The 128,786-nt window shown below is 43.1% G+C and overlaps 3 protein-coding genes and 1 long non-coding RNA gene across 4 annotated transcripts in view; all 4 read right to left on the reverse strand.

Moving 5' to 3' along the window:
* LOC135531945 (adhesion G protein-coupled receptor L1-like) overlaps nt 1-12,861 on the reverse strand; it is a 40,318-nt gene extending 27,457 nt beyond the window's left edge. Inside the window, exon 1 of the mRNA XM_064959637.1 lies at nt 12,027-12,861. The gene's annotated coding sequence lies outside the window, so the exon portion shown is untranslated. The remainder of the gene's footprint in view (nt 1-12,026) is intronic.
* A 29,375-nt stretch (nt 12,862-42,236) lies between these two features.
* Nucleotides 42,237-97,094, reverse strand: LOC135531973 (NACHT, LRR and PYD domains-containing protein 12-like). Its single transcript, XM_064959665.1, has 13 exons — nt 96,923-97,094; nt 93,302-93,350; nt 82,257-82,309; nt 70,725-70,967; nt 68,254-70,048; nt 65,663-65,893; nt 65,243-65,416; nt 60,210-60,389; nt 59,100-59,276; nt 58,608-58,781; nt 46,672-46,845; nt 44,279-44,328; nt 42,237-44,154 (listed from the first exon to the last, which is right to left on the reverse strand). The coding sequence occupies exons 2-13, from the start codon at nt 93,307-93,309 to the stop codon at nt 43,577-43,579; spliced, it is 3,837 nt and encodes a 1,278-aa protein (XP_064815737.1). The 5' UTR covers nt 93,310-93,350; nt 96,923-97,094; the 3' UTR covers nt 42,237-43,576.
* LOC135531983 (uncharacterized) lies at nt 71,399-78,727 on the reverse strand. The gene is made up of 2 exons (XR_010454264.1): nt 74,507-78,727; nt 71,399-74,316 (listed from the first exon to the last, which is right to left on the reverse strand). It is a non-coding gene; the product is annotated as an uncharacterized LOC135531983 (long non-coding RNA).
* Nucleotides 97,095-123,219: 26,125 nt separating the features above from the next.
* LOC135525245 (nucleoredoxin-like protein 1) overlaps nt 123,220-128,786 on the reverse strand; it is a 14,807-nt gene continuing 9,240 nt past the window's right edge. Inside the window, exons 4-5 of the mRNA XM_064952965.1 lie at nt 128,534-128,664; nt 123,220-123,324 (exon numbers count right to left, since the gene is read on the reverse strand). Coding sequence (XP_064809037.1) covers nt 123,220-123,324; nt 128,534-128,664 — 236 coding nt within the window. The remainder of the gene's footprint in view (nt 123,325-128,533; nt 128,665-128,786) is intronic.

Consider the following 128,786-nt stretch of genomic DNA (forward strand, 5'->3'; position numbering starts at 1 on the left):
CTCCCAACTCCAGCCCTCTACGTACTCTCCCACACTCTTTCACACCCAGCCCTCTCCCTACTGTTCCCCACTCTCCCAGCATGGCAGACACTTTAGGTCACACCCAGCCCTCTCTCCTACACACACTCTCCCAAACTCCCAGCCTCACACCCAGCCCCTCCCTACTCTCCCACACTCTCACACACCACCTCTCCCACTCCCAGCCCTCTCCCTACTCTACTCTCCCTACTGTTCCCCACTCTCCCAGCATCCACACCCAGCCCCCCTCCCTACTGTTCCCCACTCTCCCAGCATCTCACACCCACTCTCCCCCTCTCCCTACTGTTCCCCACTCTCCCAGCATCACACACCCAGCCCTCTCCCTACTGTTCCCCACTCTCCCAGCATCACACACCCAGCCCTCTCCCTACTGTTCCCCACTCTCCCAGCATCTCACACCCAGCCCTCTCCCTACTGTTCCCCACTCTCCCAGCATCACACACCCAGCCCTCCACACTCCCTACTGTTCCCCACTCGCCCAGCATCACACACCCAGCCCTCTCCCTACTGTTCCCCACTCTCCCAGCATCTCACACCCAGCCCTCTCCCTACTGTTCCCCACTCTCCCAGCATCACACACCCAGCCCTCTCCCTACTGTTCCCCACTCTCCCAGCATCACACACCCAGCCCTCTCCCTACTGTTCCCCACTCTCTCACACCCAGCCCTCTCCCTACTGTTCCCCACTTTCCCAGCATCACACACCCAGACCAGGCTGAGGACAAAATCCAGCCCCTGGTCAAAGTCTGGCCTAAATGGAGACAGAGAGCACAGGACACAGAAGAGAAAGTAAGACTGAATACAACAGAGAAGGAGGGAGGAACGGAGACTCTCCCAGAAGGGAGAACTCCAGAAGGAGAACTGGACTCTCCCACACTCTCTCAGACCCAGCCCTCTCCCTACTCTCCCCCCTCTCCCTAGGAGAGGGGAAGGGAGAAGGAGAGAGGAAGGGAGAAGGAGAGAGGAGGGAAGAAGGAGAAGGAAGGGAGACTCTCTCAACACACACCCAGAGGAGAGGAGAGAAGGACTGGGAGGGAGAACTCTCCCAGCAGAAGGAGAGACCCAGAAGGAGAAGGACTCTTTCACACCCAGGGAGAAGGAGAGAGGAAGGGATCACACACCCAGGAAGGGAAGGGGAGTTCCCCAGAGGGAGATCACAGACCCAGGGAGACTGAGGGGAAGGGACTCTCCCAGCATCAGGGACAGAGGGGAAGGAGAAGGAGAGAGGAGAGGGAAGGGAGAAGTTCCCCACTCTCCCAGCAGGAGACACCCAGGAGAAGGAGACTGGGAGGGACTCTCCCAGCATCACACACCCAGGAAGGGAGGGAAAGGGAGAAGGAGAGCATCACAGGGACCCAGCCCTCTCCCTACTGAGAAGGGACTCTCCCAGGCAGAGGAGGACCCAGGGAAGGGAAGGGAGAAGGAGAGGGGAAGGGAGAAGGACAGAGGAAGGGAGGAAGGTTCCCCACTTTCCCAGCAGGAGACACCCAGGGAGAAGGAGAGGAAGGAGAAGGAGAAGGAGGAAGGGAGAAGGAGAAGGAGAAGGAAGGGAGAAGGAGAGGGAAGGGAAGGGAGAAGGAGAGGGGAAGGGAGAATCAACAGAGGAAGGGAGAAGGAGAGGGGAAGGGAGAAGGAGAGGGGAAGGGAGAAGGAGAGAGGAAGGGAGAAGGAGAGGGGAAGGGAGAAGGAGAGAGGAAGGGAGAAGGAGAGGGGAAGGGAGAAGGAGAGTGGAAGGGAGGAGGGAGGAAGGAAGGAGAGGGAGAAGGAGAAGGAGGGAGGGAGGAGGAGGGAGAAGGGAAGGGAGGGAGAAGGAGAGGGGAAGGGAGAAGGAGAAGAGGAAGGGAGAGAAGGAGAGGGGAGGGAGAAGGAGAGAGGAAGGGAGAAGGAGAGGGAAGGGAGAAGGAGAGGGGAAGGGAGAAGGAGAGGAAGGGGAGAGGGGAGGGAGAAGGAGAAGGGGAAGGAGAGGGAAGGGAAGGAGAGAGGAAGGGAGAAGGAGAGAGGAAGGGAGAAGGAGAGGGGAAGGGAGAAGGAGAGAGGAAGGGAGAAGGAGAGGGGAAGGGAGAAGGAGAGAGGAAGAGAGGAGAGTGGGAGGGAGAAGGAGAGGGGAAGGGAGAAGGAGAGAGGAAGGGAGAAGGAGAGAGGAAGGGAGAAGGAGAGAGGAAGGGAGAAGGAGAGGGGAAGGGAGAAGGAGAGAGGAAGGGAGAAGGAGAGGGGAAGGGAGAAGGAGAGGGGGAGGGAGAAGGAGAGGGGAAGGGAGAAGGAGAGGGGAAGGGAGAAGGAGAGGGAAGGGAGAAGGAGAGAGGGAAGGGAGAAGGAGGAGGGGGAGGAGGGCAGGAGAGGGAAGGGAGAATAAAGGGAAGGGAGAAGGAGAGGGGAAAGAGAAGGAGAGAGGAAGGGAGAAGGTCTGTGGGAAGGGAGAAGTGAGTGAGCGGGAGAATGTGCGTGAGTGTGAGTGAGAGGGGTGAGATGTATGTGTGAATGCGTGCGTGAAGGGAGAAGGCATGTTAGTGAGGAGTGCGTGAAGGGAGGAGATGTGTGTGTGTGGTGAAGGAGTGTGGTGAAGGTGTGAGAGCGTGCATGAGTGTGGGCGTGTTTATGGAGTGAGTCAGGGAGTGGAGAGAGGTGGGTGTGGAGAGGGGTAGGAGAATGTAAATAGAAGGATAAGGGGACCCTACAGGTCTTATTTTCCTGCCTGATTTCCATTGAGACTGTTAAGGGATTGGAGACTGTGTGTGTGTGTGTGTAGTGGAGTGTGGAAGTGGAGTGTGTGAGTGTGTGTGTGTGTGAAGTGTGTGTGTGTGGGTGGTGTGTGTGGTGTGTGTGTGTGTGTGTGGTATGTGTGTGTGAAGTGAGAGAGGAAGGGAGAAGGAGAGTTTGGGGAGGGAGAAGGAAACCACAGGGAGGAGAGTGTTTGGAGAAGGAGAGGGGAAGGGAACAGAAGGAGAGAGGAAGGGAGAAGGAGAGAGGAAGGGAGAAGGATTTCTTCTCTTCTCTTCTCTTCCTCACCTCTCCAGAATGAGAGAAGAAGAGAGATTTCTGGGGAAGGGAGAAGGAGAGAGGAAGGGAGAAGTTCCTCACCTCTCCACCTATAGAATTCTCCCTCTTCTCTTCTCTTCTCTTCCTCACCTCTCCACCTATAGTATCTCTCCCTCTTCTCTTCTCTTCTCTTCCTCACCTCTCCACCTATAGTATCTCTCCCTCTTCTCTTCTCTTCTCTTCCTCACCTCTCCACCTATAGTATCTCTCCCTCTTCTCTCTTCTCTTCCTCACCTCTCCACCTATAGTATCTCTCCTCTTCTTCTCTTCTCTTCCTCACCTCTCCACCTATAGGAAGGGAGAAGGATCTCTCCCTCTTCTCTGAACCTCTTCCTCACCTCTCCACCTATATCTCTCCCTCTTCTCTTCTCTTCCTCACCTCTCCACCTATAGTATCTCTCCCTCTTCTCTTCTCTTCCTCACCTCTCCACCTATAGTCTCTCCCTCTTCTCTTCTCTTCCTCACCTCTCCACCTATAGTATCTCTCCCTCTTCTCTTCTCTTCCTCACCTCTCCACCTATAGTATCTCTCCCTCTTCTCTTCTCTTCCTCACCTCTCCACCTATAGTATCTCTCCCTCTTCTCTTCTCTTCCTCACCTCTCCACCTATAGTATCTCTCCCTCTTCTCTTCTCTTCCTCACCTCTCCACCTATAGTATCTCTCTTCTCTTCCTCACCTCTCCACCTATAGTATCTCTCCCTCTTCCTCACCTCTCCACCTATAGTATCTCTCTTCTCTTCCTCACCTCTCCACCTATAGTATCTCTCCCTCTTCCTCACCTCTCCACCTATAGTATCTCTCCCTCTTCCTCACCTCTCCACCTATAGTAAGGAGAGGGGGATCTTCCTCACCTCTCCAGGGATAGTATCTCTCCCTCTTCCTCACCTCTCCACCTATAGTATCTCTCCCTCTTCCTCACCTCTCCACCTATAGTATCTCCCTCTTCTCTTCTCTTCCTCACCTCTCCACCTATAGTATCTCTCCCTCTTCCTCACCTCTCCACCTATAGTATCTCTCCTTCTCTCTTCCTCACCTCTCCACCTATAGTATCTCTCCCTGGAGAAGGACCTCTCCACCTATAGTATCTCCCTCTTCTCTTCTCTTCCTCACCTCTCCACCTATAGTATCTCTCCCTCTTCCTCACCTCTCCACCTATAGTATCTCTCCCTCTTCTCTTCTCTTCCTCACCTCTCCACCTATAGTATCTCTCCCTCTTCCTCACCTCTCCACCTATAGTATCTCTCCCTCTTCCTCACCTCTCCACCTATAGTATCTCTCCCTCTTCTCTTCTCTTCCTCACCTCTCCACCTATAGTAGAGGGGAAGGGAGAAGGACCTCTCCACCTATAGTAGAGAGGAAGGGAGAAGGACCTCTCCACTCTGAAGTATCTCTCCCTCTTCCTCACCTCTCCACCTATAGTATCTCTCCTCTTCCTCACCTCTCCACCTATAGTATCTCTCCCTCTTCCTCACCTCTCCAGGGATAGTATCTCTCCCTCTTCTCTTCTCTTCCTCACCTCTCCACCTATAGTATCTCTCCCTCTTCCTCACCTCTCCACCTATAGTAGGGAGAAGGAGAGGGGACCTCTCCACCTATAGTATCTCTCCCTCTTCCTCACCTCTCCACCTATAGTATCTCTCCCTCTTCCTCACCTCTCCACCTATAGTATCTCTCCCATCTTCCTCACCTCTGTCCCTCTTGTCCTACCTCTCCACCTATAGTATCTCTATGTTGTCACCTGTCCACCTATAGTATCTCTGCTCTTCCTGAGTCTCCACCTATAGTATCTCTCCCTCTTCCTCACCTCTCCACCTATAGTATCTCTCCCTCTTCCTACCTCTCCACCTGTGTAGTGTGTGCGTGTGTATGTTAGTGAGTCAGTGAGTGTCCACCTATAGTATCTCTCCCTCTTCCTCACCTCTCCACCTATAGTATCTCTCCTCTTCCTCACCTCTCCACCTATAGTATCTCTCCCTCTTCCTCACCTCTCCACCTATAGTATCCTCCCTCTTCCTCAGACTGTCTAAGACCCAACCTATAGTATCTCTCCCTCTTCCTCACCTCTCCACCTATAGTATCTCTCCCTCTTCCTCACCTCTCCACCTATAGTATCTCTCCCTCTTCCTCACCTCTCCACCTATAGTATCTCTCCCTCTTCCTCACCTCTCCACCTATAGTATCTCTGTATCTGGTGGTTGATCTTCCTCACCTCTCCACCTATAGATTTCTCCCTCTTCCTCTCTTCCTCACCTCTCCACCTATAGTATCTCTCCCTCTTCCTCACCTCTCCACCTATAGTATCTCTCCCTCTTCCTCACCTCTCCACCTATAGTATCTCTCCCTCTTCTCTTCCTTCACCTCTCCATCCTATAGTATCCCTCTCACCTCTCCACCTATAGTATCTCCCTCTCTTCTCATCCTCACCTCTCCACCTATAGTATCTCTCTCCTCACCTCTCCACCTATAGTATCTCTCCCTCTTCCTCACCTCTCCACCTATAGTTCTTCTCTTCCTCACCTCTCCACCTATAGTATCTCTCCCTCTTCTCTTCTCTTCCTCACCTCTCCACCTATAGTATCTCTCCCTCTTCTCTTCCTCACCTCTCCACCTATAGTATCTCTCCTATAGTATCTCTCTCTTCTCTTCCTCACCTCTCCACCTATAGTATCTCTCCCTCTTCCTCTCCACCTCACCTCTCCACCTATAGTATCTCTCCACCTAGTATCTCTTCTCTTCCTCACCTCTCCACCTATAGTATCTCTCCCTCTTCTCTTCTTCCTCACCTCTCCACCTATAGTATCTCTCCCTCTCTCTTCTCTTCCTCACCTCTCCACCTATAGTATCTCTCCCTCTTCCTCTTCTCCACCTATAGTATCTCTCCACCTTCCTCACCTCTCCACCTATAGTATCTCTCCCTCTTCCTCACCTCTCCACCTATAGTATCTCTCCCTCTTCCTCACCTCTCCACCTATAGTATTTCTCTCTCTCTTCTCTTCCTCACCTCTCCACCTATAGTATCTCTCCCTCTTCCTCACCTCTCCACCTATAGTATCTCTCCCTCTTCCTCACCTCTCCACCTATAGTATCTCTCCCTCTTCCTCACCTCTCCACCTATAGTATCTCCATCTCCACCTATAGTATCTTCTCTTCCTCACCTCTCCACCTATAGTATCTCTCCCTCTTCCTCACCTCTCCACCTATAGTATCTCTCCCTCTTCACGACTAGTCCTCACCTCTCCACCTATAGTATCTCTCTTCTCTTCCTCACCTCTCCACCTATAGTATCTCTCCCTCTTCCTCACCTCTCCACCTATAGTATCTCTCCCTCTTCCTCACCTCTCCACCTATAGTATCTCTCCCTCTTCCTCACCTCTCCACCTATAGTATCTCTCCCTCTTCCTCACCTCTCCACCTATAGTATCTCTCCCTCTTCCTCACCTCTCCACCTATAGTATCTCTCCCTCTTCCTCACCTCTCCACCTATAGTATCTCTCCCTCTTCTCTTCATCTTCCTTTTCTCTTTCTTCCCCATCCAAGTATGTCTCTCCTCCTCTCACATCACCTGTCTGTATTCCATTTCATTCTTCTCCCTCCTTTTCTGTCTCTCCCTCTCTATATCTTTATACCTCTCTGTCCGTCTGTCTGTCCGTCTGTCTGTCCGTCTGTCCGTTCGTCTGTCTCTTTCTTTTTCTCACTCCCACACTCTCTCTCTCTCACTCTCTCTCTCACTCTCTCTCTCTCTCTCTCTCTCTCAATTCAATTTATTGACATGTGAAACATTTGTTAACTTTGCCAAAGCAAGTGAAGTAGATAATAAACAAAAGTGAAATAAACAATAACAATGAACAGTGAACATTACACTCACAAAAGTTCCAAATGAATAAAGACATTACAAATGTCATATTATGTCTATATACAGTGTTGTAATGATGTGCAAATAGTTAAAATACAAAAGGGAAAATAAATAAACATAAATATGGGTTGTGTTTACAGTGGTGTTTGTTCTTCACTGGTTGCCCTTTTCTTGTGGCAACAGGTCCCAAATCTTGCTGCTGTGATGACACACTGTGGTATTTCACCCAGTAGATATGGGAGTTTATCAAAATTGAATTTGTTTTCTAATTCTTTGTGGATCTGTGTAATCTGGGGGAAGTATGTGTCTCTACAATGGTCATATGTTTGGCAGGAGGTTAGGAAGTGTAGCTCAGTTTCCACCTCATTTTGTGGGCAGTGAGCACATAGCCTGTCTTCTGTTGAGAGCCTGGTCTGCCAACTGTGGCCTTTCTCAATAGCAAGGCTATGCTCACTGACTCTGTACATAGTCAAAGCTTTCCTGCATTTTAGGTCAGTCACAGTGCTCAGGTATTCTGCCACTGTCTACTCTCTGTTTAGGGCCAATTAGCATTCTGGTTTGCTCTGTTTGTTGATGTTAATTCTTTCCAATGTGTAAAGTAAGTATATTTTTGTTTTGTCATGATTTGTGACTCACCACCTGGATCAGGTCTTCAGAAGCATAATGTGAAATTGTGTTTTACATTGGATAAAGGTAGAGACTCAGAGCTACATAATGGTAGATCATACACTGCATTTGAGGAACAATGGGGAAGTAATTCTGCTTTAAAAGTTGATCAACTTGTAAACTCACTTTTGAGAAAATCGCCTTTGAATGTTTTGGTTTCTAGTGAAGGGCGCCTCTTTGTCTACACCCATTCAGCCTCGTTCACACCCTCTTTAAGATTTAGCCCCACCCATCTTGTTTCGCACTCGGAGACACTTGACGAACTGGCCAATGATTTGTTTACCTCCGGGATAACATGAAAACAGCCTAACCAGCTCTGCTGGTAACAATTTCATTACGTTTTTTTTGCAGACATTTTCTGACACCGGCCATATTCAACGGGTGTTGTACACAGCGTTAGCTAATGAGCCAGCCAGCTAACATTAGTTAGCTAGTTAAACAACAATGAACAAAGTGTCAACAATGCCACAGTGCTGGGAGCTAACCAACCATGTTCAGTGTTAGCTAGCTAACATTGGGCTCTAACTAGAAAAGCAAATGGCTCTGGGAAACAAATCATGTCAGCTCGGGAGCCAGTCAGCTAACAGGAGTTTGAAATGAAACCACTTTCTGTCAAAATTAGAAACGTGTATTATCTGAAAATGTAGCTAGCTAACGCTAGACTATCTTATCTGGATACATAAATCATCATGCATGACGGACGCGTCTCCCTGTCAGGAATGCCATACCATGGTGGCCCTTAGTTTGGAGATGTAATCCAGAGACAGGTGTTTTCTCCATCTCTTTCGCTGTCATACTTTAATTCCACTGATTTCAAAATTGATCCTTCAGAAAGTGGAGTGCAACACTTATGCAGCTCCACCACACAATAAAAATAAAATGTTTAAAGCCGCGTTGTCACGATGTTCGTAATAATGATGGTCGGACCAAGCTGCAGCGTACTGTGAGTTCCACATATTTTAATGAAAGTGAAACTTAAGTAAATACAAAACACATAAAGAATAAACGAACCGTGACGACAACACAGTGCAAACAAGCAACTAAACATAAACAATATCCCATCACTCACAGGTGGAAAAAATTATACTTAAGTATGATCCCCAATTAGAGACAACGATAGCCAGCTGCCTCTAAATGGGAATCATACCAAAAACCCCAACATAGAAAAAACAACCTAGAACCCCACATAGAAAATATAAACTAGACTAACCCCCCTAGTCACGCCCTGACCTACTCTACCATAGAAAATAAAGGCTTTCTATGGTCAGGACGTGACAGTACCCCCGCCCAAAGGTAGGGACTCTGACCGCAAAACCTGAAAAAAAGGGGAGGGTTGGGGGGTGTCTAGTGTCGCTGGTGCAGGACGAAGTACCCGCTCATCCCGCAGATCCACCAACATTGGGGGCGACTCTGGTGCGGGACGAAGAACCCACTCAGCTCTCGTATCCACCATATTTGGTGGTGGCTCTGGTGCGGGACGTAGACCCCACTCGGCTCTGGGATCCACCATATTTGGTGGTGGCTCTGGTGCGGGACGAAGAACCCACTCATCCCGCAGATCCACCAACATTGGGGGCAGCTCTGGTGAGGGACGAAGAACCCACTCGGCTCTCGGATCCACCATATTTGGTGGTGGCTTTGGTGGCTCTGGGATCCACCATATTTGGTGGTGGCTCTGGTGCGGGATGAAGAACCCACTCGGCTCTCGGATCCACCATATTTGGTGGTGGCTCTGGTGCGGGACGAAGTACCCACTCATCCCGCAGATCCACCAACATTGGGGGCAGCTCTGGTGAGGGACGAAGAACCCACTCGGCTCTCGGATCCACCATATTTGGTGGTGGCTCTGGTGCGGGACAAAGAACCCACTCGGCTCTCGGATCCACCATATTTGGTGGAGGCTCTGGTGCGGGACGATTTACCATCTCAGGAGGTTCCAGACCGTGGACCGTCGTTGGAGGTTCCGGACTGTGACGCCGTCAAGTTCTGGACTGGGAACTTCCTGGACTGGGACCATCTGGACTGGGACCTGAGCCGGAAGTGGACTGGGACCTGTAGGACTGACTGGGACCGAGCCGCTTGGACTGGGACCTGTCCGTCTGGAGGGTTCCGGAAGCCTCTGGACTGGGACCAGTTCTGGACTGGGACCAGTCGCCGGAAGCTCTGGACTGGGACCTGTCGCCGGAAGCTCTGGACTGGGACCTAGCCAGAAGCTCTGGACTGGGACCTGTCGCCGGAAGCTCTGGACTGGGACCTGTCGCCGGAAGCTCTGGACTGGGACCTGTCGCCGGAAGCTCTGGACTGGGACCTGTCGCCGGAAGCTCTGGACTGGGGGAGCTCTGGACTGGGTCGCCAGAAGCTCTGGACTGTGGAGGCACACTGGAGGCCTGAGGCGTGGGACCGGTACAGGTGGCACCGGGTTGATGACACGCACCTCAGGGCGAGTGCTGGGATGAGGCACAGGACGTAGTGGACTGTGGAGGCGCACTGGAGGCCTGAGGCGTGGGACCGGTACAGGTGGCACCGGGTTGATGACACGCACCTCAGGGCGAGTGCTGGGATGAGGCACAGGACGTAGTGGACTGTGGAGGCACACTGGAGGTCTGGAGCGTGGGAGCTGGTACAGGTGGCACCTGGCTGAATGCTCATGTAATTGGATCATCCAGTGAGTTCTGTTTAGTAGTTGATTCTAAGAGTTGTATTTGATCATGTATATGCTGTTTATTCTTTGTTATAGAGCCAAAAATATTGGAGAAGTGGTTTACCTGATAGATAATTCAGGTTGTGCATTTTCTCAGAAGTGGTTTGATTCATTGGATTCTTCAATTACATTGAGATGATTTCTGACGTGCTGTTCCTTCTTTTTCCAGTGTATTTCTGTATTGTTTTAGTGATTCACCATAGTGAAGGCGTAGGCTCAGGTTTTCTGGGTCTCTGTGTTTTCGGTTGGATAGGTTTCTCAATTTCTTTCTTAGGTTTTTCATTCTTCATCAAACCATTTGCAATTGTTGTTCATTTTCTTCGGTTGTATATGTATAGAATTGAGGGAAGCCGAGAGGTCAACTATACAGTTCAGGTTTTCTACTGCCAAGTTTACACCTTCACTATTACAGTAACACGTTTTGTCCAGGAAGTTGTCTAAATGGGATTGAATTTATTGTTGCCTAATAGTTTTTTGGTTTCCACACTACATTTCTTCCGTCTGTAGCATTTCTTAATATTATCGGAGTCCTTTGGCTTTGATGCCTCATGATTGAGTATTGCTCCTTTGAAGTAGACTGTGTTTTTGCTGTGATCTGACAGGGGTGTCAGTAGGCTGATAGTGAACGGTCTGAGAGACTCTGGGTTGAGGTCCGTGATACAGTCATCTACAGTACTACTGCCAAGGGATGAGCTGTAGGTGTACCTACCGTAAAACTCCCCTCGAAGCCAACCATTGACTGTGTATAGACCCAGCGTGCGACAGAGCTACAGGAATTGAGACCCGTTTTGTCATAGTTGTGTCTAAAGGGAAATATTTTGGAGGGAATGCTGTCTCCTCCAGGTAGGTGTTTGTCCCCTGAGTGCTAAGAGTGTCAGGATCTTGTCCAGTTCTGACATGTAGGTCACCACAGCTCTCTCTCTCTTTCTCTCCCTCTCTCTATCCAGCCCCCCCCCCACACACACACACTTTACATTCTGTTTATAATCTCTTTGTCCACTGGTCTTTACTTCTCCCCCGTGATCCATCTTTCCACCATCATAGTCCCCAGTCAAAACATACTGACACACACACACACACATGCACACACACACATGCACACACACACACACACACACACACACACACACACACACACACACACACACACACGCTCCCTACAGAATACCAACACAGAGGAGAGACAAACAGAGACAGACAAAAATAACACACACTTCGAAGACTTGGAACACAATCATCACACACGCGCACGCACAGACACACAACATATGTAGAAACACACGCATGCATGAACACACACACATTGATTTTAAATTTGATTAGAACAGGAAGGTGAGTGATTTACCACTCAGTGAGAGACAGCCTGTCAGTAAGCAAACCCCCTACTATCACATTCATCATCCCACTGTCTGTTTCTCAGAGGAGAGGAAGAGGGAGAGATTCTAAATGCCCGTTGGAGTGTTCCATGGTGCATTAAAACAACTCACACACAGCAGGAGACGCCACTAGTCAACATGTGTATGACACACACACACACACGCACACACACACACACACACACACACACACACACACACACACACACACACACAGGAGTGTACATGCATGCGCCATATTAACAGGCCAAACCGTAGCCTAAGTGGTATATGTGTGGGTGTGTGTTTGTGTGTGATTGTACAGACCAAACCGTTCTTCATACATGTACCCTACCGTCGCCATTATTCCCGCTTACCTCGAACGTTCGAGTCTCCCTCCTCCTCCTCTGTCGTTCACTGCGTCTCCTCCTTCATCCCGCCTCTCCTCTTCTCTCCTCCGGTCCTTTCCTCCCGTTGTTTTATCCTCGGTTCTCTCTCCTTCTTGCCGATGCAGTAAAAAGAAGCCCGTGTAATAGGCGACCCGGTTGCTCCCGGGCGAGGCCACGCGCACCGTGTGTGTGAGAGCGAGATGGAATAAAGAAGGGAGTCAACCGATCCCTGACGAGGGAATTATCCGACAACGCGAGCGTATCCTCCTCGACGAAAAACACTCCACATGAGGAAACACAAGCCACTTTAGCGTAACACATACACTCAATCTCACCTAATAGGACTCGACCGTCTTTCCCGCTGTTGCACGTCACGTTGCACTAAAGTAGCTTATTATAATGATGTCTCCCTCGGGTTCCTAAGGCGATGACTGTAGTCTATTCTACAGGCTAGTCCAGTTGGATGACAAATACAAACGTACATATATAACACATAGCAAATGGAAGTCATATTATATTATGTTATCTATCGTCGAGTCCAGTCAAAATGCAGTCGCACTGTTGAGGCTGGGCTATTGGCCAATGTAAAACACTTCAGTAGCGCATATTTTAGTAGGCTACAGCATCCTTCCTCTCCCTAGCCTGGAATGCGGAGGGCTCCAAGATTACACACGGATAGATATTATCCAGCACATTTAAAGAATCTAGACCTGATCGTCCGTAATCCTCCATAAACCTCACGGCCGAATAGAGTTGATATGACCGACGTTCGAATGTGTGGAATCGTTAATAACCTAGCGTAATAGCGGAAAGTAACGTACGCACTGTTTCTCAATGGCACCGATTTCCGTTAAACGCGGCCCCGTCTAGCTCTGTCTCGCTCGCTCGCTCTCTCTCCCGCTCTCTCTCCCTCTCTCTCTCTCTCTCTCTCTCTCTCTCTCTCTCTCTCTCTCTCTCTTATTTTAATCAAACCAACAAATCTACAATTTCACATTGGCATAGTGGTAATCAGACAGTATAGGCTCTAATTGTTGTCTACGACACAAAGTTATTATTATTATTTTTAAACTGTAATATTTACAAAGATTGAATCTTGGAGTCAGGAGAAAGCCTAAACCTAACCAATCCAATGCAAATCATATGTAAGAGCAGGTGAAGAGCTATTGTAGCGTATTGTAGCCTACAGTACACACACAATATGTTGGCCTATACTGTCTATGTTGCCTTCAGACGGTATTCACGCCCCTTGACTTATTCCACAAGTTGTTATGTAACCGCCTAGATTTAAAATGGATTCAATTGATCTTTTGTGTCGGTGATCTACACACAATAACATATAATGTCAACGTGGCATTTTGTTTGTGGGATTTTATTTTATTAACAAAAAATTAAAAGCTGAAATGTCTTGAGTATCCAACCCTTTGTTATGTCAAGCCTAAATAAGTTCAGGAGTAAAAATGTGCTTAACAAATCACATAATAAGTTGCATGGACTCATTCCATGTTCAATAATAGTGGTTAACATGATGTTTGATTGACGACACCATCTCAGTACCCAACACATACAATTATATGTTAGGTCCCTCAATTTCAAGCACAGATTCAACCACAAAGACCAGGGAGGTTTTTCAATGCCTCATAAAGAAGGGCACCGATTGGTAGATGTGTGTAAAAAAAAGAGCAGACACTGAATATTCCTATGAGCAGGTTATGGTGAAGTTACTAATTACACTTATCACAGTGTATCAATACACCCAGTCACTACAAAGATACAGGCGTCCTTCCTAACTCAGTTGCCAGAGAGGGAGGAAACTGCTCAGGGAATTCACCATGAGGACAATGGTGATTTTAAAACAGCTACATGGTTGAATGGTTGTGATGTGAGAAAACAGAGGTTGGATCAACAACTTTGTAGTTACTCCGCAATACTAACCTAAATGACAGAGTGAAACGAAGGAAGCCTGTACAGAATTAAAATATTCCAAAACATACATCCTGTTTGTAACAAAGGCACTAAAAACATACTGCATAAAATATGGCAAAGAAATTAACTTTTTGTCCTGAACACAAAGCATAATGTTTAGGCCATATCCACCACAACACATCACTGAGTAGCACTATAACATATTTTCAAGCATGATGGTAGCTGCATCATGTTATGAGTATCTTTGTCATCAGCAAGGATTAAGACATTTTTTTTAGGATAAAAAGTTGTTTACCAAGATGACATTGAATGTTCCTGAGTGGCCTAATTACAGTTTTGACTTAAATCCACTTGAAAATATATGGCAAGGCTTGATAATAGCTGTCTAACAATGATCAACAACCAATTTGACAGAGCTTGAAGAATTGAACAAATAATAATGGTCAAATATTGTACAATCCAGGTGTGCAAAGCTCTTAGAGCCTCAAAACGACTCACAACTGTAATTGCTGCCAACGGTGCTTCTACAAAGTATTGACTCAGTGGTGTGAATATGAGTATACGTCAGGATCACTGTCAACAAAATGTATCTGTTACAATGTCCATATCTGAAGTCATGATCACTGTCAACAAAATGTATCTGTTACAATGTCAACAACATTTATCTGTTCAATGTCCATAAGTCATGAATCATTTATCTGATCCCTGTCAACAACATTTATCTGTTACAATGTCCATATCTGATGTCATGATCCCTGTCAACAACATTTATCTGTTACAATGTCCATATCTGATGTCATGATCACTGACAACAACATTTATCTGTTACAATGTCCATATCTGATGTCATGATCCCTGTCAACAACATTTATCTGTTACAATGTCCACATCTGATGTCATGATCACAGTCAACAACATTTATCTGTTACAATGTCCATATCTGATGTCATGATCACTGACAACAACATGTATCTGTTACAATGTCCATATCTGATGTCATGATCCCTGTCAACAACATTTATCTGTTACAATGTCCATATCTGATGTCATGATCACAGTCAACAACATTTATCTGTTACAATGTCCATATCTGATGTCATGATCACTGACAACAACATTTATCTGTTATAATGTCCATATCTGATGTCATGATCCCTGTCAACAACATTTATCTGTTACAATGTCCATATCTGATGTCATGATCCCTGTCAACAACATTTATCTGTTACAATGTCCATATCTGATGTCATGATCCCTGTCAACAACATTTATCTGTTACAATGTCCATATCTGATGTCATGATCCCTGTCAACAACATTTATCTGTTACAATGTCCATATCTGATGTCATGATCCCTGTCAACAACATTTATCTGTTACAATGTCCATATCTGATGTCATGATCACTGACAACAACATGTATCTGTTACAATGTCCATATCTGATGTCATGATCCCTGTCAACAACATTTATCTGTTACAATGTCCATATCTGATGTCATGATCCCTGTCAACAACATTTATCTGTTACAATGTCCATATCTGATGTCATGATCCCTGTCAACAACATTTATCTGTTACAATGTCCATATCTGATGTCATGATCACAGTCATCAACATTTATCTGTTACAATGTCCAATCTGATTTATCTGTTACAATGTCCATATCTGATGTCATGATCCCTGTCAACAACATTTATCTGTTACAATGTCCATATCTGATGTCATGATCCCTGTCAACAACATTTATCTGTTACAATGTCCAAATCTGATGTCATGATCATGACAACAACATTTATCTGTTACAATGTCCATATCTGTCAACAACATTTATCTGTTACAATGTCCATATCTGATGTCATGATCCCTGTCAACAACATTTATCTGTTACAATGTCCATATCTGATGTCATGATCCCAATGTCAACAACATTTATCTGTTACAATGTCCATATCTGATGTCATGATCACTGTCAACAACATTTATCTGTTACAATGTCCATATCTGATGTCATGATCACTCAACAACATTTATCTGTTACAATGTCCATATCTGATGTCATGATCCCTGTCAACAACATTTATCTGTTACAATGTCCATATCTGATGTCATGATCACAGTCAACAACATTTATCTGTTACAATGTCCATATCTGATGTCATGATCCCTGTCAACAACATTTATCTGTTACAATGTCCATATCTGATGTCATGATCACAGTCAACAACATTTATCTGTTACAATGTCCATATCTGATGTTGACAACAACATTTATCTGTTACAATGTCCATATCTGATGTCATGATCCCTGTCAACAACATTTATCTGTTACAATGTCCATATCTGATGTCATGATCCCTGACAACAACATTTATCTGTTACAATGTCCATATCTGATGTCATGATCCCTGTCAACAACATTTATCTGTTACAATGTCCATATCTGATGTCATGATCCCTGTCAACAACATTTATCTGTTACAATGTCCATATCTGATGTCATGATCCCTGTCAACAACATTTATCTGTTACAATGTCCATATCTGATGTCATGATCCCTGTCAACAACATTTATCTGTTACAATGTCCATATCTGATGTCATGATCCCTGTCAACAACATTTATCTGTTACAATGTCCATATCTGATGTCATGATCCCTGTCAACAACATTTATCTGTTACAATGTCCATATCTGATGTCATGATCCCTGTCAACAACATTTATCTGTTACAATGTCCATATCTGATGTCATGATCCCTGTCAACAACATTTATCTGTTACAATGTCCATATCTGATGTCATGATCACTGACAACAACATTTATCTGTTACAATGTCCATATCTGATGTCATGATCACAGTCAACATTTATCTGTTACAATGTCCATATCTGATGTCATGATCTCTGTCAACAACATTTATCTGTTACAATGTCCATATCTGATGTCATGATCCCTGTCAACAACATTTATCTGTTACAATGTCCATATCTGATGTCATGATCCCTGTCAACAACATTTATCTGTTACAATGTCCATATCTGATGTCATGATCCCTGTCAACAACATTTATCTGTTACAATGTCCATATCTGATGTCATGATCCCTGTCAACAACATTTATCTGTTACAATGTCCATATCTGATGTCATGATCCCTGTCAACAACATTTATCTGTTACAATGTCCATATCTGATGTCATGATCCCTGTCAACAACATTTATCTGTTACAATGTCCAAATCTGATGTCATGATCACTGACAACAACATTTATCTGTTACAATGTCCATATCTGATGTCATGATCACAGTCAACATTTATCTGTTACAATGTCCATATCTGATGTCATGATCACTGACAACAACATTTATCTGTTACAATGTCCATATCTGATGTCATGATCACTGACAACAACATTTATCTGTTACAATGTCCATATCTGATGTCATGATCCAGTCAACATTTATCTGTTACAATGTCCATATCTGATGTCATGATCCCTGTCAACAACATTTATCTGTTGATGTCAATGTCCATCCATATCTGATGTCATGATCCCTGTCAACAACATTTATCTGTTACAATGTCCATCTGATGTCATGATCCCTGTCAACAACATTTATCTGTTACAATGTCCATATCTGATGTCATGATCACTGACAACAACATTTATCTGTTACAATGTCCATATCTGATGTCATGATCCCTGTCAACAACATTTATCTGTTACAATGTCCATATCTGATGTCATGATCCCTGTCAACAACATTTATCTGTTACAATGTCCATATCTGATGTCATGATCCCTGTCAACAACATTTATCTGTTACAATGTCCATATCTGATGTCATGATCACTGACAACAACATTATCTGTTACAATGTCCATATCTGATGTCATGATCACTGTCAACAACATTTATCTGTTACAATGTCCATATCTGATGTCATGATCACTGTCAACAACATTTATCTGTTACAATGTCCATATCTGATGTCATGATCCCTGTCAACAACATTTATCTGTTACAATGTCCATATCTGATGTCATGATCCCTGTCAACAACATTTATCTGTTACAATGTCCATATCTGATGTCATTATCACTGACAACAACATGTATCTGTTACAATGTCCATATCTGATGTCATGATCCCTGTCAACAACATTTATCTGTTACAATGCCCATATCTGATGTCATGATCACAGTCAACAACATTTATCTGTTACAATGTCCATATCTGATGTCATGATCACTGACAACAACATGTATCTGTTACAATGTCCATATCTGATGTCATGATCCCTGTCAACAACATTTATCTGTTACAATGTCCATATCTGATGTCATGATGTCAACAACATTTATCTGTTACAATGTCCATATCTGATGTCATGATCACTGACAACAACATTTATCTGTTACAATGTCCATATCTGATGTCATGATCCCTGTCAACAACATTTATCTGTTACAATGTCCATATCTGATGTCATGATCCCTGACAACAACATTTATCTGTTACAATGTCCATATCTGATGTCATGATCCCTGTCAACAACATTTATCTGTTACAATGTCCATATCTGATGTCATGATCTCTGTCAACAACATTTATCTGTTACAATGTCCATATCTGATGTCATGATCCCTGTCAACAACATTTATCTGTTACAATGTCCATATCTGATGTCATGATCCCTGTCAACAACATTTATCTGTTACAATGTCCATATCTGATGTCATGATCCCTGTCAACAACATTTATCTGTTACAATGTCCATATCTGATGTCATGATCCCTGTCAACAACATTTATCTGTTACAATGTCCATATCTGATGTCATGATCCCTGTCAACAACATTTATCTGTTACAATGTCCATATCTGATGTCATGATCCCTGTCAACAACATTTATCTGTTACAATGTCCATATCTGATGTCATGATCCCTGTCAACAACATTTATCTGTTACAATGTCCATCTCTGATGTCATGATCCCTGTCAACAACACCCCATCATGTCACAGGTGTTCCTCCAGGACTCAGGAGTCTACTCTACCTGGCACAGGGACAATGAAAAATAGCCTGGCCACATAAACTTAAACCCTGGATAGAGGTGCTCAGTGAATGTGGTCTGGAATGTGTGCAGGTGGGTCATTGTGTCAGAGGGGACCCTGTAGAAGAACATACTGCTGGCCGGCCAGTCCAGAAACACCCCTACTCTGGGGGGTGGAGGGGAGCAGGACTGGTCTCTCTGGGGTTTAGGATGGTTGATGAGGGGCAGAGCTGATATATGAGTCTTTTCATTATTGTGAGGGTAATGATCCTCAGTGCAGTACAGACTCCAGGACTTGTCATTGGTTCCAAGCCCACAGGTTGATGAGGGGCAGAGCTGATATATGAGTCTTTTCATTATTGTGAGGGTAATGATCCTCAGTGCAGTACAGACTCCAGGACTTGTCATTGGTTCCAACCCACAGGCAGAACCATCTCCTTTTCTGCATTTTTTACATTTTAAGTCATTTAGCAGACGCTCTTATCCAGAGCGACTTACAAGTTAATTTTTTTTACCTTTATTTAACCAGGCAAGTCAGTTAAGAACACATTCTTATTTTCAATGACGGCCTGGGAACAGTGGGTTAACTGCCTGTTCAGGGGCAGAACGACAGATTTGTACCTTGTCGGCTCGGGGGTTTGAACTCACAACCTTCCGGTTACTAGTCCAACGCTCTAACCACTAGGCTACCCTGCTGTTGCCTTTATATGTCACTCCTATGTCAGCCGGCCCACTGCACTCTACCTCCCAGTAACAGCACCCAGTCAGACCCTCTCCACACAACACCTGGGTATAGTGATCAAATCTCTCTGGGTGATCAGGCTGCTCCTCTTTAACCCTCTCCACCCTTCTGTTCCCCTCAGACAGAGAGAGGTTTTGTGTGCTGTGTTTGGGTCCAGTGTGAGATCACAGGCATCTGCAGACAAGAGGACAAGTTAGAGGAGAGGGAATTGGCGAGAATTTGTCAGAATGTTAAATAATACGATTGTTTGGGAAATGTATTGGTCAATAAATGGATTCATTATAACTAACACACTTACATTTCATCATCAGCTGTGGTTTAACCCAGATCTCTTCTGTATGGTCCACACTGTGGGAGAGACAGAGGAACAGACAGAGTGAGTGAAACACAGTCTGTATGAAGTGTAGTCTAGTCCAGCCTGTATGAAGTGTAGTCTAGTCCAGTCTGTATGAAGTGTAGTCTAGTCCAGTCTGTATGAAGTGTAGTCTAGTCCAGACAGTATGAAGTGTAGTCTAGTCCAGTCTGTATGCTGTGTAGTCTAGTCCAGTCTGTATGAAGTGTAGTCTAGTCCAGTCTGTATGATGTGTAGTCTAGTCCAGACAGTATGAAGTGTAGTCTAGTCCAGTCTGTATGAAGTGTAGTCTAGTCCAGCCTGTATGAAGTCTAGTCCAGCCTGTATGAAGTGTAGTCTAGTCCAGTCTGTATGAAGTGTAGTCTAGTCCAGTCTGTATGAAGTCTAGTCTAGTCCAGTCTGTATGAAGTGTAAGTCCAGTCTGTATGATGTGGCTAGTCCAGACAGTATGAAGTGTAGTCTAGTCCAGTCTGTATGAAGTGTAGTCTAGTCCAGTCTGTATGAAGTACAGTCTAGTCCAGTCTGTATGAAGTGTAGTCTAGTCCAGTCTGTATGAAGCCCAGTCTAGTCCAGTCTGTATGAAGTGTAGTCTAGTCCAGTCTGTATGAAGTGTAGTCTAGTCCAGTCTGTATGAAGTGTAGTCTAGTCCAGTCTGTATGAAGTGTAGTCTACCCAGTCTGTATGAAGTGTAGTCTAGTCCAGTCTGTATGATGTGTAGTCTAGTCCAGACAGTATGAAGTGTAGTCTAGTCCAGTCTGTATGAAGTGTAGTCTAGTCCAGTCTGTATGAAGTACAGTCTAGTCCAGTCTGTATGAAGTGTAGTCTAGTCCAGTCTGTATGAAGTGTAGTCTAGTCCAGTCTCCAGTTTAGTCCAGCCTGTATGAAGTGTAGTCTAGTCCAGACTGTATAAAGTGTAGTCTAGTCCAGAAGTACAGTCTTGTCCAGCCTGTATGAAGTGTAGTTTAGTCCAGTCTGTATGAAGTGTGTCTAGTCCAGCCTGTATGATGTGTAGTCTAGTCCAGCCTGTATGATGTGTAGTCTAGTCCAGTCTGTATGAAGTGTAGTCTAGTCCAGTCTGTATGAAGTGTAGTTTAGTCCAGTCTGTATGAAGTGTAGTCTAGTCCAGGCTGTATGAAGTGTAGTTAGTCCAGTCATGAATGTTAAGTCTGTATGAATTACATTCTAGTCCAGTCTGTTTGGTCTAGAGTCCAGCCTGTATGATGTGTATTCTAATTCAATGATGTGATTCTAGTCTGTATGAAAGTCTAGTCCAGTCTGTATGAACAGTCTAGTCCAGTCTGTATTGTCATCAGTCAGACAGTATGTGTAGTCTAGTCCAGTCTGTATGAAGTTAGTCTAGTCCAGTCTGTATGAATACAGTCTAGTCCAGTCTGTATGAAGTGTAGTCTAGTCCAGTCTGTATGAAGTGTAGTCTAGTCCAGTCTGTATGAAGTGTAGTTTAGTCCAGCCTGTATGAAGTGTAGTCTAGTCCAGACTGTATAAAGTGTAGTCTAGTCCAGTCTGTATGAAGTACAGTCTTGTCCAGCCTGTATGAAGTGTAGTTTAGTCCAGTCTGTATGAAGTGTAGTCTAGTCCAGCCTGTATGATGTGTAGTCTAGTCCAGCCTGTATGATGTGTAGTCTAGTCCAGTCTGTATGAAGTGTAGTCTAGTCCAGTCTGTATGAAGTGTAGTTTAGTCCAGTCTGTATGAAGTGTAGTCTAGTCCAGGCTGTATGAAGTGTAGTCTAGTCCAGTCTGTATGAAGTGTAGTCTAGTCCAGTCTGTATGAATTACATTCAGTCCAGTCTGTATGAGGTGTAGTCTAGTCTAGTCCAGCCTGTATGATGTGTATTCTAATACAGCTTGTATGATGTGTAGTCTCATCAGTCTGTATGAAGTGTAGTCTAGTCCAGTCTGTATGATGTGTAGTCTAGTCCAGCCTGCATGAAGTCTAGTCTAGTCCAGCCTGTATGAAGTCTAGTCTAGTCCAGACAGTATGAAGTCTAGTCTAGTACAGCCTGTATGAAGTCTAAGTCTAGTCCAGACAGTATGAAGTGTAGTTTAGTCCAGTCTGTATGAAGTGTAGTCTAGTCCAGTCTGTATGAAGTGAAGTCTAGTCCAGTCTGTATGAAGTGTAGTTTAGTCCAGTCTGTATGAAGTGTAGTCTAGTCCAGTCTGTATGAAGTTTAGTTTAGTCCAGTCTGTATGAAGTGTAGTCTAGTCCAGGCTGTATGAAGTGTAGTCTAGTCCAGTCTGTATGAAAGTGTCCAGTCTGTATGTCCAGTCTGTATGAAGTGTAGTCCAGCCTGTATGATGTGTATTCTAATCCAGTCTGTCTCATCTAGTCTGTATGAAGTGTAGTCTAGTCCAGTCTGTATGAAGTGTAGTCTAGTCCAGTCTGTATGATGTGTAGTCTAGTCCAGACAGTATGAAGTGTAGTCTAGTCCAGTCTGTATGAAGTCTAGTCTAGTCCAGTCTGTATGAAGTACAGTCTAGTCCAGTCTGTATGAAGTGTAGTCTAGTCCAGTCTGTATGAAGTGTAGTCTAGTCCAGTCTGTATGAAGTGTAGTTTAGTCCAGCCTGTATGAAGTGTAGTCTAGTCCAGACTGTATAAAGTGTAGTCTAGTCCAGTCTGTATGAAGTACAGTCTTGTCCAGCCTGTATGAAGTGTAGTTTAGTCCAGTCTGTATGAAGTGTAGTCTAGTCCAGCCTGTATGATGTGTAGTCTAGTCTAGTCCAGTCTGTATGAAGTGTAGTCTAGTCCAGTCTGTATGAAGTGTAGTTTAGTCCAGTCTGTATGAAGTGTAGTCTAGTCCAGGCTGTATGAAGTGTAGTCTAGTCCAGTCTGTATGAAGTGTAGTCTAGTCCAGTCTGTATGAATTACATTCTAGTCCAGTCTGTATGAGGTGTAGTCTAGTCTAGTCCAGCCTGTATGATGTGTATTCTAATCCAGCTTGTATGATGTGTAGTCTCATCTAGTCTGTATGAAGTGTAGTCTAGTCCAGTCTGTATGATGTGTAGTCTAGTCCAGCCTGCATGAAGTCTAGTCTAGTCCAGCCTGTAGTCTAGTCTAGTCTGTATGAAGTCTAGTCTAGTACAGCCTGTATGAAGTCTAAGTCTAGTCCAGACAGTATGAAGTGTAGTTTAGTCCAGTCTGTATGAAGTGTAGTCTAGTCCAGTCAGTCTGTCCATGAAGTTTAGTCCAGTCTGTATGAAGTGTAGTCTAGTCCAGTCTGTATGAAGTCTAGTCTAGTCCAGTCTGTATGAAGTGTAGTCTAGTCCAGCCTGTATGAAGTGTAGTCTAGTCTAGTCCAGTCTGTATGAAGTGTAGTTTAGTCCAGTCTGTATGAAGTGTAGTCTAGTCCAATCTGTATGAAGTGTAGTCTAGTCCAGCCTGTATGAAGTGTAGTTTAGTCCAGTCTGTATGAAGTGTAGTCTAGTCCAGCCTGTATGAAGTGTAGTCTAGTCTAGTCCAGTCTGTATGAAGTGTAGTTTAGTCCAGTCTGTATGAAGTGTAGTCTAGTCCAATCTGTATGAAGTGTAGTCTAGTCCAGTCTGTATGAAGTGTAGTTTAGTCCAGTCTGTATGAAGTGTAGTCTAGTCCAGTCTGTATGAAGTCTAGACCAGTCCAAAAGGGGGACAAGGTTTGAGCTCTACACAGTAATAAGACCTGACTGTTCTCAATCAGCAAGATAAATAAAAATAGATCTGGAGTTAATCAGTTACAGAATTAGTTACAAGACTGTTTGGTTTTCTGTTTCTGGTCAGAAGTCAAAGGTGATGGAGGCTACAAATAGGAGAGAACGTAATGTACTTACAAAAATATAATATTTTTACAGTAACTGTGCTAACTTGAGTTTCTCCAGTCTACAGTGTGGATCCTCCAGTCTAGCAGAGAGCAGCTTCACTCCAGAGTCTCCTGGGTGATTGAAGCTCAGGTCCAGTTCTCTCAGATGGGAGGGGTTTGACCTCAGAGTTGAAGCCAGAGAAGCACAGCATTCCTCTGTGACTCTACAGAGTGACAGCCTGCAGAGACAGGCCAACATGATTTTCCAACAGGACTGCTGCCCTCTAGTGTTGATAGCTGATACACAGTATATACATATTTCCAATGAAACAAATACTGTTTCTAAGTACTAACCTCTGGTTCTCTAGTTTACAATGTAGATTCTCCAGTTAACCTGATAAGGATGCTGCTCAGAGAACTTGAAAGGCCAAATAAAACGACCTGCGGGCCAAATTCGTCCTGCATGCCCCAAGTTTGGTGAACCCTCCTGGTGTAGGGGACTTCTGAGAATGCTTCAGACTTTGCAGCACAGAAGAAAGATCAGCATACCCCAAAATCCAGAGGTTGTGAGTTCAAATCCCAGCTGGGTTCATAATGAAAAGTCAATATTTTAGCGTAACAGCGTACCACTTACATCAAAACCACCATTTCATTACTTCCCTTACAAATAAACATTTGCAGTTGCACACGTTGAGCTGAAATGTTCACGTGAAAATAAAAGAGACGCATGTAAAACAGTGTAAAACCATGTTTTCAATATAGAGTTCACACATTTCTGCAACATTAAAGTTCCTCATGAACACACTGGCCTCCATCATTCTTAAATGGAAGGACTTTGGAACCAGCATTACTCTTCCAAGAGCTGGCCGCCCGGTCAAACTGAGTAGTAGAAGGGCCTTGGTCAGAGACGTGACCAAAAACCCGATGGTCACTCTGACTGAGCTCCACCAATCAGACATTTGTGGTAGAGTGACAAGACGGAAGCCACTCCTCAGTAAAAGGAACATGACAGCCTGCTTGGAGTTTGCCAAAAGGCACCTATAGGACTCTCAGACCATGAGTAACAAGATTCTCTGGTGTGATGAAACCAAGATTGAACTCTTTGGCCTGAATGCCAAGCGTCACGTCTGGAGGAAACCTTGCACCATCCCTATGGTGAAGCATGGTGGTGGCAGCATCATGCTGTTGGGATGATTTTTAGCAGCAGGGACTGGGAGACTAGTCAGGATCGAGGGAAAGATGAACAGAACAAAGTACAGAGAGATCCTAGATGAAAACCTTCTCCAAAGCACTCAGGACCTCAGACTGGGGCGAAGGTTCACCTTCCAACAGGACAACAACCCAAAGCACACAGCCAGCACACTTTGGGACAAGTCTCTGAATGTTCTTGATTGGCCCAACCAGAGCCCGGACTTGAACCTGATTGAACAAAGTATTATTTTTATATAATACTATATATATTTTTATTTTATTTAATTTTTTATATAATTTTTCTTTAACTAGGAAAGTCAGTTAAGAAAAATATATTTTTTACAATGACGGCCTACCAAAAGGCAAAATACCTTTTGGGGCTGGGATTACATTTTTTTTTTTAATTAAGAAAAATGTTACATTTAAATATAGGACAAAACACACATCACGACTCGAGAGACAACACAACACTACATAAAGAGAGATCTAAGACAACATCATAGCAAGGCTGAAACACATAACAACACAGCATGGTAGCAACACAACATGGTAGCAGAACAGAACATGGTACAAACAGTATTTGGCCCAGACAACAGCACAAAGGGCAAGAAGGTAGAGACAACAATACATCACGCAAAGCAGCCACAACTGTCAGAAAGAGTGTCAATGATTGAGTTTGTGAATGAAGAGATTGAGATAAATCAGTCCAGTTTGAGTGTTTGTTGCAGCTCGTTCCAGTCGCTAGCTGCAGCAAACTGAAAAGACGAGCGACCCAGGGATGTGTGTGCTTTGGGGACCTTTAACAGAATGTGACTGGCAGAACGGGTGTTGTATGCGGAGGATGAGGGCTGCAGTAGATATCTCAGGTCAAAGGGGGAGTGAGCACTAAGAGGGTTTTAAAAATAAGCATCAACCAGTGGGTCTTGCGATGAGTATACAGAGATGACCAGTTTACAGAGGAGTATAGAGTGCAGTGATGTGTCCTATAAGGAGCATTGGTGGCAAATCTGATGGCCGAATGGTAAAGAACATCAAGCCGCTCGAGATCACCCTTACCTGCTGATCTATAATTTATGTCTCTTTAATCTAGCATGGGTAGGATGGTCATCTGAACCAGGGTTAGTTTGGCAGCTGGGGTGAAAGAGGAGTGATTACGATAGAGGAAACCACGTCTAGATTTAACATTAGCCTGTCGCTTTGGTATGTGCTGAGAGATGGATACGACTGTATCATCTACATATAAATAGATGAGAGAGCATCCTACTGCCTGAGCTATGTTGTTGATGTAAATTGAGAAGAGCGTGGGGCCTGAGATTGAGCCTTGGGGTACTCCCTTGGTGACAGGCAGTGGCTGAGACAGCAGATTTTCTGACTTTATACACTGCACTCTTTGAGAGAGGTAGTTAGGAAACCAGGCCAAAGACCCCTCAGAGACACCAATACTCCTTAGCTGGTCCACAAGAATGGAATGGTCTACCGTATCGAAAGCTTTGGCCTTGTCAATAAAAATAGCAGCACAACATTGCTTAGAATCAAGGGCAATGGGGACATCATTGAGGACCTTTAAGGTTGCAGTGACACATCCATAACCTGTGCAGAAACCAGATTGAATAACAAAGAGAATACTATAGACGTCAACTGACTGGCTTTCTTGATAAGTTTTTCCAACACTTTTGATAAACAGGGCAAAATAGAAATAGGCCTATAACAGTTAGGATCAGCTTGATCTGCCCCTTTAAATAAAGGATGAAACGTGGCTGCCTTCCAAGCAATGGGAACCTCCCCAGAATGCAGAGACAGGTTAAAAAGGTCAGAGATAGGCTTGGCGATGATAGGGGCAGCAACCTTAACGAAGAAAGGATATAAACCATCTGACCCTTCTATGAGGTGAATGTGACTGCCTGCAAGGAGAACATTTGTAGCGGGGCAGGGGAAAGAGAGGGAGAAGCATCGGGGATAGTCACATTAGAAGGGAGATGAGGAAATGTTGGATGGGCACAGAGGCTGAGTCAAATAGGAATCCTGACTTATTAAGGAAGTGGTGATTTAAAGAGCTCAGCCATGTGCTTCTTGTCAGTAACAACCACATCATCAACTTTAACCTTTTACCAGAACTTCTTGTTGTTAGACCCACAGAGAGAGAACTGCTCCTCAAAGTAACTAACTTTGGCATTTCGGATAGCCTGAGTGCACTTATTTCTCCGAATGTGTAACGGATGTGAAACAGCTAGCTTAGTTAGCGGTGGTGCGCGCTAAATAGCGTTTCAATTGGTGACGTCACTTTCTCTGAGACCTTGAAGTAGTAGTTCCCCTTGCTCTGCATGGGCCGTGGCTTTTGTGGAGCGATGGGTAACGATGCTTCGAGGGTGACTGTTGTTGATGTGTGCAGAGGGTCCCTGGTTCACGCCTGGGTATGGGCGAGAGGACGGTCTAAAGTTATACTGTTACAAATGCACTGTATGTAGTTTCATATTATCACGTTGCTTTTATGCTGTCACATGTAATCACATTAACTTCACATAAGATCACATGTGATCACATGAAATTCATGTATTTTTTCCAAAAGGGTTATTCCTACAGAGATTTAATGGAGTATCTTAAGATGACTCAGACATGAAGATAACTTTTATTTTCTGATTTCATCTCATCCTCAAGATCTGCTTTCCTTTTACAGGCTGTCGGGTGTCTGGTCCCTGATGGTTTCCATGTGTTGTCAAGAGCACGTTTAATTGTTTTGCAATGGAGAACCTCTTCACTCCATACTGTGTTAGGATACTCTGGTTGAATGTCATTGGCCAATTATTTGCCCTCATCCTGTGTTAGGATGCTCTGGTTGAATGTCATTGGCCAATTCTTTGTCCTCATCCTGTGTTAGGATACTCTGGTTGAATGTCATTGGCCAATTCTTTGTCCTCATCCTGTGTCAAGTAGATGTTCTGTTGAACATAATAGTACATTTTCCTCCTTTGTACCAGGAAACTGTTCCTCTGGATTTTGTCCTCATCCTCATCTGGCATTTTTCAATTTGCTAAATTACGGACTGAAGCCAGATGTGCGTCTATTGATTTCTTCCTCATGTGGTCAAGTAGACAGTTCCAAGTGTTGCAACATAATAGTACATTTTCCTCCTTTGTACCAGGAAACTGTTCCTCCCTGGATTTGGGCGATGCACGACTCCTGTGGCCAACTCTTGGTGTCGTGTTTTCATCTGGCATTTTGTCAATGTTTCTATAGCAGCATTCATAAACCAAGCTCTTTGTTTATTCAAGAGATTATCCTAGCTGTTAAGGCACAGCATGCTCTTTGTTTATTCAAGAGATTATCCTAGCTGTTAAGGCACAGCATGCTCTTTGTTTATTCAAGAGATTATCCTAGCTGTTAAGGCACAGCATGCTCTTTGTTTATTCAAGAGATTATCCTAGCTGTTAAGGCACAGCATGCTCTTTGTTTATTCAAGAGATTATCCTAGCTGTTAAGGCACAGCATGCTCTTTGTTTATTCAAGAGATTATCCTAGCTGTTAAGGCACAGCATGCTCTTTGTTTATTCAAGAGATTATCCTAGCTGTTAAGGCACAGCATGCCCTTTGTTTATTCAAGAGATTATCCTAGCTGTTAAGGCACAGCATGCCCTTTGTTTATTCAAGAGATTATCCTAGCTGTTAAGGCACAGCATGCTCTTTGTTTATTCAAGAGATTATCCTAGCTGTTAAGGCACAGCATGCTCTTTGTTTATTCAAGAGATTATCCTAGCTGTTAAGGCACAGCATGCTCTTTGTTTATTCAAGAGATTATCCTAGCTGTTAAGGCACAGCATGCTCTTTGTTTATTCAAGAGATTATCCTAGCTGTTAAGGCACAGCATGCTCTTTGTTTATTCAAGAGATTATCCTAGCTGTTAAGGCACAGCATGCTCTTTGTTTATTCAAGAGATTATCCTAGCTGTTAAGGCACAGCATGCCCTTTGTTTTCACGAGAAGTGATGCCCTTTGTTTTCACGAGAAGTGATTCAGAGATGAGGGCTTGTTGATACAGTGGTTCTCAAACCTCTCCTCAGAGACCACCAGACGTTTCATCACTTTGTTGCAGCCCCGAACTAGATCACCTGAATCACCTAGTCAAGAGCTTGATGATTAGTTGACGAGTTGAATCAGGTGTGCTAGATCTGAAATAGATCAAATACTTGGAATGTCTGGGAGTCCCTGAGGAGGTTTGAAAACCACTGTGTTAAGATCAGGTTAAGATCACATTTCACAGCCTACATTCTCCAAACCATGACAAGGAAAGAGATCCACATGTTATACAGGGAGTGAGAGGTCAATCGCTGTACCTTGGTCTGTTCTATGGTAAAACCGTTTTAAGTGCACCCAGATTTTGTCACAAAAAAGTACATAAATTGACAGCTTTATACTTGAGTTTAAAAGTCAAGATATTTCATATAAATGATGCTCAAGTAAAACCAAGATGAAAAAACAGGAAATGAGTAAAAGTCTGTTTTTAAAGTATCAGAATATACATGTACTTAAGTACAGTGGTGCCAGGAGTCCGCCCGGTGTCCTCCGTCAAAATTGGTGTGTCATCTTCGGCTGCACGTCTTTTTCCAAGCGATTCAGAGGAAAAAAAAGTACTCAAGTGTCATACTTGAGTAAAATTACAAAAGTAAAATTAAATGCTATACATCAAATTCCGGATATTTAAAAAACCAGATTGCACAATTTTTTGTTTCAGTTGATATTACTTGTCTTGACAGCCATTTTGGGCCCCGTGATGTCAGACATTACTTGCACAGGAAGCATTTATGTTTATGTGAGTCCACCAGATCAGAGGCAGTCAAAGGGATGAACAGGGATGTTCTCTGTTTAGTGCAAATGTCCACCAGATCAGCTAAAGGCAGTAGGGATGACTCTTAGGGATGTTCTCTTTTTAGTGAGTTCAAAACATATTTTGAAAATCTGAGATGAGGCAGTTAGGGATGACTTGAGAGGACATTCATTTCATTTCATTTAGTGAGTCCACCAGATCAGCTAAGAGCTTGAGGCTATAAGGGATGTTCTTGTTTAGTGAGTCCACCAGATCAAAAGGCATTTGTACACAAAGGGATGTTGAAAAACTGAACATTTGCTTCTAACTGAGAGTCCACTCAGAAAACAGAAGTTCTTCAAAGGGATGATTTTATTTGGATGTTTTCTGTTTTGTGAAAATGTCCACCAGATCAGAGGCAGTAGGGATGACCAAATGGATGTTTCTCTGTTTATTTTGAAAATCTGAGTCCACCAGATCAAAGGCTAAGTGAGGGATTATTTCATTTCAAGTGATTTTCTGAATTTAGTGAGTATGCTAATGATCAGAGGCAGTAGGGATGACCAGGGATGTTCTCTGTTTAGTGAGTCCAAACCAGATCAGAGGCAGTACAGGGATGAACAGGGATGTTCTCTGTTCTATGAGTCCACCAGATCAGAGTCAGAAGGGATGTTCTAAATTGTTATAGTGAGTCCACCAGATCAGAGTCAGTAAAGGGATGACAAGGGATGTTCTCTGTTTAGTGAGTCCAAAGATCAGAGGCTTAAGTAGGGATGAACAGGGATGTTCATCTGTTTACAAAAGTAAAAGTCCACCAGATCAGAGGCAGATAGGGATGACCAGACTGGACAATTCTCTGTTTAGTGAGTCCACCAGATCATGGGGCAGTAGGGATGACACAGGAACATCAATGTTTAGTGAGTCCATCAGATCAGGGGCAGTAGGGATGACCAGGGATGTTCTCTGTTTAGTGAGTCCACCAGATCAGAGGCAGTAGGGATGACTAGGGATGTTCTCTGTTTAGTGAGTCCACCAGATCAGGGGCAGTAGGGATGACCAGGGATGTTCTCTGTTTAGTGAGTCCACCAGATCAGAGGCAGTAGGGATGACCAGGGATGTTCTCTGTTTAGTGAGTCCACCAGATCAGAGGCAGTAGGATGACCAGGGATGTTCTCTGTTTAGTGAGTCCACCAGATCAGGGGCAGTAGGGATGACCAGGGACATTCTCTGTTTAGTGAGTCCACCAGATCAGAGGCAGTAGGGATGACCAGGGATATTCTCTGTTTAGTGAGTCCACCAGATCAGGGGCAGTAGGGATGAACAGGGATGTTCTCTGTTTAGTGAGTCCACCAGATCAGGGGCAGTAGGGATGACCAGGGACATTCTCTGTTTAGTGAGTCCACCAGATCAGAGGCAGTAGGGATGAACACGGATGTTCTCTGTTTAGTGAGTCCACCAGATCAGAGGCAGTAGGGATGAACAGGGATATTCTCTGTTTAGTGAGTCCACCAGATCAGTGGCAGTAGGGATGACCAGGGACGTTCTCTGTTTAGTGAGTCCACCAGATCAGGGGCAGTAGGGATGACCAGGGATGTTCTCTGTTTAGTGAGTCCACCAGATCAGAGACAGTAGGGATGACCAGGGATGTTCTCTGTTTAGTGAGTCCACCAGATCAGAGGCAGTAGGGATGACCAGGGATGTTCTCTGTTTAGTGAGTCCACCAGATCAGGGGCAGTAGGGATGACCAGGGATGTTCTCTGTTTAGTGAGTCCACCAGATCAGAGGCAGTAGGGATGACCAGGGATGTTCTCTGTTTAGTGAGTCCACCAGATCAGGGGCAGTAGGGATGTTCTCTGTTTAGTGAGTCCACCAGATCAGAGGCAGTAGGGATGACCAGGGACATTCTCTGTTTAGTGAGTCCACCAGATCAGAGGCAGTAGGGATGACCAGGGATGTTCTCTGTTTAGTGAGTCCACCAGATCAGAGGCAGTAGGGATGAACAGGGACGTTCTCTGTTTAGTGAGTCCACCAGATCAGAGGCAGTAGGGATGAACAGGGATGTTCTCTGTTTAGTGAGTCCACCAGATCAGAGGCAGTAGGGATGGGATGTTCTCTGTTTAGTGAGTCCACCAGATCAGAGGCAGTAGGGATGAACAGGGACGTTCTCTTGATAAGTGTGTGAATTTGACCTTTTTCCTGCACTGCTAAGCATTCAAAATGCAACTTCTGGGTGTCAGGGAAAATGTAAGGATTAAAAAGTACATTGTTTTCTTTAGGAATGTATTGAAGTAAAAGTAAAAGGAGGCAGTAAAGTAAAGTAGTACTACTACTTAAGTAGTACTTTAAATAATTTTTACTTAAGTACTTTACACCACTGAGCTTGCCTGCCTGGTGTGTCTACGTTTTGTCCAAGCTGTGTGCACATCCTATAAAAAGGATATTGAATGATTTAATTTAGCCTGTTCTACAGCCTACCAGCCATTGTTTCTTTGATGAACATAACACAACTTACATGTCCTCAGTTATTGGCAGCATTATCACTTCCATATCTGTCCACGTGAGTAATTATTACCTTGTCACTGGGCGTGGCATTGTGAATATTAAATAGGACCGTGGCCTGGCTTCCTGTCGTAACAGTTAGTAAATGGAAGGCCTGGCGTCCTGTCGTAACAGTTAGTAAATGGAAGGCCTGGCTTCCTGCCGTAACAGTTAGTAAATGGAAGGCCTGGCTTCCTGCCGTAACAGTTAGTAAATGGAAGGCCTGGCTTCCTGCCGTAACAGTTAGTAAATGGAAGGCCTGGCTTCCTGTCGTAAAGTTAGTAAATGGAAGGCCTGGCTTCCTGCCGTAACAGTTAGTAAATGGAAGGCCTGGCTTCCTGCCGTAACAGTTAGTAAATGGAAGGCCTGGCTTCCTGTCGTAACAGTTAGTAAATGGAAGGCCTGGCTTCCTACCGTAACAGTTAGTAAATGGAAGGCCTGGCTTCCTGCCGTAACAGTTAGTAAATGGAAGGCCTGGCTTCCTACCGTAACAGTTAGTAAATGGAAGGCCTGGCTTCCTGCCGTAACAGTTAGTAAATGGAAGGCCTGGCTTCCTGCCGTAACAGTTAGTAAATGGAAGGCCTGGCTTCCTGCCGTAACAGTTAGTAAATGGAAGGCCTGGCTTCCTGTCGTAACAGTTAGTAAATGGAAGGCCTGGCTTCCTGCCGTAACAGTTAGTAAATGGAAGGCCTGGCTTCCTGCCGTAACAGTTAGTAAATGGAAGGCCTGGCTTCCTGCCGTAACAGTTAGTAAATGGAAGGCCTGGCTTCCTGCCGTAACAGTTAGTAAATGGAAGGCCTGGCTTCCTGCCGTAACAGTTAGTAAATGGAAGGCCTGGCTTCCTGCCGTAACAGTTAGTAAATGGAAGGCCTGGCTTCCTGCCGTAACAGTTAGTAAATGGAAGGCCTGGCTTCCTGCCGTAACAGTTAGTAAATGGAAGGCCTGGCTTCCTGTCGTAACAGTTAGTAAATGGAAGGCCTGGCGTCCTGCCGTAACAGTTAGTAAATGGAAGGCCTGGCTTCCTGCCGTAACAGTTAGTAAATGGAAGGCCTGGCTTCCTGTCGTAACAGTTAGTAAATGGAAGGCCTGGCTTCCTGTCGTAACAGTTAGTAAATGGAAGGCCTGGCTTCCTGTCACGTCTGCTGTGTGTTGAGATAAATACAATGTGTTGGGTGATCTTACGAGGGCGACTTGGCAAACGTTTATTACTTTATGTTTAATGAGAAATCTTTCTGAAAGATTTAAACATAACCAAAATGCTAGGCTACTGCTCTAGTCCACGTATCCCTGCAGTGACCCCTGACCTGACACGCAGAGCCACTACGTCACTCTACTGCTCTAGTCCACAAATCTCTGCAGTGACCCCTGACCTGACACGCAGAGCCACTACGTCACTCTACTGCTCTAGTCCACGTATCCCTGCAGTGACCCCTGACCTGACACGCAGAGCCACTACATCACTCTACTGCTCTAGTCCACGTATCCCTGCAGTGACCCCTGACCTGACATGCAGAGCCACTACGTCACTCTACTGCTCTAGTCCACGTATCCCTGCAGTGACCCCTGACCTGACACGCAGAGCCACTACGTCACTCTACTGCTCTAGTCCACAAATCTCAGCAGTGACCCCTGACCTGACATGCAGAGCCACTATGTCACTCTACTGCTCTAGTCCACGTATCCCTGCAGTGACCCCTGACCTGACACGCAGAGCCACTACGTTACTCTACCGCTCTAGTCCATGTATCTCTGCAGTGACCCTTGACCTGACATGCAGAGCCATTACATCACTCTACTGCTCTAGTCCACGTATCTCTGCAGTGACCCTTGACCTGACATGCAGAGCCACTACGTCACTCTACTGCTCTAGTCCACATATCCCTGCATTGACCCCTGACCTGACATGCAGAGCCACTACGTCACTCTACTGCTCTATTCCACAAATCTCTGCAGTGACCCTTGACCTGACATGCAGAGCCACTACGTCACTCTACTGCTCTAGTCCACAAATCTCTGCAGTGACCCTTGACCTGACATGCAGAGCCACTACATCACTCTACCGCTCTAGTCCATGTATCTCTGCAGTGACCCCTGACCTGACATGCAGAGCCACTACATCACTCTACTGCTCTAGTCCACGTATCTCTGCAGTGACCTCTGACCTGACATGCAAAGCCACTATATCACTCTACTGCTCTAGTCCACATATCCCTGCAGTGACCCCTGACCTGACATGCAAAGCCACCATATCACTCTACTGCTCTAGTCCACATATCCCTGCATTGACCCCTGACCTGACATGCAGAGCCACTACGTCACTCTACTGCTCTATTCCACAAATCTCTGCAGTGACCCTTGACCTGACATGCAGAGCCACTACGTCACTCTACTGCTCTAGTCCACAAATCTCTGCAGTGACCCCTGACCTGACATGCAAAGCCACCATATCACTCTACTGCTCTAGTCCACATATCCCTGCATTGACCCCTGACCTGACATGCAGAGCCACTACGTCACTCTACTGCTCTATTCCACAAATCTCTGCAGTGACCCTTGACCTGACATGCAGAGCCACTACGTCACTCTACTGCTCTAGTCCACAAATCTCTGCAGTGACCCTTGACCTGACATGCAGAGCCACTACATCACTCTACCGCTCTAGTCCATGTATCTCTGCAGTGACCCCTGACCTGACATGCAGAGCCACTACATCACTCTACTGCTCTAGTCCACGTATCTCTGCAGTGACCCCTGACCTGACATGCAGAGCCACTACATCACTCTACTGCTCTAGTCCACATATCCCTGCAGTGACCCCTGACCTGACATGCAGAGCCACTACGTCACTCTACTGCTCTAGTCCACAAATCTCTGCAGTGACCCTTGACCTGACATGCAGAGCCACTACATCACTCTACCGCTCTAGTCCATGTATCCTGCAGTGACCCTTGACCTGACATGCAGAGCCACTACATCACTCTACTGCTCTAGTCCACCTATCTCTGCAGTGACCCCTGACCTGACATGCAAAGCCACTATATCACTCTACTGCTCTAGTCCACATATCCCTGCAGTGACCCCTGACCTTACATGCAGAGCCACTACATCACTCTACTGCACTATTCCACAAATCTCTGCAGTGACCCTTGACCTGACATGCAGAGCCACTACGTCACTCTACTGCTCTAGTCCACATATCCCTGCAGTGACCCTTGACCTGACATGCAGAGCCACTACATCACTCTACTGCTCTAGTCCATGTATCTCTGCAGTGACCCCTGACCTGACACGCAGAGCCACTACGTCACTCTACCGCTCTAGTCCATGTATCTCTGCAGTGACCCTTGACCTGACATGCAGAGCCACTACGTCACTCTACTGCTCTAGTCCACAAATCTCTGCAGTGACCCCTGACCTGACATGCAGAGCCACTACGTCACTCTACTGCTCTAGTCCACGTATCCCTGCAGTGACCCCTGACCTGACATGCAGAGCCACTATGTCACTCTACTGCTCTAGTCCACAAATCTCTGCAGTGACCCCTGACCTGACATGCAGAGCAACGACATCACTCTACTGCTCTAGTCCACGTATCCCTGCAGTGACCCCTGACCTGACATGCAGAGCAACTACGTCACTCTACTGCTCTAGTCCACATATCCCTGCAGTGACCCCTGACCTGACGTGCAGAGCCACTATGTCACTCTACTGCTCTAGTCCACAAATCTCTGCAGTGACCCCTGACCTGACATGCAGAGCCACTACATCACTCTACTGCTCTAGTCCACGTATCCCTGCAGTGACCCCTGACCTGACGTGCAGAGCCACTACGTCACTCTACTGCTCTAGTGTTACACCACTACTAATACAGCCCAGGTCAGGAAAGAAGAGGAATGTCCACCAAGTTAATGTCGGTGTGTCATCCCTTCACTTGGCCTGAAGACATATGTGTGTCTGGGCACATACTACCTAGTTACATCATGCCAAGAACATCAGCAGCATTGGGTAGGATTTCAATGTACGTTACAGCAACGTGTCCTAAACCAGTATAGCAAAAGTAGGCCGTCATTGTAAACTGACTTGCCCGTTTAAAAGTCTTTTTACTGTAGTTCAAATCAATTTGAGTTGATAAAATTGTCAAGTACACTTGATTTGCTGTTTCACCGTATCACCTTTGTACAACAAGGATTTATGTAAAAACATATTACAAAACAACTCAATGATATTTATATCTACATGTGATATCATATAACTATTGAGGGAGGATCTGTACCTTTCTGGTAGTAGTAGAAGTTTACTCTTCTCTGTAGCACGGTGTCTCAGTCAAGTCAACAACGGCGCCCTTTTTGTGTCTCAGACTTAGGACTTTCAAATCAAATCAAATCAAATTTTTATTTGTCACATACACATGGTTAGCAGATGTTAATCAGTATAGCGAAATCTTGTATCATTCTCTTGGTAGATAATGCGGTCTACATTTGATTGTGAGGAATTCTAAATTCACCCTATCACCCTATCATCCTATCATCCTATCACCCTATCATCCTATCACCCTATCATCCTATCACCCTATCACCTTATCATCCTATCACCCTATCACCCTATCATCCTATCACCCTATCACCCTATCACCCTATCATCCTATCACCCTATCACCCTATCATCCTATCATCCTATCACCCTATCATCCTATCACCCTATCATCCTATCACTCTATCACCCTATCATCCTATCACCCTATCATCCTATAAACCTATCATCCTATCACCCTATCACCCTATCACCCTATCACCCTATAACCCTATCACCCTATCATCCTATAACCCTATCACCCTATCACCATATCACCCTATCATCCTATCACCCTATCATCCTATCACCCTATCATCCTATAACCCTATCACCCTATCACCCTATCATCCTATCACCCTATCATCCTATCACCCTATCACCCTATCATCCTATCACCCTATCATCCTATCACCCTATCACCCTATCACCCTATCATCCTATCATCCTATCATCCTATCACCCTATCATCCTATCATCCTATAACCCTATCACCCTATCACCCTATCACCCTATCACCCTATAACCCTATCACCCTATCATCCTATCACCCTATCATCCTATCATCCTATCATCCTATCACCCTATCATCCTATAACCCTATCACCCTATCACCCTATAACCCTATCACCCTATCACCCTATCACCCTATCACCCTATCATCCTATCACCCTATCATCCTATCACCCTATCACCCTATCATCCTATCACCCTATCGTCCTATCATCCTATCATCCTATCACCCTATCATCCTATCATCCTATCACCCTATCATCCTATCACCCTATCACCCTATCATCCTATCACCCTATCATCCTATCACCCTATCATCCTATCACCCTATCATCCTATCACCCTATCATCATATCAACATATCATCCTATCATCCTATCACCCTATCACCCTATCATCCTATCACCCTATCATCCTATAACCCTATCACCCTATCACCCTATAACCCTATCACCCTATCACCCTATCATCCTATCACCCTATCATCCTATCATCCTATCATCCTATAAACCTATCACCCTATCATCATATCACCCTATCACCCTATCATCCTATCACCCTATCACCCTATCATCCTATCATCCTATAAACCTATCACCCTATCATCCTATCATCCTATCACCCTATCATCCTATCACTCTATCACCCTATCATCCTATCACCCTATCACCCTATCACCCTATCATCCTATCATCCTATAACCCTATCATCCTATCATCCTATCACCCTATCATCCTATCACTCTATCACCCTATCATCCTATCACCCTATCACCCTATCACCCTATCATCCTATCATCCTATAACCCTATCATCCTATCACCCTATCATCCTATAACCCTATCATCCTATCACCCTATCATCCTATCACCCTATCATCCTATCACCTTATCATCCTATCACCCTATCATCCTATCACCCTATCATCCTATAAACCTATCATCCTATCATCCTATCACCCTATCATCCTATCACCCTATCATCCTATAAACCTATCATCCTATCATCCTATCACCCTATCATCCTATCACCCTATCACCCTATCATCCTATCACCCTATCACCCTATCACCCTATCATCCTATCATCCTATCACCCTATCACCCTATCATCCTATCATCCTATCATCATATCATCCTATCATCCTATCATCCTATCACCCTATCATCCTATCACCCTATCATCCTATCATCCTATCACCCTATCACCCTATCACCCTATCACTTTAAAGGTCCTCACTGTCTGGACAAACGGCAAAGCAGTAAACCTCTCCTATTTCTACATGTGATCTTCTTCAGATCTGATGTTAAACCTGACCTATTTCTACATGTGATCTTCTTCAGATCTGATGTTAAACCTGACCTATTTCTACATGTCATCTTCTTCAGATCTGATGTTAAACCTGACCTATTTCTACATGTGATCTTCTTCAGATCTGATGTTAAACCTGACCTATTTCTACATGTGATCTTATTCAGATCTGATGTTAAACCTGACCTATTTCTACATGTCATCTTCTTCAGATCTGATGTTAAACCTGACCTATTTCTACATGTCATCTTCTTCAGATCTGATGTTAAACCTGACCTATTTCTACATGTCATCTTCTTCAGATCTGATGTTAAACCTGACCTATTTCTACATGTGATCTTCTTCAGATCTGATGTTAAACCTGACCTATTTCTACATGTGATCTTATTCAGATCTGATGTTAAACCTGACCTATTTCTACATGTCATCTTCTTCAGATCTGATGTTAAACCTGACCTATTTCTACATGTCATCTTCTTCAGATCTGATGTTAAACCTGACCTATTTCTACATGTGATCTTCTTCAGATCTGATGTTAAACCTGACCCTAATATGAACCCTTTACTGCAGAGGGCTAAAACAGGGTCACAAAGGGTTTCTTGGTCGTCTTCAATGTTGAACTGAAAGTATCCACCTCACGCACCTGGTTATGGGCTTAAAACAATAAGACACCTGCACCACGTCAGATACAGAGCTGAAATGTATTACGTTATGAGTTTGTATCTCAATATTACACTTTATATACAACACAGTAGACTGAAATATAACTAAACCGTTTGACATAGAAACACTGTATTTTTTGTGTTTAACAAAAAATATTATGTTTATTAATTTATTAATCTTGAAATGATGAAACATATTTCTATAATTTCACCGATGAGGCAACTAGAAGGTGATTTGGTCATTTGACTGCATGAAAGGTCTACAGACCAGTAGGCCAGATGTTAACCCATGATGCAGCGATAACTGTGTTCCAGAGGCAATGACTGAGACCACTACTGGACCACCAGTAGGCCAGATGTTAACCCATGATGCAGCGATAACTGTGTTCCAGAGGCAGTGACTGAGACCACTACTGGACCACCAGTAGTCCAGATGTTAACCCATGATGCAGCGATAACTGTGTTCCAGAGGCAGTGACTGAGACCACTACTGGACCACCAGTAGGCCAGATGTTAACCCATGATGCAGCGATAACTGTGTTCCAGAGGCAGTGACTGAGACCACTACTGGACCACCAGTAGGCCAGATGGTAACCCATGATGCAGCGATAACTGTGTTCCAGAGGCAGTGACTGAGACCACTACTGGACCACCAGTAGGCCAGATGTTAACCCATGATGCAGCGATAACTGTGTTCCAGAGGCAGTGACTGAGACCACTACTGGACCACCAGTAGGCCAGATGTTAACCCATGATGCAGCGATAACTGTGTTCCAGAGGCAGTGACTGAGACCACTACTGGACCACCAGTAGGCCAGATGTTAACCCATGATGCAGCGATAACTGTGTTCCAGAGGCAGTGACCTAGACCACTACTGGACTACCCTAGACCACTACTGGACCACCCTAGACCACTACTGGACCACCCTAGACCACTACTGGACCACCCTAGACCACTACTGGACCACCCTAGACCATGCAGCTGACCCCTAGACCACCCTAGACCATGCAGCTGACCCCTAGACCACCCTAGACCATGCAGCTGAACCCTAGACAACCCTAGACCATGCAGCTGACCCCAAGACAACCCTAGACCATGCAGCTGACCCCTAGCTCACCCTAGACCACGCGGCTGACCCCTAGATCACCCTAGACCACGCGGCTGACCCCTAGATCACCCTAGACCACGCGGCTGACCTCTAGATCACCCTAGACCACGTGATTGACCACTAGACCACTCTAGACCATGCGGCTGACCCCTAGATCACCCTAGACCACGTACTTGACCCCTAGACCACTCTAGACCATGTGCTTGGCCCCTTTATCACCCTAGACCATGTGTTCGACCACTAGACCACCCTAGACTATGTGGTTGACCCCTAGACCACTCTAGACCATGTGCTTGACCCCTAGACCACTCCAGGCGACGTGGTTGACACCTAGACCACCCTGGACTATGTGCTTGACCACTAGACCACCCTAGACCACTTGCTTGACCCATAGACCGCCCTAGACCACGTGGTTGACCACTAGACCACCCTAGACCACGTGGTTGACCACTAGACCACCCTAGACCACGTGGTTGACCACTAGACCACCCTAGACCACGTGATTGACCACTAGATCACTCTAAACCACGTGGTTGACCACTAGATCACTCCAGACAATGTGCTTGACCCCTAGACCACTCCAGACCATGTGCTTGACCACTAGATCACCCCAGACAATGTGCTTGACCCCTAGACCACTCCAGACAATGTGCTTGACCACTAGATCACTCTAGACAATGTGCTTGACCACTAGACCACCCTAGACCACATGATTGACCACTAGACCACCCTAGACCACATGGTAGATCACCACCCTAGGCCACATGGTAGACCACCACCCTGACCACATGGTAGACCACAAGACCACATGCTAGACTACCAGACCACCCTAGACCACGTGCTAGACCACTCTAGACCACATGCTAGGCCACTAGACCACCCTAGACTACGTGCTAGACCACTAGACCTCCCTAGACCACGTGCTAGACCACTAGACCACCCTAGACCACGTGCTAGACCACTAGACCACGTGCTAGACTACCAGACCACCCTAGACCACATGGTAGATCACCACCCTAGGCCACATGGTAGACCACCACCCTGACCACATGGTAGACCACAAGACCACATGCTAGACTACCAGACCACCCTAGACCACGTGCTAGACCACCCTAGACCACATGCTAGGCCACTAGACCACCCTAGACTACGTGCTAGACCACTAGACCACCCTAGACCACGTGCTAGACCACTAGACCATGTGCTAGACTACCAGACCACCCTAGACCACATTCTAGACCACTAGACCACCCTAGACCACGTGCTAAACCACTAGACCACCCTAGACCACTAGACCACCCTAGACCACTCTAGACCACTAGACCACCCTAGACCACCCTAGACCACTAGACCACCCTAGACCACACTAGACCACCCTGACCTCTTCTAAAGTTTCAGCACAGTCCTGTCTCTGATCCCATTCTACCTGTGTCCTCCCAACCTGTGACCTGTGACCTCTCTTCCTGTGACCCACCCTCCACTGGATCTGCGTAGGCTTTCCTGTCCTGTTTGCCCTGGTCCCCATTTTCCCTGCTTCCCCCACTTACTGATCATTCCCTGCTGACTGATGAGTGTCAGAAGAAAGTGCTTTGTTTCTGGCCATTTTGAGCCTGTAATCCAACCCACTTATGCTGATGCTCCAGATACTCAACTCGTCTAAATAAGGACAGTTTTATTGCTTCTTTAATCATGACAACAGTTTTCAGCTGTGTTATCATAATTGCAAAAGGGTTTTATAATGATCAATTAGCCTTTTAAAATGATAAACTTGGATTAGCTAACACAACGTGCCATTGGAACACAGGAGTGATGGTTGCTGATAATGGGTCTCTGTACGCCTATGTAGATATTCGATTACAAAATCAGTAGTTTCCAGCTACAATAGTCACTTACAACATTAACACTGTATAGTATACACTATATTTCGGATCAATTTGATGTTATTTTAATGGACACATTTTTTGGGGATTTTCAGTCAAAAACAAGGACATTTCTAAGTGACGCCAAACTTTTGAACGACACTGTATAATGACAATATATAATAGATTAGACAATAATATAAATACAGATATTCCGTATCTAAATGAATATTACATACAGTTGAATTAGGAAGTTTACATACACCTTAGCCAAATACATTTAAACTCAGTTTTTCACAATTAAGAGCCACCTTGTGGGTCCCCCGGTAACGGACGGCTGTGACACAGCCTGGGATCGAACCCTGGGTTATAGTGATGCCTCAAGCAGTGCCTTAGACCGCTGTGACACTCGGGAGGACCCGGGCATGAATACTTTGGCATTTTATGGTATAGCAACCAGTTTCCATTTTTTATTCAAATCAAGATACCTTTCAACAACGTATGTGTTACAATGTCCATATCAGAAGTTATGATCACTGTCAACAACATTTATCTGTTACAATGTCCATATCTGATGTCATGATCACTGACAACAACATTTATCTGTTACAATGTCCATATCTGATGTCATGATCCCTGTCAACAACATTTATCTGTTACAATGTCCATATCTGATGTCATGATCACTGTCAACAACATTTATCTGTTACAATGTCCATATCTGATGTCATGATCCCTATCAACAACATTTATCTGTTACAATGTCCATATCTGATGTCATGATCCCTGTCAACAACATTTATCTGTTACAATGTCCATATCTGATGTCATGATCCCTGTCAACAACATTTATCTGTTACAATGTCCATATCTGATGTCATGATCCCTGTCAACAACATTTATCTGTTACAATGTCCATATCTGATGTCATGATCCCTGTCAACAACATTTATCTGTTACAATGTCCATATCTGAAGTCATGATCACTGTCAACAACATTTATCTGTTACAATGTCCATATCTGATGTCATGATCACAGTCAACAACACCCCATCATGACACATGGTTGGGTTAGAACAGGAGTGTGACTGTGTTTCCATGGAGACCCAGGTGTTCCTCCAGGACATAGGAGACTACTCTCCCTGTCTCAGGGACACTGAAGAGCCCTCATTAGAAACACTAAACCCTGGGTAGAGGGGCTCGGTGAATGTGGTCTGGAATGTGTACAGGTGGGTCATTGTGTCAGAGTAGATCTCATAGAAGGAAAGTGTGCCGACCGGCCAGTCCAGAAACACTCCTACTCCGAGGCGTGGAGGGGAGGAGCACTGGTCTCTCTGGGCTTGAGGAGGGTTGATGAGGTGTGGAGCGTGTATTGTAGTATATTGACTATTGTGGAGGGCATTATAATGATTCCCACGGCAGAGCAGACGCCAGGACTTCTTATTGTATCCAAATTCACCGGCAAAACCATCTCCTTTTCTACTGATGCCTTTATATGTCACTCCAATGTCAGCCGGCCCACTGCACTCTACCTCCCAGTAACAGCACCCAGTCAGACCCTCTCCACACAACACCTGGGTATAGTGATCAAATCTCTCTGGGTGATCAGGATACGGCTGCTCCTCTTTAACCCTCTCCACCCTTCTGTTCCCCTCAGACAGAGAGAGGTTTCTGTGTGCTGTGTTTGGGTCCAGTGTGAGATCACAGGCATCTGCAGACAAGAGGACAAGTTAGAGGAGAGGGAATTGGCGAGAATTTGTCAGAATGTTAAATAATACGATTGTTTGGGAAATGTATTGGTCAATAAATGGATTCATTATAACGAGCACACTTACATTTCATCATCAGCTGTGGTTTAACCCAGATCTCTTCTGTATGGTCCACACTGTGGGAGAGACAGAGGAACAGATAGAGTGAGTGAAACACAGTATGTATGCTGTGTAGTCTAGTCCAGTCTGTATGAAGTGTAGTCTAGTCCAGTCTGTATGAAGTGTAGTCTAGTCCAGTCTGTATGAATTCTAGTCTAGTCCAGTCTGTATGAAGTGTAGTCTAGTCCAGTCTGTATGATGTGTAGTCTAGTCCAGACAGTATGAAGTCTAGTCTAGTCCAGCCTGTATGAAGTCTAGTCTAGTCCAGTCTGTATGTAGTGTAGTCTAGTCCAGTCTGTATGAAGTCTAGTCTAGTCCAGTCTGCATGATATGTAGTCTAGTCCAGTCTGTATGTAGTGTAGTCTAGTCCAGACCGTATGAAGTCTAGTCTAGTCCAGCCTGTATGAAGTCTAGTCTAGTCCAGTCTGTATGAAGTGTAGTTTAGTCCAGTCTGTATGAAGTGTAGTCTAGTCCAGTCTGTATGAAGTCTAGACCAGTCCAGTCTTTATGAAGTGTAGTTTAGTCCAGTCTGTATGAAGTGTAGTTTAGTCCAGTCTGTATGAAGTGTAGTCTAGTCCAGTCTGTATGAAGTCTAGACCAGTCCAGTCTGTATGAAGTCTAGTCTAGTCCAGTCTGTATGAAGTGTAGTTTAGTCCAGTCTGTATGAAGTGTAGTCTAGTCCAGTCTGTATGAAGTGTAGTCTAGTCCAGTCTGTATGAAGTCTAGACCAGTCCAGTCTGTATGAAGTGTAGTTTAGTCCAGTCTGTATGAAGTGTAGTTTAGTCCAGTCTGTATGAAGTGTAGTCTAGTCCAGTCTGTATGAAGTCTAGACCAGTCCAGTCTGTATGAAGTCTAGTCTAGTCCAGTCTGTATGAAGTGTAGTTTATTCCAGTCGGTATGAAGTGTAGTCTAGTCCAGTCTGTATGAAGTGTAGTCTAGTCCAGTCTGTATGAAGTCTAGACCAGTCCAGTCTGTATGAAGTGTAGTCTAGTCCAGTCTGTATGAAGTGTAGTTTAGTCCAGTCTGTATGAAGTGTAGTCTAGTCCAGTCTGTATGAAGTGTAGTTTAGTCCAGTCTGTATGAAGTCTAGACCAGTCCAGTCTGTATGAAGTGTAGTTTAGTCCAGTCTGTATGAAGTGTAGTCTAGTCCAGTCTGTATGAAGTCTAGACCAGTCCAGTCTGTGTGAAGTGTAGTCTAGTCCAGTCTGTATGAAGTGTAGTCTAGTCCAGTCTGTATGAAGTGTAGTTTAGTCCAGTCTGTATGAAGTGTAGTCTAGTCCAGCCTGTATGAAGTGTAGTCTAGTCCAGACCTTATGAAGTGTAGTCTAGTCCAGCCTGTATGAAGTGTAGTCTAGTCCAGTCTGTCTGATGTGTAGTCTAGTCCAGTCTGTATGAAGTGTAGTCTAGTCCAGTCTGTATGAAGTCTAGACCAGTCCAGTCTGTATGAAGTGTTGTCTAGTCCAGCCTGTATGAAGTGTAGTCTAGTCCAGTCTTTATGAAGTCTAGTCTAGTCCAGTCTGTATGAAGTGTAGTCTAGTCCAGTCTGTATGAAGTGTAGTCTAGTCCAGCCTGTATGAAGTGTAGTCTAGTCCAGACCGTATGAAGTGTAGTCTAGTCCAGCCTGTATGAAGTGTAGTCTAGTCCAGTCTGTATGAAGTGTAGTCTAGTCCAGTCTGTATGAAGTGTAGTCTAGTCCAGTCTGTATGAAGTGTAGTCTAGTCCAGTCTGTATGAAGTGTAGTTTAGTCCAGTCTGTATGAAGTGTAGTCTAGTCTAGTCTGTATGAAGTGTAGTCTAGTCCAGCCTGTATGAAGTGTAGTTTAGTCCAGTCTGTATGAAGTCTAGACCAGTCCAGCCTGTATGAAGTCTAGACCAGTCCAGCCTGTATGATGTCTAGTCTAGTCCAGTCTGTATGAAGTGTAGTCTAGTCCAGCCTGTATGAAGTGTAGTCTAGTCCAGTCTGTATGAAGTGTAGTCTAGTCCAGCCTGTATGAAGTGTAGTCTAGTCCAGTCTGTATGAAGTGTAGTTTAGTCCAGTCGGTATGAAGTCTGGTCTAGTCCAGTCTGTATGAAGTCTAGTCTAGTCCAGTCTGTATGAAGTGTAGTCTAGTCCAGTCTGTATGAAGTCTAGACCAGTCCAAAAGGGGGACAAGGTTTGAGCTCTACACAGTAATAAGACCTGACTGTTCTCAATCAGCAAGATAAATAAAAATAGATATGGAGTTAATCAGTTACAGAATTAGTTACAAGACTGTTTGGTTTTCTGTTTCTGGTCAGAAGTCAAAGGTGATGGAGGCTACAAATAGGAGAGAACGTAATGTACTTACAAAAATATAATATTTTTACAGTAACTGTGCTAACTTGAGTTTCTCCAGTCTACAGTGTGGATCCTCCAGTCTAGCAGAGAGCAGCTTCACTCCAGAGTCTCCTGGGTGATCGAAGCTCAGGTCCAGTTCTCTCAGATGGGAGGGGTTTGACCTCAGAGTTGAAGCCAGAGAAGCACAGCCTTCCTCTGTGACTCTACAGAGTGACAGCCTGCAGAGACAGGCCAACATGATTTTCCAACAGGACTGCTGCCCTCTAGTGTTGATAGCTGATACACAGTATATACATATTTCCAATGAAACAAATACTGTTTCTAAGTACTAACCTCTGGTTCTCTAGTATACAATGTAGATTCTCCAGTTAACCTGTTAAGGATGCTGCTCAGAGAACTTGAAAGGCCAAATAAAACGACCTGCGGGCCAAATTCGTCCTGCATGCCCCAAGTTTGGTGAACCCTCCTGGTGTAGGGGACTTCTGAGAATGCTTCAGACTTTGCAGCACAGAAGAAAGATCAGCATACCCCAAAATCCAGAGGTTGTGAGTTCAAATCCCAGCTGGGTTCATAATGAAAAGTCAATATTTTAGCGTAACAGCGTACCACTTACATCAAAACCACCATTTCATTACTTCCCTTACAAAAAAACATTTGCAGTTGCACACGTTGAGCTGAAATGTTCACGTGAAAATAAAAGAGACGCATGTGAAACAGTGTAAAACCATGTTTTCAATATAGAGTTCACACATTTCTGCAACATTAAAGTTCCTCATGAACACACTGGCCTCCATCATTCTTAAATGGAAGGACTTTGGAACCAGCATTACTCTTCCAAGAGCTGGCCGCCCGGTCAAACTGAGTAGTAGAAGGGCCTTGGTCAGAGACGTGACCAAAAACCCGATGGTCACTCTGACTGAGCTCCACCAATCAGACATTTGTGGTAGAGTGACAAGACGGAAGCCACTCCTCAGTAAAAGGAACATGACAGCCTGCTTGGAGTTTGCCAAAAGGCACCTATAGGACTCTCAGACCATGAGTAACAAGATTCTCTGGTGTGATGAAACCAAGATTGAACTCTTTGGCCTGAATGCCAAGCGTCACGTCTGGAGGAAACCTTGCACCATCCCTATGGTGAAGCATGGTGGTGGCAGCATCATGCTGTTGGGATGATTTTTAGCAGCAGGGACTGGGAGACTAGTCAGGATCGAGGGAAAGATGAACAGAACAAAGTACAGAGAGATCCTAGATGAAAACCTTCTCCAAAGCACTCAGGACCTCAGACTGGGGCGAAGGTTCACCTTCCAACAGGACAACAACCCAAAGCACACAGCCAGGACAACGCAGGGCTGTCTTCGGGACAAGTCTCTGAATGTTCTTGATTGGCCCAACCAGAGCCCGGACTTGAACCTGATTGAACAATGTATTATTTTTATATAATACTATATATATATATTTTATTTTTATTTTTATATAATTTTTCTTTAACTAGGAAAGTCAGTTAAGAAAAATATATTTTTTACAATGACGGCCTACCAAAAGGCAAAATACCTTTTGGGGCTGGGATTACATTTTTTTTTTAATTAAGAAAAATGTTACATTTAAATATAGGACAAAACACACATCACGACTCGAGAGACAACACAACACTACATAAAGAGAGATCTAAGACAACATCATAGCAAGGCTGAAACACATAACAACACAGCATGGTAGCAACACAACATGGTAGCAGAACAGAACATGGTACAAACAGTATTTGGCCCAGACAACAGCACAAAGGGCAAGAAGGTAGAGCCAACAATACATCACGCAAAGCAGCCACAACTGTCAGCAAGAGTGTCAATGATTGAGTTTGTGAATGAAGAGATTGAGATAAATCAGTCCAGTTTGAGTGTTTGTTGCAGCTCGTTCCAGTCGCTAGCTGCAGCAAACTGAAAAGACGAGCGACCCAGGGATGTGTGTGCTTTGGGGACCTTTAACAGAATGTGACTGGCAGAACGGGTGTTGTATGCGGAGGATGAGGGCTGCAGTAGATATCTCAGGTCAAAGGGGGAGTGAGCACTAAGAGGGTTTTAAAAATAAGCATCAACCAGTGGGTCTTGCGATGAGTATACAGAGATGACCAGTTTACAGAGGAGTATAGAGTGCAGTGATGTGTCCTATAAGGAGCATTGGTGGCAAATCTGATGGCCGAATGGTAAAGAAAATCTAGCCGCTCGAGATCACCCTTACCTGCTGATCTATAATTTATGTCTCTTTAATCTAGCATGGGTAGGATGGTCATCTGAACCAGGGTTAGTTTGGCAGCTGGGGTGAAAGAGGAGTGATTACGATAGAGGAAACCACGTCTAGATTTAACATTAGCCTGTCGCTTTGGTATGTGCTGAGAGATGGATACGACTGTATCATCTGCATATAAATAGATGAGAGAGCATCCTACTGCCTGAGCTATGTTGTTGATGTAAATTGAGAAGAGCGTGGGGCCTGAGATTGAGCCTTGGGGTACTCCCTTGGTGACAGGCAGTGGCTGAGACAGCAGATTTTCTGACTTTATACACTGCACTCTTTGAGAGAGGTAGTTAGGAAACCAGGCCAAAGACCCCTCAGAGACACCAATACTCCTTAGCTGGTCCACAAGAATGGAATAGTCTACCGTATCGAAAGCTTTGGCCTAGTCAATAAAAATAGCAGCACAACATTGCTTAGAATCAAGGGCAATGGGGACATCATTGAGGACCTTTAAGGTTGCAGTGACACATCCATAACCTGTGCAGAAACCAGATTGAATAACAAAGAGAATACTATAGACGTCAACTGACTGGCTTTCTTGATAAGTTTTTCCAACACTTTTGATAAACATAATAGAAACAGGCCTATAACAGTTAGGATCAGCTTGATCTCCCCTTTAAATAAAGGATTAAACGTGGCTGCCTTCCAAGCAATGGGAACCTCCCCCGAATGCAGAGACAGGTTAAAAAGGTCAGAGATAGGCTTGGCGATGATAGGGGCAGCAACCTTAACGAAGAAAGGATATAAACCATCTGACCCTTCTATGAGGTGACTGTGACTGCCTGCAAGGAGAACATTTGTAGCGGGGCAGGGGAAAGAGAGGGAGAAGCATCGGGGATAGTCACATTAGAAGGGAGATGAGGAAATGTTGGATGGGCACAGAGGCTGAGTCAAATAGGAATCCTGACTTATTAAGGAAGTGGTGATTTAAAGAGCTCAGCCATGTGCTTCTTGTCAGTAACAACCACATCATCAACTTTAACCTTTTACCAGAACTTCTTGTTGTTAGACCCACAGAGAGAGAACTGCTCCTCAAAGTAACTAACTTTGGCATTTCGGATAGCCTGAGTGCACTTATTTCTCCGAATGTGTAACGGATGTGAAACAGCTAGCTTAGTTAGCGGTGGTGCGCGCTAAATAGCGTTCAGGCCTGGCTTCCTGTCGTAAAAGTTAGTAAATGGAAGGCCTGGCTTCCTGTCGTAACAGTTAGTAAATGGAAGGCCTGGCTTCCTGCCGTAACAGTTAGTAAATGGAAGGCCTGGCGTCCTGCCGTAACAGTTAGTAAATGGAAGGCCTGGCTTCCTGCCGTAACAGTTAGTAAATGGAAGGCCTGGCTTCCTGCCGTAACAGTTAGTAAATGGAAGGCCTGGCTTCCTGCCGTAACAGTTAGTAAATGGAAGGCCTGGCGTCCTGCCGTAACAGTTAGTAAATGGAAGGCCTGGCTTCCTGCCGTAACAGTTAGTAAATGGAAGGCCTGGCTTCCTGCCGTAACAGTTAGTAAATGGAAGGCCTGGCTTCCTGCCGTAACAGTTAGTAAATGGAAGGCCTGGCTTCCTGCCGTAACAGTTAGTAAATGGAAGGCCTGGCTTCCTGCCGTAACAGTTAGTAAATGGAAGGCCTGGCTTCCTGTCACGTCTGCTGTGTGTTGAGATAAATACAATGTGTTGGGTGATCTTACGAGGGCGACTTGGCAAACGTTTCTTACTTTATGTTTAATGAGAAATCTTTCTGAAAGATTTAAACATAACCAAAATGCTAGGCTACTGCTCTAGTCCACGTATCCCTGCAGTGACCCCTGACCTGACACGCAGAGCCACTACGTCACTCTACTGCTCTAGTCCACGTATCCCTGCAGTGACCCTTGACCTGACACGCAGAGCCACTACGTCACTCTACTGCTCTAGTCCACGTATCCCTGCAGTGACCCCTGACCTGACACGCAGAGCCACTACGTCACTCTACTGCTCTAGTCCACAAATCTCTGCAGTGACCCTTGACCTGACATGCAGAGCCACTACGTCACTCTACTGCTCTAGTCCACGTATCTCTGCAGTGACCCCTGACCTGACACGCAGAGCCACTACGTCACTCTACTGCTCTAGTCCACGTATCCCTGCAGTGACCCTTCACCTGACATGCAGAGCCACTACGTCACTCTACTGCTCTAGTCCACGTATCCCTGCAGTGACCCCTGACCTGACATGCAGAGCCACTATGTCACTCTACTGCTCTAGTCCACAAATCTCTGCAGTGACCCCTGACCTGACATGCAGAGCAACTACATCACTCTACTGCTCTAGTCCACGTATCCCTGCAATGACCCCTGACCTGACATGCAGAGCCACTATGTCACTCTACTGCTCTAGTCCACAAATCTCTGCAGTGACCCCTGACCTGACATGCAGAGCAACTACATCACTCTACTGCTCTAGTCCACGTATCCCTGCAGTGACCCCTGACCTGACGTGCAGAGCCACTACGTCACTCTACTGCTCTAGTGTTACACCACTACTAATACAACCCAGGTCAGGAAAGAAGAGGAATGTCCACCAAGTTAATGTCGGTGTGTCATCCCTTCACTTGGCCTGAAGACATATGTGTGTCTGGGCACATACTACCTAGTTACATCATGCCAAGAACATCAGCAGCATTGGGTAGGATTTCAATGTACGTTACAGCAACGTGTCCTAAACCAGTATAGCAAAAGTAGGCCGTCATTGTAAATAAGAATTTGTTCTTAACTGACTTGCCCGTTTAAAAGTCTTTTTACTGTAGTTCAAATCAATTTGAGTTGATAAAATTGTCAAGTACACTTGATTTGCTGTTTCACCGTATCACCTTTGTACAACAAGGATTTATGTAAAAACATATTACAAAACAACTCAATGATATTTATATCTACATGTTATATCATATAACTATTGAGGGAGGATCTGTACCTTTCTGGTAGTAGTAGAAGTTTACTCTTCTCGGTAGCACGGTGTCTCAGTCAAGTCAACAACGGCGCCCTTTTTGTGTCTCAGACTTAGGACTTTCAAATCAAATCAAATCAAATTTTTATTTGTCACATACACATGGTTAGCAGATGTTAATGGGAGTGTAGCGAAATGCTTGTAGAATTCTCTTGGTAGATAATGCGGTCTACATTTGATTGTGAGGAATTCTAAATTCACCCTATCACCCTATCACCCTATCACCCTATCACCCTATCACCCTATCATCCTATCACCCTATCACCCTATCACCCTATCATCCTATCACCCTATCATCCTATCACCCTATCACCCTATCATCCTATCACTATCACCCTATCATCCTATCATCATATCACCCTATCACCCTATCACCCTATCATCCTATCACCCTATCATCCTATCACTATCACCCTATCATCCTATCACCCTATCATCCTATCATCCTATCACCCTATCACCCTATCATCCTATCACCCTATCACCCTATCACCCTATCATCCTATAACCCTATCACCCTATCACCCTATCATCCTATAACCCTATCATCCTATCACCCTATCATCCTATCACCCTATCATCCTATCACCCTATCATCCTATCACCCTATCATCCTATCACCCTATCACCCTATCACCCTATCATCCTATAACCCTATCACCCTATCACCCTATCATCCTATAACCCTATCATCCTATCACCCTATCATCCTATCACCCTATCATCCTATCACCCTATCACCCTATCACCCTATCATCCTATAACCCTATCACCCTATCACCCTATCATCCTATAACATCCTATCATCCTATCACCCTATCATCCTATCACCCTATCATCCTATCACCCTATCATCCTATCACCCTATCATCCTATCACCCTATCATCCTATCACCCTATAACCCTATCACCCTATCATCCTATCACCCTATCATCCTATAAACCTATCACCCTATCACCCTATCATCCTATCATCCTATCATCCTATCACCCTATCATCCTATCACCCTATCATCCTATAAACCTATCACCCTATCATCCTATAAACCTATCACCCTATCATCCTATCACCCTATCATCCTATAAACCTATCACCCTATCATCCTATCACCCTATCATCCTATCACCCTATCATCCTATCACCCTATCACCCTATCATCCTATCACCCTATCACCCTATCATCCTATCACCCTATCATCCTATCACCCTATCATCCTATAAACCTATCACCCTATCATCCTATCACCCTATCATCCTATAAACCTATCACCCTATCATCCTATCACCCTATCATCCTATAAACCTATCACCCTATCATCCTATCACCCTATCATCCTATCATCCTATCACCCTATCACCCTATCATCCTATCATCCTATCACCCTATCATCCTATCACCCTATCACCCTACCATCCTATCACCCTATCATCCTATCACCCTATCATCCTATCACCCTATCATCCTATCACCCTATCACCCTATAAACCTATCACTTTAAAGGTCCTCACTGTCTGGACAAATCAGTAAACCTCTCCTATTTCTACATGTGATCTTCTTCAGCATGTTAAACCTCTCCTATTTCTACATGTGATCTTCTTCAGATCTGATGTTAAACCTGACCTATTTCTACATGTGATCTTCTTCAGATCTGATGTTAAACCTGACCTATTTCTACATGTGATCTTCTTCAGATCTGATGTTAAACCTGACCTATTTCTACATGTGATCTTCTTCAGATCTGATGTTAAACCTGACCTATTTCCTGAAGATCTGATGTTAAAACCCTAATTTACTGCAGAGGGCTAAAACAGGGTCACACAGGGTTTCTTGGTCGTCTTCAATGTTGAACTGAAAGTATCCACCTCACGCACCTGGTTATGGGCTTAAAACAATAAGACACCTGCACCACGTCAGATACAGAGCTGAAATGTATTATGTTATGAGTTAGTATCTCAATATTACACTTTATATACAACACAGTAGACTGAAATATAACTAAACCGTTTGACATAGAAACACTGTATTTTTGGTGTTTAAAAAAAAAAAAAAGTTTATTAATTTATTAATGTTGAAATGATGAAACATATTTCTATAATTTCACCGATGAGGCAACTAGAAGGTGATTTGGTCATTTGACTGCATGAAAGGTCTACAGACCAGTAGGCCAGATGTTAAAACATGATGCAGCGATAACTGTGTTCCAGAGGCAGTGACTGAGACCACTACTGGACCACCAGTAGGCCAGATGTTAACCCATGATGCAGCGATAACTGTGTTCCAGAGGCAGTGACTGAGACCACTACTGGACCACCAGTAGGCCAGATGGTAACCCATGATGCAGCGATAACTGTGTTCCAGAGGCAGTGACTGAGACCACTACTGGACCACCAGTAGGCCAGATGTTAACCCATGATGCAGCGATAACTGTGTTCCAGAGGCAGTGACCTGGACCACTACTGGACTACCCTAGACCAGATGTTAACCCATGATGCAGCGATAATGTGTTCCTAGGCAGTGACCTAGACCACTACTGGACCACCCTAGACCACTACTGGACCACCCTAGACCACTACTGGACCACCCTAGACCACTACTGGACCACCCTAGACCATGCAGCTGACCCCTAGACCACCCTAGACCATGCAGCTGACCCCTAGACCACCCTAGACCATGCAGCTGAACCCTAGACAACCCTAGACCATGCAGCTGACCCCAAGACAACCCTAGACCATGCAGCTGACCCCTAGCTCACCCTAGACCACGCGGCTGACCCCTAGATCACCCTAGACCACGCGGCTGACCCCTATATCACCCTAGACCACGCGGCTGACCTCTAGATCACCCTAGACCACGTGATTGACCACTAGACCACTCTAGACCATGCGGCTGACCCCTAGATCACCCTAGACCACGTACTTGACCCCTAGACCACTCTAGACCATGTGCTTGGCCCCTTGATCACCCTAGACCATGTGTTCGACCACTAGACCACCCTAGACTATGTGGTTGACCCCTAGACCACTCTAGACCATGTGCTTGACCCCTAGACCACTCCAGGCGACGTGGTTGACACCTAGACCACCCTGGACTATGTGCTTGACCACTAGACCACCCTAGACCACTTGCTTGACCCATAGACCGCCCTAGACCACGTGGTTGACCACTAGACCGCCCTAGACCACGTGGTTGACCACTAGACCACCCTAGACCACGTGGTTGACCACTAGACCACCCTAGACCACGAGATTGACCACTAGATCACTCTAAACCACGTGGTTGACCACTAGATCACTCCAGACAATGTGCTTGACCCTAGACCACTCCAGACCATGTGCTTGGCCACTAGATCACCCCAGACAATGTGCTTGACCCTAGACCACTCCAGACAATGTGCTTGACCACTAGATCACCCCAGACAATGTGCTTGACCCCTAGACCACTCCAGACAATGTGCTTGACCACTAGATCACTCTAGACAATGTGCTTGACCACTAGACCACCCTAGAGCACATGATTGACCACTAGACCACCCTAGACCACATGGTAGATCACCACCCTAGGCCACATGGTAGACCACCACCCTGACCACATGGTAGACCACAAGACCACATGCTAGACTACCAGACCACCCTAGACCACGTGCTAGACCACCCTAGACCACATGCTAGGCCAATAGACCACCCTAGACCACGTGCTAGACCACTAGACCACCCTAGACCACGTGCTAGACCACTAGACCACGTGCTAGACTACCAGACCACCCTAGACCACATTCTAGACCACTAGACCACCCTAGACCACTAGACCACCCTAGACCACGTGCTAAACCACTAGACCACCCTAGACCACTAGACCACCCTAGACCACTCTAGACCACTAGACCACCCTAGACCACTAGACCACCCTAGACCACACTAGACCACCCTGACCTCTTCTAAAGTGTCAGCACAGTCCTGTCTCTGATCCCATTCTACCTGTGTCCTCCCAACCTGTGACCTGTGACCTCTCTTCCTGTGACCCACCCTCCACTGGATCTGCGTAGGCTTTCCTGTCCTGTTTGCCCTGGTCCCCATTTTCCCTGCTTCCCCCACTTACTGATCATTCCCTGCTGACTGATGAGTGTCAGAAGAAAGTGCTTTGTTTCTGGCCATTTTGAGCCTGTAATCCAACCCACTTATGCTGATGCTCCAGATACTCAACTCGTCTAAATAAGGACAGTTTTATTGCTTCTTTAATCATGACAACAGTTTTCAGCTGTGTTATCATAATTGCAAAAGGGTTTTATAATGATCAATTAGCCTTTTAAAATGATAAACTTGGATTAGCTAACACAACGTGCCATTGGAACACAGGAGTGATGGTTGCTGATAATGGGTCTCTGTACGCCTATGTAGATATTCGATTACAAAATCAGTAGTTTCCAGCTACAATAGTCACTTACAACATTAACACTGTATAGTATACACTGTATTTCGGATCAATTTGATGTTATTTTAATGGACACATTTTTTGGGGATTATCAGTCAAAAACAAGGACATTTCTAAGTGACGCCAAACTTTTGAACGACACTGTATAATGACAATATATAATAGATTAGACAATAATATAAATACAGATATTCCGTATCTAAATGAATATTACATACAGTTGAATTAGGAAGTTTACATACACCTTAGCCAAATACATTTAAACTCAGTTTTTCACAATTAAGAGCCACCTCGTGGGTCCCCCGGTAACGGACGGCTGTGACACAGCCTGGGATCGAACCCTGGGTTATAGTGATGCCTCAAGCAGTGCCTTAGACCGCTGTGACACTCGGGAGGACCCGGGCATGAATACTTTGGCATTTTATGGTATAGCAACCAGTTTCCATTTTTTATTCAAATCAAGATACCTTTCAACAATGTGTTACAATGTCCATATCAGAAGTTATGATCACTGCCAACAACATTTATCTGTTACAATGTCCATATCTGATGTCATGATCACTGACAACAACATTTATCTGTTACAATGTCCATATCTGATGTCATGATCCCTGTCAACAACATTTATCTGTTACAATGTCCATATCTGATGTCATGATCCCTATCAACAACATTTATCTCTTACAATGTCCATATCTGATGTCATGATCCCTGTCAACAACATTTATCTGTTACAATGTCCATAACTGATGTCATGATCCCTGTCAACAACATTTATCTGTTACAATGTCCATATCTGATGTCATGATCCCTGTCAACAACATTTATCTGTTACAATGTCCATATCTGATGTCATGATCCCTGTCAACAACATTTATCTGTTACAATGTCCATATCTGAAGTCATGATCTCTGTCAACAACATTTATCTGTTACAATGTCCATATCTGATGTCATGATCACAGTCAACATTTATCTGTTACAATGTCCATATCTGATGTCATGAATCATGATCCCTGTCAACAACATTTATCTGTTACAATGTCCATATCTGATGTCATGATCACAGTCAACATTTATCTGTTACAATGTTCATATCTGATGTCATGAATCATGATCCCTGTCAACAACATTTATCTGTTACAATGTCCATATCTGATGTCATGATCACAGTCAACATTTATCTGTTACAATGTTCAAATCTGATGTCATGAATCATGATCCCTGTCAACAACATTTATCTGTTACAATGTCCATATCTGATGTCATGATCACTGTCAACAACATTTATCTGTTACAATGTCCATATCTGATGTCATGATCACAGTCAACAACACCCCATCATGACACATGGTTGGGTTAGAACAGGAGTGTGACTGTGTTTCCATGGAGACCCAGGTGTTCCTCCAGGACATAGGAGACTACTCTCCCTGTCTCAGGGACACTGAAGAGCCCTCATTAGAAACACTAAACCCTGGGTAGAGGGGCTCGGTGAATGTGGTCTGGAATCTTGTACAGGTGGGTCATTGTGTCAGAGTAGATCTCATAGAAGGAAAGTGTGCCGACCAATATAAGTCCAGAAACACTCCTACTCCGCAGCTTCACTCCAGAGGCGTGGAGGGGAGGAGCACTGGTCTCTCTGGGCTTGAGGAGGGTTGATGAGGTGTGGAGCGTGTATTGTAGTATATTGACTATTGTGGAGGGCATTATAATGATTCCCACGGCAGAGCAGACGCCAGGACTTCTTATTGTATCCAAATTCACCGGCAAAACCATCTCCTTTTCTACTGATGCCTTTATATGTCACTCCAATGTCAGCCGGCCCACTGCACTCTACCTCCCAGTAACAGCACCCAGTCAGACCCTTTCCACACAACACCTGGGTATAGTGATCAAATCTCTCTGGGTGATCAGGATTCTATGCTCCTCTTTAACCCTCTCCACCCTTCTGTTCCCCTCAGACAGCTCTCTCAGAGAGGTTTCTGTGTGCTGTGTTTGGGTCCAGTGTGAGATCACAGGCATCTGCAGACAAGAGGACAAGTTAGTGGAGAGGGAATTTGGCTAGAATTTGTCAGAATGTTAAATAATACGATTGTTTGGGAAATATATTGGTCAATAAATGGATTTATTATAACTAACACACTTACATTTCTTCATCAGCTGTGGTTTAACCCAGATCTCTTCTGTATGTTCCACACTGTGGGAGAGACAGAGGAACGGACAGAGTGAGTGAAACATAGTCTGTGTATGTATACAACAATATAATTTTCACAGTAACTGTACTAACTTGAGTTTCTCCAGTCTAGAGTGTGGATCCTCCAGTCTAGCAGAGAGCAGCTTCAATCCAGAGTCTCCTGGGTGATTGAAGCTCAGGTCCAGTTCTCTCAGATGGGAGGGGTTTGACCTCAGAGCTGAAGCCAGAGAAACACAGCCTTCCTCTGTGACTCTGCAGAATGACAGCCTGCAGAGACAGGTCAACATGATTTTACAACAGGACTGCTGCCCTCTAGTGGTGATAGCTGATACACAGTATACACATATTTCCAATGAAACCAATACTGTTTCTAAATACTAACCTCTGGTTCTCTAGTTTACAATGTGGATTCTCCAGTTAACCCACTGACCTCGGTGTCTATAGTTTACAGTGTAGATACTGACCTCAGTGTCTATAGTTTACAGTATTTACCTCATTGGTTGAGCTGACTTACTGGCTACTGTAATGATGTTGTGATTTGACATATCATCTTTGTATTGAGCAGGTATGTTTCTATGCACCAACCTCAGTTTCTCTAGTTGACAGTGTGGATTCCCCAGTCCATCAGAGAGCAGCTTCACTCCTGAATCCTGCAGGTCATTGTGACTCAGATCCAGCTCTCTCAGGTGAGAGGAGTTTGAGCTGAGAGCTGAATTGACCCAATGCTTCACACCTTTCTTTGTCAGGGAACATCCGTTCAGCCTAAATGGATAATATATTGCAACATGATGAGTAACATGTAAACAACTTTGAAAATACATTCGAGAAAACATTAAAGACAAAACAAACAATTCCATTAAATCAGGCTAATCAATTTAAATGCATTCTTGGCAAAGAAAGTCTCTATGGGCAGTGAACAACACAAGTTTTAGTCTGCTCGTGTTAATATGCAGTTATACCTGTAGTAGATATGAATCTTTGACCAGGCTTCCAAGTAAAAGCAATTATTATCAACAATAAATATATCTGAATATGCTCTCCTTGACAATTTGAGTTTACAAACTGTCCAACAATCAATGAGTTCTGGTCATGTGACAAACCCTCCCAAAGTACTGACCTCAGTGTCTGTAGTTTACAGTGTAGACACTGACCTCAGTGTCTGTAGTTTACAGTGTAGACACTGACCTCAGTGTCTGTAGTTTACAGTGTAGACACTGACCTCAGTGTCTGTAGTTTACAGTGTAGACACTGACCTCAGTGTCTGTAGTTTACAGTGTAGACACTGACCTCAGTGTCTGTAGTTTACAGTGTAGACACTGACCTCAGTGTCTGTAGTTTACAGTGTAGACACTGTCGTCAGTGTCTGTAGTTTACAGTGTAGACACTGACCTCAGTGTCTATAGTTTACAGTGTAGACACTGACCTCGGTGTCTATAGTTTACAGTGTAGATACTGACCTCAGTGTCTGTAGTTTACAGTGTGGATACTGACCTCAGTGTCTGTAGTTTACAGTGTAGACATTGACCTCAGTGTCTGTAGTTTACAGTGTAGACACTGACCTCAGTGTCTGTAGTTTACAGTGTAGACACTGACCTCAGTGTCTGTAGTTTACAGTGTAGATACTGACCTCAGTGTCTGTAGTTTACAGTGTGGACACTGACCTCAGTGTCTGTAGTTTACAGTGTAGACACTGACCTCAGTGTCTGTAGTTTACAGTGTGGATGGTTCAGAGCAGTGAAGAGTTCCCTCCCACCACCATCAGACAGTCCACTGTTCCTCAGGTCCAGGTCCAGTTCTCTCAGAGCTGAGCCTGCTGATTGGAGAACGGAGACCAGTGATCCCCAGTCCTCTTCAGAGAGTCTAAAGCTAGACAGTCTGTAGAAACAGGGATAATATCACTCATACAGAATATGATGTAGTGTTGGTCAGAGACACATAACAGCATTATTCAGAGCCTGTCCTTTCAGATGGTAACACATTTAGTACAGGAACTCTTAGTGAGGTACATCTGGTATTGTAGTCATGTCTGTAGGTATGTAGACATGTCTGTAGGTATTGTAGTCATGTCTGTAGGTATGTAGACATGTCTGTAGGCATGTGGTGATGTCTGTAGGTATGTGGTGATGTCTGTAGGCATGTGGTGATGTCTGTAGGTATGTAGACATGTCTGTAGGCATGTGGTGATGTCTGTAGGTATTGTAGTCATGTCTGTGGGTATTGTAGACATGTCTGTAGGTATTGTAGTCATGTCTGTAGGCATGTGGTGATGTCTGTAGGTATGTAGACATGTCTGTAGGTATGTAGACATGTCTGTAGGTATGTGGTGATGTCTGTAGGTATTGTAGTGATGTCTGTAGGAATGTAGTCATGTCTGTAGGTATGTAGACATGTCTGTAGGTATGTGGTGATGTCTGTAGGTATTGTAGTCATGTCTGTAGGTATGTAGTCATGTCTGTAGGTATTGTAGACATGTCTGTAGGTATGTAGACATGTCTGTAGGTATGTAGACATGTCTGTAGGCATGTAGACATGTCTGTAGGTATGTAGACATGTCTGTAGGTATGTAGACATGTCTGTAGGTATGTAGACATGTCTGTAGGCATGTGGTGATGTCTGAGGGTATGTAGTCATGTCTGTAGGTATTGTAGTGATGTCTGTAGGTATTGTAGTGATGTATGTAGGTATGTAGACATGTCTGTAGGTATGTAGACATGTCTGTAGGCATGTGGTGATGTCTGTAGGTATTGTAGTCATGTCTGTAGGTATGTGGTGATGTCTGTAGGTATTGTAGTCATGTCTGTAGGCATGTGGTGATGTATGTAGGTATTGTAGTCATGTCTGTAGGTATGTGGTGATGTCTGTAGGTATTGTAGTCATGTCTGTAGGTATGTAGACATGTCTGTAGGTATGTGGTGATGTCTGTAGGTATTGTAGTCATGTCTGTGGGTATTGTAGTCATGTCTGTGGGTATTGTAGTCATGTCTGTGGGTATGTAGACATGTCTGTAGGCATGTAGACATGTCTGTAGGTATGTAGACATGTCTGTAGGTATTGTAGTCATGTCTGTAGGTATTGTAGTCATGTCTGTAGGTATTGTTGTCATGTCTGTAGGTATGTGGTGATGTCTGTAGGTATGTAGTCATGTCTGTAGGTATGTAGACATGTCTGTAGGTATGTAGACATGTCTGTAGGTATTGTAGTCATGTCTGTAGGTATTATAGTCATGCCTGTAGGTATATAGTCATGTCTGTAGGTATTGTAGTCATGTCTGTAGGTATGTGGTGATGTCTGTAGGTATTGTAGTCATGTCTGTAGGTATTGTAGTCATGTCTGTAGGTATGTAGACATGTCTGTAGGTATGTGGTGATGTCTGTAGGTATTGTAGTGATGTCTGTAGGAATGTAGTCATGTCTGTAGGTATGTAGACATGTCTGTAGGCATGAGGTGATGTCTGTAGGTATTGTAGTCATGTCTGTAGGTATTGTAGTCATGTCTGTAGGTATGTAGACATGTCTGTAGGTATGTGGTGATGTCTGTAGGTATTGTAGTGATGTCTGTAGGAATGTAGTCATGTCTGTAGGTATGTAGTCATGTCTGTAGGTATTGTAGTCATGTCTGTAGGTATTGTAGTCGTGTCTGTAGGTATTGTAGTCATGTCTGTGGGTATTGTAGTCATGTTTGTAGGTATGTGGTGATGTCTGTAGGTATTGTAGTCATGTCTGTAGGTATATAGTCATGTCTGTAGGTATTGTAGTCATGTCTGTAGGAATGTAGTCATGTCTGTAGGTATGTAGTCATGTCTGTAGGTATTGTAGTCGTGTCTGTAGATATTGTAGTCATGTCTGTAGGTATTGTAGTTATGTCTGTAGGTATTGTAGTCATGTCTGTAGGTATTGTAGTCATGTCTGTAGGAATGTAGTCATGTCTGTAGGTATGTAGTCATGTCTGTAGGTATTGTAGTCGTGTCTGTAGGTATATAGTCATGTCTGTAGGTATGTGGTGATGTCTGTAGGCATGTAGTCATGTCTGTAGGTATGTAGTCATGTCTGTAGGTATGTAGTCATGTCTGTAGGTATTGTAGTCATGTCTGTAGGTATTGTAGTGATGTCTGTAGGTATTGTAGTGATGTCTGTAGGTATATAGTCATGTCTGTGGGTATTGTAGTCATGTCTGTAGGTATTGTAGTCATGTCTGTAGGTATTGTAGTCATGTCTGTAGGTATGTAGTCATGTCTGTAGGTATTGTAGTCATGTCTGTAGGTATTGTAGTGATGTCTGTAGGTATATAGTCATGTCTGTAGGTATTGTAGTCATGTCTGTAGGTATATAGTCATGTCTGTAGGTATTGTAGTCATGTCTGTAGGAATGTAGTCATGTCTGTAGGTATGTAGTCATGTCTGTAGGTATTGTAGTCGTGTCTGTAGGTATTGTAGTCATGTCTGTAGGTATGTGGTGATGTCTGTAGGTATTGTAGTCATGTCTGTAGGTGGTGGTGATGTCTCTAGGTATGTAGTCATGTCTGTAGGTATTGTAGTGATGTATGTAGGTATGTAGACATGTCTGTAGGTATGTGGTGATGTCTGTAGGTATTGTAGTCATGTCTGTAGGTGGTGGTGATGTCTCTAGGTATGTAGTCATGTCTGTAGGTATTGTAGTGATGTATGTAGGTATATAGTCATGTCTGTAGGTATGTGGTGATGTCTGTAGGTATTGTAGTGATGTCTGTAGGTATGTAGACATGTCTGTAGGTATGTAGACATGTCTGTAGGTATATAGTCATGTCTATAGGTATTGTAGTCATGTCTGTAGGTATTGTAGTCATGTCTATAGGTGGTGGTGATGTCTGTAGGTATGTAGTGATGTATGTAGGTATGTAGACATGTCTGTAGGTATGTGGTGATGTCTGTAGGTATGTAGTCATGTCTGTAGGTATTGTAGTCATGTCTGTAGGTATGTAGTCATGTCTATAGGTGGTGGTCATGTCTGTAGGTATTGTAGTCATGTCTGTAGGTATGTAGACATGTCTGTAGGTATGTAGACATGTCTGTATGTATGTGGTGATGTCTGTAGGTATGTAGACATGTCTGTAGGTATATAGTCATGTCTGTAGGTATGTAGACATGTCTGTAGGTATTGTAGTCATGTCTGTAGGTATATAGTCATGTCTATAGGTGGTGGTGATGTCTGTAGGTATGTAGTGATGTATGTAGGTATGTGGTGATGTCTGTAGGTATTGTAGTCATGTCTATAGGTATGTGGTGATGTCTGTAGGCATTTATTCGTATCTGTAGGTATGTAGACATGTCTGTAGGTATGTAGTCATGTCTGTAGGTATATAGTCATGTCTGTAGGTATTGTTGTCATGTCTGTAGGTATTGTTGTCATGTCTGTAGGTATTGTAGTTATGTCTGTAGGTATTGTAGTCATGTCTGTAGGTATATAGTCATGTCTGTAGGTATTGTAGTCATGTCTGTAGGTATTGTAGTCATGTCTGTAGGTATATAGTCATGTCTGTAGGTATTGTAGTCATGTCTGTAGGTATTGTAGTCATGTCTGTAGGTATTGTAGTCATGTCTGTAGGTATTGTAGTCATGTCTGTAGGTATTGTAGTCATGTCTGTAGGTATATAGTCATGTCTGTAGGTATTGTAGTCATGTCTGTAGGAATGTAGTCATGTCTGTACGTATGTAGTCATGTCTGTAGGTATTGTAGTCATGTCTGTAGGTATTGTAGTCATGTCTGTAGGTATGTGGTGATGTCTGTAGGTATTGTAGTCATGTCTGTAGGTGGTGGTGATGTCTCTAGGTATGTAGTGATGTCTGTAGGTATGTGGTGATGTCTGTAGGTATTGTAGTGATGTCTGTAGGTATATAGTCATGTCTGTAGGTATGTAGACATGTCTGTAGGTATTGTAGTCATGTCTGTAGGTATATAGTCATGTCTGTAGGTATTGTAGTCATGTCTATAGGTGGTGGTGATGTCTGTAGGTATGTAGTGATGTATGTAGGTATGTAGACATGTCTGTAGGTATGTGGTGATGTCTGTAGGTATGTAGACATGTCTGTAGGTATGTAGACATGTCTGTAGGTATGTGGTGATGTCTGTAGGCATTTATTCGTATCTGTAGGTATGTATACATGTCTGTAGGTATGTAGTCATGTCTGTAGGTATATAGTCATGTCTGTAGGTATTGTTGTCATGTCTGTAGGTATTGTAGTTATGTCTGTAGGTATTGTAGTCATGTCTGTAGGTATATAGTCATGTCTGTAGGTATTGTAGTCATGTCTGTAGGTATTGTAGTCATGTCTGTAGGTATTGTAGTCATGTCTGTAGGTATTGTAGTCATGTCTGTAGGTATTGTAGTCATGTCTGTAGGTATTGTAGTTATGTCTGTAGGTATTGTAGTCATGTCTGTAGGTATATAGTCATGTCTGTAGGTATTGTAGTCATGTCTGTAGGTATTGTAGTCATGTCTGTAGGTATTGTATTCATGTCTGTAGGTATTGTAGTCATGTCTGTAGGTATTGTAGTCATGTCTGTAGGTATTGTAGTCATGTCTGTAGGTTTGTGTCTGTCTTTAGGCCTGTGGTCATTAAAATAAATCTAAATGGATAAATAATGTCTGTTCACAGTTAATTATTACAGATAATTTTACTCCAACAAACTGTGTCCAACAATGACGACGTGTTCAGGCTATTGTCATGTGATCAACCCTCCCAGAGAACTCACCGCAGTTTGTGCAGTTTACAGTTCTGATGTTTCAGAGAAGTGAAGAGTTCCCTCCCACCACCATCAGACAGCTTGGTGTCTCTCAGGTCCAGTTCTCTCAGATGTGAGTCTGCTGATTGGAGAGCAGAGGGCAGTAATCCACAGTGCTCTTCGGAGAGTTTATAGCCACCCAGTCTGTAGAAACAGAGACAATATCACTCAGACAGAGTGTGATGTAATGCAGGTCAGGGACACATACCAGCATTATAACACATTCAGCACAGTGAGGTCAAAATCTTCCTCAGATGAGTCTGCTGTGTGTGTCGGAAGTTCTGTGAGTGACAAACACATCATGTTCAAGGAATGATAATTCTACCCCTACCAACAATGATTCATCTTTTATAGTTTTCATCATGAGAAGACCTCCTCAATACTACTGACCTCAGTGTCTCCAGTTTACAGTGTGGATGTTTCAGTGCAGCGAGGACAACAGTCAGCGCAGCAACGAGAACAGTCAGTCTGGCCTCATCGTCACCATCAGGATCATCGACACCATCCGGATCACGCTCCCCGATGTCGTCCAGGTGCAGCTCTCTTAGATGTGAGTCTGCTGATTGGAGAATGGAGGCCAGTGATTCGTAGTCCTCCATAGAGAGTTCAAAGCCAATCAGTCTGTAGATACAGAGAAAATATAATCCATTAGGGCTGTGATGATACCAGTATCATGATATCTTTTCCATGGCAAAAATTAAAACACAAAGGAGACCAAACTCTTTGGTCCTTTAAAAACCTGCTGTATGTGTGGTAGCATGGAAAATAATTCAATGTTACTCTGGATGACAACATAATGATGTTAGTTACCAACATTAGGGCTGTGTTCCTAAAGAAGTTAACCTCTCTGGGATGGTTTGGGATGTGAGCGTCCCACCTCGCCAACAGCCAGTGAAATTGCAGGGCGCCAAATTCAAACAACAGAAATCTCATAATTAAAATTCCTCAAACGTACAAGTGTTATACACATTTTAAAGATACACTTCTTGTTAATCCAGCCACGGTGTCCGATTTCAAATAGGCTTTACAGCGAAAGCACACCATGCAATTATGTTAGGTCAGCGCCTAGCCACAGAAAACCATACAGCCATTTTCCAACCAAGGAGAGGTGTCACAAAAGTCAGAAATAGTGATTAAATTAATCACTAACCTTTGATGATCTTCACAGGATGGCACTCCCAGGACTCCATGTTAGACAACAAATGTTTGTTTTGTTCGATAATCTTTATTTCCAAATACCTCTTTTTTGTTTGCACGTTTCGTCAAGTAATCCATAGGCACAAAGCGGTCCAGTCCAGACGAATAGTCAAAAAAGTTCAATTAAAGTTCGTAGAAACATGTCAAACGATGTATATTATCAATCTTTAGGATGTTTTTATCATACATCTTCAATAATATTCCAACCGGACAATTCCGTTGTCATCAGAAAGGAAAGAGAACGAACGGCACGCTCACGGCCATGCGCAAAAAACAACTCATGGCTTTCAGCTAAGCCACTTACTCTGAGCGGTCTTATTCTCTCCCCTTTCACAATAGACACGCTGATTTTCCAAATGGAGTGCAAGGGAGAATTCTGGTAGAAATTAGCTAAAAAAAGGATTTCAGATCTGACATCTGTACAGGACAAAATATAAACACAAAAAGGCCTGGGTGTTGATGGTATCCTAAATGAAATGTTCAAATATACAGTGCCTTCCGAGAGTATTCGGCCCCCTTGAACTTTGCGACCTTTTGCGACCTTTTGCCACATTTCAGGCTTCAAACATAAAGATATAAAACTGTATTTTTTTGTGAAGAATCAACAACAAGTGGGACACAATCATGAAGTGGAACGACATTTATTGGATATTTCAAACTTTTTTAACAAATCAAAAACTGAAAAAACTGCAAAAAGTGTGCTTTCGCCGTAAAGCCTATTTGAAATCGGACCCTCTGGCTGGATTTACAAGAAGTTTATTTTTAAAATGGTGTAAAATACTTGTACGTTTGAGGAATTTTAATTATGGGATTGTTGTTGTTTTGAATATGGCGCCCTGCAATTTCACTGACTGTTGTCGATGTGGGACGCTAACAGAAAGGTTAAAGTAACTAACTTTGGCCTTCCGGATAGCCTGAGTGCACTTATTTCTCATTTGCCTGAACGAGAGCGAGTCAGCCTGAGTATGCGTGTGCCGAGCCTTTCGCCAAATGCAATTCTTGAGGTGGAGTAACTCTGCCAGATCACGGTCGAACCAGGGGCTGAACCTGTTTTTAATTCTCATTTTCTTTATGTGGGTGTGTTTGTAAACAATAACACTGACAATATCAAAAAAGGTCCAAGTTTTTCGACAGAGGGGATCAAGCTGATTCTATACCATTTTACAGAGGCCAGTTTATTAAGAAAGGCTTTGCTCGTTACATTTTTTTAGCAAGCGTCTATGTCAAATCAGGACAGGTCTTTTCACTGAGCAGCCATTACGAACACAGGCTGTAAAACAATGATCACTTAGGTCATTACAGAAAACACCAGATTTATACCATATCAGGATTATTTGTGATGATAACATCAAGAAGAGTAGCCTTGTCTGGGTGTTTGGAGAAATACTTGATACCATGAAGTATCGCCAATTACTCTCCCGGCTTGCTAGAGCACTGTGTACTCCAGTAGCACGGTGACCTAAGGAGCGCGCTACAACTCTGAGGGTCATGAGTTCATGCCCAGTGCTGGACAATGGCTTTTCTTTTGTTTGGTGAGCGTCGAGGAAGGTGTATATCGACATTCTCTGGACTTTTTCAAACACTTCTCGTGTGATGATATTTTACATGAAGATGATTATTTTTGTCATTGTCGTAAAGGTGGAAGATTACACTAACAATTGGTGGCAATTGAGATCACCGTGTGGTTGATTTTAGCGTTAATTTAGTGGCCCTCATTGGTTGCAATCCGTCTGATATAACTATTGATAGATATTTGGTGATTTTGACTTTATGATATTACTTACATGGCCTTTCTCCATTTCCTTACAGCTGGGACCAGTCTCGTACACCCAGGGGACAAGTTGTATGTCCTCAGGTCAATCTCATCCAGCACACCCTTTGACATCAGCAGTGCGTTGGCCAGTGATGAGAAGTGTGCACCTGCAAGTTCCTTTCCTGTTTCATTTCCTGACTTCAGGAACTTGTCAATGTCCTCATGTACTGAATCATCGTTCATCTCAGTCAAGCAGATGAGTAGATTGATGTACCTATCAGGTGAGACTTGCTCTACGTTCGGCTCCCTGAGGTATTTCTTAATTTCCTTGACAGTCTCTGAGCTGATCTCTGTTTGTGGCAGTAGGTCATGTAACAGTCTCTGGTTGGATTCTGTTGAGATGCCAACAAGGAAGCGGAGGAACAGGTCCAGGTGTCCATTCTCACTCTCCAAGGCTTTATCCACCATCATCTTCAGCAGCTCAGACAAGGACAGCTCTGATGACACATCCCCAATGAAAGGCTCCAGGGCCTTGATGTTCTTGCTCGCACAGCAGTGGAACACATACAGAGCAGCAAGGAACTCCTGGAAGCTCAGGTGGACAAAGCAGTACACTTTCTTCCGATACAGCCCATACTCCTCTTTCAGGATTTCTGTGCAAAACCCAGAGTACACTGAGGCTTCACTGACATCAATGCCACACTCCTCCAGGTCTTTCTTAGGGAATATGAGATTGCCCTTCACCAGCTGTTCAAATGCAAGTTGTGCCAGTTTGAGAATGATTTCTTTGTGTCTTTCTATGATTATGTCCAGATCAGTCTCATTTTCCCCATCGTACTTCTTGCTTTTCAGGTTTGTCTGAATGAGCAGGAAGTGATTGTACATCTCAGTCAGAGTTGTGATCTCTCCACTCTTATCTTCACTCAACATTTGCTCAAGAACCCTAGCAGTAATCCAACAGAAGACTGGTATGTGGCACATGATATGGATGCTCCTTGATGTATTAATGTGTGAGATGATTCTCCTGGCCCGGTTCTCATCCTCAACATTCTTCTTAAAGTATTCTTCTTTCTGTTTGTCGTTGAACCCTCGTACTTCTGTCACCTTGTCAATGTACTTACAGGGGACCTGATTGGCTGCTGCTGGTCGGGAGGTTATCCATAGGAGAGCTTCAGGGAGTAGATTCCCCTCGATGAGGTTTGTCATCAACCTGTCAACTGATGATGTCTCAGTTAGATCAGTCAACCTCTTGTTCTGATGAAAACCTAATGGCAGTCTGCTTTCATCCAGACCATCAAAGATGAACATGACTTTGCAGGTATCATATGTCTTTGCCTCTTTTATCGCTGTAAGTTCAGGGTGGAAGTAACGCAAAAGTCCATGAAGACTGTACTGGTCATCTTGAATCAGATTCAGCTCTCGGAGTGGAAGCACAAAGATGAAATCAACATCCTGATTAGCTTTTCTTTCAGCCCAGTCGAGGATGAACTTCTGCACAGAGACTGTTTTTCCAATGCCAGCGATGCCCTTCATCAGCACAGCTCTGATGGGTCTCTCCTTTTCTCTGTCTTCTCCAGATAAGGGCTTGAAGATGTCATTGCAGTTGATTGGAGTGTCTGTAGATGTTTTGGCCCTGCGTGTATATTCAATCTGCCGGATCTCATGTTCTCTATTAACTCCTTCACTCTGTCCTTGTGTGATGTAGAGCTGTGTGTAGATGTTGCTGAGGGGAGTTTGTTCCACTGCGGTGCCTTCAAACACAAATCCAAACCTCGTCTTCAGACTGTCTTTAAGTTTGTCCTTAATTCTTTGTGTGTCGTCATCCACTGGAAAGAACAACACACTTTAAAACGTCAATAAGTAAAGTTACAAGAGAAAGTGAGTCTGAGAAAGTCCAGAAGCATCACCAAGGACACCACAAACCCCAGCCACGAGCTAAGTATCGGGCAGATTGATACCAACAGGCTCAGAAACAGTTTCTATCTGCAAGACTGCTGAACACTTGAACTGGACTGAACACCTGCACTGACTTTCCACAGCACACAGATATACACTTATCCACACTTATCCACACACACACACACACACACACACACACACACACACACACACACACACACACACACACACACACACACACACACACACACACACACACACACACACACACACACACACACACACACACACACACATCGAAACTGGTTAATTATTATTGCTAAATACTGTGCACAATTTACAAAACACACGTACATATTGTACTATAAATTGTGCCTGCATGATTTATAATATTAGCGTTGTTATTAAATGTTTATTATAAACTGGGTGGTTTGGGTTCTGGATGCTGATTGGTTAAAAGCTGTGGTATATCAGACATAAAATGGATGGTTCGAGCCCTTAATTCTGATTCTAATTCCAACAGACTTCAGTCAGTGGTATCATATGTGGTTTAGAGGACACTGATGAGAGAGAGAGTTAGAGAGAGAGAGACAACCAACCTACCTGGCACCGGGAACAAATAAGCCTCTACTTTCAGAAGGAGCCTATAGAAGGCTGATTTGACTTTATTTGCGTTTAAGAACTCGAACAGCTCCCTCATCTGATCCTGACTGGTCCGGGCAGCTTTAATCTTATTGTACGCCTCTTGGTGGATCATACCCCACTGGAACAGTGCATCTGCTATGGGCATCACCATGGTAACCCTCTGAATGAGGTCCGCCCGGTTATCATCCACCAATTTAGCATCTGGAGTAGAGAAGGACAGGTGTATTATGCACACACACACACACACACACACACACACACACACACACACACACACACACACACACACACACACACACACACACACACACACACACACACACACACACACACACACACACACACACACACACACACACACACACACACACAGGTAAGAAACACATCAAAACATGATAAATATATAGGTAACTGTACAGTGTTTATTTTACATACGAGACAAATTTAAAATAGAATATATAGAAATAGTAGAAGGACAAAGCTATATTCATTAAAATAACCATTACTTCATAATGAGACCATGTCTGGTGTTTCACCTCAGATACATTACTACATAATGAGACCATGTCTACCTCAGATACATTACTACATAATGAGACCATGTCTACCTCAGATACATTACTACATAATGAGACCATGTCAGATACATTACTACATAATGAGACCATGTCAGATACATTACTACATAATGAGACCATGTCTGTTGTTTCACCTCAGATACATTACTACATAATGAGACCATGTCTACCTCAGATACATTACTACATAATGAGACCATGTCTGATACATTACTACATAATGAGACCATGTCAGATACATTACTACATAATGAGACCATGTCAGATACATTACTACATAATGAGACCATGTCTGGTGTTTCACCTCAGATACATTACTACATAATGAGACCATGTCAGATACATTACTACATAATGAGACCATGTCAGATACATTACTACATAATGAGACCATGTCAGATTACATTACTACATAATGAGACCATGTCAGATACATTACTACATAATGAGACCATGTCTGGTGTTTCACCTCAGATACATTACTACATAATGAGACCATGTCAGATACATTACTACATAATGAGACCATGTCAGATACATTACTACATAATGAGACCATGTCTACCTCAGATACATTACTACATAATGAGACCATGTCTGTTGTTTCACCTCAGATACATTACTACAAAATGAGACCATGTCTACCTCAGATACATTACTACATAATGAGACCATGTCAGATACATTACTACATAATGAGACCATGTCAGATACATTACTACATAATGAGACCATGTCTGGTGTTTCACCTCAGATACATTACTACATAATGAGACCATGTCAGATACATTACTACATAATGAGACCATGTCTACCTCAGATACATTACTACATAATGAGACCATGTCAGATTACATTACTACATAATGAGACCATGTCAGATACATTACTACATAATGAGACCATGTCTGGTGTTTCACCTCAGATACATTACTACATAATGAGACCATGTCAGATACATTACTACATAATGAGACCATGTCTACCTCAGATACATTACTACATAATGAGACCATGTCTACCTCAGATACATTACTACATAATGAGACCATGTTAGATACATTACTACATAATGAGACCATGTCTACCTCAGATACATTAGTACATAATGAGACCATGTCTACCTCAGATACATTACTACATAATGAGACCATGTCTACCTCAGTTACATTACTACATAATGAGACCATGTCTACCTCAGATACATTACTACATAATGAGACCATGTCAGATACATTACTACATAATGAGACCATGTCTACCTCAGATTACATTACTACATAATGAGACCATGTCTACCTCAGATACATTAGTACATAATGAGACCATGTCTGGTGTTTCACCTCAGATACATTACTACATAATGAGACCATGTCTACCTCAGATACATTACTACATAATGAGACCATGTCTGGTGTTTCACCTCAGATACATTACTACATAATGAGACCATGTCTACCTCAGATACATTACTACATAATGAGACCATGTCAGATACATTACGACATAATGAGACCATGTCTACCTCAGATACATTACTACATAATGAGACCATGTCTGTTGTTTCACCTCAGATACATTACTACATAATGAGACCATGTCTACCTCAGATACATTACTACATAATGAGACCATGTCAGATACATTACTACATAATGAGACCATGTCTGGTGTTTCACCTCAGATACATTACTACATAATGAGACCATGTCAGATACATTACTACATAATGAGACCATGTCAGATACATTACTACATAATGAGACCATGTCTACCTCAGATACATTACTACATAATGAGACCATGTCTACCTCAGATACATTACTACATAATGAGACCATGTCAGATACATTACTACATAATGAGACCATGTCAGATACATTACTACATAATGAGACCATGTCAGATACATTACTACATAATGAGACCATGTCAGATACATTACTACATAATGAGACCATGTCAGATACATTACTACATAATGAGACCATGTCAGATACATTACTACATAATGAGAACACCTCAGATACATCACTACATAATGAGACCATGTCAGATACATTACTACATAATGAGACCATGTCTACCTCAGATACATTACTACATAATTAGACCATGTCTACCTCAGATACATTACTACATAATGAGACCATGTCTGGTGTTTCACCTCAGATACATTACTACATAATGAGACCATGTCTACCTCAGATACATTACTACATAATGAGACCATGTCTACCTCAGATACATTACTACATAATGAGGCCATGTCAGATGTTTCTCCTCAGATACATTACTACATAATGAGACCATGTCTGGTGTTTCACCTCAGATACATTACTACATAATGAGACCATGTCTGGTGTTTCAACTCAGATACATTACTACATAATGAGACCATGTCTACCTCAGATACATTACTACATAATGAGACCATGTCAGATGTTTCTCCTCAGATACATTACTACATAATGAGACCATGTCTGGTGTTTCACCTCAGATACATTACTACATAATGAGACCATGTCTACCTCAGATACATTACTACATAATGAGACCATGTCTACCTCAGATACATTACTACATAATGAGACCATGTCTGGTGTTTCAACTCAGATACATTACTACATAATGAGACCATGTCTACCTCAGATACATTACTACATAATGAGACCATGTCTGGTGTTTCACCTCAGATACATTACTACATAATGAGACCATGTCAGATACATTACTACATAATGAGACCATGTCTGGTGTTTTGACCTCAGATACATTACTACATAATGAGACCATGTCTACCTCAGATACATTACTACATAATGAGACCATGTCAGATACATTACTACATAATGAGACCATGTCAGATACATTACTACATAATGAGACCATGTCTACCTCAGATACATTACTACATAATGAGACCATGTCAGATACATTACTACATAATGAGACCATGTCTGGTGTTTCAACTCAGATACATTACTACATAATGAGACCATGTCTGATGTTTCACCTCAGATACATTACTACATAATGAGACCATGTCAGATACATTACTACATAATGAGACCATGTCTACCTCAGATACATTACTACATAATGAGACCATGTCTGGTGTTTCACCTCAGATACATTACTACATAATGAGACCATGTCTACCTCAGATACATTACTACATAATGAGACCATGTCTGGTGTTTCAACTCAGATACATTACTACATAATGAGACCATGTCTACCTCAGATACATTACTACATAATGAGACCATGTCAGATACATTACTACATAATGAGACCATGTCTGGTGTTTCACCTCAGATACATTACTACATAATGAGACCATGTCTGGTGTTTCACCTCAGATACATTACTACATAATGAGACCATGTCTACCTCAGATACATTACTACATAATGAGACCATGTCTACCTCAGATACATTACTACATAATGAGACCATGTCTGATACATTACTACATAATGAGACCATGTCTACCTCAGATACATTACTACATAATTAGACCATGTCAGATACATTACTACATAATGAGACCATGTCTACCTCAGATACATTACTACATAATGAGACCATGTCTGGTGTTTCACCTCAGATACATTACTACATAATGAGACCATGTCTACCTCAGATACATTACTACATAATGACACCATGTCTGATACATTACTACATAATGAGACCATGTCTGTTGTTTCACCTCAGATACATTACTACATAATGACACCATGTCTGATACATTACTACATAATGGGACCATGTCTACCTCAAATACATTACTACATAATGAGACCATGTCTACCTCAGATACATTACTACATAATGAGACCATGTCTTCCTCAGATACATTACTACATAATGAGACCATGTCTGGTGTTTCACCTCAGATACATTACTACATATTGAGACCATGTCTACCTCAGATACATTAGTACATAATGAGACCATGTCTGGTGTTTCACCTCAGATACATTACTACATAATGAGACCATGTCTACCTCAGATACATTACTACATAATGAGACCATGTCTGGTGTTTCACCTCAGATACATTACTACATAATGAGACCATGTCTACCTCAGATACATTACTACATAATGAGACCATGTCAGATACATTACTACATAATGAGACCATGTCTGGTGTTTCAACTCAGATACATTACTACATAATGAGACCATGTCTACCTCAGATACATTACTACATAATGAGACCATGTCAGATGTTTCTCCTCAGATACATTACTACATAATGAGACCATGTCTGGTGTTTCACCTCAGATACATTACTACATAATGAGACCATGTCTACCTCAGATACATTACTACATAATGAGACCATGTCTACCTCAGATACATTACTACATAATGAGACCATGTCTGGTGTTTCAACTCAGATACATTACTACATAATGAGACCATGTCTACCTCAGATACATTACTACATAATGAGACCATGTCTGGTGTTTCACCTCAGATACATTACTACATAATGAGACCATGTCAGATACATTACTACATAATGAGACCATGTCTGGTGTTTTGACCTCAGATACATTACTACATAATGAGACCATGTCTACCTCAGATACATTACTACATAATGAGACCATGTCAGATACATTACTACATAATGAGACCATGTCAGATACATTACTACATAATGAGACCATGTCTACCTCAGATACATTACTACATAATGAGACCATGTCAGATACATTACTACATAATGAGACCATGTCTGGTGTTTCAACTCAGATACATTACTACATAATGAGACCATGTCTGATGTTTCACCTCAGATACATTACTACATAATGAGACCATGTCAGATACATTACTACATAATGAGACCATGTCTACCTCAGATACATTACTACATAATGAGACCATGTCTGGTGTTTCACCTCAGATACATTACTACATAATGAGACCATGTCTACCTCAGATACATTACTACATAATGAGACCATGTCTGGTGTTTCAACTCAGATACATTACTACATAATGAGACCATGTCTACCTCAGATACATTACTACATAATGAGACCATGTCAGATACATTACTACATAATGAGACCATGTCTGGTGTTTCACCTCAGATACATTACTACATAATGAGACCATGTCTGGTGTTTCACCTCAGATACATTACTACATAATGAGACCATGTCTACCTCAGATACATTACTACATAATGAGACCATGTCTACCTCAGATACATTACTACATAATGAGACCATGTCTGATACATTACTACATAATGAGACCATGTCTACCTCAGATACATTACTACATAATGAGACCATGTCAGATACATTACTACATAATGAGACCATGTCTACCTCAGATACATTACTACATAATGAGACCATGTCTGGTGTTTCACCTCAGATACATTACTACATAATGAGACCATGTCTACCTCAGATACATTACTACATAATGACACCATGTCTGATACATTACTACATAATGAGACCATGTCTGTTGTTTCACCTCAGATACATTACTACATAATGACACCATGTCTGATACATTACTACATAATGGGACCATGTCTACCTCAAATACATTACTACATAATGAGACCATGTCTACCTCAGATACATTACTACATAATGAGACCATGTCTTCCTCAGATACATTACTACATAATGAGACCATGTCTGGTGTTTCACCTCAGATACATTACTACATAATGAGACCATGTCTACCTCAGATACATTAGTACATAATGAGACCATGTCTGGTGTTTCACCTCAGATACATTACTACATAATGAGACCATGTCTACCTCAGATACATTACTACATAATGAGACCATGTCTGGTGTTTCACCTCAGATACATTACTACATAATGAGACCATGTCTACCTCAGATACATTACTACATAATGAGACCATGTCAGATACATTACTACATAATGAGACCATGTCTGGTGTTTCACCTCAGATACATTACTACATAATGAGACCATGTCTGGTGTTTCACCTCAGAAACATTAATACATAATGAGACCATGTCTACCTCAGATACATTACTACATAATGAGACCATGTCTACCTCAGATACATTACTACATAATGAGACCATGTCTGGTGTTTCACCTCAGATACATTACTACATAATGAGACCATGTCTACCTCAGATACATTACTACATAATGAGACCATGTCAGATACATTACTACATAATGAGACCATGTCTGGTGTTTTCACCTCAGATACATTACTACATAATGAGACCATGTCTGGTGTTTCACCTCAGATACATTACTACATAATGAGACCATGTCTACCTCAGATACATTACTACATAATGAGACCATGTCTACCTCAGATACATTACTACATAATGAGACCATGTCTGATACATTACTACATAATGAGACCATGTCTACCTCAGATACATTACTACATAATGAGACCATGTCAGATACATTACTACATAATGAGACCATGTCTACCTCAGATACATTACTACATAATGAGACCATGTCTGGTGTTTCACCTCAGATACATTACTACATAATGAGACCATGTCTACCTCAGATACATTACTACATAATGACACCATGTCTGATACATTACTACATAATGAGACCATGTCTGTTGTTTCACCTCAGATACATTACTACATAATGACACCATGTCTGATACATTACTACATAATGGGACCATGTCTACCTCAAATACATTACTACATAATGAGACCATGTCTACCTCAGATACATTACTACATAATGAGACCATGTCTTCCTCAGATACATTACTACATAATGAGACCATGTCTGGTGTTTCACCTCAGATACATTACTACATAATGAGACCATGTCTACCTCAGATACATTAGTACATAATGAGACCATGTCTGGTGTTTCACCTCAGATACATTACTACATAATGAGACCATGTCTACCTCAGATACATTACTACATAATGAGACCATGTCTGGTGTTTCACCTCAGATACATTACTACATAATGAGACCATGTCTACCTCAGATACATTACTACATAATGAGACCATGTCTGGTGTTTCAACTCAGATACATTACTACATAATGAGACCATGTCTGGTGTTTCAACTCAGATACATTACTACATAATGAGACCATGTCTACCTCAGATACATTACTACATAATGAGACCATGTCAGATACATTACTACATAATGAGACCATGTCTGGTGTTTTGACCTCAGATACATTACTACATAATGAGACCATGTCTACCTCAAATACATTACTACATAATGAGACCATGTCAGATACATTACTACATAATGAGACCATGTCAGATACATTACTACATAATGAGACCATGTCAGATACATTACTACATAATGAGACCATGTCAGATACATTACTACATAATGAGACCATGTCAGATACATTACTACATAATGAGACCATGTCAGATACATTACTACATAATGAGACCATGTCAGATACATTACTACATAATGAGACCATGTCTGGTGTTTCACCTCAGATACATTACTACATAATGAGACCATGTCAGATACATTACTACATAATGAGACCATGTCTACCTCAGATACATTACTACATAATGAGACCATGTCTACCTCAGATACATTACTACATAATGAGACCATGTCTACCTCAGATACATTACTACATAATGAGACCATGTCTACCTCAGATACATTACTACATAATGAGACCATGTCAGATACATTACTACATAATGAGACCATGTCTACCTCAGATACATTAGTACATAATGAGACCATGTCTACCTCAGATACAATACTACATAATGAGACCATGTCTACCTCAGATACATTACTACATAATGAGACCATGTCAGATACATTACTACATAATGAGACCATGTCTACCTCAGATACATTACTACATAATGAGACCATGTCTAACTCAGATACATTACTACATAATGAGACCATGTCAGATACATTACTACATAATGAGACCATGTCTAACTCAGATACATTACTACATAATGAGACCATGTCAGATACATTACTACATAATGAGACCATGTCAGATACATTACTACATAATGAGACCATGTCAGATACATTACTACATAATGAGACCATGTCAGATACATTACTACATAATGAGACCATGTCAGATACATTACTACATAATGAGACCATGTCTACCTCAGATACATTACTACATAATGAGACCATGTCTACCTCAGATACATTACTACATAATGAGACCATGTCAGATACATTACTACATAATGAGACCATGTCTACCTCAGATACATTACTACATAATGAGACCATGTCAGATACATTACTACATAATGAGACCATGTCTACCTCAGATACATTACTACATAATGAGACCATGTCAGATACATTACTACATAATGAGACCATGTCAGATACATTACTACATAATGAGACCATGTCTACCTCAGATACATTACTACATAATGAGACCATGTCTACCTCAGATACATTACTACATAATGAGGCCATGTCTACCTCAGATACATTACTACATAATGAGACCATGTCAGATACATTACTACATAATGAGACCATGTCTACCTCAGATACATTACTACATAATGAGGCCATGTCTACCTCAGATACATTACTACATAATGAGACCATGTCTACCTCAGATACATTACTACATAATGAGACCATGTCAGATACATTACTACATAATGAGACCATGTCTACATAATACCTCAGATACATTACTACATAATGAGACCATGTCTACCTCAGATACATTACTACATAATGAGACCATGTCAGATACATTACTACATAATGAGACCATGTCTACCTCAGATACATTACTACATAATGAGACCATGTCTACCTCAGATACATTACTACATAATGAGACCATGTCTACCTCAGATACATTACTACATAATGAGACCATGTCATTACTACATAATCAGATACATTACTACATAATGAGGCCATGTCTACCTCAGATACATTACTACATAATGAGACCATGTCAGATACATTACTACATAATGAGACCATGTCTACCTCAGATACATTACTACATAATGAGGCCATGTCATAATGAGACCTCAGATACATTACTACATAATGAGACCATGTCTACCTCAGATACATTACTACATAATGAGACCATGTCAGATACATTACTACATAATGAGACCATGTCTACCTCAGATACATTACTACATAATGAGACCATGTCTACCTCAGATACATTACTACATAATGAGACCATGTCTACCTCAGATACATTACTACATAATGAGACCATGTCAGATACATTACTACATAATGAGACCATGTAAGATACATTACTACATAATGAGACCATGTCTACCTCAGATACATTACTACATAATGAGACCATGTCAGATACATTACTACATAATGAGACCATGTCAGATACATTACTACATAATGAGACCATGTCTACCTCAGATACATTAGTACATAATGAGACCATGTCTACCTCAGATACATTACTACATAATGAGACCATGTCTACCTCAGATACATTACTACATAATGAGACCATGTCTACCTCAGATACATTACTACATAATGAGACCATGTCAGATACATTACTACATAATGAGACCATGTCTACCTCAGATACATTACTACATAATGAGACCATGTCAGATACATTACTACATAATGAGACCATGTCTACCTCAGATACATTACTACATAATGAGACCATGTCAGATACATTACTACATAATGAGACCATGTCTACCTCAGATACATTACTACATAATGAGACCATGTCTACCTCAGATACATTACTACATAATGAGACCATGTCTACCTATGATACATTACTACATAATGAGACCATGTCAGATACATTACTACATAATGAGACCATGTCAGATACATTACTACATAATGAGACCATGTCAGATACATTACTACATAATGAGACCATGTCTACCTCAGATACATTACTACATAATGAGACCATGTCAGATACATTACTACATAATGAGACCATGTCTACCTCAGATACATTACTACATAATGAGACCATGTCAGATACATTACTACATAATGAGACCATGTCTACCTCAGATACATTACTACATAATGAGACCATGTCAGATACATTACTACATAATGAGACCATGTCTACCTCAGATACATTACTACATAATGAGACCATGTCTACCTCAGATACATTACTACATAATGAGACCATGTCTACCTCAGACACATTACTACATAATGAGACCATGTCTACCTCAGATACATTACTACATAATGAGACCATGTCTACCTCAGATACATTACTACATAATGAGACCATGTCTACCTCAGATACATTACTACATAATGAGACCATGTCAGATACATTACTACATAATGAGACCATGTCAGATACATTACTACATAATGAGACCATGTCAGATACATTACTACATAATGAGACCATGTCAGATACATTACTACATAATGAGACCATGTCAGATACATTACTACATAATGAGACCATGTCTACCTCAGATACATTACTACATAATGAGACCATGTCAGATACATTACTACATAATGAGACCATGTCTACCTCAGATACATTACTACATAATGAGACCATGTCAGATACATTACTACATAATGAGACCATGTCAGATACATTACTACATAATGAGACCATGTCAGATACATTACTACATAATGAGACCATGTCTACCTCAGATACATTACTACATAATGAGACCATGTCTACCTCAGATACATTACTACATAATGAGACCATGTCTACCTCAGATACATTACTACATAATGAGACCATGTCTACCTCAGATACATTACTACATAATGAGACCATGTCAGATACATTACTACATAATGAGACCATGTCTGGTGTTTCCCCTCAGGATTAACAGCTTACCTCTTTCTTCACGTCCCTTCTCTGTCTCAGGCGAATCAAGAGAGTGGGGGGGTCTGGAAGAATAACAAACATGGATACATATTACATGCATAGTATCTGGGCACCGGTAACAGCGCCCCCTTTGGCCTCAATCTGGTACTACAACATCGAGACCTCCCTTTGCACCGGTAACAGCACCCCCTTTGGTCTCAATCTGGTACTACAACATGGAGACCTCCCTTTGCACTGATAACAGCACCCCCTGTGTCATCAACATGGTACTACAACATGGAGACCTCCCTTTGCACTGATAACAGCACCCCCTTTGTCATCAACTGGTACTACAACATGGAGACCTCCCTTTGCACCGGTAACAGCACCCCCTTTGGCCTCAATCTGGTACTACAACATGGAGACCTCCCTTTGCACCGGTAACAGCACCCCCTTTGGCCTCAATCTGGTACTACAACATGGAGACCTCCCTTTGCACTGATAACAGCACCCCCTGTGTCATCAACATGGTACTACAACATGGAGACCTCCCTTTGCACCGGTAACAGCACCCCCTTTGTCCTCAATCTGGTACTCCAACATGGAGACCTTCCTTTGCACTGATAACAGCACCCCCTGTGTCATCAACATGGTACTACAACATGGAGACCTCCCATGGCACCGGTAACAGCACCCCCTTTGTCCTCAATCTGGTACTACAACATGGAGACCTCCCTTTGCACTGATAACAGCACCCCCTGTGTCATCAACATGGTACTACAACATGGAGACCACACTGACTTGAAGCATTTCAAGAAACTGTCTCACATTTGGTCAAAGGACTTTGCTTCACTGTTGACATTGTCACGGTCTTCTCTCCTCCCTTCAGTGTCCTCCTCTTCTCTCCTCCCTTCAGTGTCTCCCTCTTCTCTCCTCCCTTTACTGTCCTCCTCTTCTGTCCTCCATTTACTGTCCCCCTCTTCTCGCCTCCCTTCAGTGTCTCCCTCCTCTCGCCTTCCTTCAGTGTCCCCCTCCTCTTGCCTTCCTTCAGTGTCCCCCTCTTCTCTCCTTCCATCAGTGTCGCCCTCTTCTCTCCTTCCTTCAGTGTCTCCCTCTTCTCTCCTTCCTTCAGTGTCTCCCTCCTCTCGCCTTCCTTCAGTGTCCCCCTCTTCTCTCCTTCCTTCAGTGTCCCCTTCCTTCAGTGTCTCCCTCTTCTCTCCTTCCTTCAGTGTCCCCCTCCTCTCTCCTTCCTTCAGTGTCCCCCTCCTCTCGCCTTCCTTCAGTGTCCCCCTCCTCTCTCCTTCCTTCAGTGTCCCCCTCCTCTCTCCTTCCTTCAGTGTCCCCCTCCTCTCCTTCCTTCAGTGTCCCCCTCCTCTCGCCTTCCATCAGTGTCCCCCTCTTCTCTCCTCCTTTTGGAGCAGTTGCTCCCCATCTCTTTGTCTCTATGAGATCTGTGAGTGAACACAGAAAATAAATCCCAGTATATTGATATAGTATATATATTGTATTATATAATATGTAGAAAAACTACTAAATACAATTGCAAATGTTTTTACAATAGCAAAATACAATTCATGAAGGATACAAACGTGTCATTTGACTTGTATTTATGAGTTTAGCATTGACAGGAAATGAAAATCCCCAAATAAACTTGTTGCTGTGAAGTGACCGTTAATGCGATGTCATGACTTCGACTTTCCATCCATCTTACTGTCACAGAAACAGGAAGTGACTATGGGCGCCATTTTCATATAGAAAACCCCCAGATTCGCTTTCACAAAATGGCGCCCTATGTGTCCAAAACAATGCATCACACTTGAAGAACTTGTGTTGTCATTTCCGGTCACAACTTGTGGACTTGTTTACGTGCTGCTTGCGGTTTGTTGCTAACGTTACTTTACTACCTACCAACTTTACAGTTTTTCCTTTTTATTTTTTAAAATCGTTTTTTATATCTTTTTTTTTCTTCCCCTCCACTTTTTCTCCCCGGACACTTTATCTGGACATGGTTCTACAGGACCTCCGCCAGCCGAAACTAAGTAGTAACATTAACATTATGCCTTCTAATTGCAGTTGCTGTACTCATAATATACAGTAGAACGATCGTCTTATGGTGAGGATAGCCGTGCTGCAAGGCCAGCGTCAGACGCCATTGTTAGGCAAGGGTCATTTAAGTGTAGGAAAGGATGAAACAGCGTCTTTGCCACCAGTAAGTACAGATAGTGGTATAAACCCCCTCTCACGGTCCCCGCAGCTGGACAATTTTCTCACGGCATCTGGAAGGAAATTCTGCAGTAATGCTCAACTGGTGTCGCTCATTCAGCTGACAGAAACTTTCAACAGGTTCTCCCCATTAAGCAACAAGTCGGAGTCAGAGGCCGAGCCTTCTCTGGTCTCTCCTCCACCCGTTACGGGGTCTGATAAAATTTGTAGACAATTGTCCCTCTTTCTGGGACTCACTCACAAACAGGACCAAACCTGGCCTGCTGAGGAGTGACGGACTCCATCCTAGCTGGAGGGCTGGTCTCATCTTATCTACGAACATAGACAGGGCTCTAGCTCCACAATAAGATAGGGTGCAGGCCAGGCAGCAGGCTGTTAGCAAGCCTGCAAGCTTAGTGGAGTCCGCCACTAGCACAGTCAGTGTAGTCAGCTCAGCTATCCCCATTGAGACCTTGTCTGTGCCTCGACCTAGGTTGGGCAAAACTAAACATGACAGTATTCGCCTTAGCAATCTCACTAGGATAAAGACCTCCTCCATTCCTGTCATTATTGAAAGAGATCGTGATATCTCACATCTCAAAATAGGGCTACTTAATATTAGATCACTCACTTCCAAGGCAGTTATAGTCAATGAACTAATCACTGATCATAATCTGAAACATGGCTTAACCACATTCATATAGGGGGCGCTCTTTTCATTTTTGGATGAAAAACGTTCCCGTTTTAAACAAGATATTTTGTCACGAAAAGATGCTCGACAATGCATATAATTGACAGCTTTGGAAAGAAAACACTCTGACGTTTCCAAAACTGAAAAGATATTTTCTGTAAGTGCCACAGAACTGATGCTACAGGCGAAACCAAGATGAAACTTCAAACAGGAAGTGTCCCAGATTTTGAAGGCGCTGTGTTCCAATGACTCCTTATATGGCTGTGAATGGCTCACGAATGAGCTTACACTTTCTGTCGTTTCCCCAAGGTGTCTGCAGCATTGTGACATATTTGTAGGCATATCATTCGAAGATTGACCATAAGACACTACATTTACCAGGTGGTCGCTTGGTGTCCTCCGTCGCAATTATTGCGTAATCTCCAGCTGTAGTACTTTTCTGTTTGCTGCTGAGGAGAAACCCAACTGCCAGGAATGATTTATCATCGAATAGATATGTGAAAAACATCTTGAGGATTGATTGTAAACAACGTTTGTCATGTTTCTGTCGATATTATGGAGTTAATTTGGAGAAAAGTTTGGCGTTGTAATGACTGAATTTTCAGGGTTTTTTCTTAGCCAAACGTGATGAACAAAACGGAGCGATTTCTCTTACACAAATTATCTTTTTGGAAAAAATTAACATTTGCTATCTAACTGAGAGTCTCATTGAAAACATCTGAAGTTCTTCAAAGGTAAATTATTTTATTTGAATGTTTTTCTTGTTTTTGTGAAAATGTTGCCTGCTGAATGTTATGCTAGCTATCAATACTCTTACACAAATGCTTGTGTAGCTATGGTTGAAAAGCATATTTTGAAAATCTGAGATGACAGTGTTGTGAACAAAAGGCTAAGCTTGTGAGTGAATATATTTCTTTCATTTCATTTGCGATTTTCATGAATAGTTAACGTTGCGTTATGGTAATGAGCTTGAGGCTATGATTACGAATCCCGGATACGGGATTGCTCGACGCAAGAAGTTAAGCCTGATGAATTTACTGTGTTAAATGAGGCCTTTCCTCTTGGTTACACTAGTGACCATATCCCCCGCGCATCCCGCAAAGGCAGAGGTGTCGCTAACATTTACGATAGCAAATTTCAATTTACAAAAACAAATTACTGCGTTTTCATCTTTTGAGCTTCTAGTCATGAAATCTATGCAGCCTACTCAATCACTTGTTATAGCTACTGTTTACAGGCCTCCTGGGCCATATACAGTGTTCCTCACTGAGTTCCCTGGATTCCTATCAGACCTTGTAGTCCTGGCAGATAATATTCACATTTTTGGTGACTTTAATATTCACATAGAAAATTCCACATACCCACACCAAAAGTCTTTCGGAGCCATCGTCGACTCAGTGGGTTTTGTCCAACATGTCTCCGGACCTACTCACTGACACAGTCATACTCGACCTAGTTTTGTCCCGTGGAATAAATATTGTGGATCTTAATGTTTTTCCTCATAATCCTAGACTATCGGACCACCATTTTATTACATTTGCAACAAATAATCTGTTTAGACCCCAACCAAGGATCATTTAAAGTTGTGCTATACATTTTCAGACAACACAAAGATTCCTAGATGCCCTTCCAGACTCCCTCCACCTACCCAAGGACATCAGAGTACAAAAATCGGTTAACCACCTATCTGAGGAACTACATTTAACCTTGTGTAATACCCTAGATGCAGTCGCACCCCTAAAAACAAAAAAACATTTGTCATGAGAAACTAGCTCTCTGGTATACAGAAAATACCTGAGCCCTGAAGCTTCCAGAATATTGGACGGAAATGGCGCTCCACCAAACAGGAAGTCTCTGACTAGCTTAGAAAGATAGTGCCGTGCAATATCGAAGAGCTCTCACTGCTGCTCCATCATCCTATTTTTCCAACTCAATTGAAGAGAATAAGAACAATCCAAAATCAATGTTTTATACTGTCGCAAAGCTAACCTAAAAGCAATGGATTCAGCGAGTGCTAGCTGTCTGTACTACAGACACCTGTCGTCGTCGTGGGAAAGACTCAGTGTTATCTTTTCGTATAACAACTGGTTGCAGTAAAGAGCCAACCTGGATACTAAGGAGATGCTGAGGGAAATCATCAAGTACCAACAGCTTTACGCTATGGAGGAACAACATACTCAATCATGATACTAAGGAGATGCTGAGGGAAATCATCAAGTACCAACAGTTTTACGCTATGGAGGAACAACATACTCAATCATGATACTAAGGAGATCCTGAGGGAAATCATCAAGTACCAACAGTTTTACGCTATGGAGGAACAACATACTCAATCATGATACTAAGGAGATGCTGAGGGAAATCATCAAGTACCAACAGCTTTACGCTATGGAGGAACAACATACTCCATCATGATACTAAGGAGATGCTGAGGGAAATCGACAAGTACCAACAGCTTTACGCTATGGAGGAACAACATACTCCATCATGGAAAGATCCAACTACCTCACAAAATAACTTTAATCTGAAAAAAATAAAAACAGATTAATCTACTGACACGGACGATTTACTTACCATTGAAGTAGAGGCTAGTGCTAGAATCCATGAAACACTGGAAAAGTTGTGTGAGAAGGTAGCAGGGCTGAGGGGGAGTTTAGCCAGAGTGAAATTCTCAGGCTCCAAGGAGAAAACAAGGCACTCACAGCCAAGGTAAAAATCCACGATTCCAACATGGACGGTCTACTCAGGAAAAACAGGGTGATGGAGTCGCTACTAGACAAAATTGTAGCATGAAAATCTAATTGGACGCATCCAATAATCCAGATGGCGCGATCAGCGGGGGAAGGGAGCTTAAAGGGACCAAATTCGGTCTCAATGACCAATTTCCAAGGAAGATAAATGAACATCGTAAGAGACTGTATCCGCTACAATGGCAACAAAGGGAGAAGGTTAAGCGTGGTTTTCTCACTGTGGACAAACTCTTTATCGACGGACAGCTATTCCGAGACAGCTCCATTACACCATGGCTGTACTATATTCTATAGGGACTTCAGGTGACGAAAAAAAGAAAGTATGGGAACTGTAAAAATATCTGAACACTATGAAGTGGATATGAACACCACACATACTCAATTACATGCTCGCATACACATACGGACTTATACATACACACACCTGATCTCACTCTCTTCTCTCACTCTCTCTTTTCTCTTTTCTTCTCTCCCTCGCTCTCTATTGTCAAGAACTGTTTTATAACTTAATGTGTTTATTATTTGTCTCTTTTTTATGTATTTGTCTACAAGTTTATATGTTTACAACAAGCAAGATATCATAATATGGGCATTGGGGAATAATAACATATTGTACGGAATACATTTGTACTGTAGTGAAGCCGTATGCTATGGTACCTACACGTACGCTACGGTCACAAGACACAGGCCCCTTACTGTCCCTAGAATTTCTAAGCAAACAGCTGGAGGCAGGGCTTTCTCCAATGGAGCTGCATTTTTATAGAATGCTCTGCCTACCCATGTGAGAGACGCAGATTCGGCCTCGACCTTTAAGTCTTTACTGAAGACTCATCTCTTCAGGAGGACCTATGATTGAATGTCGTCTGGCCCAGGAGTGTGAAGGTGAACGGAAAGGCTGTGATTCACTGCCTCTAAGCCTATTACGGGGCTGAGTCACTGGCTTACTGGTGCTCTTTCATGCTGTCCCTTGGAAGGTTGTGTCATTTGAGTGGGTTGAGTCACTGACATGATCTTCTTGTCCTGGTTGGCGCCCCCCTCATGTTCGTGCCATGGGGGACATCTTTGTGCGCTATACTCAGCTTTGTCTCAGGGTAGTAAGTTGGTGGTTTGAAGATATCCCTCTAGTGGAGTGGGGGCTATGCATACGCAAAGTGGGTGGGGTTATATCCTGCCTGGTTGGCCCTGTCCGGGGGTATCATCAGTGTCTCCCGACCCCTCCTGTCTCAGCCTCCAGTATTTATGCTGCAGTAGTTTATGTGTCGGGGGGCTAGGGTCAGTCTGTTATATCTGGAGTGTTTCTCCTGTCTTATCCTGTGTCTTGTGTGAATTTAAGTATGCTCCCTCTCATTCTTTCTCTCTCCCTCTCCCTCCCCTCCAGGAGGACCTGAGCCCTGGGACCAGGCCTCAGGACTACCTGACCTGATGACTCCTTGCTGTCCCCAGACCATGTGGTCGTGCTGCTGCTCCAGTTTCAACTGTTCTGCATGCGGCTATGGAACCCTAACCTGTTCATCGGACGTGCTACCTTGTCCTGGACTTGCTGTTTTCGACTCTCTTTACTGTACCTCCTATTGACAAAGCTTTTGTCCGGTTGAAATATTATTGATTATTTATGACAAAAACAATCGGAGTGTTTATACTAAATTTTATTGTACTTTTTAAAACTTTTTGTCTGGAATAAGTGCACACGCCTTCTGCATTCGGATTACTGGACAAAACACGCAAACAAAAGTAGGTTTTTGGTCATAAAGAGGGACATTATCGAACAAAACAAACATTTATTGTTTAACATGGAGACCTGGGAGTGCCTCCAGAAGAAGATCATCAAAGGTAAGTGATTAATTTGAAAGCTATTTCTGACTTTTGTGACACCTCTCCTTGTTTGGAAAATGGCTGTATGAATTTCTGTGGCTAGGTGATGACTCCTTGTTGTCCCCAGTCCATGTGGTCGTGCTGCTGCTTCAGTTTCAGCTAATGGACTTGAAAACGGGTAGAATTTACTCCAAAATGCATTGTGGTTGGATGAGAACGCTGCAATTTTGCCAAGGCAGAAATGCATTGTAGAGACCGAGAAACTCAATGTCAGCAACGGATGCATCAATACAGGCTACAAGCTTATTTGATCATCATCAATACAGGCTACAAACCTATTTGATCATCATCAATACAGGCTACAAGCCTATTTGATCATCATCAATACAGGCTACAAGCCTATTTGATCATCATCAATACAGGCTACAAACCTATTTAATCATCATCAACAAAGGCTACAAGCTTATTTGATCATCATCAATACAGGCTACAAACCTATTTGATCATCATCAATACAGGCTACAAGCCTATTTGATCATCATCAATACAGGCTACAAGCCTATTTGATCATCATCAATACAGGCTACAAGCCTATTTGATCATCATCAATACAGGCTACAAACCTATTTAATCATCATCAACAAAGGCTACAGCTTATTTGATCATCATCAATACAGGCTACAAACCTATTTGATCATCATCAATACAGGCTACAAGCCTATTTGATCATCATCAATACAGGCTACAAGCCTATTTGATCATCATCAATACAGGCTACAAACCTATTTAATCATCATCAACAAAGGCTACAAGCTTATTTGATCATCATCAATACAGGCTACAAACCTATTTAATCATCATCAACAAAGGCTACAAGCTTATTTGATCATCATCAATACAGGCTACAAACCTATTTGATCATCATCAATACAGGCTACAAGCCTATTTGATCATCATCAATACAGGCTACAAGCCTATTTGATCATCATCAATACAGGCTACAAGCCTATTTGATCATCATCAATCAGGCTCTATTTAATCATCATCAATACAGGCTACAAGCCTATTTGATCATCATCAATACAGGCTACAAGCCTATTTGATCATCATCAATACAGGCTACAAACCTATTTGATCATCATCAATAAAGGCTACAAACCTATTTGATCATCATCAATAAAGGCTACAAGCCTATTTGATCATCATCAATACAGGCTACAAGCCTATTTGATCATCACTGTTTGTTGCTACACCTTCTGGTGTTTTGTAACAGTCTCTTTCTATTCATCAAACGGCACATTTTGGAAACTGTAATTATTGAGATGGAGCCTTTTGAAGTAATCAGACGAAAACATTGTCTGGTTGTGTTTAAGCTACATTTAAAAGCTAATGCATTTTTTAAAAAGTGAAATGACAAATATTTACTTTTAGACCCACAGAGATCCTTTTAATGTAATGGGGATTCTGTAATTCTATAGATCCTTTTACTGTAATGGGGATTCTGTAATTCTATAGATCCTTTTACTGTAATGGGGATTCTGTAATTCTATAGATCCTTTTACTGTAATGGGGATTCTGTAATTCTATAGATCCTTTTACTGTAATGGGGATTCTGTAATTCTATAGATCCTTTTACTGTAATGGGGATTCTGTAATTCTATAGATCCTTTTACTGTAATGGGGATTCTGTAATTCTATAGATCCTTTTACTGTAATGGGGATTCTGTAATTCTATAGATCCTTTTAATGTAATGGGGATTCTGTAATTCTATAGATCCTTTTAATGTAATGGGGATTCTGTAATTCTATAGATCCTTTTACTGTAATGGGGATTCTGTAATTCTATAGATCCTTTTAATTAATGGGGATTCCATAATCACTTTTAATGTAATGGGGATTCTGTAATTCTATAGATCCTTTTAATGTAATGGGGATTCTGTAATTTATAGATCCTTTTAGCTGTAATGGGGATTCTGTAATTTATAGATCCTTTTAATGTAATGGGGATTCTGTAATTCTATAGATGGCTTTTACTGTAATGGGGATTCTGTAATTCTATAGATCCTTTTACTGTAAGGGGGGGATTCTGTAATTCTAAGATCCTTTTAATGTAATGGGGATTCTGTAATTCTATAGATTTTTTTAATGGGATTCTTAGAGAAGATAGAGTTCCTTTTACTGTAATGGGGATTCTGTAATTCTATAGATCCTTTTTTCCTTTTAATGTAATGGGGATTCTGTAATTCTATAGATCTTTTACTGTAATGGGATTTGTAATTCTATAGATCCTTTTACTGTAATGGGGATTCTGTAATTCTATAGATCCTTTTAGATCCTTTTTGTAATGGGGATTCTGTAATTCTATAGATCCTTTTACTGTAATGGGGATTCTGTAATTCTATAGATCCTTTTACTGTAATGGGGATTCTGTAATTCTATAGATCCTTTTTTGTAATGGGGAATATAGTCAATTCTATAGATTTTTACTGTAATGGGGATTCTGTAATTCTATAGATCTGTTTGAAATAATGGGGATTCTGTAATTCTATAGATCCTTTTACTGTAATGGGATTCTGTAATTCTTAGATCCTTTTACATAAACATTCTGTAATTTATAGATCCTTTTAATGTAATGGGGATTCTGTAATTCTATAGATGCATTTTACTGCACAGATTCTGTAATTCATAGATCCTTTTACTGTAATGGGGATTCTGTAATTCTATAGATCCTTTTAATGTGATGGGGATTCTGTAATTCTATAGATCCTTTTACTGTAATGGGGATTCTGTAATTCTATAGATCCATTTACTGTAATGGGGATTCTGTAATTCTATAGATCCTTTTTAATGTGATGGGGATTCTGTAATTCTATAGATCCTTTTACTGTAATGGGGATTCTGTAATTCTATAGATCCTTTTACTGTAATGGGGATTCTGTAATTCTATAGATCCTTTTAATGTAATGGGGATTCAATAGATCCTTTTAATGTAATGGGGATTCTGTAATTCTATAGATCCTTTTACTGTAATGGGGATTCTGTAATTCTATAGATCCTTTTAATGTAATGGGGATTCTGTAATTCTATAGATCCTTTTAATGTAATGGGGATTCTGTAATTCTATAGATCCTTTTAATGTAATGGGGATTCTGTAATTCTATAGATCCTTTTACTGTAATGGGGATTCTGTAATTCTATAGATCATTTTACTGTAATGGGGATTCTGTAATTCTATAGATCCTTTTACTGTAATGGGGATTCTGTAATTCTATAGATCCTTTTAATGTAATTGGGATTCTGTAATTCTATAGATCCTTTTACTGTAATGGGGATTCTGTAATTCTATAGATCCTTTTACTGTAATGGGGATTCTGTAATTCTATAGATCCTTTTACTGTAATGGGGATTCTGTAATTCTATAGATCATTTTACTGTAATGGGGATTCTGTAATTCTATAGATCCTTTTACTGTAATGGGGATTCTGTAAATCTATAGATCCTTTTACTGTAATGGGGATTCTGTAATTCTATGATTAGGTCCATAACACATCTATGTGTTTGCAGAAATATGAGGTGTATTTATATGGTTTAGCTGCAATGTCTCAGATTTAGTACATTACCTTCTCATCTTGGTCCAGAAACGTGATGGCTACTGATTGGCTGAATACCCTGGGCACAGGGAGGGGGAAAGGGGGTGGAGTTGTCAACAAATTAGCATGACAGAAATATGACGGCAAGTTTTTTTTTTAAATGGCAGTTTCTTAGAGAAGATAGAGTTCCTCTAGAAAGTATCTAGACCCTTGAACTCTTTTTTCCCACATTTTGTTGCGCTAATCAGCGGGATTGAAACTGATTTAATTGTATTTTTTTTGTCATTGATCTACACAGAATACTCCCAAATGTCAAAGTGAAACAAAGTTTCTATGCATTTTTTAACTAAAATATAGTCAATCGCCCCAAATTAGTTCAGAAGTCAACAAGTTACACGTATTCAGTCTGTTTGAAATAATTGTGATTGACGTGATTTTTGAATGACTTTCCCTTCCTTTGTGCCCCATACATACAACATCTGTTGTACAACAAGTACTGCCACGTCTGTACAACAAGTATTCCATTTCATGCACAGATCCAACTACAAAGACCCGGGAGCTTTTTTGAACTACTCGTAAAGAAGGGCAGTGATTGGTCGATGGGTAACAATAACACATCAGACATTGAATATCTGTTTAAGCGCGGCCAAGTTAATAGTGATGCTGTGGATGATGAATTATACCCCTCAGACACATCGGACACAGTCGTCCTTCTGAACTGAGCTGCAGGACAGAAAGCAAAGCGCATAGGGATGTCCCCATGAGACCACTGATAAGATCATTACAATCAGCTTTTCGCTTTAGCGCCGTCTGTATCTATTAGAGCAGATGTAGTCTGAGGTGTGGTAGTCAGGACGTCTGTATCTAGTAGAGCAGATGTAGTCTGAGGTGTGGTAGTCAGCTGTCTGTATCTATTAGAGCAGATGTAGTCTGAGGTGTGGTAGTCAGGACGTCTGTATCTATTAGAGCAGATGTAGTCTGAGGTGTGGTAGTCAGCTGTCTGTATCTAGTAGAGCAGATGTAGTCTGATGTTTGGTAGTCAGCTGTCTGTATCTATTAGAGCAGATGTAGTCTGAGGTGTGGTAGTCAGCTGTCTGTATCTAGTAGAGCAGATGTAGTCTGATGTTTGGTCGTCAGCTGTCTGTATCTATTAGAGCAGATGTAGTCTGAGGTGTGGTAGTCAGCTGTCTGTATCTATTAGAGCAGATGTAGTCTGAGGTGTGGTAGTCAGCTGTCTGTATCTATTAGAGCAGATGTAGTCTGAGGTGTGGTAGTCAGCTGTCTGTACCTAGTAGAGCAGATGTAGTCTGATGTGTGGTAGTCAGGACGTCTGTATCTATTAGAGCAGATGTAGTCTGAGGTGTGGTAGTCAGCTGTCTGTATCTATTAGAGCAGATGTAGTCTGATGTTTGGTAGTCAGCCGTCTGTATCTAGTAGAGCAGATGTAGTCTGAGGTGTGGTAGTCAGCTGTCTGTATCTATTAGAGCAGATGTAGTCTGAGGTGTGGTAGTCAGCTGTCTGTATCTATTAGAGCAGATGTAGTCTGAGGTGTGGTAGTCAGCTGTCTGTATCTATTAGAGCAGATGTAGTCTGATGTTTGGTAGTCAGCTGTCTGTATCTATTAGAGCAGATGTAGTCTGAGGTGTGGTAGTCAGCTGTCTGTATCTATTAGAGCAGATGTAGTCTGATGTTTGGTCGTCAACTGTCTGTATCTATTAGAGCAGATGTAGTCTGAGGTGTGGTAGTCAGCTGTCTGTATCTATTAGAGCAGATGTAGTCTGATGTTTGGTCGTCAACTGTCTGTATCTATTAGAGCAGATGTAGTCTGAGGTGTGGTAGTCAGCTGTCTGTATCTATTAGAGCAGATGTAGTCTGAGGTGTGGTAGTCAGCTGTCTGTATCTATTAGATCAGATGTAGTCTGAGGTGTGGAAGTCAGCTGTCTGTATCTATTAGAGCAGATGTAGTCTGATGTGTGGTAGTCAGCCGTCTGGCAGGAGAGAGTCATTGGGAGGGAGAAGTTCTGACTGAATGCACATTTGAGAACTAGAACGGTACATTTACTTTGTGCTTTTTTATTGACCAATCACAAGTGGGGCGCCCTAATGGGTGGGCCGCCACTGGTCCCCCAAAATAAAATTCAGCACCTGAACAGTGGCCAAAACTATCTCTCTGTCTTACTACAGTATGTGTAGCCTATGTATCTGATGCTGTCTGGACAAAAAGAGTATGTCTTTTCAGATAGATGGTCTACACATTCTGTGACAGAGGAGCGTTGTTTCGCTCGCTTGGACGCTTTATCTAAGATATATTTTCTGTTGGTGCGCGTCTTTGTCAAATAAATGATACATTTTGGACAGGCAAGGAGGTACGGTAGGGCGGCCCAGGCCCCCTAAGACAAGCCCATAACGACGGACCCGTCTTTTATTGACACCTGTGGTAGCCTAGTGGTTAGAGCGTTGGACTAGTAACCGGAAGGTTGCAAGTTCAAACCCCCGAGCTGACAAGGTACAAATCTGTTGTCCTGCCCCTGAACAGGCAGTTAACCCACTGTTCCTAGGCCGTCATTGAAAATAAGAATTTGTTCTTAACTGACTTGCCTGGTTAAATAAAGGTCAAATAAATAAATAAAATGTGTACAGTAATGGACAGTTAAGGCAGAACATTTTCAGAGTTTGTTGAACTGGAATTCATGGGCATCTCTGCTGAAACCAATAAAGTAATACAGAAAGTCCTGTACAGGGAAGAAATTCCATCTCCTTTCACACCTGTTCATAATGAAATCAGAGATAGAACGCCCTCTACAGGTCAGATGACAGAAGCACACTCACAGACGCACTAGGACAGATATACTGTCCCGGAATCCCACTACCCAATCACAAACATATCACCACACATCCTGATTGGAGGATGCTGTCTGGAGAGGTGAGCAACAGTCATTCTACCACTGGAGGGCGATCTCCCTCCATATCAGACTTTGTGTCCAGTGACACAACCTGACTACATGGGAGAATCTCAATCGGTTGCTCCCTTGTGTCCTCTCCTCGTCTCCTTCTCAAAACCCATTGGAGGAGAAGGTCAGAGGGGAGGGACTTCCCAATGGCTCCTGACAGATGAATGTAACCCTTCACCCAGTACTACCAAAGACTGAATCCTAGCAATTGCGGGTGACAATTTCCAGGTGCAAAACTGTTCATAACGTTTACAATTTTGCTGTGAAGTGACTTCATGCAATGACATGACTTTACTGCTGATTTTACTGCTGCAGAAACAGAAAGTGACTATGGGCACCATTTTTGTGGTGCAAAAGAGCACAGATCTGTGTTTAAAAAAAATATATATTTGATTGTTTTTCTATTTTATGTATTAATAATAACAATGCAACACACTTGAAGAAGGACAAAGCAACGACAAACATGGCTACGAATAAGGAAATAATAAACGGTTTAAATTACATCTCTTCTTTCTCTCCTCTTTTACCTCCTTTCTCACTCATCCATATTCCTCTCTTCTTCACTACTTGTTCCTCCTTGTCCCCTATAGACCTCCTATTCATCTGGTGATTTAATCATTGAGTGCCTTTGACTTCCTCTTTTATCATATCATCTGAACATATTATTAAACTGAACTGTTTACTGAAGTAAGTTTCTTACCCTTCTGGTGAAGTTATTAGTAAGGTTAGTTTTTCTCAGAGTTGTGGTTTCATCTCTGCCATGCTGTTACTGAGACAACAGGAAGTAGCTACGTGACTGTGTCAGCAACACATTTGTGAAAAAAGGAAACGCCTCTTTGTACATCCTGTTGTTTTGGTTTCTGTCAAGGACGCTTCTTACTTTTCTTACTTTTCCCCAACGCAGTTAAGCCAAAACCACACCCCATTATTCAGAGGGGCGTTCTACTAGGCTCCCATTGGCTAGCTAGCATTGTCACACTCACAGGCATTCCAGTGACCTTCCAAGGTTAAGGATGGAAAGTGTAATTTAACAATTAGCTGCCTACCGTAATGCAGGCCTATTATTATCATGTTTGGTAACATTTTCCCATCTATTTAATTTTAGAGTTTGAATGAGTTTTAAAAATGTCCCAGAGAACTCTGTTGAATTCCCTCATGTAAAAGGCCAGCTAAGTTAACCTAGACTCCTTAATGTTACTAGCTCTGTATTTGAAGTTGTTATATTATCAGCAGTATTCTATTATCAGGTAAAAGCATATGCTTATTATTCAGAATTTCTCAAATATGTATTATAATCATTCAGTCGAATACGCTATGCTACAGCCATCGACTCTGTCTTTGAGTGTTAACCTTTTGCGTGTAGGGGGCAGTATTTTCGTTTTTGGCTAAAAAAAACGTACCCATTTGAAACGGCCTATTTCTCAGCCACAGAAACTAGAATATGCATATAATTGTTAGATTGGGATAGAAAACACTCTAAAGTTTCCAAAACTGTAAAAAATAATTCCTCAAGCATACAAGTATTTTACACCATTTTAAAGATAGAATTCTCGTTAATCCAGCCACAGTGTCCGATTTCAAAACGGCTTTATGGCGAAAGCACCACAAACGATTATGTTCGGTCAACACCAAGTCACAGAAAAACACAGCCATTTTTACAGCCAAAGAGAGGAGTCACAAAAAGCACAAATAGAGATAAAATTAATCACTGACCTTTGATGATCTTCATCAGATGACACTCATAGGACTTCATGTTAGATAATAGATGTATGTTTTGTTTGATAAAGTTCATATTTAAAAAGTCAGAGTTTACATTGGTGCGTTACGTTCAGTAGTTCTAAAACATGCAGTGGTTTTGCAGAGAGCCACATCAATTTACAGAAATACTCATCATAAATGTTAATGAAAATACAAGTGTTCCACGTGGAATTAGAGATATACTTCTCCTTAATGCAACTGCTTTGTCAGATTTCGAAAAAACTTTATGGAAAAAGCAAACCATGCAATAATCTGAGTACAGCGTTCAGACAACAAAGCAGCCAAAAAGATATCCGCCATATTGGGTAGTCAACATTAGTCAGAAATAGCATTATAAATATTAACTTACCTTTGATGATCTTCATCAGATTGTACTCCCAGGAATCCCAGTTCCACCATAAATGTTTGATTTGTTCGATAATGTCCATCATTTATGTCCAAATAGCTTATTTTGTTAGGGCGTTTAGTACACAAATCCAAACAAGCATTCAGGTCCAGACGAACGTCAGACGAAAAGTTCAAAAAGTTATGTTACAAGTCGTAGAAACATTTCAAACTAAGTATAGAATCAATCTATAGGATGCTTTTATCATAAATCTTCAATAACGTTCCACCCGGAGAATTCCTGTCTGTAGAAAAGCAATGGAACGCAGGTCGCTCTCATGTGAAATGCGCATGACCAGCACTTGACTCTCTGCCAGACACCCGACTCATTCAGCTCTCATTCTCTCCCACTTCAGAGTTTGAAGCCTCAAACCAGTTTCTAAAGACGGTTGACATCTATTGGAAGCCGTTGTAAGTACAACATAACCAATATCCCAATGTATCTCCAATAGGAGCTGAGCTAAAAAACTACAAACCTCAGATTTCTCACTTCCTGTTTGGATTTTTTCTCAGGTTTTTGCCTGCCATGTGAGTTCTGTTATACTCACAGACATCATTCAAACAGTTTGAGAAACTTCAGAGTGTTTTCTATCCGATACTACGAATAATATGCATTTATCAGCATCTGGGACAGAGTAGCAGGCAGTTTACTCTGGGCACCTTATTCATCCAAGCTACTCAATACTGCACCCCTGTCACCAATAACTTTTAACAAACAGGCAGTTTTATGCCAGACTGACTTACATTGCACCGCCCATGTTTCACAATTGAAAAGAGATTTGTACTATGAATAAAATTGGCTGAAAGAAACCGCACTCCAAGAAAAGCTGCGCAGTGACATGTATAGTGGGCCCCAATGTTGTGCTGTTAGTGTCAAGATAACCAAGGTACAGGCTTTACTTGATCTCTTAATCGACACGGTACCACATTTTTTTCAATAGCTAAGACAGATGATTTTCCTGGAAGTACACTGGTGTCTGGTTGAAGTCTGTCTTGCAGGTTACTGACTGGGAAGTTATTGTAAGGGGGCGTAACTGGTGTCTGGTTGAAGTCTGTCTTGCAGGTTACTGACTGGAAAGTTATTGTAAGGGGGGCGTAACTGGTGTCTGGTTGAAGTCTGTCTTGCAGGTTACTGACTGGGAAGTTATTGTAAGGGGACGTAACTGGTGTCTGGTTGAAGTCTGTCTTGCAGGTTACTGACTGGGAAGTTATTGTAAGGGGGCGTAACTGGTGTCTGGTTGAAGTCTGTCTTGCAGGTTACTGACTGGGAAGTTATTGTAAGGGGACGTAACTGGTGTCTGGTTGAAGTCTGTCTTGCAGGTTACTGACTGGGAAGTTATTGTAAGGGGGCGTAACTGGTGTCTGGTTGAAGTCTGTCTTGCAGGTTACTGACTGGGAAGTTATTGTAAGGGGGCGTAACTGGTGTCTGGTTGAAGTCTGTCTTGCAGGTTACTGACTGGGAAGTTATTGTAAGGGGGCGTAACTGGTGTCTGGTTGAAGTCTGTCTTGCAGGTTACTGACTGGGAAGTTATTGTAAGGGGGCGTAACTGGTGTCTGGTTGAAGTCTGTCTTGCAGGTTACTGACTGGGAAGTTATTGTAAGGGGACGTAACTGGTGTCTGGTTGAAGTCTGTCTTGCAGGTTACTGACTGGGAAGTTATTGTAAGGGGGCGTAACTGGTGTCTGGTTGAAGTCTGTCTTGCAGGTTACTGACTGGGAAGTTATTGTAAGGGGACGTAACTGGTGTCTGGTTGAAGTCTGTCTTGCAGGTTACTGACTGGGAAGTTATTGTAAGGGGATGTAACTGGTGTCTGGTTGAAGTCTGTCTTGCAGGTTACTGACTGGAAAGTTATTGTAAGGGGGCGTAACTGGTGTCTGGTTGAAGTCTGTCTTGCAGGTAACTGACTGGGAAGTTATTGTAAGGGGACGTAACTGGTGTCTGGTTGAAGTCTGTCTTGCAGGTTACTGACTGGGAAGTTATTGTAAGGGGGCGTAACTGGTGTCTGGTTGAAGTCTGTCTTGCAGGTTACTGACTGGGAAGTTATTGTAAGGGGACGTAACTGGTGTCTGGTTGAAGTCTGTCTTGCAGGTTACTGACTGGGAAGTTATTGTAAGGGGGCGTAACTGGTGTCTGGTTGAAGTCTGTCTTGCAGGTTACTGACTGGGAAGTTATTGTAATTGGGGGCGAACTGGTGTCTGGTTGAAGTCTGTCTTGCAGGTTACTGACTGGGAAGTTATTGTAAGGGGGCGTAACTGGTGTCTGGTTGAAGTCTGTCTTGCAGGTTACTGACTGGGAAGTTATTGTAAGGGGGCGTAACTGGTGTCTGGTTGAAGTCTGTCTTGCAGGTTACTGACTGGGAAGTTATTGTAAGGGGGCGTAACTGGTGTCTGGTTGAAGTCTGTCTTGCAGGTTACTGACTGGGAAGTTATTGTTAACTGGTGTCTGGTTGAAGTCTGTCTTGCAGGTTACTGACTGGGAAGTTATTGTAAGGGGCGTAACTGGTGTCTGGTTGAAGTCTGTCTTGCAGGTTACTGACTGGGAAGTTATTGTAAGGGGACGTAACTGGTGTCTGGTTGAAGTCTGTCTTGCAGGTTACTGACTGGGAAGTTATTGTAAGGGGGCGTAACTGGTGTCTGGTTGAAGTCTGTCTTGCAGGTTACTGACTGGTTAAGGGGACGTAACTGGTGTCTGGTTGTCTGTCTTGCAGGTTACTGACTGGGAAGTTATTGTAAGGGGGCGTAACTGGTGTCTGGTTGAAGTCTGTCTTGCAGGTTACTGACTGGGAAGTTATTGTAAGGGGGCGTAACTGGTGGCAGTGAAGTCAAACACAGGAGAGCAGAACTCTGTAGTAGCTGGAGCAGTTTCAATTCAAAACCAACGGCATGAAGAATAAACCAACATGGGTTCAAAACCCGACGTGCACCAGTGTTACGGATACAAGTATCCTGTGTGTGTATCCTGTGTGTGTGTGTTTCTTTTCTCTCCTTCTCCCCTCACAGGTGAAAATCATCACTCCCCAATCAGTCAACAATCATCAATCAGAAGACACACCTCCTCCTGTTTCCTACCCAATCACAGTTCCTTTCCCTTGGTTTAAAAACCCTGTCAGTTGTTTGCTCTAGAGCTCAATCTCTCTCTGTAAATGCCATGTCTGTAGGGCTCTGTGTTTCACTCTCTCTTTGTGTATTAACCTCTCTCTTTGTGTATTAACCTCTCTCTTTGTGTATTAACCTCTCTCTTTGTGTATTAACCTCTCTTTTGTTTGAGCACCTCCATAGTACTTTGTCATCACCTGCAAGTATTGTTTTGGTTATTGTGTTTGTGTTTGATTGCTGGTGGGAAAAGGGGGAACCAAGACAAGTCGCCCATGGGCATACACTACCCGTAGGTAGACTGTTAAATACCCTAGTTAGAACTGGGCGGACCACCCACTGTATTTTTGGTTAGTTAGTTAGCTGTTGTTAAAGTAGGCTAGTCTAGCTTAGGGGTGTTTTTGGTTAGTTAGTTAGCTGTTGTTAAAGTAGGCTAGTCTAGCTTAGGGGTGTTTTTGGTTAGTTAGTTAGCTGTTGTTAAAGTAGGCTAGTCTAGCTTAGTTTTTTTTAATACTTATTGTTTCTTTCCTTGGGTCCAGCTCAGCCTCTTTTCCTGCTCCCTCCATTACCGTGTGTTTTCAAATAAACCTTGAGTTTGACGGTAGATTTCAGTTGTCCTGGTTATTTCGTTCTCACTTTTACTTTGTCACAATAATAATTTGCATGAGTTATGTTACGGGTCTCATTACCATCACCCCTAGACTGTCGGGCCAAAAGGGATTCATGACAACCAGTAACCATGTGCACAAGCACTTACAACAAACAATACCACACAAAGACATGGGGGAAACAGAGGGTTAAATACACACCACGTCAATGAGGGGAATGAGAACCAGGTATGTAGGAAAATAAGACAAAACAAATGAAAAGTGGATCGACGATGGCTAGAAGACCGGCGATGCCGACCACCGAACACCGCCCGAACAAGGAGAGGAACCGACTTTGGTGAAAGTCGCGACAGTTAGAGTGGATGGATCTAAATTCACCCCTGTGTGGGCTACGCCTGTTCAACGATGTGTGCATGGCTTAGATAATGCAAAACCAACTAAACAGATGGTTTCTGTGGAGACTGAGTCACCCTTGTTGGCTGGTCTCCAAGACTCTCTGTGGGCTAAAGATAAGTATGACATTGGGCGAAAGAGGAGGGTGAAACCGCTGACTGTCACACCTAAGAACACACACACAGACCCAGCCGGGCCCAGTATCCTCTGAGTCAGGAGGTGGGGGATTAGCCCCTGTTCATGCTTCATTGGTAGAAAGAGGAGCAATTGTGCCTTGTCCAGACTCTCCCTGCAACACCCCCATTCTTCCCATCCGGAAAGCCTTGGGTGATTTGCGTTTGTTCAAGATCTTAGACCAGTTAATGATGCTGTTCATGCAAGGGCTCCTGTTGTGCCAAACCTCGTTACAGCACTATCTGCCGTGCTGGCATCGGTTAAATGGTTTTCACATGTTAAATCTGACAAATGCTCATTTTTAGCAGTCCCGTTGCACCAGAATCACAGTTCTGGTTCGCTTTTACGATTCTGAACAAGCGCTGGACCGTTTGCCCATAAGATTTACACGGAAGTGACGCAGGTGTTTTCTGCTACTTTGGTGCAACATTTAGACTGTGAGACAATACATTCTGGTGCAATGTAAATGTGTTATCCTTCTCGATTTGATTACAATACATGGAAGAACATTGATTACAATATTTGGAAGAACAGATACCTAAAACCGTTACATGATATTGACTCTTGTCCTCGGTGCCAGGGCGATGGGTGGTGGGAAACTCCCTGTCAGGGCTCATCAGGTCTCGGTGGATCATTCGGCAGAATGACATTTTTACATTTACATTTACATTTAAGTCATTTAGCAGACGTTCTTATCCAGAGCGACTTACAAATTGGATTTTTGATTGTAATGTTGTGGAGACACTGCAAGCCTCGACAATGTAGCAAACCTAAAAAGGATGTTGCGTACATCCTCCAGCTGCGGTTTGAGTCCAAGAATGGATGTGTTGATCTGTTGTTGTTTCTGGACTGCGTCAGTCAAAACATGCGGTGCAGCTGAAGGCCTGGGGCAGAGGGGTCAGAGGGGTCAGAGGACACCCTTCTGGTAGGCCTGGGTCAGAGGGGTCAGAGGACAACCTTCTGGTAGGCCTGGGTCAGAGGGGTCAGAGGACACCCTTCTGGTAGGCCTGGGTCAGAGGACACCCTTCTGGTAGGCCTGGGTTAGAGGACACCCTTCTGGTAGGCCTGGGTCAGAGGACACCCTTCTGGTAGGCCTGGGTCAGAGGACACCCTTCTGGTAGGCCTGGGTCAGAGGGGTCAGAGGACACCCTTCTGGTAGGCCTGGGTCAGAGGGGTCAGAGGGGTCAGAGGACACCCTTCTGGTAGGCCTGGGGCTGAGGACACCCTTCTGGTTGGCCTGGGGCAAAGGGGTCAGAGGACAGCCTTCTGGAAGGCCTGGGTCAGATGGGTCAGAGGACACCCTTCTGGTAGGCCTGGGTCAGAGGACACCCTTCTGGTAGGCCTGGGTCAGAGGGGTCAGAGGGGTCAGAGGACACCCTTCTGGTAGGCCTGGGGCTGAGGACACCCTTCTGGTTGGCCTGGGGCAAAGGGGTCAGAGGACACCCTTCTGGTAGGCCTGGGTCAGATGGGTCAGAGGATACCCTTCTGGTAGGTCTGGGGCAGAGGGGTCAGAGGACACCCTTCTGGTAGGTCTGGGGCAGAGGGGTCAGAGGACACCCTTCTGGTAGGTCTGGGGCAGAGAGGTCAGAGGACACCCTTCTGGTAGGTCTGGGGCTGAGGGGTCAGAGGACACCCTTCTGGTAGGTCTGGGGCAGAGAGGTCAGAGGACACCCTTCTGGTAGGTCTGGGGCTGAGGGGTCAGAGGACACCCTTCTGGTAGGCCTGGGGCTGAGGACACCCTTCTGGTAGGCCTGGGTCAGAGGACACCCTTCTGGTAGGCCTGGGTCAGAGGACACCCTTCTGGTAGGTTTGGAGCTGAGGGGTCAGAGGACACCCTTCTGGTAGGTCTTGGGCTGAGGGGTCAGAGGACACCCTTCTGGTAGGTCTTGGGCTGAGGGGTCAGAGGACACCCTTCTGTTAGGTCTGGGGCAGAGGGGTCAGAGGACACCCTTCTGGTTGGCCTGGGGCTGAGGGGTCAGAGGCAACCCTTCTGGTAGCTCTGGGGCTGAGGGGTCAGAGGACACCCTTCTGGTAGGTCTGGGGCTGAGGGGTCAGAGGACACCCTTCTGGTTGGCCTGGGCTGAGGACAACCTTCTGGTAGGTCTGGGGCTGAGGGGTCAGAGGACACCCTTCTGGTAGTTCTGGGGCAGAGGGGTGAGAGGGGTCAGAGGACACCCTTCTGGTAGGCCTGGGTCAGAGGACACCCTTCTGGTAGGCCTGGGTCAGAGGACACCCTTCTGGTAGGCCTGGTTCAGAGGGGTCAGAGGACACCCTTCTGGGAGGCCTGGGTCAGAGGGGTCAGAGGACACCCTTCTGGTATGCCTGGGTCAGAAGACACCGTTCTGGTAGGCCTGGGTCAGAGGGGTCAGAGGACACCCTTCTGGTAGGTCTGGGGCTGAGGGGTCAGAGGACACCCTTCTGATAGGCCTGGGTCAGAGGACACCCTTCTGATAGGCCTGGGTCAGAGGACACCCTTGTGGTAGGCCTGGGTCAGAGGGGTCAGAGGACACCCTTCTGGTAGGCCTGGGTCAGAGGGGTCAGAGGGGTCAGAGGACACCCTTATGGTAGGCCTGGGGCTGAGGACACCCTTCTGGTTGGCCTGGGGCAAAGGGGTCAGAGGACACCCTTCTGGTAGGCCTGGGTAAGAGGCGTAAGAGGACACCCTTCTGGTAGGCCTGGGTCAGAGGACACCCTTCTGGTAGGCCTGGGTCAGAGGGGTCAGGGGTCAGAGGACACCCTTCTGATAGGCCTGGGTCAGAGGGGTCAGAGGGGTCAGAGGACACCCTTCTGGAAGGCCTGGGGCTGAGGACACCCTTCTGGTTGGCCTGGGGCAAAGGGGTCAGAGGTCAGCCTTCTGGTAGGCCTGGGTCAGATGGGTCAGAGGATACCCTTCTGGTAGGTCTGGGGCAGAGGGGTCAGAGGACACCCTTCTGGTAGGTCTGGGGCAGAGAGGTCAGAGGACACCCTTCTGGTAGGTCTGGGGCAGAAGGGTCAGAGGACACCCTTCATGTAGGTCTGGGGCTGAGGGGTCAGAGGACACCCTTCTGGTAGTTCTGGGGCAGAGGAGTCAGTCAAATCACCCACATCTGTCAAGGTTTTGTTATTTTTGTTATATTCATTTTGTTACATTTATTTTGTTATATATATTTGTTATATTTATTGTCAAGAAAAAATATTTAGATGTGTTTCATGTTTGACTATGGTTGCGAAAATGAAACTTGACTTAACATCAGTTGTTGTGTCTGGTATTCTTTCAAGGTCTAGGAGAGGGTCCTCAGTATCACCATCACAAATGATTCCAGACATTGAGGTCTCTCGAATTATGCTGCCATAGCAGAGCAGACAGTGATCTGGTCTATAGCAGACAGCAGACAGTGATCTGGTCTATAGCAGACAGCAGACAGTGATCTGGTCCATAGTAGACAGCAGACAGTGATCTGGTCCATAGTAGACAGCAGACAGTGATCTGGTCCATAGTACACAGCAGACAGTGATCTGGTCCATAGCAGACAGCAGACAGTGATCTGGTCCATAGCAGACAGCAGACAGTGATCTGGTCCATAGTAGACAGCAGACAGTGATCTGGTCCATAGTAGACAGCAGACAGTGATCTGGTCTATAGCAGACAGCAGACAGTGATCTGGTCCATAGCAGACAGCAGACAGTGATCTGATCCATAGTAGACAGCAGACAGTGATCTGGTCCATAGTAGACAGCAGACAGTGATCTGGTCCATAGTAGACAGCAGACAGTGATCTGGTCTATAGCAGACAGCAGACAGTGATCTGGTCTATAGCAGACAGCAGACAGTGATCTGGTCCATAGCAGACAGCAGACAGTGATCTGATCCATAGCAGACAGCAGACAGTGATCTGGTCTATAGCAGACAGCAGACAGTGATCTGGTCCATAGCAGACAGTGATCTGGTCCATAGCAGACAGCAGACAGTGATCTGGTCCATAGCAGACAGCAGACAGTGGTCTGGTCTATAGCAGACAGCAGACAGTGATCTGGTCCATAGCAGACAGTGATCTGGTCCATAGCAGACAGCAGACAGTGGTCTGGTCCATAGTAGACAGCAGACAGTGATCTGGTCCATAGCAGACAGTGATCTGGTCTATAGCAGACAGCAGACAGTGATCTGGTCTATAGCAGACAGCAGACAGTGATCTGGTCTATAGCAGACAGCAGACAGTGATCTGGTCCATAGCAGACAGTGATCTGGTCTATAGCAGACAGCAGACAGTGATCTGGTCCATAGTAGACAGCAGACAGTGATAGCAGACAGCAGACAGTGATCTGGTCTATAGCAGACAGCAGATAGTGGTCTGGTCCATAGCAGACAGCAGACAGTGATCTGGTCTATAGCAGACAGCAGACAGTGATCTGGTCCATAGTAGACAGCAGACAGTGATCTGGTCCATAGTAGACAGCAGACAGTGATCTGGTCTATAGCAGACAGCAGATAGTGGTCTGGTCCATAGCAGACAGCAGACAGTGATCTGGTCCATAGCAGACAGGAGACAGTGATCTGGTCATTAGCAGACAGCAGACAGTGATCTGGTCCATAGCAGACAGCAGACAGTGATCTGGTCCATAGCAGACAGCAGACAGTGATCTGGTCCATAGTACACAGCAGACAGTTATCTGGTCCATAGCAGACAGTGATCTGGTCCATAGTAGACGGCAGACAGTAATCTGGTCATTAGCAGACAGCAGACAGTGATCTGGTCCATAGCAGACAGCAGACAGTTATCTGGTCCATAGCAGACAGTGATCTGGTCCATAGCAGACAGCAGACAGTGATCTGGTCTATAGCAGACAGCAGACAGTGATCTGGTCCATAGCAGACAGCAGACAGTGATCTTGTCCATAGCAGACAGCAGACAGTGATCTGGTCCATAGCAGACAGGAGACAGTGATCTGGTCTATAGCAGACAGCAGACAGTGATCTGGTGTATAGCAGACAGCAGGCAGTGATCTGGTCCATAGCAGACAGTGATCTGGTCTATAGCAGACAGCAGACATTGATCTGGTCTATAGCAGACAGCAGACAGTGATCTGGTCCATAGCAGACAGCAGACAGTGATCTGGTCCATAGCAGACAGCAGACAGTGATCTGGTCTATAGCAGACAGCAGACAGTGATCTGGTGTATAGCAGACAGCAGACAGTGATCTGGTCCATAGCAGACAGTGATCTGGTCTATAGCAGACAGCAGACAGTGATCTGGTCCATGATCTGGTAGACAGCAGACAGTGATCTGGTCCATAGTAGACAGCAGACAGTGATCTGGTCCATAGTAGACAGCAGACAGTGATCTGGTCTATAGCAGACAGCAGACAGTGATCTGGTCTATAGCAGACAGCAGACAGTGATCTGGTCCATAGCAGACAGCAGACAGTGATCTGATCCATAGCAGACAGCAGACAGTGGTCTGGTCTATAGCAGACAGCAGACAGTGATCTGGTCCATAGCAGACAGCAGACAGTGATCTGGTCTATAGCAGACAGCAGACAGTGATCTGGTGTATAGCAGACAGCAGACAGTGATCTGGTCCATAGCAGACAGTGATCTGGTCTATAGCAGACAGCAGACAGTGATCTGGTCTATAGCAGACAGCAGACAGTGATCTGGTCCATAGCAGACAGCAGACAGTGATCTGGTCCATAGCAGACAGCAGACAGTGATCTGGTCCATAGCAGACAGCAGACAGTGATCTGGTCCATAGCAGACAGCAGACAGTGATCTGGTCCATAGCAGACAGTGATCTGGTCTATAGCAGACAGCAGACAGTGATCTGGTCCATAGTAGACAGCAGACAGTGATCTGGTCCATAGCAGACAGCAGACAGTGATCTGGTCCATGATCTGGTCCATAGACAGCAGACAGTGATCTGGTCTATAGCAGACAGCAGACAGTGATCTGGTCTATAGCAGACAGCAGACAGTGATCTGGTCCATAGCAGACAGCAGACAGTGATCTGATCCATAGCAGACAGCAGACAGTGATCTGGTCTATAGCAGACAGCAGACAGTGATCTGGTCCATAGCAGACAGTGATCTGGTCCATAGCAGACAGCAGACAGTGATCTGGTCCATAGCAGACAGCAGACAGTGATCTGGTCTATAGCAGACAGCAGACAGTGATCTGGTCCATAGCAGACAGTGATCTGGTCCATAGCAGACAGCAGACAGTGATCTGGTCCATAGTAGACAGCAGACAGTGATCTGGTCCATAGTAGACAGCAGACAGTGATCTGGTCTATAGCAGACAGCAGACAGTGATCTGGTCTATAGCAGACAGCAGACAGTGATCTGGTCCATAGCAGACAGCAGACAGTGATCTGGTCTATAGCAGACAGCAGACAGTGATCTGGTCTATAGCAGACAGCAGACAGTGATCTGGTCCATAGCAGACAGCAGACAGTGATCTGGTCCATAGCAGACAGTGATCTGGTCCATAGCAGACAGTGATCTGGTCTATAGCAGACAGCAGACAGTGATCTGGTCCATAGTAGACAGCAGACAGTGATCTGGTCCATAGTAGACAGCAGACAGTGATCTGGTCCATAGTAGACAGCAGACAGTGATCTGGTCTATAGCAGACAGCAGACAGTGATCTGGTCTATAGCAGACAGCAGACAGTGATCTGGTCCATAGCAGACAGCAGACAGTGATCTGATCCATAGCAGACAGCAGACAGTGGTCTGGTCTATAGCAGACAGCAGACAGTGATCTGGTCCATAGCAGACAGTGATCTGGTCCATAGCAGACAGCAGACAGTGATCTGGTCCATAGCAGACAGCAGACAGTGGTCTGGTCTATAGCAGACAGTAGACAGTGATCTGGTCCATAGCAGACAGTGATCTGGTCCATAGCAGACAGCAGACAGTGGTCTGGTCCATAGTAGACAGCAGACAGTGATCTGGTCCATAGCAGACAGTGATCTGGTCTATAGCAGACAGCAGACAGTGATCTGGTATATAGCAGACAGCAGACAGTGATCTGGTCTATAGCAGACAGCAGACAGTGATCTGGTCCATAGCAGACAGTGATCTGGTCTATAGCAGACAGCAGACAGTGATCTGGTCCATAGTAGACAGCAGACAGTGATCTGGTCTATAGCAGACAGCAGACAGTGATCTGGTCCATAGCAGACAGCAGATATCTGGTAGCAGACAGCAGACAGTGATCTGGTCCATAGCAGACAGCAGACAGTGATCTGGTCTATAGCAGACAGCAGACAGTGATCTGGTCCATAGTAGACAGCAGACAGTGATCTGGTCCATAGCAGACAGCAGACAGTGATCTGGTCTATAGCAGACAGCAGATAGTGGTCTGGTCCATAGCAGACAGCAGACAGTGATCTGGTCCATAGCAGACAGGAGACAGTGATCTGGTCATTAGCAGACAGCAGACAGTGATCTGGTCCATAGCAGACAGCAGACAGTGATCTGGTCCATAGCAGACAGCAGACAGTGATCTGGTCCATAGTACACAGCAGACAGTTATCTGGTCCATAGCAGACAGTGATCTGGTCCATAGTAGACGGCAGACAGTAATCTGGTCATTAGCAGACAGCAGACAGTGATCTGGTCCATAGCAGACAGCAGACAGTTATCTGGTCCATAGCAGACAGTGATCTGGTCCATAGTAGACGGCAGACAGTAATCTGGTCATTAGCAGACAGCAGACAGTGATCTGGTCCATAGCAGACAGCAGACAGTGATCTGGTCCATAGCAGACAGTGATCTGGTCTATAGAAGACAGCAGACAGCGATCTGGTCTATAGTAGACAGCAGACAGTGATCTGGTCCATAGAAGACAGCAGACAGCGATCTGGTCTATAGTAGACAGCAGACAGTGATCTGGTCTATAGCAGACAGCAGACAGTGATCTGGTGTATAGCAGACAGCAGACAGTGATCTGGTCCATAGCAGACAGTGATCTGGTCTATAGCAGACAGCAGACAGTGATCTGGTCCATAGTAGACAGCAGACAGTGATCTGGTCCATAGTAGACAGCAGACAGTGATCTGGTCCATAGTAGACAGCAGACAGTGATCTGGTCTATAGCAGACAGCAGACAGTGATCTGGTCCATAGCAGACAGCAGACAGTGATCTGGTCCATAGCAGACAGCAGACAGTGATCTGGTCCATAGCAGACAGCAGACAGTGATCTGGTCCATAGCAGACAGCAGACAGTGATCTGGTCCATAGCAGACAGTCCAGACAGTGATCTGGTCTATAGCAGACAGCAGACAGTGATCTGGTCTATAGCAGACAGCAGACAGTGATCTGGTCCATAGCAGACAGTGATCTGGTCTATAGCAGACAGCAGACAGTGATCTGGTCTATAGCAGACAGCAGACAGTGATCTGGTCCAGACAGCAGACAGTGATCTGGTCCATAGCAGACAGCAGACAGTGATCTGGTCCATAGCAGACAGCAGACAGTGATCTGGTCTATAGCAGACAGCAGACAGTGATCTGGTCCATAGCAGACAGCAGACAGTGATCTGGTCCATAGCAGACAGTGATCTGGTCTATAGCAGACAGCAGACAGTGATCTGGTCTATAGCAGACAGTGATCTGGTCCATAGTAGACAGCAGACAGTGATCTGGTCCATAGTAGACAGCAGACAGTGATCTGGATCTGCAGACAGTGGTCTGGTCCATAGCAGACAGCAGACAGTGATCTGGTCTATAGCAGACAGCAGACAGTGATCTGGTCCATAGCAGACAGCAGACAGTGATCTGGTCTATAGCAGACAGCAGACAGTGATCTGGTCTATAGCAGACAGCAGACAGTGATCTGGTCCATAGCAGACAGTGATCTGGTCCATAGCAGACAGCAGACAGTGATCTGGTCCATAGTAGACAGCAGACAGTGATCTGGTCTAGCAGTCCAGACAGTATCTGGATAGCAGACAGTGATCTGGTCTATAGCAGACAGCAGACATTGATCTGGTCTATAGCAGACAGCAGACAGTGATCTGGTCCATAGCAGACAGCAGACAGTGATCTGGTCCATAGCAGACAGCAGACAGTGATCTGGTCTATAGCAGACAGCAGACAGTGATCTGGTGTATAGCAGACAGCAGACAGTGATCTGGTCCATAGCAGACAGTGATCTGGTCTATAGCAGACAGCAGACAGTGATCTGGTCCATAGTAGACAGCAGACAGTGATCTGGTCCATAGTAGACAGCAGACAGTGATCTGGTCCATAGTAGACAGCAGACAGTGATCTGGTCTATAGCAGACAGCAGACAGTGATCTGGTCTATAGCAGACAGCAGACAGTGATCTGGTCCATAGCAGACAGCAGACAGTGATCTGATCCATAGCAGACAGCAGACAGTGATCTGGTCCATAGCAGACAGCAGACAGTGATCTGGTCCATAGCAGACAGTGATCTGGTCCATAGCAGACAGCAGACAGTGATCTGGTCCATAGCAGACAGCAGACAGTGATCTGGTCTATAGCAGACAGCAGACAGTGATCTGGTCCATAGCAGACAGTGATCTGGTCCATAGCAGACAGCAGACAGTGGTCTGGTCCATAGTAGACAGCAGACAGTGATCTGGTCCATAGCAGACAGTGATCTGGTCTATAGCAGACAGCAGACAGTGATCTGGTCTATAGCAGACAGCAGACAGTGATCTGGTCTATAGCAGACAGCAGACAGTGATCTGGTCCATAGCAGACAGTGATCTGGTCTATAGCAGACAGCAGACAGTGATCTGGTCCATAGTAGACAGCAGACAGTGATCTGGTCTATAGCAGACAGCAGACAGTGATCTGGTCTATAGCAGACAGCAGATAGTGGTCTGGTCCATAGCAGACAGCAGACAGTGATCTGGTCTATAGCAGACAGCAGACAGTGATCTGGTCCATAGTAGACAGCAGACAGTGATCTGGTCCATAGTAGACAGCAGACAGTGATCTGGTCTATAGCAGACAGCAGATAGTGGTCTGGTCCATAGCAGACAGCAGACAGTGATCTGGTCCATAGCAGACAGCAGACAGTGATCTGGTCATAGCAGACAGCAGACAGTGATCTGGTCCATAGCAGACAGCAGACAGTGATCTGGTCCATAGCAGACAGCAGACAGTGATCTGGTCCATAGTACACAGCAGACAGTTATCTGGTCCATAGCAGACAGTGATCTGGTCCATAGTAGACGGCAGACAGTAATCTGGTCATTAGCAGACAGCAGACAGTGATCTGGTCTATAGCAGACAGCAGACATTGATCTGGTCCATAGCAGACAGCAGACAGTGATCTGGTCCATAGCAGACAGCAGACACATGATCTGGTCCATAGCAGACAGTAGACAGTGATCTGGTCCATAGCAGACAGTGATCTGGTCTATAGCAGACAGTGGTCTGGTCCATAGTAGACAGCAGACAGTGATCTGGTCTAGTCCATAGCAGACAGCAGACAGTGATCTGGTCCATAGCAGACAGTGATCTGGTCCATAGCAGACAGTGATCTGGTCCATAGCAGACAGCAGACAGTGATCTGGTCCATAGCAGACAGTGATCTGGTCTATAGCAGACAGCAGACAGTGATCTGGTCCATAGCAGACAGCAGACAGTGATCTTGTCCATAGCAGACAGCAGACAGTGATCTGGTCCATAGCAGACAGCAGACAGTGATCTGGTCTATAGCAGACAGCAGACAGTGATCTGGTGTATAGCAGACAGCAGACAGTGATCTGGTCCATAGCAGACAGTGATCTGGTCTATAGCAGACAGCAGACAGTGATCTGGTCTATAGCAGACAGTGATCTTGTCTATAGCACACAGCAGACAGTGATATGGTCTATAGCAGACAGCAGACATTATTCTGGTCCATAGCAGACAGTGATCTGGTCTATAGCAGACAGCAGAGAGTGGTCTGGTCTATAGTAGACAGCAGACAATGATCTGGTCTATAGCAGACAGTGATCTGGTCTATAGCAGACAGTGATCTGGTCTATAGCAGACAGCAGACAGTGGTCTGGACAGTGATCTAGCAGACAGCAGGCTCCATAGCAGATAGCAGACAGTGATCTGGTCTATAGCAGACAGCAGACAGTGATCTGGTCTATAGCAGACAGTGATCTGGTCTATAGCAGACAGCAGACAGTGATCTGGTCTATAGCAGACAGCAGACAGTGGTCTGGTCTATAGCAGACAGTGATCTGGTCTATAGCAGACAGCAGACAGTGATCTGGTCCATAGCAGACAGTGATCTGGTCTATAGCAGACAGCAGATAGTGGTCTGGTCTATAGCAGACAGCAGACAGTGGTCTGGTCTATAGCAGACAGCAGACATTAATCTGGTCATTAGCAGACAGCAGACATTATTCTGGTCCATAGCAGACAGTGATCTGGTCTATAGCAGACAGCAGACAGTGATCTGGTCTATAGCAGACAGCAGACAGTGATCTGGTCTATAGCAGACAGCAGACAGTGATCTGGTCTATAGCAGACAGCAGACAGTGATCTGGTCTATAGCAGACAGCAGACAGTGATCTGGTCCATAGCAGACAGCAGACAGTGATCTGGTCCATAGCAGACAGCAGACAGTGATCTGGTCTATAGCAGACAGCAGACAGTGATCTGGTCCTTAGTAGACAGCATACAGTGATCTGGTCATTAGCAGACAGTAGACAGTGATCTGGTCTATAGCAGACAGCAGACAGTGATCTGGTCATTAGCAGACAGTAGACAGTGATCTGGTCCATAGTAGACAGTAGACAGTGATCTGGTCCATAGTAGACAGCAGACAGTAGACAGCAGACAGTGATCTGGTCCATAGCAGACAGCAGACAGTGATCTGGTCCATAGCAGACAGCAGACAGTGATCTGGTCTATAGCAGACAGCAGACAGTGATCTGGTCCATAGCAGACAGCAGACAGTGATCTGGTCCATAGTAGACAGCAGACAGTAGACAGCAGACAGTGATCTGGTCCATAGCAGACAGCAGACAGTGATCTGGTCCATAGCAGACAGCAGACAGTGATCTGGTCTATAGCAGACAGCAGACAGTGATCTGGTCCATAGCAGACAGCAGACAGTGATCTGGTCCATAGCAGACAGCAGACAGTGATCTGGTCATTAGCAGACAGTAGACAGTGATCTGGTCCATAGTAGACAGCAGACAGTAGACAGCAGACAGTGATCTGGTCCATAGCAGACAGCAGACAGTGATCTGGTCCATAGCAGACAGCAGACAATGATCTTGTCCATAGTAGACAGCAGACAGTGATCTGGTCCATAGCAGACAGCAGACAGTGATCTGGTCTATAGCAGACAGCAGACAGTGATCTGGTCCATAGCAGACAGCAGACAGTGATCTTATCCATAGTAGACAGCAGACAGTAGACAGCAGACAGTGATCTGGTCCATAGCAGACAGCAGACAGTGATCTGGTCCATAGCAGACAGCAGACAATGATCTTGTCCATAGTAGACAGCAGACAGTGATCTGGTCCATAGCAGAGAGCAGACAGTGATCTGGTCCATAGTAGACAGCAGACAGTGATCTGGTCCATAGCAGACAGCAGACAGTGGTCTGGTCCATAGCAGACAGTGATCTGGTCTATAGCAGACAGCAGACAGTGATCTGGTCCATAGCAGACAGCCGACAGTGATCTGGTCCATAGCAGACAGTGGTCTGGTCCATAGCAGACAGCGGACAGTGATCTGGTCCATAGCAGACAGCAGACAGTGATCTGGTCCATAGCAGACAGCAGACAGTGATCTGGTCCATAGTAGACAGCAGACAGTGATCTGGTCCATAGCAGACAGCAGACAGCAGACAGTGAAGAGTCACTCTGCCCTCATCCTGTTGCACTTTTATCAATTTTATGGATTATAATTTTTAGTTTTTGCATGTTTTCAAATCAAACCATTTAATTTACTGTTCTGCACTCAGATGAGGCAGAATGTCCCACAGCTCTCATCTCCCAAGCAATATTCATTTATTTTATTTGTCAAGCCATTGCTGAAGGCTCCAGAAAGACTTGTTTTGCTTCCACTTCGGGGATGAAAAGTTATATTTCTGCGTCCGAAAAGTTTTTTCTTTGTCTTCTGTGATTTCTCCGTAATTATTATTTTTTTTAATCCTATTTGTTTATATATATATAGCACTTCTTATATCAGCTGATATATCAACGTGCTGTACAGAAACCCAGCCTAAAACCCCAAACAGCAAGCAATGCAGGTGTAGAAGCACGGTGGCTAGGAAAAGCTCAAAACCTAGGCCAAAACCTGGGCCAAAACCTAGGAAGAAACCTAGCGAGGAACCAGGCTCTGAGTGGTGGCCAGTCCTGACTGTGCCGGGTGGATTATAACAGAACATGGCCAAGATGTTCAAATGTTCATAAATGACCAGCATGGTCGAATAATAATAATAATAAGCACAGGAAGCAGCTATCTCAGTAGTTTAGTTGGAATAGGGTCCAGTATGCAGCTTGAAGGTTTAGAGGCCATGATTATTTTCATCACTGTTTCAAGAGATATAGTACTAAAACACTTGAGTGTCTCCCTTGATCCTAGGTCCTGGCAGAGTTGTGCAGACTCAGGACAACTGAGCTTTGGAAGAATACGCAGATTTAAAGAGGAGTCCGTAATTTGCTTTCTAATGATCACAATCTTTTCCTCAAAGTAGTTCATGAATTTATTACTGCTGAAGTGAAAGCCATCCTCTCTTGGGGAATGCTGCTTTTTAGTTAGCTTTGCGACAGTATCAAAAATAATTTGGGATTTTCTTATTTTCCTCAATTAAGATGGAAAAATTGGATGATCGAGCAGCAGTGAAGGCTCTCTGTCTTTCAAAGCTAGTCGGAAGACTTCCAGTTTGGTGTGGCGCCATTTCCGTTCCAATTTTCTGGAAGCTTGCTTCAGAGCTCATGTATTTTCTCTAGCTAGTTTCTTATGACAAATGTTTTTCATTTTTAGGGGTGCGACTGCATCTAGGGATTTGCGCAAGGTTAAATTGAGTTCCTCAGTTAGGTGGTTAACTGATTTTTGTCCTCTGATTTCCTTGGGTAGGCAGAGGGAGTCTGGAAGGGCATCAAGGAATCTTTTGGTTGTCTGAGAATTTATAGCAAGACTTTTGATTATCCTTGGTTGGGGTCTGAGCAGATTATTTGTTGCGATTGCAAACGTAATAAAATGGTGATCCATGTTGGCGAACAGAAATTTGTGACATTTCTTGCAGCTTTTAAGGGAAGGTTTGTGACCATAAATGGCCATTTAGGAGGTTCTTTATGTAATTGATACTTCACGTGCACAAGCTCAGTGTTTCAGAACGTGTCTGATTCATCAAGTCAAAACAATTACAGGTGAATGTAAATCAATGTGGATAAATACCAACTTTTCTGTACTTGCGAACATTCTACATGTTCTTTGCACGAGGTAATTTAGAAGCTTTTCTACGTAACAATGATACATGAGGGCCCTGGCTTCCAGTCTATGCTGAGGTTGTACAGCCACTCTCTGATCTCATCCATGGACACAACATCAATACATGAGGGCCCTGGCTTCCAGTCTATGCTGAGGTTGTACAGCCACTCTCTGATCTCATCCATGGACACAACATTGATACATGAGAGCCCTGGCTTCCAGTCTATGCTGAGGTTGTACAGCCACTCTCTGATCTCATCCATGGACACAACATTGATACATGAGGGCCCTGCCTTCCAGTCTATGCTGAGGTTGTACAGCCACTCTCTGATCTCATCCACGGACACAACATTGATACATGAGAGCCCTGGCTTCCAGTCTATGCTGAGGTTGTACAGCCACTCTCTGATCTCATCCACGGACACAACATTGATACATGAGAGCCCTGACTTCCAGTCTATGCTGAGGTTGTACAACCACTCTCTGATCTCATCCATGGACACAACATTGATACATGAGAGCCCTGACTTCCAGTCTATGGTGAGGTTGTACAGCCACTATCTGATCTCATCCATGGCCACAACATTGATACGAGGGCCCTGGCTTCCAGTCTATGCTGAGGTCGTACAGCCACTCTCTGATCTCATCCATGGACACAACATTGATACATGAGGGCCCTGGCTTCCAGTCTATGCTGAGGTTGTACAACCACTCTCTGATCTCATCCATGGACACAACATTGATAAATGAGAGCCCTGGCTTCCAGTCTATGCTGAGGTTGTACAGCCACTCTCTGATCTCATCCATGGACACAACATTGATACATGAGGGCCCTGGCTTCCAGTCTATGCTGAGGTTGTACAGCCACTCTCTGATCTCATCCATGGACACAAGATGGCAATGAATGCCAAGATGAAGTGGACCCCTGAGGGGATGGAGGCACTTGACAAATTGGAACAACGGCTAACCTCTTCTCCTTGTTTAGGTTTGCCAGATCACTCTAAACCACTTCTTCTGTTTGTTTGTGAGAAACAAATGGTTTAATGTCCTCTGTTCATGCTCTCATCTCACAGGCACGTACCTCTCATCTCTCCCCAGCACGGCTGCTCCATTAGGTTACTGTGCTGCACTTAACAATGTTCTGAAGTCTATTTTACCCAGGATAAAAGTGACTTTGCCTGAACCAATGGGAGGACAGTTCAACAAATTGCAGCCAGGCGATTGGGTGGCCATCAAGGACCTCTGCAAAAAGACTGGGCACCAACAGCAATATACTGGTCCATTCCAGGTGCTCCTGATGATCTAGACAGAGGTGAAGGTTGCAGAGAGGTTTACGTGGTTTCACGCCAGCCACTGCAGCTGTTGTATGGTCCTGGGAGAAGCAGAACAGCACAGAGCGAGAAGTGGCCACAATGCAACTTGAAGTATACAACACCAACAGCTGTGTCCTTGATATGAAGAGAACAGAAGCTAGCTTTAGCAGCAGTGCCTAGATATCAACAGAAAGCAGTAACAAAACTGGCATTATCACTTGTTTGCATGCTATGTTCCAAACAGGTTCTCACACATCTTCTAACTGCTACGTAGAACAAAGAGGTTGTACATCTTCTAACAGCCATGTAGAACAAAGAGGTTGTACATCTGCTAACAGCCACGTAGAACAAAGAGGTTGTACATCTGCTAACAGCCACGTAGAACAAAGAGGTTTTACATCTGCTAACAGCCACGTAGAACAAAGAGGTTGTACATCTGCTAACAGCCACGTAGAACAAAGAGGTTGTATATCTGCTAACAGCCACGTAGAACAAAGAGGTTGTACATCTGCTAACAGCCACGTAGAACAAAGAGGTTGTACATCTGCTAACAGCCATGTAGAACAAAGAGGTTGTACATCTGCTAACAGCCACGTAGAACAAAGAGGTTGTACATCTGCTAACAGCCATGTAGAACAAAGAGGTTGTACATCTGCTAACAGCCATGTAGAACAAAGAGGTACGTCTGTAGAACAAAGAGGTTGTACATCTGCTAACAGCCATGTAGAACAAAGAGGTTGTACATCTGCTAACAGCCATGTAGAACAAAGAGGTCGTACATCTGCTAACAGTCACGTAGAACAAAGAGGTTGTACATCTGCTAACAGCCACGTAGAACAAAGAGGTTGTACATCTGCTAACAGCCACGTAGAACAAAGAGGTTGTACATCTGCTAACAGCCACGTAGAACAAAGAGGTCGTACATCTGCTAACAGCCACGTAGAACAAAGAGGTCGTACATCTGCTAACAGCCACGTAGAACAAAGAGGTTGTACATCTGCTAACAGCCACGTAGAACAAAGAGGTTGTACATTGCTATAAAAGCTGAGAGGCAACTCTTCTCCATTGAGCTCTTTAACTCTGCACCATTGAGTGATTGCTAACTGCTCCATAATTGCAATTCTTAGAATAAAGTTGTTGTTTTGAAGAATCTACAGTCCCTTCCTTTTGGTTAGAATTTCCATGACAACCATTACACAGGTACACCTTGTTCTGGGTACAATAAAAGCCTACTCTAAAATGTGCAGTTTTGTCACAAGTTTTGAGGGAGCAGGCAATTGTCATGCTGACTGCAGGAATGTCCAACAGAGCTGTCGCCAGACAGTCATTGCTAATTGCTAGGTTTAAAGGAGACATGAGGGGTGCCATAATGAAGCTTGAGAGGGGCCGAGTGCAGGGAAAACGATTGCATGTGACAGTACCGATAAGGGGAGAAACCGTTGAAGACTCATATCTGTTAGTTCCCTGCTTAGCAAGAATGATGCTAATGTTTAAAGATAAGGAGGAAAGTCCACCCAAAGTGGGGTATGAATACCACCACGGGGAAGTCTTTGTCGGATTTACAGCTGAAACGACCCATTGGGAAGAATTCAACTTGTTTACGCTCCTCTAGTGTCCGTGAGTTATTTACTCTGAAAAATTTGAACCTAACACGAGATAGCATGAGTTCATATTATTCAACGATTGCCAATCCATAGGTAGCATCAATTAGCATCAGTTAACATTAGTCAACTATCGTCATTGAACAAAAATCCTGAGGCCCATTGTGAGGCCCATTTTTTAAAGGTATCTGTGACCAGCAGATGCATATCTGTATTCCCAGTCATCTGAAATCCATAGATTAGGGCCAAATATATTTATTTAAACTCACTGGTTTCCTCATATAAACTGTAAAATCTTTGAAATTGTTGCATTATGCGTTTACTTTTTTGTTCAGTATAATTACCATCAGTTAATATTATTCAACCGTTGCTAATCACTAGTTATCATTCAGTTCATATTAGCTTGTCATTGCTAATCGATAGTTAGCATTTGTTCATATTAGCCAGTCATTGCTAATCGCTACACTTAGTAATGAAGGTGCTATCTAGAAGCTAAAATATTGCTATTAATAAGGAAATAATACATTTGTCAACAAGCAAAAAAGGTTTGGGGATTAGGGAATAATTTGCATTTTAAATTACACCTCTTCTTTCTCTCCTCTTTTACCTCCTTTCTCACTCATCCATATTCCTCTCTTCTTCACTACTTGTTCCTCATTGTCCCCTATAGGCATCCTATTCATCTGGTGATTTAATCATTGAGTGCATTTGACTTCCTCTTTTATAATATCATCTGAACATATTATTAAACTGAACTGTTTACTGAAGTCAGTTTCTTACCCTTCTGGTGTAGTTAGGGATAGCTTTTCTCAAGAGTTGTGGTTTTAGTCATACTTCCTCTCTCTCTGCCGTACTGTTACTGAGAGAACAGGAAGTAGCTACGTGACTCTGTCTGCAACACATTTGGGGAAAAAGGAAAAGCACAACTGGCTGGAAGGGGAGAGAGAGAGAGAGAGAGAGAGAGAGAGATGCTGGGTTTGTGCAAAAGACAAAGAAGGGGAGAGAGAGAGAGAGAGAAAGAGAGAGAGAGAGAGAGAGAGAGAGACAGAGAAAGAGACAGAGAAAGAGAGAGACACAGAGAGAGAGAGACAGAGAGAGAGACAGAGAGAGAGAGATGCTGGGTTTGTGCAAAAGATAGAGAGAGAGAGAGAGAGAGACAGCGAGAGAGAGAGAGAGAGAGAGAGAGAGAGAGACAGAGAGAGAGAGAGAGAGAGAGAGAGAGAGAGAGAGAGAGAGAGAGAGAGAGAGAGAGAGAGAGAGAGAGAGAGAGAGAGAGAGAGAGAGAGAGAGAGAGAGAGAAAGAGAAAGAGAGAGAGACCTAATAGGCTACTGCATTGTTTATTACATCATCATAACAACAACAGTCATCATCATCATCATCCAGATGGATGATGAAGAACAAGTCCTTCACTGACATTGTAGCGTTGATTTATGTTTTAATATCAATATATCAACATAAATGATATACACATTGCAAATGTACATCACAATCAGCATTGAGGTGACCGACAGACAAGTCCTCTGTTCTGGCAGAGAGACCAACACTATGGCTAGTAACTGCATTGTTTATTACATCATTATAGCAACATTATATATTATACAGTCATTGCTAATTTCTAATTTCATATTATCCAGATGGCCAATGAAGAAGCATCAATTATTAATTATGTTCATTTAGCCACCGTTGATTTATGTTTTAACATCAATATATCAGTCATAAATGATATACACATTGCAAATGTACATCACAATCTTGTCATTGAGTCTGTTCCTGACCTTTCTCAGACTCTGTCTCTCTGCTGGTCTTTTTGGCACCTTCTCTGTCTCTCATTCAACACTGTTCTACAGTAACTAGTCAATATTATCCAACCATTGTTATTAGCAACATTATATATTATACAGTCATTGCTCTCATTTCTAATTTCATATTATTGTTTTTGATGCCAATCCATAGTTAGCATCAATTATTAATTATGTTCATATTAGCCACCATTTGCTAATTGTTAGTTAACATCAGCTCATTTATCCAGTTTTTTCATTGTTTTCTAAAATCACTTTTAGTTAACATGAATTAGCAAATCAGTTCATAATAAGTTAGCATGAATTAGCATCAGTCATTGCTAATCACTAGTTAGCATCAGTTAGCATCAGTTATCATTAATCAACCATTGCCACTGAACAAAAATATAAACGCAACATGTTTTGGTCCCATGTTTCATGCAAAAAAAATAAAAATCCCAGAAATGTTCCATATGCACAAAAATCGTATTTCTCAACAACAAAAATGTGTTTATGTTCGTGTTAGTGAGTAATTCTCCTTTGCCAAGATAATCCATCCACCTGACAGGGGGGGCATATCAAGAAGCTACACAGCATGACCATTACACAGGGGCACCTTCTGCTCTCTCTCTACAGTGCCACAGATATCTCCAGTTTTGAGGGAGTGTGCAATTGGGATTTCTATTCGCTAGTTAGCATCAGTTCATATTATTCAGTGATTGCTAATCGCTTGTTAGCATCAGTTCATATTATTCAGGGATTGCTAATCGCTTGTTAGCATCAGTTCATATTATCTAGTCATTGCTTATCGTTAGTTAGCATCAGCATTGTTGGTAGAGTCCCTAATGTCACACTACATTCCTACATAGTGCACTACTTTCGACCAGAGCTCTATAGGCCCTTTTCATAAATAGTGCACTATAAAGGGAATATAGGGTGCCACTTGTGACACAACAATTGTCTTGGCAGCATCAGCAATCCAGTCATTAACAGAAGCGACAATCAACCAATCCAGAGGTCTGTCTTGACAGAACCAACCAGTACTTGGATATAAGTCACATGATTGGCCTGTGCTTCAGAGGAGTGGAGTCCCACCTTCTTTTCTCATTCTTCCTCTTCCCCTTTATATACACACGGTATATACACACGCACAATATTATACACATCTCAGCCCCAGGACCACCCTCCACCCCCTCTTCATCATCCTCCTCTACCTCCTCCTCCTCCTCGTCCACCTCGTTCTCTCCCTCATCCTCTCCGGCTCCACCACCCCCCCACCCCCACGGTCTCCTCCTCTTCCTCCACCAGCTCCTCCTCCTCCTCCACCTCATCCTCCTCCTCTTCCTCCTCCTCCTCCTCCATTCTGCTTCTCATCCTTCTTTCTCTCCTCTTTCCTCCTCCTCCTCCTCCTCCTCCTCCTCGTCCTCCTCGTCCTCCTCATCCTCTCCGGCTCCACCACCCCCCACCCCCACCTCCTCCTCTTCTTCTTCTTCTTCACCTTGTATTTGAGGCGGCCTCCTCCTCCTCCACGCTCCTCATCTTTTTGTCATCAAACTCCTCGTTCAGCATGAAGTTCCTGTCGATAAGCTCAGCTGATTCCTGTCAGGTTATATACACACTGTTATATATATACACACTGTTATACACAGGTTATATATACACACTGTTATACACAGGTTATATATACACACTGTTATACACAGGTTATATATACACACTGTTATACACAGGTTATATATACACACTGTTATACACAGGTTATATATACACACTGTTATACACAGGTTATATATATACACACTGTTATACACACTGTTATACACACTGTTATATATATACACACTGTTATACACACTGTTATACACACTGTTATACACACTGTTATATATATACACACTGTTATACACACTATATATATATACACACTGTCATACACAGGTTATATACACACTGTTATACACAGGTTATATACACACACTGTTATACACAGGTTATATATACACACTGTCATACACAGGTTATATATACACTGTCATACACAGGTTATATACACACTGTTATACACACTATATATATATACACACTGTTATACACAGGTTATATATACACACTGTTATACACAGGTTATATATACACACTGTTATACACAGGTTATATATACACTGTTATACACACTGTTATATATATACACACTGTTATACACAGGTTATATATACACTGTTATACACACTGTTATATATATACACACTGTTATACACAGGTTATATATACACACTGTTATACACAGGTTATATATACACACTGTTATACACAGGTTATATATACACTGTTATACACACTGTTATATATATACACACTGTTATACACAGGTTATATATACACTGTTATACACAGGTTATATACACACTGTTATACACAGGTTATATACACACTGTTATACACAGGTTATATATACACTGTTATACACAGGTTTATATACACACTGTTATACACAGGTTATATATACACACTGTTATACACAGGTTATATATACACACTGTTATACACACTGTTATACACAGGTTATATATACACACTGTTATACACAGGTTATATATACACACTGTTATACACAGGTTATATATACACACTGTTATACACAGGTTATATATACACACTGTTATATACAGGTTATATATACACACTGTTATATATATACACACTGTTATATACAGGTTATATACACACTGTTATACACAGGTTATATATACACACTGTTATATATATATACACACTGTTATACACGGTATATATATACACACTGTTATACACGCTATATATATATACACACTGTTATACACGCTATATATATATACACACTGTTATACACAGCTATATATATATACACACTGTTATACACAGGTATATATATACACACTGTTATACACGTTATAGGTTATATATACACACTGTTATACACGCTATATATATATACACACTGTTATACACGGTATATATATACACACTGTTATACGCTAGGTATATATACACACTGTTATACACACTGTTATATATATATACACACTGTTATACACAGCTATATATATATACACACTGTTATACACGCTATATATATATACACACTGTTATACACGCTATATATATATACACACTGTTATATATACACACTGTTATACACAGGTTATATACACACTGTTATATATATACACACTGTTATACACAGGTTATATATACACACTGTTATACACAGGTTATATACACACTGTTATACACAGGCTATATATACACTGTTATACACAGGTTATATACACACTGTTATACACAGGTTATATACACACTGTTATACACAGGCTATATATACACTGTTATACACAGGTTATATACACACTGTTATACACGCTATATATATATACACACTGTTATATATACACACTGTTATACACAGGTTATATACACACTGTTATATATATATACACTGTTATACACAGGTTATATATACACACTGTTATACACAGGTTATATACACACTGTTATACACAGGTTATATATACACACTGTTATATATATACACACTGTTATATACAGGTTATATACACACTGTTATATACAGGTTATATACACACTGTTATATACAGGTTATATACACACTGTTATATACAGGTTATATACACACTGTTATATACAGGTTATATACACACTGTTATATATATACACACTGTTATATACAGGTTATATACACACTGTTATATACAGGTTATATAAACACTGTTATATATATACACACTGTTATATACAGGTTATATACACACTGTTATATACAGGTTATATACACACTGTTATATACAGGTTATATACACACTGTTATATATATACACACTGTTATACACAGGTTATATACACACTGTTATACACAGGTTATATACACACTGTTATACACAGGTTATATATACACTGTTATACACAGGTTATATATACACACTGTTATATATATACACACTGTTATACACAGGTTATATACACACTGTTATACACAGGTTATATACACACTGTTATACACAGGTTATATATACACACTGTTATACACAGGTTATATACACACTGTTATACACAGGTTATATATACACACTGTTATATATATACACACTGTTATACACAGGTTATATACACACTGTTATACACAGGTTATATACACACTGTTATACACAGGTTATATACACACTGTTATACACAGGTTATATATACACTGTTATACACAGGTTATATATACACACTGTTATATATATACACACTGTTATACACAGGTTATATACACACTGTTATACACAGGTTATATACACACTGTTATATACAGGTTATATACACACTGTTATACACACTGTTATATACAGGTTATATACACACTGTTATATATATACACTGTTATATACAGGTTATATACACACTGTTATACACACTGTTATATATATACACACTGTCATACACAGGTTATATATACACACTGTTATACACAGGTTATATATACACACTGTTATATATACACACTGTTATATACAGGTTATATACACACTGTTATACACACTGTTATATATATACACACTGTCATACACAGGTTATATACACACTGTTATACACACTGTTATATATATACACACTGTTATACACAGGTTATATACACACTGTTATACACACTGTTATATATATACACACTGTCATACACAGGTTATATACACACTGTTATACACACTGTTATATATATACACACTGTTATACACAGGTTATATACACACTGTTATACACACTGTTATATATATACACACTGTTATACACAGGTTATATACACACTGTTATACACACTGTTATATATACACACACTGTCATACACAGGTTATATACACACTGTTATACACACTGTTATATATATACACACTGTCATACACAGGTTATATACACACTGTTATACACACTGTTATATATATACACACTGTTATATATATACACACTGTTATATATATACACACTGTTATACACAGGTTATATACACACTGTCAGACACACGGTGTTATACACAGGTTATATATACACACTGTCAGACACACGGTGTTATACACAGGCTATATATACACACACACTGTTATACACATTGTTATACACACTATATATACACACTGTTATATATATACACACTGTTATACACAGGTTATATACACACTGTCAGACACACGGTGTTATACACAGGTTATATATACACACTGTCAGACGCACGGTGTTATACACAGGTTATATATATATACACTATATATACACACTGTTATACACACTGTTATACACACACTATATATATATATATATATACACACTGTCAGACACACGGTGTTATACACAGGTTATATATACACTGTCAGACACACGGTGTTATACACAGGTTATATATACACACTGTCAGACACACGGTGTTATACACACTATATATACACACTGTCAGACACACGGTGTTATACACAGGTTATATATACACACTGTTATACACACGGTGTTATACACAGGTTATATATATACACTGTTATACACACGGTGTTATACACAGGTTATATATATACACTGTTATACACACGGTGTTATGCACAGGTTATATATACACACTGTTATATATATACACACTGTTATACACAGGTTATATACACACTGTCAGACACACGGTGTTACACACAGGTTATATATACACACTGTCAGACGCACGGTGTTATACACAGGTTATATATATATACACTATATATACACACTGTTATACACACTGTTATACACACACTATATATATATATACACACTGTCAGACACACTGTGTTATACACAGGTTATATATACACTGTCAGACACACGGTGTTATACACAGGTTATATATACACACTGTCAGACACACGGTGTTATACACACTATATATACACACTGTCAGACACACGGTGTTATACACAGGTTATATATACACACTGTCAGACACACGGTGTTATACACAGGTTATATATACACACTGTTATACACACGGTGTTATACACAGGTTATATATATACACTGTTATACACACGGTGTTATGCACAGGTTATATATACACACTGTCAGACACACGGTGTTATACACACGGTGTTATACACACGGTGTTATACACACTATATATACACACTGTCAGACGCACGGTGTTATACACACTGTTATACACACTGTCAGACACACACTGTTATACACACTATATATACACACTGTCAGAAGCACGGTGTTATACACACGTTATATATACACACTGTCAGACACACGGTGTTATACACAGGTTATATACACACTGTCAGACACACGGTGTTATACACAGGCTATATATACACACTGTTAGACACACGTTGTTATACACACGTTATATACACACTGTCAGATACAAAGTGTCATCAGATGTCAACTCAACTGAGTGGCACCGAAGACAGCGTTTTCCACCCCATCAACAAAAAACCAAATGATGTAATTTCTCATAGAAGAATGGTGTCACATCCCTCCAATAGAGTTCCAGACACTTGTAGGATATACACATTGAAGCTCGTCCTATTAGGACACTTTATGTTGGTGTTTCCTTTATTCTGGCAGTTACATGAATATAAATACATACATACACATTGTACACATACACGGACACACACATGATACACACACACACACACACACACACACACACACATACACACACACACACACACACACACACACACATACACACACACACACACACACACACACACACACACACACACACACACACACACACACACACCTGCCAGTTGTGGAAGCAGTTGGTTCCGAGGCTGCTTATCTCAGAGACAGCGTTGGGAGATAGAACAGAACAGTCTGGACGCAGCACCACCACCCTCGGTACATCCTCCACCTCAAACATAGACTCCAGCTCTCACACACACACACACACACACACACACACACATAACACATATACACACACACACACACACACACACACACACACACACACACACACACACACACACACACACACACATACACATTATATA

This window comes from Oncorhynchus masou, chromosome 5, assembly GCF_036934945.1.
Source record: "Oncorhynchus masou masou isolate Uvic2021 chromosome 5, UVic_Omas_1.1, whole genome shotgun sequence".
Lineage (NCBI taxonomy): Eukaryota > Metazoa > Chordata > Actinopteri > Salmoniformes > Salmonidae > Oncorhynchus > Oncorhynchus masou.

What these genes read in the sequence shown, in the direction of transcription:
- LOC135531973 (XM_064959665.1), bottom strand. An exon ending in GAAGGGACGTGAAGAAAGAG is followed by an intron (nt 70,968 to 82,256) that starts GTAAGCTGTTAA and finishes TCTCTACTCCAG; the next exon opens with ATGCTAAATTGGTGGATGAT. An exon ending in TGTAAACTGCACAAACTGCG is followed by an intron (nt 60,390 to 65,242) that starts GTGAGTTCTCTG and finishes CTGTTTCTACAG; the next exon opens with ACTGTCTAGCTTTAGACTCT.